General features: G+C 33.2%; 19 protein-coding genes across 26 annotated transcripts; 10 read left to right on the top strand and 9 right to left on the bottom strand.

Annotated features, from left to right (window-relative positions):
- Positions 1–1,945: 1,945 nt before the first annotated feature.
- On the bottom strand, positions 1,946–6,536 carry LOC123890164. Its single transcript, XM_045939712.1, has 3 exons — positions 5,297–6,536; positions 3,408–3,669; positions 1,946–2,511 (listed from the first exon to the last, which is right to left on the bottom strand). Exons 1-3 carry the CDS (start codon positions 6,220–6,222, stop codon positions 2,332–2,334), a joined length of 1,368 nt encoding a protein of 455 aa, XP_045795668.1. The 5' UTR covers positions 6,223–6,536; the 3' UTR covers positions 1,946–2,331.
- A 1,163-nt stretch (positions 6,537–7,699) lies between these two features.
- LOC123889689 lies at positions 7,700–9,964 on the bottom strand. Its single transcript, XM_045939138.1, has 2 exons — positions 9,311–9,964; positions 7,700–8,312 (listed from the first exon to the last, which is right to left on the bottom strand). Exons 1-2 carry the CDS (start codon positions 9,797–9,799, stop codon positions 8,046–8,048), a joined length of 756 nt encoding a protein of 251 aa, XP_045795094.1. The 5' UTR covers positions 9,800–9,964; the 3' UTR covers positions 7,700–8,045.
- Positions 9,965–11,843: 1,879 nt separating this feature from the next.
- LOC123889792 lies at positions 11,844–14,084 on the bottom strand. The gene is made up of 2 exons (XM_045939289.1): positions 13,474–14,084; positions 11,844–12,476 (listed from the first exon to the last, which is right to left on the bottom strand). The coding sequence occupies exons 1-2, from the start codon at positions 13,972–13,974 to the stop codon at positions 12,210–12,212; spliced, it is 768 nt and encodes a 255-aa protein (XP_045795245.1). The 5' UTR covers positions 13,975–14,084; the 3' UTR covers positions 11,844–12,209.
- Positions 14,085–21,714: 7,630 nt separating this feature from the next.
- Positions 21,715–26,613, top strand: LOC123890011 (acetylornithine aminotransferase, mitochondrial-like). Its single transcript, XM_045939551.1, has 3 exons — positions 21,715–22,268; positions 24,670–25,104; positions 25,851–26,613. Exons 1-3 carry the CDS (start codon positions 21,825–21,827, stop codon positions 26,382–26,384), a joined length of 1,413 nt encoding a protein of 470 aa, XP_045795507.1. The 5' UTR covers positions 21,715–21,824; the 3' UTR covers positions 26,385–26,613.
- A 768-nt stretch (positions 26,614–27,381) lies between these two features.
- On the bottom strand, positions 27,382–32,380 carry LOC123890477 (elongator complex protein 6). The gene is made up of 5 exons (XM_045940084.1): positions 32,092–32,380; positions 30,765–30,837; positions 28,803–29,002; positions 28,570–28,716; positions 27,382–27,630 (listed from the first exon to the last, which is right to left on the bottom strand). Exons 1-5 carry the CDS (start codon positions 32,311–32,313, stop codon positions 27,520–27,522), a joined length of 753 nt encoding a protein of 250 aa, XP_045796040.1. The 5' UTR covers positions 32,314–32,380; the 3' UTR covers positions 27,382–27,519.
- A 1,220-nt stretch (positions 32,381–33,600) lies between these two features.
- LOC123892026 (protein FAR1-RELATED SEQUENCE 5-like) lies at positions 33,601–34,645 on the bottom strand. The gene is made up of 2 exons (XM_045941881.1): positions 33,704–34,645; positions 33,601–33,651 (listed from the first exon to the last, which is right to left on the bottom strand). The coding sequence occupies exons 1-2, from the start codon at positions 34,643–34,645 to the stop codon at positions 33,601–33,603; spliced, it is 993 nt and encodes a 330-aa protein (XP_045797837.1).
- A 2,324-nt stretch (positions 34,646–36,969) lies between these two features.
- LOC123890478 (cytochrome c oxidase-assembly factor COX23, mitochondrial) lies at positions 36,970–40,224 on the bottom strand. Its single transcript, XM_045940085.1, has 3 exons — positions 40,058–40,224; positions 39,226–39,302; positions 36,970–37,315 (listed from the first exon to the last, which is right to left on the bottom strand). Exons 1-3 carry the CDS (start codon positions 40,146–40,148, stop codon positions 37,268–37,270), a joined length of 216 nt encoding a protein of 71 aa, XP_045796041.1. The 5' UTR covers positions 40,149–40,224; the 3' UTR covers positions 36,970–37,267.
- Positions 40,225–41,373: 1,149 nt separating this feature from the next.
- LOC123892025 (SNF2 domain-containing protein CLASSY 3-like) lies at positions 41,374–45,208 on the bottom strand. Its single transcript, XM_045941880.1, has 4 exons — positions 44,210–45,208; positions 43,968–44,123; positions 41,568–43,500; positions 41,374–41,419 (listed from the first exon to the last, which is right to left on the bottom strand). Exons 1-3 carry the CDS (start codon positions 45,206–45,208, stop codon positions 41,605–41,607), a joined length of 3,051 nt encoding a protein of 1,016 aa, XP_045797836.1. The 3' UTR covers positions 41,374–41,419; positions 41,568–41,604.
- A 5,583-nt stretch (positions 45,209–50,791) lies between these two features.
- Positions 50,792–52,728, top strand: LOC123891288 (B3 domain-containing transcription factor VRN1-like). The gene is made up of 4 exons (XM_045941127.1): positions 50,792–51,023; positions 51,476–51,866; positions 52,043–52,152; positions 52,240–52,728. The coding sequence occupies exons 1-4, from the start codon at positions 50,940–50,942 to the stop codon at positions 52,519–52,521; spliced, it is 867 nt and encodes a 288-aa protein (XP_045797083.1). The 5' UTR covers positions 50,792–50,939; the 3' UTR covers positions 52,522–52,728.
- A 976-nt stretch (positions 52,729–53,704) lies between these two features.
- Positions 53,705–59,266, top strand: LOC123890029 (B3 domain-containing protein At3g18960-like). Its single transcript, XM_045939569.1, has 2 exons — positions 53,705–53,787; positions 58,983–59,266. The coding sequence occupies exons 1-2, from the start codon at positions 53,707–53,709 to the stop codon at positions 59,187–59,189; spliced, it is 288 nt and encodes a 95-aa protein (XP_045795525.1). The 5' UTR covers positions 53,705–53,706; the 3' UTR covers positions 59,190–59,266.
- Positions 55,595–57,993, bottom strand: LOC123890028. Of its 3 annotated transcripts, none has more exons than XR_006802688.1 (3): positions 57,960–57,993; positions 56,111–56,279; positions 55,595–55,621 (listed from the first exon to the last, which is right to left on the bottom strand). XR_006802688.1 is itself a non-coding variant. In XM_045939567.1 (3 exons), the coding sequence occupies exons 1-3, from the start codon at positions 56,671–56,673 to the stop codon at positions 55,613–55,615; spliced, it is 387 nt and encodes a 128-aa protein (XP_045795523.1). In that variant the 5' UTR covers positions 56,674–56,696; the 3' UTR covers positions 55,595–55,612. The 3 variants fall into 3 exon arrangements, 2 of the variants coding, with proteins under 2 accessions (XP_045795523.1, XP_045795524.1); XM_045939567.1 differs by lacking the exon at positions 57,960–57,993 and adding an exon at positions 56,465–56,696; XM_045939568.1 differs by lacking the exon at positions 57,960–57,993 and adding an exon at positions 56,469–56,696 and having other exon boundaries at positions 56,111–56,271.
- A 946-nt stretch (positions 59,267–60,212) lies between the features above and the next one.
- On the top strand, positions 60,213–63,090 carry LOC123892443 (B3 domain-containing transcription factor VRN1-like). Its single transcript, XM_045942224.1, has 5 exons — positions 60,213–60,304; positions 60,536–60,947; positions 61,544–61,665; positions 62,243–62,552; positions 62,858–63,090. The coding sequence occupies exons 1-4, from the start codon at positions 60,224–60,226 to the stop codon at positions 62,507–62,509; spliced, it is 882 nt and encodes a 293-aa protein (XP_045798180.1). The 5' UTR covers positions 60,213–60,223; the 3' UTR covers positions 62,510–62,552; positions 62,858–63,090.
- A 4,638-nt stretch (positions 63,091–67,728) lies between these two features.
- LOC123892975 (RCC1 domain-containing protein RUG3, mitochondrial) lies at positions 67,729–73,426 on the top strand. Of its 2 annotated transcripts, none has more exons than XM_045942892.1 (6): positions 67,729–68,358; positions 69,206–69,352; positions 70,273–70,467; positions 70,583–70,711; positions 70,807–70,962; positions 72,656–73,421. In XM_045942892.1, the coding sequence occupies exons 1-6, from the start codon at positions 68,289–68,291 to the stop codon at positions 72,847–72,849; spliced, it is 891 nt and encodes a 296-aa protein (XP_045798848.1). In that variant the 5' UTR covers positions 67,729–68,288; the 3' UTR covers positions 72,850–73,421. The 2 variants fall into 2 exon arrangements, with proteins under 2 accessions (XP_045798848.1, XP_045798847.1); XM_045942891.1 differs by having other exon boundaries at positions 67,780–68,358; positions 69,213–69,352; positions 72,656–73,426.
- Positions 73,427–74,724: 1,298 nt separating this feature from the next.
- On the top strand, positions 74,725–78,260 carry LOC123893196 (probable UDP-3-O-acylglucosamine N-acyltransferase 2, mitochondrial). Of its 3 annotated transcripts, XR_006803364.1 has the most exons (11): positions 74,725–75,012; positions 75,110–75,320; positions 76,223–76,299; positions 76,606–76,655; positions 76,743–76,807; positions 76,931–76,982; positions 77,059–77,129; positions 77,265–77,331; positions 77,451–77,580; positions 77,803–77,874; positions 77,995–78,053. XR_006803364.1 is itself a non-coding variant. In XM_045943127.1 (10 exons), exons 1-10 carry the CDS (start codon positions 74,859–74,861, stop codon positions 78,052–78,054), a joined length of 876 nt encoding a protein of 291 aa, XP_045799083.1. In that variant the 5' UTR covers positions 74,728–74,858; the 3' UTR covers positions 78,055–78,260. The 3 variants fall into 3 exon arrangements, 2 of the variants coding, with proteins under 2 accessions (XP_045799083.1, XP_045799084.1); XM_045943127.1 differs by lacking the exon at positions 77,451–77,580 and having other exon boundaries at positions 74,728–75,012; positions 75,113–75,320; positions 77,995–78,260; XM_045943128.1 differs by lacking the exon at positions 77,451–77,580 and having other exon boundaries at positions 74,731–75,012; positions 77,995–78,260.
- A 3,484-nt stretch (positions 78,261–81,744) lies between these two features.
- Positions 81,745–87,005, top strand: LOC123889774 (proline-rich receptor-like protein kinase PERK9). The gene is made up of 8 exons (XM_045939267.1): positions 81,745–83,272; positions 83,785–84,204; positions 84,313–84,399; positions 84,746–84,816; positions 85,125–85,201; positions 85,318–85,462; positions 86,249–86,410; positions 86,509–87,005. The coding sequence occupies exons 1-8, from the start codon at positions 82,342–82,344 to the stop codon at positions 86,686–86,688; spliced, it is 2,073 nt and encodes a 690-aa protein (XP_045795223.1). The 5' UTR covers positions 81,745–82,341; the 3' UTR covers positions 86,689–87,005.
- Positions 87,006–89,042: 2,037 nt separating this feature from the next.
- On the bottom strand, positions 89,043–94,021 carry LOC123889783 (gibberellin 2-beta-dioxygenase 8-like). Its single transcript, XM_045939277.1, has 4 exons — positions 93,928–94,021; positions 91,651–92,126; positions 90,155–90,476; positions 89,043–89,409 (listed from the first exon to the last, which is right to left on the bottom strand). Exons 2-4 carry the CDS (start codon positions 92,115–92,117, stop codon positions 89,176–89,178), a joined length of 1,023 nt encoding a protein of 340 aa, XP_045795233.1. The 5' UTR covers positions 92,118–92,126; positions 93,928–94,021; the 3' UTR covers positions 89,043–89,175.
- Positions 94,022–100,555: 6,534 nt separating this feature from the next.
- LOC123889775 (tyrosyl-DNA phosphodiesterase 1) lies at positions 100,556–108,376 on the top strand. Of its 2 annotated transcripts, XM_045939268.1 has the most exons (16): positions 100,556–100,919; positions 102,364–102,534; positions 102,623–102,853; positions 103,311–103,371; positions 103,877–103,953; positions 104,053–104,310; positions 104,716–104,805; positions 104,962–105,096; positions 105,285–105,434; positions 105,847–105,950; positions 106,722–106,775; positions 106,901–106,991; positions 107,232–107,309; positions 107,471–107,624; positions 107,702–107,914; positions 108,069–108,376. In XM_045939268.1, exons 1-15 carry the CDS (start codon positions 100,698–100,700, stop codon positions 107,770–107,772), a joined length of 1,947 nt encoding a protein of 648 aa, XP_045795224.1. In that variant the 5' UTR covers positions 100,556–100,697; the 3' UTR covers positions 107,773–107,914; positions 108,069–108,376. The 2 variants fall into 2 exon arrangements, with proteins under 2 accessions (XP_045795224.1, XP_045795226.1); XM_045939270.1 differs by lacking the exons at positions 107,232–107,309; positions 107,471–107,624; positions 107,702–107,914; positions 108,069–108,376 and adding an exon at positions 107,074–107,199 and having other exon boundaries at positions 100,592–100,919.
- A 105-nt stretch (positions 108,377–108,481) lies between these two features.
- On the top strand, positions 108,482–112,316 carry LOC123889780 (pectinesterase-like). The gene is made up of 2 exons (XM_045939274.1): positions 108,482–111,295; positions 111,376–112,316. The coding sequence occupies exons 1-2, from the start codon at positions 110,335–110,337 to the stop codon at positions 112,071–112,073; spliced, it is 1,659 nt and encodes a 552-aa protein (XP_045795230.1). The 5' UTR covers positions 108,482–110,334; the 3' UTR covers positions 112,074–112,316.
- A 3,020-nt stretch (positions 112,317–115,336) lies between these two features.
- On the top strand, positions 115,337–117,591 carry LOC123889779 (pectinesterase/pectinesterase inhibitor-like). 2 transcript variants are annotated; one of them, XM_045939272.1, is made up of 3 exons: positions 115,576–115,709; positions 115,787–116,502; positions 116,584–117,591. In XM_045939272.1, the coding sequence occupies exons 1-3, from the start codon at positions 115,705–115,707 to the stop codon at positions 117,279–117,281; spliced, it is 1,419 nt and encodes a 472-aa protein (XP_045795228.1). In that variant the 5' UTR covers positions 115,576–115,704; the 3' UTR covers positions 117,282–117,591. The 2 variants fall into 2 exon arrangements, with proteins under 2 accessions (XP_045795227.1, XP_045795228.1); XM_045939271.1 differs by having other exon boundaries at positions 115,337–116,502.
- The last annotated feature ends 1,949 nt before the right edge of the window (positions 117,592–119,540 follow it).

Genomic DNA, 119,540 nt, shown 5'->3' with positions numbered 1-119,540 from the left:
CACTCATATCATCTATGTTTATTTTTGCAATGAAATGATATTTCCAAAAAAATAATTATGAGATATGATCAAGGTAATAAAAACGAAAATTTCTCATCCCACCCACCCATTTTCTCACGCACCCCCAAACTTCATAATTTGCCCCTGCTATGTTGACTTCAGAAGCTCGTAATCATCATCCATATCTACACATAACACATTTATATCTTATTATTATGCATAACACAAATAGGCATTCCACTATGAATTGTTACATTAATGTTACCCAAAAAAATTATGATCATAAAATAAGAGTACCTTAGCTTTAAATTCGAAAATTCAAGCGCCCAATAATTTGAAAAGCGTTTTCCGAACGTTTCTGAGCTTAGTTCGAAAAACGTTTTCCGAGCGATCGTGTCAGAAAGGGCTACGACATGACAGTCTATTTATGACCTATATATCACAACAACAAAACGGTTCAAACTAAAAATTACCTGGATTTCGAGCCTCCACGAGTAATGAAACGTCTAGGCAAGGTTACAATCTTGATTTTGTGCCACAAATCGAAGCAAACACAATATTTGTTGGAGGAGAGTTTTAGATTGAGTATATAGGTGAATGAGAAAAAGGTGTAGCGTTCTGGTATAAGTCACAGTAATTCGGAAAACGTTTTCCGAAAAAGTAGCGAGCGGAAAACGTTTCCAAACTCGTAAAAATTCGGTTCGTAGTTTCCGAAGTCAACATAGCAGGGGCAAATTAGGAAGTTTGGGGGTGTGTGAGAAAATGGGTGGGTGGGATGAGAAAATTTCAATAAAAACAGACCGGCCGGTTCAACCGATTCAATCTTGAACCAGACCAGTATCCGGTCTGTTTGGCACCGAAAACCACCTTGCAAAAAAACCAGATTAGAAACTGGAAAACAAATATGATATTTTATTATGTTATATTTTTTGAAATTCTTTTTTTCTTTTGTCAATATTCAAAATACTAACAACCATCTTTTTTTCTTTTGTCAATATTCAAATATTTGTTTTGACTCAGAGTCACTCATCTCCATCATTTTTGCTCTTGGTAGTCTTGTTGCTCCGATTGATTTTTAGTCGTATCACGATATTCATTTGGTTCAAATTGGCATATCAATTTTGATCTATTTAAAATTCAACAAACGGAAACAATCACTAATTTTGGATGGAACAAACTTGAAAAATGAAAATCTTAGATTAGAAAAACAGTTAAGCACTTAAACTTGTAAAATCGTAATATCAATTCAGACATATTGATCAAGAGCATTCAATTTACATTAATTGACATCTAGGTTAAGTGAGAAGAAATTAGGTCGGAAATGATAAAATTAAGGAAAAATTGTTGTCTAATTGCCACTTTGCCCTTGGACATGTCACTCATACATGTGTTGCTTTTAAGTTTGAGATACATCGATGCCATGCATGCAAACCCTAGTAGAGCATTCTAGGGTATTTCATATGAATTTGAATTCTCTCCAACCCTATCTATCATGTTCATTCTCCATTCATCATTCTCAGTCATTCAATCTTTTTTTTCCCCTCTTTTTCCTTTGTGGGTCAACAACCATTAGATTAGATAAATAAGAGAAGACTAAACACAAAATGCATGAGAGGAAAATACTAACTCTTATACTACGTGAAATATTTGTGAGACCAATGAATCATTTTAAAATGAACTCCACATGGTTATTTCATTCGATAAAACAGACAATATTGGAAATAGAGTATTAGAGTGAAAGTTGATAACACTACTCAAATTAAAAACACAGTAGTTAAAGTGTTTCTTTACAAAGACAACATATAAAGTTACCACGCGAATTAAAGATCGTGGTTTCTTTAAGATTGAGCTTCACATGAACTCAGATTGTGGTAGTCAAGAACTTGATAGATAACAGAGTTGTCTTTGATGGTGGTTTGCTGCAATATATTGCAGCAAACATAACTTGAAGTTGAAAATAATTAACATTTTATTATATACTATATAAGATATGTTTCTCCTGTTCTTATTTCTTACCAAACCATAATATTACAACAGTAGCTGGTAGGTTTTACCTATACACCAGCATTTACACCTATATAATTTTACAAAAATGTAGTAACATGGGACAAAATTGAAAAACTTATCTATATATATCCTATCACTCACTCATCCTCCCTCTATACAAGGACCGTGGCAGATAGATAATAACAGATCTAATTTCTTTCGAAGAAAGCATAATGCTAAAGAGAAGATCGCAATGGTCATGAAGATGTATGAACTAGTTTTGCCACCATCCTCTTCAACAATCTCAAGCTTGTCCACTAATATAAAAAACAGAAGTTGATAATCTTACATAATAGGAATCGGGAAACCTTCGTTGTTGACATGATGATGCATTTGCTTTTGCACAGCTTTGACAGCGGCTACTCTAGCTGCATTTGCTGCTCTATTAGCTGCTGATACTGCTCTATTTACCCTTTCATCTACCTTGCTCACATCATAGGCTTTCTCTGCGGCTCGTCTTGCTTCCTGTTTGTGAAATAAATAAACATGATTAACTCTTGTAAATAATGTATATTTGTAATAATTGTATTTAGTCCATTAATCAGGCCCATTAGGTTTAGAATAGTCTGTTGAAACAAATTAGTGTTTGTAACCTATTACTTATTGGAAACATATCAGAAATACTTTCCACATTAACAATGAAAACTGGAAGGTCGTTAAGATAAGGTGAACACAGTTAAAAAGCGGAGTGATAAGGAATGAGAGGGTTTACTTCTCATCCCCAACAAAATACTAACTATACTAATATTTGTCATTAAACAACAATGATGAAAAATGAAAGATCATATTGCAGTAAATTATCTAACTGTCTGCAATTTGTTTGGTTTCTTTCAATTTTTATTTTATGCATACAAGACAAGATGTCCAAAATTCTGCATGTACGATAATCCTGTTTTCTTCCAGTAACTTGTAAGCTCAAGACTCCATCACAACAAATATTTAGCTAAGACATACTTCGAGAAAAACATATGCTAATGGCAACAAATACTGAACTAACCTCAACCATCATAACCTCCTCCCTCCTCAAACATTAAAAAAATGCTAAACTATAAACATGAAACAGTTTCACTAATGAAAAAAAGAGATAGCCAAAATCAGAATTTCCAGTAACTCAAATTAACGGTCAAAGCAAACAAATGGAATGAGACATATAAACACAATTAATAATACCACCTAAAGAAAGATGGAGAAAATAACTGGTATAACATTCACAATAACTGGCAATAACAGATTCATCCAGAATTCATACTCATACATCAAGGACATTGTAGGCTAAGAGGAGAAAATATTCTACATTATTCAATATTCATTACTTAATAAGTTCTATCTGGGAAAAGAGTTTTAACAAGAATAAAATGTACCTGCACGGCATTAAGTACTTTGGAATGATTAACACCAACAGGAGAAACGGGATAAGTAGTGTTCTGTGTGCTTGGAATGTCAAGGACTCCATTTTGCCAGTGACCGGATTGGGTTTCACTATTTCTAAATGTATACATTCCAAGTCCTTGCCTTCTTCCCTCATGCCAGGCTCCTTCATATCTATGGTTATTTGCAAAACGATATACCCCAAATCCATGCATCTTGTCCGCAAAGTATTCACCAGCATATATGTCTCCATTTCTAATTAACCAGAAGATTTTAGTTACAATGAAAAATCCAACATATTAATGTTTAAAGTGCATAAAGAGAAAGGTAGCAGACAACTCTATACGTAATTCAATTGAACAATAGCTTCTTGTGTAAGTTGAAATTAGCTTAAGCTTCTCAATTATTTCAGAAATTCTTTAATTTAACTTTTCCATAAATTTAATGTATGGAGAAGCTCTCTTAAGCTAGAAGCTAATCCAAACCAGCCAAATTGCTAAAAAGGATTATAACAAACAAATAGAATACACAACATCTCAACCATTCCAAAAGAGAGAGAAAAAGTCATTCAAAGGCTTTTTATACAACAACATAGTCACAAAGCAAATCCAAGATGGACTGGGACAAGTAGTCATCACGTTTCATGACAGCAACTAAAAAACAAAACAAAAAATATCGTCATTCACATTGTATGACTTGTGCCTAGTGGTATAATATATTTGTCGAGTTTCAAACAAAACAATTGTAATGAAAATGAGAATCAATCCTTAAAATCATATGCATACTAACCTACAGTTTTTATTCAAAAAAAATTGGTGCACCATTTTCTCCATTTCAGTAGTTATATTTCTCTCGTCATACGCTAACTAGTAATCCTTAATAAACACATCCCACCATAACTAATACAAACAATGCAAAAATCTACCATATTTGTAATTGAATAAATCCATTTTTCTCAAAAGCCTACAATGTACTAAAATTGAACATCCTCACCAACATCACAGCCAGGGTTTCAAATAAGTCCGCACCAATCATTGATATTACAAAGAATCACAGTCAAATGCGACAGATGCAGCAAAAATCTATGAAGAACGGCCACAAACACGACACTAACACATTAAGACTTTGAAAACATAAAAATTTAATGTAACTACGAGTGCAATATCCTATTGGAACATACCCAGACACCTTCGGTCTAAAGTATCCATGATACATAGGCCTCAATCGTGGTCACGGTCACAACCTAGATCACAATCACGGTCACATAGCGGTTTTGGAAACACAAAAAACTATTATTTCACAACTTCAATCACAATCACAGACCTTTATTTAAAACCCTAATCACAATCAAACAAACATTATAAGACACATTAATCTAAGGAAAAACATGACAAAAAAAAAAGGTAAAATAGTGTTTACCCCTACAATATTAGGGAATTTTGGTTTACCCCTGAAATATATATATTTTTTCCGATAATCCCCTTTAATGTCAAGATTTCGTCCTTTTAGCCTCTCATTGAATATGCTGCCTTATGATTCCGCATAAATGATGACATGGTGTGCTTAGTGAGGGAGTAAACGGAAATCCGCTAAAATTAAAGGGGACAAAAAGACGGAATCTTAAGTCAACATATTCAATGAGGGCTAAAAGGACAGAATCTTAACATTAAAGGGGTAATCGGAAATAAAAATATTACTATATGGAGGTAAACTGAAATTAAGGTAAACAATATTTGACCCAAAAAACAAAGCAACAACAAATCATTATGTCTCAAAAGTCGCAGTAATTTATCTAAAACCCTAATCTAATCACAAGTCACAACCAAAACAATATAAGACACATTACTCATGAAAAATAGGAAAAACAACAACAAAAACAAACCTGAAATGATAATGACCAAGTCCATGTTTAACACCCCATTTAAACTCTCCAACATATCTACTCCCATCTTCACAAGTATGAACACCACACCCATGACTCTGTCCATTAGACCATTCACCAGTATAAACATCACCTGTATAAAACCTATAAACACCAAATCCATGTCTCAATCCTTGTCTATATTGTCCTCTATAACGACTCCCACGTGCCCATGTCTCAACACCATACCCATCATATCTTCCATCAATCCAATCCCCTTCATATCTACCACTCATACTATAATAATAAACACCACTCCCTGAACACTTTCCTTTATGAAACTCCCCTTCGTAAACGTCTCCGTTTCCGAATACCTGAACCCAACAACCAGACCCTAACCGTTTTTCCGACTTCGGCCGCGATCCGATTGTCCAGAAAACAGGTAAAGCAGGAGGATTACGTGAAGAAGATGAACGGATTTTATGTAAATTGAGATGGTGGAGAGGGAAAGAACGAAGAGAAGGAAGAGCGATGTTTAGAGAGAAGAGTAAAGCGGTGGAGAAAGCTAAAGCGGTTAGGAAATCGAGAAAGAAAGAGCGGGAAGCGTGGAGGTAAAGGTAGAGAAGAGGGAGAGAGATGAGGAGGAAGGAACGGTGTTTTTTGAGACGGCGGAGGATACGGAAAGCGGCGGCGGAGGAAGCGACGGTGAGAGAGAAGAAGGGAGTGGTGGTGGTTTGTGGTTGTTTGAAAGATGACGGTGGTTTTGTGGGAGGTGGTTGGTGGTGGTGGTGGTGTTTTTGAGGAGGGTAAATATCAATGGAATGATGACGTGGACAAAGGTGTTGATGACGTTGATGATTTTGTTGAATTGGTGGTGTTGGGTTGAAATCGGAAGAGACGCCAACGCTTTCTTTTCCGATTTGGACCTCTGATTTCTTTTGATGCATTACATAAGGAAAAACATGAACAAAACAAAAGAAACTAAATTCACCTTATAGACACAAAAGTTCTTTGAATTTGTGTTGTTGTTGGTTTTTTTTGGGATTGTTGTTGTTGTTTGTTACTAATTTTGTGTGTGAGAAATTATTAGGAGATGATTGAGAGGGGGTGGTTTGTGTTTGTGTTTGAGGGGATGGAAATGGATTATGGGTTTAGCGATTGTGTCTCTATTTTGTTGGGATATATGATTATTATTATCTTTTTGTTTGAAAATGAAAAAGGATGAGTTGGGTGTTTGAGAAAGAATAGGGGATTGGGAGGAGTTTACGGTAATGATGATTGGAGAGCACACCATAGAGACGGATCATCATTGGCTACTGTTGTACTTCCACACAATTCTACGCAGAAATCAATATATGTCGTCGATTTGAGATCGGATGGTCTAGATCACATAGATAAATTATACAGAAAAATAATCTCAGCTGTCGAGTAAAATCCGACAGTTAAGAGTTGTAATTGCATCACGCTCACGCAGTTACAACTCACAGAGTTACAGAAGAAAATCCATAGATAGATAGATAAAAGGCAAAAAAAAATAACACAAAGAAGTCGGTCCATAAGCAAAACTCAGTTGGTAGGAAGAATGCATATAATACGTATTGAGAATCAAATGTATGATATTGTATGTACTATGAATATAGTACATACATATATATATTCATCTTATACACCTTAACACATTTAATTTTAGCTAAAACTAATCGAGGTGTCCACTCCACCCCCTTTATCACGAGGATGTCACATGTCTTTTCTAACTTAATCAAATTCCTGAATTCAATCTCACAACTTAAAGTTCTTAAAGAGTGAAGACTCATTTTTGTATCTCACAAATCTCTGACAAAAAAATCCAGTATCCGACAAAAATAAAACTCAACTTAATATGTGACATTTTCATACTAGCTTTACAAATTAGTCCTTTAATTATAAATCGGGTATTAGTTTGTCCTTAATATAAAAATATCAGAAATTAATTTGAATTTTATGTTTATTTAATGGATAAATTGATTAATAAAAGGGAAAGCAGCATATTCGTTTTTAGACGTTGGGGACTGTTTGTGACGTTAACTTCAAGGTAACATTTTGATTTGATGATTGTTGAGTTTAAAATTTGAAGACTTTGATGTAACTGTAGCGTGTCCGTGCGTGCTACGGATGAATGAAATTTGAACTAGTCGTTAACCTCAGGATCAGGAATCAGAATATTATACTCCAATCCGTTGATTTATTAGTACTACTTCTAAGTTATTCAATTCATTGACTCAATCAGTAAAATGTAAAAACTACCGTAAATTTTAAAAAATGATTAAATTAGTAAATTTTAATTTTTTTCAATATAGACAGCTATAAACAAGTATTCAAAAATATGTGTAACTGTATAACTTGTCCCCCACTTTGTCAAAAAATAAATAAATCTTGTCCCCCACGTCAAAAAATAAATAAACATTATCTCATAAATAAATTTTTAAGTTATGCAAATTGGTAAAATTGATGGGAACATGCATTGTGCAGACTGCAGACCAATCAACCCACCAAGCCTCCTACTTTCACTTTGTTAATAGAATTTACAACTGGCAATGTCAGTTCCATAATCCATGATCATCTTCTACAAAATTACACATGCTTTAGCCATTTGGAAACTTCAAAAGCTACTTGAAGCAAAACCCATGGGTTTAGTATCTTGAGAGAATTTTTTTTTTTGGTAAGAGTGTACAAGTGCAACACAGTATAGTACTTTCTTCAAAAACATTGAACATATAATAGCTTAGTTCCTTCACCAGCATTTGCATTTGAAGTGCTTAAGAATGTTGTTCTTGTATTTTAGCGACAACAAAGGAAGACACTCTTTCAAGGCATCAAGAATATATAAAGCCTGTTGGGCTCCCTTAGTTCCTTCATCAGCATTTGCATTTGCTCCACCGGCAAGCAATGGAACCCTTTCAAGTAAGTTTATAACACTTTCGCTTGCGATTCCTAGTAGCGGAGACTTTTGGAAGTTTATCAAGATATTTCGGAGACACAAATGACATTGCCTTCGAACCTGTTGGAATATTTAGTCAGCACACAACAGTCCAGTATTACCATAATTTAGCAAGCATTCTGCATCCTTAATAAGGAACAGAACCGACTACAGAGCAGTCTAATAGAAAATCAATCAAAAGTTATGTAACCTTGCTAAACCAGCTAAATCAGCTAAAGCCCCTTCACCGCACAGTACACAACATTAATAATTGTTACACAATACACACAAAAGTTCAGAAAATTAAAACAGCGAAACATGTCCGCTACCAATTATTACAAGAACAACCTGTCTTGCACTCTAACACGGAATGTTTGAGATGAAACGGGGTAAAAAGACATAAATTTTAAATCGTCTCATTTTAAATGACAATTGTAACTCTAAAGCTTTTTCAAACTGGGACCAACTGACCATAATGATAGTAGTGGAAGATTGAACACCGGGCAGGACAAAACTAAAGGCGGTGTACAATTTGTATTAGGATCTGATCAACTAAGTATGATAATTTTACAAAAATGAAGACATCAATGATCAATTTCAACAATATCCTATAGACTATAGTACATATATTATCAAGAGTTGAGACATGGTGTTTATTCCTATATCTCTGATACATTGTTATAGTTCTTTTTTTGTGTTAGGTAGTCTAGTGGCTAGAAATTCCACCCTTAAAGTGAATGAGTGGGGTGTCCGAGGTTCGAACCTCCCCCTGCATATAAACTGCAATGTTCCTACCAACTGTGCTAAGCTCACGGGGCTGATACATTGTTATAGTCTAAGCTAGTGTTCTTTCTATGTCTTTCCTATATCTCTTATCTCAAATATATATGCACTAAAATAATCACCAATTTTGCATCAGGATAGCTCCAATCAATAGTAAGCATTAGATTATTACGAAAATTTGACTTTAATCGTAACTATTTCTAAAGTGATACCTATAATTTGGTTGTGATCAAATTAAACTTAGTTTAGCAATAAAACACATAGAAAATTGAGGTTAGAAGTTAAAGAATCATTACATGAGGTCTCGAATCGGTAAGAAACTTTGACAACACATTGAACAGCGGAGAATCATGAGAAGGAAGAACAGTATATTCTTCTCCATTGATGAACAAATGCGAACGAAACTTCAATCCTTCAACAACTGCAGTCTCAGAGATGGATGGATAGACAATAAGCGTCGCAATAAGCTCCGACGAAGACTCTCTGGTCTTCCTCACAACATCAACAGGCACTTTAACAATGACAAGAGAGAGAAGTTTGAGAAGCACGTTGAGCATGCGGTTATCATGGTTAGTTATAGTTGAGATGGCTTCGAGGCAAGAAACGGTTACGGTCATGTATATAAACGGTGAAGAAGGTAGATCGTGTCTTTTAATCATCTTTGATATTGTTCTGATGAATCTGCAGAGGTGCCGGTGGCTTTGGTTGGTGGAGCTTCCGAATTCAGAGAGGATTGAATTGCTGAAATCTTCGTTGGATTCGTTCACTTCGATTTCTTCTTCCATTGTTCAAAATTCAAAGCGAACGAAACCCTAGATAGCTTCCACGACGAGAAGTTGGATTTATGCTTCGATTTTTTTTTTGTCAATAAGGGTTTAAGCTAGGAGAGTGAAAAGAAGAGACTATGACTATATATTTGGCAAAAATAGTTTTTGGACGATAAGTTAGCTGATAGCTTCTGGCGTTCAGAAGCTATTTAAAATATCTTCTGAAAAAGAAGTTATAAGTCAGCAAAATAAGCTAAAAGCTCTTTCTAAAAAGACTGTTACTAAACAGGTCTTTTAATTTATAAGACAAAAGCTAAAAGCTAAAAGCTAGCTTTTTTGTCCTGCCAAACAGACCCCTATATATAGAAGAACAAAGTTGGATTCAGAGTATGTTTGAATTTGGGTTATTTTTGGTTAGTATGATATTTGGGCCCTGTTTCGATTAACTTATTTTTGAATTTATGCAATTTTTATGTATTATTATAAGTTTGTCAAAGTAATTTATGATAAAATAGCTTATAAAAATACAATTTTCACTGGTGTGAACTTATAAAATAACATAAAACTTAATTTATATTGTATAAGATGTTTGCATAAGCTAAAAATAAGCTAATCCAAACGGGGCCTTGGTACGAAGTTTTCAACTCTATACCAATGACTAACCGAACCCCTAATCACATGTTTAAATGGACGAGACCCTTACCAATTGGATCAGTTCATTGTTGGTTACTTCATATATTTTTACTAGCAAATATTGTGTTTTTATAAGTTGTTTTTTCATAAATCAGTTTGAAAAACTTATAATTATACATAAAATTTTATTTATTTGTATAAGTTATTTTGCATAAGTTCAAAAATAAATCAATTCAAACGGGTCCTTATAATTTTATATTTTCACGTTTCTAATTTTGATTTTAAGTTTTTAGTTTTTGTGATTTTAGGTTTAATGATTCGGTTCACAGTTCACCCATTTTTCACAAAAAAAAAAAAAAACAAACCGAATTGTTTTTCTATAGTCAATTTGGTTCTAATTTTTTAAGAATTAGTTCGGTTTGAAATGGTTTGATCTGATTCGGTTCACATATTTAGTTTGGTTTTTGATTTTTTTTCTCTCCCCTAAAATGGTTTGGTCTAATTCGGTCACGTATTTGGTTTGGTTTGGTTTTTTTTTTTTTTTTTTGCTCACCCCTAAATTATACACCAAATAAATAATTTGCACAAAATAATTTTTTATTGATTATTGGTATTGTTTCTACCACTTAGAAATAACGATGAGTAGAGTTTGTATAGAATATTATAGTATTCGTACCTACATCTTAAGAGAGAAAAACTTGTAGACTCATGCCCACATGAGTAGCTATCTTAATATCAAGATTTTGGCTCACTATTCCTCATGACTATTTTCATCAATCACTATTTTTAAGGTATTTTTAATTAAATTTTGGCTTAATTATGTTTTTTTTGTCCCATAACTAATTTGCCGGTTTTATGTTGGTCCCATAATCAATTTTTATTACATAAAAGTTTTTTTTTTTTGAACAAGCCAAAATGAGATATATTAGACTAAACCAAAAGATCTCCTAGCACAAGGCGTATCAGAGAAGACCAAAAAATAGTTACAAAATTGTCATAGAAAAAACCAAAAATAAGAAACTATACAAAAGTGTCATAGGTTAAAAGTCCCTTAATAATAGTCACAGGTTAAAAGTCCCTTAATAATACTTCCATCAATTAACTTGGTCTCATCCAACAAAACAATTGAAAAAGAAGAAACAAATTGAAATCTGATTGTCTCAAATGATGAAACATTTACAAATTTTGAGAAATTGGAAAACTTTGAATATGTGAGTGTGAACAAATTGAGACCAAATATTAATGGTCCATGCAAGTATTTCTCTTTGAACAAAAGCATGAAAAGTCTTGATTTTAACCTACAAATTAAAAAAAAAAAAAAAAAAAAAGAAAGAAGAAAGACCAGCTTCAATAGGCGATGTACAATCATAGATTCATTTTGAATTGAATGGAAATTGGTAAAATAGATGGGAACATGCACTGTGCATACTGCAGACCAATCAACCCACCACCTCCTACTTTCACTTGTTAATAGAATTTACAACTGCCAATATCAGTTCCATAATCCATTTCTACAAAATTACACATGGTTTAGCCAATTGGAAACTTCAAACTTCATAAGCTACCATTTTAACACCACAATATTATATGATTTACATTCCAAAGATAGCAACAAAAAATTAAACCAGCCAAACCTGCTATGGCCAATGTTAACAAAACCAGGTGGCATTTACTATGAATAAGTACAATCTTTTCCCACCATGGTTCAGTTGCCTTTTCACAATTAGATCATGTGAAACTATGGATTCTACTATAGTATGTTCGGATCCGATTGATCATAATAAGCTTAGTTCCTTCACCAGCATTTGCATTTGAAATGCTTAAGAATGTTGTTCTTGTATTTTAGCGACAACAAAGGAAGACATTCTTTCAAGGCATCAAGAATATATAAAACCTGTTGGGCTCCCTTAGTTCCTTCATCAGCATTTGCATTTGCTCCACCAGCAAGCAATGGAACCTTTTCAAGCAAGTTTATAACACTTTCGCTTGCAGATCCTAGTAGCGGAGACTTTTGGAAGTTTATCAAGATATTTCGGAGACACAAATGACATTGCCTTCGAACCTGTTGGAATATTTAGTTAGCACACACAGCATTCAAGTATTACCATAATTTAGCAAGCATTCTGCATCCTTAATAAGGAACAGAACAGACTACAGAGCAGTCTAATAGTAAACCAATCAAAAGTTATGCAACCTAGCTAAATCAGCTAAAGCCCCTTCACCGCACAGTCCACAACATTAATAATTGTTAGTTTGTTACACAATACACACACAAGTTCAGAAAATTAAAACAGTGAAACATGTCCACTACCAATTATTACAAGAACAACCTGTCTTGCGCTCAACACGGAATGTATGAGATGAAAAGGGTTAAGATGTCGTAAATTTTTAAATCGTCTCGTTTTAAATGAGAATTGTAAACTCTAGAGCTTTTTCAAATAGTGACCAACTGACCATAATGATAGTAGTGGAAGATTGAACAGTGGGCAAGACCAACTAAAGGCAGTGTACAATTTGTATTAGGATATGATCAACTAAGTATGATAATCTTACAAAAATGAAGACATCAATGATCAATTTCAACAATATCCTATAGACTATAGTATTATCAAGAGTTGAGACATAGTGTTTATTCCTATATCTCTGATACATTGTTAGTCTTTTTTTTTTGTTAGGTAGCCCATTGGCTTGAAATTCCACGGTGTCCGCAGTTCGAACCTCCGCTACATATAAAATGCAATGTCCCTACCAACTAAGTTAAGCTCACGAGGCTGATACATTATTAATATTATAGTCTAAGCTAGTGTTCTTTCTATGTCTTTCCTATATCTCTGGTACATCGCGATATCTCAAATATATAGGCACTAAAATAATCACCAATTTTGCATTCAGATAGCTCCAATCAATAGTATTATTAGTAACCATTAGATTATTACGAAAATTTGACTTTAATCGTGACTATTTCTAAAGTGATACCTATAATCGGTTGTGATCAAATTAAAGTTAGTTTAGCAGTAAAACACATAGAAAATTGAGGTTAAAAGTTAAAGAATCATTACATGAGGTCTGGAATCGGTAAGAAACTTTGACAATACATTGAACAGCGGAGAATCATGAGAAGGAAGAACAATATCTTCTTCTCCATTGTTGAACAAATGCTCAAGGCACTTGAATCCATCAACAACTGCAGTCTCAGAGATGGATGGAAAGACAATAACCGTGGCAATAAGCTGCGACGAAGACTCTCTGGTCTTCCTGACAACATCAACAGGCACTTTAACAATGACAAGAGAGAGAAGTTTGAGAAACACGTCAAAGAGGATGTTATCAGAGATAGGGACAGGGTTAGCTCCATTTGAGATGATAGTGAGGGAAGAAAGAGTGTAGGCCAAGTATACAACCGGTGAAGAAGGTAGATTCTGTGTTTTGATCACCTCTGATATTGATCCGACGGCGATGCAGAGGTGCCGGTGGCTTTCGTTGGTGGAGCTTCCGAATTCAGAGAGGATTGAATTGCTGAAATCTTCGTCGGATTTGTTCACTTCGATTTCTTCTTCCATGGTTCAAAATTCAAAGCGAACGAAACCCTAGATAGCTTCCACCACGAGAAAGGTTTATGCTTCTCTTTTCTTCTTCTTTTTTTCTCTCAATAAGGGTTTATGAGCGAAAATAAGAGGGTGGATTCAATTAGGATTTCAATGGATTTTAAAAGACTTTTTTATGATGACAAAATCATGTGGTATTCAATTAGGATTTTAAAAGACTTTAAAAAAGTCTAGTGGTATTCAATCAAGACTCTTTACAACTTACAAAAAGTCTTGTGGTATTCAAAAGTATTCTAATTTCGATGGATTGTTTAAAAAATAGGATTTGAATGGATTTTGATGGACTTTTTAGTGAATTTTGAGCTACAAAAAGTCTTTCTTCATATCATGAGATTTTGATGGATTCTCATTTTTTTTTTATTTCTTTCACCTTTTCTCATATTTCTATTTCATGTTTCCTGATTATCTCATGTTTTTTATAATTACTTATATTTTCTCCCTACCTCTCTATCACGTTTCCTCTTCATGGTTGTCCTGCTACCATAGATAGTGTCACGATTCATTATAAGATATAGACATTAAAAATATATACAACATGTTTCAACAATAGCAACAGAACTTTGTTCGTCATTTTTTTTTTAACCACAAATGTATAAATAAAATTTTAACCACAAACAAATTTTGTCATTTTGTTTAGCTTTTCATACTTTTTACGGCAACGGCCTAAACACATTATTTATTTATTTTCATACTTTTTACGGCAATTTATACACAATTTTGTATAAATTGTTTTTTTGTTTATTCATTGATTTTTTTTGGTAGAATTTTATTCATTGATTTTTTTTGGTAGAATTTTATTCATTGATTTTTTTTATTATATTAATGATTGTTGATTTTTTTTAAGGAAAAATAAGAGAATATATAGAAGAGAGGGAGTGAAATGTCCCGAAATTTTAAAATTTGTTAAATATGTGAACCAAAATTTTAAGAATTGAATCAAATTGCCTCGTGTTCGGTTTATTCCGTATATATAAACAAATATTGTATTATTCAATTTACACAATTAAGAATTTTTTTTAAGGATTTTTTTGTGGAAATGATTTTGAGAATTTTCTTTTGAAAATATAAATACTTTTTTGTCATGTAACAATTTCACTACCGCAGTTCGATCTCCCGCAATATAAATATATTTTTTTTTGATAAAAAAGAGGGTATGAGCCCAATTTAAGCTCAATTTTGATGACATAGCAAAGTCAATTTCATTCTCAATGGCCGGAAACCTCATAACTACCAATTCGTCTTTAACGACAACCGCCGTGATACAAAATATTTTTTTTCAACTTAATAATTATTATTTTAAAAATAAATATTTTATAAATTAATTATTGTTTAATTAAATAAATTAATGATGATGTGTATATAAAACTTGTCCACATAGATAGTGACACGTCGTTAATGACAAGGCCACGTTAGTAAAATTAAAATTAAAATGAAGTTGGGATCATAACTCAAAAAAAAAAAATAAATAAGGATCAAAAAGTTGGTTTTCCTAATAGCGGGTTAACAAATTTTAGCTCAACTGACGTAAATGCCAAAATTTGCTATTGTCAGACGTTAGGATCAGAATTCAAATTCTGATCACTCAACTTTGTGTGTGTGAGTTTTCAATTACTTTACAATTTTATCTATTGACCAATAAAAAATAAAATAGGGGACCAAAACTTAAAAAATTTGAAAAAAGGCGACCAAACCTGGTTTTAAACTTAAGAAAAAAACAAAAAAATGTAATGTGTTATGAATAATATAGATGTGGATGTCCATTTGTCTAGGCCCATATTCTTGGCCCATGTAATCTCCTATATATATGACTATCTCACAATGTAAAACACACACCTTGAATAAAACAATACAATAGTCTATTCCTTTCTCTTCTCCCTTTCTCTCCTTCTCTATTCTAGTTATTCTCTAGAAATAGTTCATAACACGTTATCAGCACGATAGTCTCTCTCCCCTCTCTAAAAAGGTATAGCAACCATGAGAGGTGATAATTTTATTTCTTGTATTTTTTATTCTATTTTTTTCGTTTTTTTCATATTGATTCACAGCCTACGATCTAGAAGTATCATAGTGAAATTTTTAAAATATGAATCCTGAAGATTCATAGTATGATGAAATTTTAAAATATGAATCTTGAAAATTCATAAACCTACGCTTCTAAAATATCAATCCCTGAAGGATTGAAAAAAATAACTGATTTGATCTATTATATAGTTCTTAAAGAACTTAAAAATCCAAATTTTGTTCTCCATGAAATCTTGATGAATTCAATTGGGACACATCCCTGAAGGATGTACAAAATAATTGATAAGATCTATTATATTTATAGAGTTTTTGAAGAACTCATGAATAATTCAATATATTTATGCATCCCTGAAGGATTGCACCAATATATGTATTCCTATTACATTATAATATATGTTATACAGTTCCTGAAGAACTCGATGTTGTATGCATTCCTGAAGAATTGCATAAATGATTAATTTTACATTATAATGATGTTATATAGTTCTTGAAGAACTTCTTATAAATTATTTCTTATGAATTCCAGAAGAATTCAAAATACATATACATGCATCCCTGAAGGATAGCTTTATCAATTTTTTTTAGAGTTTTGGCAATTTATAATTTTTATTGAATTTATTTTATTTATTGTTATAATAATAATAATAGTGTATAATCTATGCATATCATGCTGATTAAAAATAAATAAATAATAATAATAATAATAATTTAATATGTATCATCATATTGTAAAGCTAAAGCATAAAAATATTCCAATTTATTTTCAATAAGTTACTAATTAATCTCATTCATAGCATATGTTACATTATAATTATTATTAATTTCATTATGTTACTATTTAATTTGCATTATAAAATTTTAGTACGTTACATTATATTAGTATTAATAAAAATAATTGGAATTATCTTTTATTAGACTGTGTTTAGTATGTTTATCTAATTATTTGCTTAATTTTATTATTTGATGATAGTATATATCAATGATAAATGAATGAAAAATCATTCCCAGAAGTGAATGAAATCTAACCCACTGATGTTACTCCATTCCCAGAAGTGAATGTAGTAACACACGATTACCATGAAAAAAAAATTGTGGTCATGGTCGTGGTAATAGTCATGACTGTGTTAATTTTAAAATTTCGGCTTCTCACTAGAAGTGAAAAAAAATAATGAAAAAAAGAGAGTAAAAAGTCGGCAAATTAGTTCCTGAAGAACTAAAGAAGAAAAAGGGAAAATCCAATCGAATGCACAAGGAATAAATTATTCTTAATCATTATGAAGATCACTTGTGATATAGTTCTTGAAGAACTAATGCTTTAATAATAATGATCTCTGATGGATTACTCAAAAAATATGAATTTCCCGAATCATTGTTAATGAAAAATTATATGTATAGTTCTTGAAGAACTTAAAATTCAATATTAAAGCATTTCTTGTAGTATCGCTCAAGAACAATTTTTCATAATCAATGTTTATAAATATTGGTGGTATAATTCTTGAAGAACTAATATTTTAATTTCCCTAAAGATATAGTTCTTGAATAAGCAAAAGTTTAATATCAAGTATTCCAGAAGGATTGAAAAATTGTAATTTTCCATAGCCATTGTTGATAGAGATATATTGTTAAGTTCCTGAAGAACTTACAAAATTTTACAACATGATTACAATCTATATGATATATTTGATCTTGGTATAAGGTGAACCAAAATTAAAAGGAAATCAATAGAAGAATTATTTATGTCTCTTGAATATGATCTTGAAGTAGCAACTTTGAAAAAAACAAAGTTCAAGAATATTTTGTATATCCATTGTTGTACATACATTGGATGGATATTATTGATATATTAAACTCGTGATTGAATGCATGGTTCAAACGTTTTTTTCTTCCTCTCATAATAATGATTATTCTTTGCTCTTAAAAAAAAAAATTATTCCTTTTTAAAAAAAAAAAAAAAATCCTTGCAAACATAAATTGATTTTAATTATTCGGTTACATATTTAAATCAATTGATTGATTTTAATTTTAAAATCTTTTAATTGTTACTATATTTTAATTTCTAATTCTACTGAAATCCACATAAACATTATTTTGTTATACTTTATTTTTACTCTTTTAATTCTCATACAAATAAATTATTACTATTTTTTTATTGTGTTCCACCGAAAAGATTTTTTTTGTAGAAACATATTTGTTTAGCTTGAAAATATTCATCGATACTACTATTCATGAAAAATTAAATTTTATATTTGGTAGTACGAAAATTATTGAAGGCTCCAGAAGAGACAATGCATTGTTATATCGAGAAACAAAGTTGCACTTTGCTAATATATTTTATATTTTAAGTCTTAAAGAAATTTGTTACCGAAAGATATTCACATAAATGAATATCATATTGAAACAAGAAACAAAGGAAATATTTTATCTCTATATTACGAGACATATTATCAACTTTTGTCTCTAGTTTGTGGTGTACTTATGATATTAGTGCAATTTAAGCACATGTTCAAGTAAACCAGAAGTTTACAAATAAATCATATTAATTTTATCATTGGCAAGATCAGTTGGGTCATTTCTGGTCTATTATGAAGCGAAAAATTTCTATGAATATGTATTGAATGACCAGAAGTTCATTCAATCTAACACTTTTTGTGTATTACTAGTTCCCGAAGAAAATTGATAAATTTAGTAAACGAGCGTCTCTTATATTATATATAAGGTGATATTTATAAATCAATACAACGATCATGTGGACCAATTAAATTTCTATAATTTTAATTGATGCATCAACTAAATGGTCACATGTATGTTAGTTATCAACTCACAACCAAAAGTTTGTGAGATTATTTTTGAGAGCTCATTATGTATATATTATTCTAGAAAGTATTTGATAAGTATCATATGTTAATTGAAATTTATACCGAACATCTTGTAGAATATGTTCATACAAACAAAAATAATAATGGACTTGAAGATCCATTCTTTAGACGTCTAAAGTTAATTACATGATCGATACTTATGAGATCAATACTTCTATGTTCTATTTTATATTTTGGGAACATTTAAATATATATGTTGAGATATTGATTCGCTCAAGCCAATAAGTTATTATACGAAAGTCTTCCCCCTAACTTGCAATTAAGTTTAGTTTTATACTCTAATATTTTTCATATAAGCATTTTTGGATGTGTTGGTATGTTCCAATTGCTCCAATATAATGCAATACGATGAATTATTAAAGAATATTGGGAAAATATATTTGATACAACTCTTCATCCCTTATAAATTATATTGAGCCAATAGGGACTTGTTTATAGCCTAGAAGGATAATTTTCAAGTGATGATGAATTAGTTTTCTCAATATTAGGGGGAGGGAATAAGCAGCTGAAAAATATGAACCTGAAGTTCAAATGAATCACTTGAAATAAATAGTTATTATTATCTCATCTTGATCCTCATATAAAATAGATTGAACCAGATGTTCAAAAGATGTATCATTTGCAAAAATATGAACCAGATGTTCAACTATCAGCTGCTAATGCTCCAATCAAAATGGATGTCCCTGTTGGACAATCTTATATTGCAAATGAATTTTAACCACCCTGTAGCGTGGTAGGTCAGTCGGTTCCAAAGATTAAAATCCTCAAATAAGAAAATGAGCTAAAAATAAAGATGACCCAAGTGAGGATATGAAAAGATTATTTGACATAATTAATTTTCTAGTTCCATAAGAACTTATCAGGTACCTGAAATTTATGAAAATAAAGAGATCTCGACGAATTATGTCATGAATGGAATACGATGAAACCGAAAGAAAAATCAACGTTGACGATGTTTATTTATATAATATAGCGCTATATATGATAAGAAATAATGAGGATCATAAATCAAAGTCTATTAAGGATTATAGACAATGAAATGATTGACTAAATAGATAGACGCAATTGATACAAAATTAAACTAGCTTTGCAAAACGGAATGTTTTTGGACCAATAGTCCATTCCATCTGCAGATGGAAATAATTCGATATGAATAAATTTTCAAGAGGAAAATAATGAAAATCAAATATTTAGAGTTTGGATTGTTATTCAAGTGTATTGATAAATGTCTATCATTGATTTTCAAGAAGCATATTCACCTAAAGTGAATTCCAATACTTCTTTGTAATTAATTAAGTTGAGTAGCATATGAAATACTCAATTTATGTGAAATATGTGTTTTAACGTATTTGACTAGCTCACTTGATAATGATGATTATATGAAAATCCCAGAATGATTTAATTTTCGTAAGACACATATATATTGGAGAGATGACTTAATAAAGATGAATAAGTCTCCTTATATACTCGAGCAACATCTATATGCATGTTGAATATTTCCAAGTGAGAAATATGAAAATGACAATTTGTTCATTTTAAGAAAATATTTGGCAATAAATTTGTTTAAGATTGTATCATCAAGAGACTCCCAAAGAGCTTGAGATATTGTCATTTATTACAAAATAAGTATTTGAAGAATATTTTGTGAATCATGAAGCTTATATACAAAAGGTTCTAAAATGATTCTATAAGATCAATTACGTACCCTAATTTTTGTACGATCGTCGATGTAAACAAATGCCATTTTAGAGTTCGAGTAAATGGTGAAGAACTAATTGGTCCTGAAGCACCACATTTTGGTTCTAATGGGGACAAATACATTGTTAACCTATTATTTGTTGTCAATATATCATCAAGTATATACTTTGCTATTTTAGATATGCAGGTAATTTGTTTAATCCTCGTAAATGTATAGATCACAAACAAACTATATGTTCACATGAAGAAGTACAATTACTCATGGAGATCTATGAAACAAACAACAATAACAATCTCATGAAACAAAATGATGAGGAAAGATGAGCACTATAGAAGATAAATCAAGAATGTGATTTGGTTGAAGTATATGATTCATCAGATACAAGAATTTGTGAGTTTTCTTCTAAAGGGTTCTTCCAACGATTCAACATGAAGATAATGTCGCACAAACTACATATTTGGAGAAGAGTATATGATCAAGAAGATAAGACAGGTCTTTCTACAAAGTCAACTTAAAGTAAAACTTTTGAGCAACTACTACAGCTACATAAGATTATTTGAGTTTCTTCGTCTCATATACAATTGTCTTTATGAGGGGGAGATATAAATATGTTCTGCACTCTTTTTCCCTTCACCGTGGTTTTGTCCCACTGGGTTTTCCTGGTAAGGTTTTTAACGAGGCAGTTCACACACAAAAGATGTTGTACTCTTTTTCCTTCACTATGATTTTTCCCACTGGGTTTTTAATAGTAAGGTTTTAATGAGGCATATCATCGATGGACATCCAAGGGGGAATGTTATGAATAATATAGATGTGGATGTCCATTTGTCTAGGCCCATATTCTTGGCCCATGTAATCTCCTATATATATGACTATCTCACAATGTAAAACACACACCTTGAATAAAACAATACAATAGTATATTCTTTTCTCTTCTCCCTTTCTCTCCTTCTCTATTCTAGTTATTCTCTAGAAATAGTTCATAACATAATGTTAATAAAAAAGAGAAGAAAAAAAAAACTGCAACAATGAGAACTTGGGTCCACATGTTGGGTGTAGTGATCAGTGATGTTGACCTCAAATGGAGCTTAGCGTACACTTTCCTCAATCTTACGTTTCGCACGTGACCAGAATCACCACAACAAATCAAATCAATCAAATCAATATTTACATAAACCCTAATTCCCAAACACCAAACAAGCACAACAATGGCTTCTACTCACATTTGTGCAAGCAACACTTCTTACAAATCCTCATTCACCAACAAACTCACCCAATTCAACAACAACAAACATTTTCCCCCAAATCTTCACTATCCAAAATCACTGGTACCACCAATTGCATCCCTCAAAGTAGATATTGGAACACCAACCACAAAGGTAGATGAAAGTGTGAAGAAGAAGAAGACGACGAAAGAAGTGATCGAGGAAGAAGGGAAGTATTTAGTGGGTACTTATGCAAGGGCACCAATTGTGCTTGAGAAAGGGAAAGGTTGTAAATTGTATGATGTTGAAGGGAATGAGTATTTGGATTTGAGTGGTGGAATTGCTGTTAATGCACTTGGCCATGGTGATGATGATTGGTTGAAAGCTGTTGTGGAACAAGCTGGTTTACTTACTCATGTTAGCAATGTTTATCATTCTATTCCTCAGGTATTGATAACAATGCATTATGCAAATTCCATCACTGTTTTAAATTTTTTTTAAGGGTTTTTTTAGTGTAAGATTATCTTTTTTAGGATTTTTTAAGTAGTCTTTAATAGTAGAAATGAAATCTGATTCCCTCTCGTGTCAATTTCGGTGTTCCAGTCCATATAGAACTTTGTTCTGACTTTAAATGGGCCCCTGCAAGTAGACGGTGTCATTGGATTATCGGATCAGTTGGTCCTTGATCTGGATACTGAGTTTTCAAAAAACAAAAACTTGCAATGACATGCAGAGACCGGTAACAATTTGAGAAAATGGAAGTGATTGAATATAAACCACATGCCCCACGTTTGTGTTGGGTTGGACATTGGTAGTATTAGATAATGAACACATGATTAATCTGAAGCATCAGTACTACATTGAAAAAGCGACTCAGAAACAAAAAAAATGTGATTTTTAGATTTAGATATAATTTGTGTCATGGTGTTTGGGTATCATGAAAAGGTTTTAGAGTGACATGTTGTGTTTGTAATGATTTGTTTGAATTAAGGTAATGGGTCATTCTTGGTAACACTTTTTATTGTTGGGTTTTTCTAATAGTTGTTTATAGTAAATAATTGGAAGCTGCAAGCTTTTTGCCTTAATAATGAATTTCTCACAACTCTAGTGGGGAGTGGTGTAGGAAAGAGAGATAGAAAGGGAAAAGTAAAGGAAGTGAGAAAGTTATGGACGATGTGGTAGAAAAGGAAAAGAGAGACAAAGAGGAGAGGGAGGGGGAGTAAAAAGTTGTGTGAGAATATTGTTTAGAAAGTCAGAATCAGAACTGTAGTTTAATTGTGTGGACATGTGTAGGTATAGATATTTTATTCAACAATATTTATTTATAAGGTCAGTAATGGCATGTGGGATTGGATGGGTTTAAATTGTTTATTCCTCTTTAGTCAGCATTTGCTGTTGATGCTAATTTGCAAGGATTCTGGAGTACTACTATTTTTACTGACTTTTAGTTTAGATGATCATAAATTATTTTTGAAGCAACGGATGGAAAAATTATACGCGTCTTGAATTTTGTTAAAAAGATACGTAAAAGGTAGTGTTTTTAATGATTTGTGTGCAAGAATTGTCTGGACTTGAGTGCTGCCTGGAACATGGTTCTGAGTTCTGACTGTTAGTCTACAGTAGCTTCTGAGCGACGACAAACTTTAGTATTCATTTTCATAGCGAATTTTCTAAATGGTGAAAGTTGGTGATCAATTATCACTCTCTAACTTTAGTAAATCTAAAAGATTATGAAATGTGTACAAGATGTTGTAATTCTATAAATTCAAGTTTTGTAAAATTCTAGTAGTGGGAGGAAAAGGCTAGGCCTGATTATAGAAAATAAATCCCAAACATAGTGCATATTACATTGTCCACACTAAAACTTTAAACAAGTAACTCGCCCATTATAAATGGTGGTGTTAAAGAGAGTCAGGGTCCATACATGGAGCATTCATTTGTAAAATAAGACTTTCAACTGAGAATTTAAACTAGTGTAATTATGGGGTTCTTATGCCTGATTTGATTGTCCTCATTATGGAGATTGCCAACCTTTTCAAATGGTAAATGTGTAGGTCACCTTAATCTGAGGCATTTATTGTCGTAATCATATGGTTTTGTTAAGAACATATGTGAATCCCTATATGACTGTAGAACTCAATCCCCTAATTTGAGAAGGAATACGCCATGATGAGTGGAAAATTGAAAGGCCGCCTGTTCCAACAGTGTCTCTGTTCACACGGATAAAACTGTTAATTCTCGTACTGAAGGAATTTTCCCTTGCTCATGTGCTGGAGAGCTGACAACTTGTTGTCAAAGTAAGATGACCCCCATGGGAGAAAATTCTGTAAATTATGTCATTAGGAAATGTAAGTAAATTTTAGGTCCAAAACACAGTGCTTGGTTAATTGTGGGTAAAAGTTGGTTCATTTGTTGGGTAAGGGTGTTTAGGTGGAAGGGGGGAACTTCAAAAAATTAGCAGCCGCTGTAAATTATGGTATAAAGAAATTGAAGGGCCAAATAGGCTTTCATTGAAGTTATGATATTGCCATCTGTTTGGAGGTTATGGGAGAGTTGTTTTGTGCGTATTTTTTGTTTATAAATTTTAGGTTGACATTGTTTTTTATTGACTTAAGGTTCAGTATCCCTACTTCACTCTTTGTATTTCCATTTATCATATGGAATATGGAAAACTAGAATGCGGAAAAAGGGCTATTAAGAATCTGTGGTCATGTGCAGCTTTCATTTGAATATTATCTATAGCTGTTGCATTAATATCTGGGTTAATATCTTAGATCTGTTATGTGTTTGCACATTGTTGCAATAATACCTTTTATCTGTATCTGTAATTTGTTTAGAACTGATGCAGGTAGAACTTGCAAAGCGTTTAGTAGCTTCTTCTTTTGCCGATCGCGTATTTTTTTCAAATTCTGGAACTGAAGCAAATGAAGCAGCTATTAAATTTTCAAGAAAATATCACAAACACACATCTACTGAAGGGAAAGTGCCCGCTACTGAGTTCATAGCTTTTAGCAATTGCTTCCATGGGAGAACCTTGGGTGCACTTGCTTTGACGAGTAAAGTACAATATAGAACACCTTTTGAACCTGTTATGCCTGGAGTGAACTTTTTAGAGTATGGAAATGCCCCGGCTGCTGTAGAGTTAATTCGGCAGGGCAGGATTGCTGCAGTTTTTGTGGAACCTATCCAAGGAGAAGGCGGAATATACAGTGCTACAAAAGAATTTCTACAGTCTCTGCGAAATGCTTGTGATGAAACTGGGACACTTCTTGTGTATGATGAGGTATGCACTATCTAATCTTGGTAAATGGTAGTTGGTATTCTGCAGTACTTATTATCCCCTCGGAATGATTTTTAAGCAAAAAATAGTCCAGATATTTTGAAATAAAATATAAACAAAGGTTAAAAACTTTTTAGCCTATTAAATGCTACTACCTCCAAAATGCCCCCCTCATTTGATTTAACTTTTGTTTTCAATGAACCAATTATTACTATCTAGTATCTTGAAAGGTAGCTTAGGTAATAGAAACATTTTTTAAATGAAATTATGTGATAAATGATCATTCATAATATGTGCAATTCACTCAACTATTGCTTATGAATCATTCCAGAAGGATTATGGCAGTAAACGAGTGCATCATCGTGTTTGTAAATTTTAAGGGGAAAAAATATCAGAAATTTGCAGATGTAACCAAGGCAGAAACGCAATAATGTGTCTTTCTGTTAATTTTTCAATTGAATGATTTTGCTCTGTAAACAAAATTACAATATCTCACTATTGAGTACATTAAAACTTAAGATGATTGGTCGTGTGTGTTTGATTTTCTAAAAATATGTTTCTTAACAATTACTGTATTTGAAACTGAATGAGAATGAATGAGAGCTGACCAGAATGTAGCACCGTGACTAACTGACTATAGTAAATCCACACAAATAGTTTATCTGCTTGAATGATAATGTAATTGTTCATATTTGCAATTGTTTCATTTAGTTAATAGTTTTTCATATTTGCAATTGTTTTATTTGTAGGTTCAATGTGGTTTAGGTAGATCAGGATTTCTTTGGGCTCACGAGGCTTATGGAATCTTCCCTGACATAATGACACTTGCCAAACCTCTTGCCGGGGGCCTACCTATTGGAGCTGTCCTCGTAACCGAGAAAGTAGCTTCCGCTATAAATTATGGTGACCATGGAAGTACTTTTGCAGGAGGTCCTCTTATTTGCAGTGCCGCTCTTGCAGTTTTAAACAAAATATCAAATCCTAATTTCCTATCTGATGTATCAAAGAAAGGTCTATACTTCAAAGAACTACTAAAACAGAAATTGGGAGGAAATCCCCACGTGAAAGAGATTCGTGGTGTGGGGCTCATTATCGGAATTGACTTAGACGTGTCCGCGTCACCAATAGTAGACGCTTGCCGAAATTCTGGCCTTTTAGTATTGACAGCTGGAAAAGGTAATGTTGTTAGGCTTGTTCCACCATTGATTATAACAGAACAGGAGATTGAACATGCAGCTAATATTATATACCAAACTTTGCATGTTTTGGATGGCAATAATTAAAAGTAGGAGAAAGTGGCTTTCTTTTCTTGCTTGAAGTTATCATGAAAAAAATTATGAACTTTCTTGCATGAAGATGTTGTGTTTGTTTTAAGAATATTGTTGCAAGGCTATGTAATATTGTATAATAAATAATGGCAGATCAAATGATTTTGCATAGCTGCTTTCATTTCATGTCAGAAATGCATGTGGATATTTCTCCACCTGCATGTAATAACTGTGGGCTTTCTCATTTCTCTTCTCCATCGTTGTCTATCATTTATGAACAAAAAATGGGACCTTATAATTGGTATGAAATATTTGAGAAATGTATCGTAAGAATGTCTGGCATAAACATGTAATTGTAATTTATGGTATATTAATAGTAAAATTAAAGGTAATTCTTAGGTTGGAGAAGTGTGGCATGTGATTTTAGACGATCAAATACATGAAAATCACTCAAAGCTTCAACTAAGATCAACTTCGTCGTCACCTTTAAGTAGAAGTTTGGGGTCCTCTATATTCTTACGATCAAGACAATAATATGATCAATGTTAATTCTATAAAAACAAGAGAAAACAGGTATAAATTGAGTTTCAAAGCGCTTTAATCATCGGATTTCCTTTCTCCCCCTAATCGACCATGATTGGATCATTGTTTCAGTTGAAGCAATACTATCATTCATATAGAGCTTTTAACAATTTATAAATATCAAGCGACCAACTTATTAATCATCAATTAAACGTTAACCACAATTTTCAAGTGTTCAATACATGATATCCATTAACAACAATTTGTGTTCAAACATACACCTAAAAACCGTGTTTAGTTATGTTTAAAATCATAGTTAATTGTGTTTAATTAATTAATGGTTAATAGGATACAACACTTTGTTAAATCCATTAACTATATATTAAATATAACTATACATGCATTTTGAATTGCATTAACCTATTGTAAAAATATATGAGAGAAAAATAAGATAAAACTGAATCTGTAAAAAATGAACCAATCTGAAAAGTGTGCTAAAATAAATAAGCTTCTAATTGAAAATAAAGAATAACATTCTTTCAAGTGCAGGAACTTCAACATAAAATATGTGCTATCATTCTCTCTTTCAAGATTACACATGCTATTTGTACAAGCATTTTTCATAGCACTAAATTTTTGTGCCTGGATAAAAACATTCTATGCTATTTTCCTTGATCTTGAAATGAAAGTTGTGAATCTTAACGGGTGAAATTCCATGTTGTTTATGTAACACCATCAACTGCATAAGATGAACAACAAAACAAACAGGATGGATAAATATAAATCACAGGAATTAGTGTAAGCAAAAGCATCAATTACTTATTTGCCGTTGCGGTATCACAACAACATAATTCAACATAAAATTATTTCTTGGTCATTGGGATAGAAAGAGAATAGAAAGTCAAACATGATACAGACAACTTGCATAAGAACAAAAAACCTTCATTTATTTCAAGCTTAATATTGCTTTCTCTTTATCAAAATGTACGATGTCAATTCTATAAATACCAGTAAAAATGTATAAACCCAAAGGTCACTTCCATTGAATTGGTTGAAGGGAAAAGTTGACATATTTAATTTGTATCTAAACTCCAGAAGGAATCTGGGGCCAATGAGTTCAAGAGATGTCGTTGAAGAAAAATATTCATCGAGACAGAAACTGTAAGTTTAAATACAAACTCATTCTTAGCTTCATGCTTGAGCAAAGAAAAGTAGTTTCAAGGTTTATTTAATCAAAATGTAAAATGTCAGAAGCCCGGAAGTCAGAAGTCCTAGTGTTATACAGTACCATTGTAAGAGTTCATCTCTATAAAATGGAAATCAAAGAGAGGCTGTTCTCATTTAGAAGATTATTTTATTCTATTAATATTTCTTAAAATTTGTATCGGACCTTTTGTAAAAAAAAAAAAAAATTGTATCGGACCTAACACAAACCTACAAAATTGGATCGTAAGGTGAGGGATACCTCCAACTTATAAATTCATTTTCATCTAGAGCATGACGGATTTTGGATAGACTTTGATACCATCTTAAAATTTGGATTGAACCTAACCCAACCCTACAAAATCAACCTGTAAGGCGTGGGAATCCTAACAAATATTTTCAAAATATATGTAGAATCACATATTCAGCTCAAGTATGAACTTATTATGTAGAAAGATACTAGAACTAACTATACCTGTCCATGTACATCTTTTGCCAAGCCAGTGGCCAATGGTTCAGCCTTGACCAAAATGTCAGCAAGGTACTCCATCTCCGAGATAATAGCAGGCTTCTCTTCATTCAAATAAATATCCTTATGGTCAAGTGCAATGAACGCACAACCCTGTGATAGGAACATATAAATAAAGAACAAAAAAATAAATAAATTGAAATTCAATTGAAAAAAAGAGTAAGTTAATACTTTCTTACATATTCTGATGTTAGAGTATAGCAATAATGCAGGAAGTCTAAAACGTCATTTGAAGATCCATTAGCAGCAACTTGAAGAAAAGAGATATCATCGATCATTATAGTAACAAATTTTGTGTTGTCTTGAGGTAATGCCTTGATCACACTTTCTATTTTCTCAAATACAGCAGCAAACCCAACGTCATTGGGTTTTCCTTCATCTAGTCATCGATTAAAATGATATTAATCAGTCATGTATATCAGACACTAAAATGAAATATCACAATTTAGTAACAACCACAAGTAAGATAAAAAAATATTAATCATAAAAGGGCGTACAAGCTATCTTGGTTGTGTTTGAAGCACAAAATCCATTTTTAAAAACAGTTACGCATGGAATGACATATTTGCAGAACTTAATACAGCTTTGCCCTAGAAGTTAGAGTCAATTCTAATAGCTTTTGGGCCTCAGAGATATTTATGGCTCCAACTTTGAGTGGATGGATATAAAAGGGGTAAAAGAGGCATTTCGCACTGACGCCGCTGTAGTGGTCATGACAGGATGCTATGAGCACGATCTGCGACCGCGATTGCCAGGCCTGAAAAATTCACCTCGCATTCAAAAGTGTTGCTGGAGACCTTGGATATGCACCTCTATTCCACTATCGCGCACAATAGCACTGTGAATCTGTGATTGACTACCAAGATCTCAGAATCATGAAGCTGCTGCTATTTTCAAGAAGCTGAATATTGCACAAATTGCAAGAATGCGAGGGAGGAGAGAAACAAGTTCTTAGTTGAGGGTTATCTCCAAAATCAAGGTCGGGGTTCCAGGAATGGGTTTTCCAACAAATAAACTTTAAGCCATGGGATCTTGGTAGAAATTACTATGCTTTCGACATAAGTTGGTCCTTGCATTTCCAGCATTAGGATACTGGGGAAAGAATTTTTGTTGTTGGTTGTTGTCCTTACATTCACCTCGAGGACAAGTGGTGTTCTGAGGAGGGGAGTGTTGATGTGAGGAGATAGAAGAGGTGCGATGAAAAGAATCATACGCTAGAGAGAGTAAGGAGTATTTCATGATGTAACTAACTACTGAGTTTTTAATGGAAGAAATGTGTGCAATTCAGAGCACACATGGCTATATTTAGAGAGATTACTAATTACAGTAGGATTGTCGGAATTGGTTGGTTGGGACTTTCCGGTTCCTAAGTTTATATTATCACTTTTATACTACCCTTGATTCCATTAATATACAACATTTCTATTTTGTTTTACTTCATTCTCTTCGGGTTCCTACCAACATGAATATAAGTTATAGGATTAGAGAGAAGCTATCTGCTATCTAGCCATTTGAGAAAGTGACGAGGCTTTTTGGGCATACGGAGGTGCAGATTTGGAGACCCTATAAGTTGTACAATTACAATCTAAACTGTAATGAAGAGAATTTTTCTCTATAAATTTTTCTAGTAACTTTGATCATATCAGCACTGCCATGGGTTTTTGGACTGTCATGAAGTTTGAGATAGCATTTGGGGGGGATGTAAAAAATTAGAAACTATATCCAGTGTACTCACATTTCGATTATATATATATATATATATATATATATATATATATATATATATATATATATATATATATATATATATATATATATATATATATATATATATTCTATTTGCGTTATCCTCTACAAACAGTTTTAACGTTTTTGCCTAGTGAACTATATCAAAGGAATGAACAAATTTTAAAGAATATGTTTTTCCATTGGTCTTAATGTTTTTTCATTCTTAGTTTCATGTAATTGCAAGGAATGGACAAAGCTTAAAGAACAATGCGAGTTTTCTAAGAAGAGAACAAATCCCTACTTTGTATCAGTAGTTTTCCCAGAAAACTTTTTATGCTTGTCAAATGTATACTTAGCACATAAAGTCAACGAAAAGAATGAAACAATGAAACAAATATACCTGATTTTCTCACCTGGAAACTGTAACATTAGCATGTCAATGAAAAAGAATCTCTTATTATCTCTTTGAGCAGCCAAGTTGCAACCCTACCACAAGCACTCAAGATTGTCAAATACAATCCACCAAGAAAAATAAATATATCGAGATAAAATGCAGAACAATCTGATAAACAGCTGACCAGAATGTAACGGAAACAAACTTTGAGGAACAGAAAGTAAACACAAGTTTTAAACAAACAGATAGTGCAACTATCACAGTCCCTAACCCTAAGCAGATGGGGAACTCGAAGAGAAGTAAGAAAACGAAAAGCGGCCACAATTGCCTCTTAAACACGTGGATTAATAGATATTAGGTCACCCAAAGGGGTAAGAAAATAACAAAATACCCTCAACAAATTAAAAAAATTTAAAAAATTAACGTTTTCCGAAAATTTCCCCCCAAAAGCACGATAGCGGGCACAAAAATGCTATTGCGCTGCTACTAAACCGCTTTTCGTGGTCGCTATGACCACTTCTCTCAATAGCACTTCGCGGCCCCATGCCTAGCGGTGTAGGGCCTAACATAGATTGCATATTTGGTCAATTCAGTATATCATCCGGTCACAAGAGTACTAGTTTCACAAGAAACTAACTGCACTACAAAACAAGCATGACCCCAAATAATCATTATCATTATTAAGGAAATGACAACACCGTACAACATCATAGCCAAAACCCATATGCAAAATAGCAATTGGGAATATTGTATTCGATTCCTGGCTCGAACAATCTAAGTCAAATTTTACTTACCTTTAAGTCAAACTCTAAATTATCTAGTATTTACAGTTATTAAAGTAATATGAATCATAATTGTAATTATAAGTGGATTCAATTCAATCAAATAAATAAAAAGTCCCGTTTGGATAAACAACTTATTTGCAAAATTGCAACTTATAGCACAAGTGCTTATCATGACAAGTGTTTATGTATAAGCTGTTTTCATAAGCTATCTTGAAGAAGCTATGAAAATAAGCTGAAAAAAACTTACGAAAACAACCACACAAAACTTATGCAGTAGATAAACTCAAATAAGTTAATCCAAACAGACACTTGCTTACTGAAAATGTCCTTCAAAAAGCTCCAAGCTTGGGAATTCACTCAAGACAAAACAACCCATATGCAAAAACCAACAAAAATTGAACATTTTAATCAAAACAAAAAATACCCAGTTCCCAAAAATGAAAATAAAAAACAAAAAATCAGCATATAAAGACAATAAATTACGCTTTAACTTGAAAAGAAAATAACAACAACACAATATGCAAATGCAGAGAGTGAGAGTGAGAGAGATGAGTATGTTACAATTTTTCTGAGAATGCGATCATAGTGAGAGAAAGGGTGAGAGAGGGCGAGGAAGATAACAGATGAAGAAGGATGAGAAGAGAATGAGTGCTTGAGGATTTGATGAAGAACAAAAGCAGCGGTTGTGTCAACAGTGTCTTCTACAAGAACGAATCGACCGTAGAGATTGTTGTTGTGAAACCCTAATGCTTCATTGAGAAGGTTCAATTCTTTGTGTTCCATTGTTTTTGGTTCTTGCTTCTTCTTTTTTTTTTTTTTTCCTCTCTGCAACTGTGCGACCGTAGTTAAGGAATTCAATTTTATATTTTTATTAAGAAACTTTTTATAGAAATCAAATTTTGAGTTTTTATTATTTTAAGAAACTTTTTATAAAGTTCCAAACATGCGAAATAATTATTCAAAAATATTCATTAGTTTAATGGTAGGGACATCACACTATATGTGTAGGAGTCGGGATTCGAACCCCGGACACTCAACTTATTCATCTTGAAGGTGAATTTTCTAGCCACTAGACTACTTGACAAAAAAAAACTTAGAGATGTAAAAATGGGTTACCGTATCAGTCAGCCCGCCAAGCCCAAATAAATGTAGGCCTTGGGCCTTAAAACATTAGTCCGAATTTTTTTACGAAGTTTTCTCTTTAGGCCCCCACGTTTCTTTTATACCCCCCTTACTTACGTTTTTGCCCCTGCACGGTGTTTCGGGTTATACGAATCGAACTTTAAAAAAATTCGGGGAATAGAAATCGTTCGCTTTTTCCTTCGAGCTTTGTTAACCGAAGTTAACTGATATAGAAACAGAAGTTTAACTTTTCATTTCAGTTACGTTTTTTCACATAAACACCAACAACACTACTCCTTCATCCTCTTGTGTGCGATTTTGTGGAAAACTTCAACATCCTACCTCAAACCATTCTTAATCAAGTAAGTTCCATGCATTTACATTCACTCTTTTCTCATTCCATGTTTTTCTTATCACATTCACTCATTTCTACGTTTTTTTCCCTCCCTGAGTAATTTTCTATCTCAAAATTCTATGTTTGAATTGTTGAATTAATGGTTAGTTGTTAGTTTAGTTAGATGTTAACATGAATGCATGTGATATTAGGTTCAATTTGTGTATGTCATTAGTTGGTATTATGGTCTACACTACATGTTCGACAAAATGTCTAAGTCAAATTAAATGTGCTTCCATACGAATAATGTTTCCATAGGTGTTAGGATTAAATGTTGATTGAATTATAGTTTGAATCTATCATAGTTTATAAGATCGTATTGAGTGTGAAGATATTTTTCCATGTTAGGATAAATATGGAAGAAAATGTTGGGAGAGGTAGGCATGGCAAGCCAAGCAATGCAAATGCTTCCGCTCGTAGAGAGCTTGCTGCAAATCGCCCTGCCAAACGAGGTCGTAGTAAGCAGCAAGGACCAATTCCGGCGCGAGGGACACATGATGCTGAGGCGGGTGGTTCGTGTACGCGTACACGGTCGCGTTCGCGTACGTTCTTTTTTACATGAAAACGACAAACCATTGCAGCCGATGTTGGAAATACCTCGAAAACTGCATTCATCAGAGCCAAATCCCTATCGGTGACAATCACCTTCGGTCTAACATCCTCATTCCTTAAGAGACTGACACACTGCTCTAGAGCCCAAGTGAAGTTGTCTTCTCTTTCATTGGTAAGCCAAGCAAATCCAACATTGAAAGATCTCCCAGTTGATGTGAATCCGACAATCTCAAATAACGGCATTTTGTATTTGTTTGTTTTGTATGTCGAATCCATCAAAAGCACAGTAGGAAAAGAATTAAACAAACTTATAGATTTAGGATGTGCAAAGAAAATGTCTTGAACATGTTCGGATCCGTCTGCAACAACCGTTCTATGTTTGAAAAAATACCCATTCTCGACAAGTCTTTTGGAGAGGTGTTGCATTTCAGTCATTGATGCCCTCATTTTAAGTTTTAATCGATGACTTAAATTGTAGAGTTGCTTTGCCGTTGTCTTGTTGTTTGGATCCCTATCTTTCAATGTGGACATTATATTCTTAGGCGGAACCAGATTCCTTGACATTTCCTCCATACATTGCCTTTCTTCCGGTTTGAGACGACCGACAATGAGATGGCCTTCAACTGCCTTGTCCAACTCGTGGTTATGTTTGCCGTTTACAACGGTCAAATGCCATGTTTTATCGGCATGACAATAACCACGGAGTCGAAATGGACAGCCGCATTTCCTCGTGCCGGTTTGATCAGATTTTAGCTTCTTATTTGTTGACACGTACCGGCCTCCCCGCTCGCAATCCAACCTGAAATATTGCTTCCTCTTATCGCTGCCGTTGTCGGATTTGCCAATTACAATTGCAAACTTTAGCTTTAAGGCAATGTCCCGAGCCCATCTAATCAACTCATCTCGGTCAGAGGTTGCCATTTCAGTGTAAAAATGATCCGATGTATCAATCTCATATGGAACAGGTCTAGATGGAGGTTTATCAGGTGGAACCTCAACAATTCCCGGGGCACAGATACCTAGCACAAGCTCTCGTTTGCCCGCCATAACTACATAATATAAGAGGGATAAACACATAATTAGCCACATATAATACAAGCCGCATATACTACATATAGTACTAATGTAATATTACTTAATACATATAAAATTGGTAGCACATTCTATAATCCATAACAGCCAAGGCAATGCAAGCAAAACAGATAGACCTAAGGCAATGCAATGCAAGCAAAACAGACAGTCAAGGCAAGTAAAGACAGTGCAAAAATTAAAGTTCCAGTTATTTCGGGGCCTATCAACCGAAGGAATCCTTCGGTTAGGCTTGGCAAGCAAACACGTTTAAACTGACACAAAATCAAAAGTTCCAGGAACTTCGATTCGTATTCCCCGAAGGATTCCTTCGATTGATAAAGCCCGAACGATATGTGTCAGAAAAACCTACGAACCTAGCATACATGACAGTTGAAAATAAACGAAATTAAACGGTAGATTACCTTAATATTGTGCTTCAAATCGCCTTCCAACCCTTAGCAAAAGTTCCAAACTTGATTTTAAGCATCAAACTGAGTGAAAAACGGATTGGATTTTGGGATCTCTTTTGGTAGTGTGGGGATGAAGTATTGAAAGTGATGAAGAATGTGAGAGGTTTGTTTCTATATAAACATACTTCGATTCGTAAAGCCCGAAGTAATAAGCGAGTGGTTTTTAGAACTCGAAGTTTTTATTTTTTCGAGTCGTAAAGCCCGAATTTGCTAACCGAAAATTTAGACATTTTGGAAGGGCAAACTAGGATTTAAGGGGGGTATAAAAGAAACGTGGGGGGTGGGAAGAGAAAATATCTTTTTTTACGACTTTTTAGTCCGACCTAAAAAATTCGTTTAAAATACGGGTTTGCCTGCATGGCTCGTGGCCCATTATCCACATATAGCAAAATAAACTCCCAAAAAATTTAATAAAAACTAAAGTAAATAGTCTATAATGGTTTAATATAATGGTTTCGGTTGTTAATACTTTAATCCCTATTCCCTACACTAAATTATAGTATTTGATTACTAAAATATGACTTGTAATTATTTCATAATTCTTCACGGAACTTCATAATTTCTTTTATTTCACTTTTTAAGGGTTGTATTTCAATTAGAATAATGCTTAATGTAACGAAGCTCCTATTCACGAATTATACGATAGGTGACGTGTTTCTTCAAATGACTTAATTTTGTAAAAGATTGTGGGCCCAGAAATCAATCCGCTTTGTTTCCTAGCTCTCTGCTTCCCCTTGGCGGTGAAGTGTTTTTTTTTTTTTTTTAAACAAGCGGTGGTGTTGTGTTTCTTCTTTCTTTCCATTAACCCCTCTCTCACCCTCTTGCTTTCCTATCCTTATTCCTTCCTCACTATCTCTCTCCCTTGAGATTTGGTTTCTTCATTATTTCTAGTAGGGAGTATTTTCTTTTCTAGTAGGGAGTATTTTCTTGTGCTTATAAGCCTTGTAACGCCAAGACAACGGAAAATTGGAAAAATATTTTCATATCTTTTAACTACTACTCACAAGGATTAGCCACATGGAAACCTTAATGCAAGGAAACAAGAAGCTTGTACTTATTAACACTAAATAGAAACTTTATATTTGTTGAAAGTAAGCATAAAGAAGAGATTAGTCATATCATATCAGACAAAAATGGTGGCAGCAAACAAGTTTTTACATCGTTGGTAATGGCTATCCAAAACAAATTGCGGGAGAGACGGGTTACACGACATAGTGGAGTTCCTATTTTGCAAACAGCCTTATGGCACTCTATCGAAATATCTTTATTTTGAAAAGAAGGGAAAAAAGGTGAAGCAAAGTGAGAGTTCGTAGAATTCGTGGATTAACTGTTCGTAATATATAGCATCGCTGAAAAAAATTATGCAAATTTTGGTCTCTAAATATTTTTCATCACAATATTAGTCGCTGTTTTTTTTATGATAAAAATAAATAATTTAGTTGTTGTTTTTATGTCAACTCATGTGTACATTTTATATTTGTATTTATGTTTATAATATTTTACAAATTTCTCCTACAAAAATTTAATTTGTAATAAAATCACAGGCTTAAAAAACTATTTTATCGAGTAAAAATAAAAACTATTTTACCAAATACTGTAGGTTTTAACTTAAAAGTATATTTTTACATAAAAAAGTACTAGTATGAAATTTATCAAATTTTGACTATTTTTAAATCTGTTATTTTTATATTTTAAAGTAATTTTTAAGCTCAAAATTAGGACAAATACCCTCTTAATACAGTGGCGATCTTCTAACAACATTGCTCAAAATCTCCATGATGTTTCAGTTTCATCAAGGAAAGAATATATTATTGTACCACAAAACAAAAGTCAGTAAAAAGAGAGATTCCATACATCATAGTAATAATTTTAGTATCCAAAGCTCAACAAGTTTTCAGTGGAACAATATAAAGTAAACAATTAATTTATTGGAAACTAAAATAAGTACTGATGCAGAATTCACAACAGTGTAGAGTACCATTTACAACTTTATTCCAAAACCTTCTTGTCATAGCTTCAGATAACTTTATAACCTTAATGGCTAACATTACCATATATGAACCACTGATACTGGTAAACTCTATAACTTGGTTACCTATGATACAATAAGCGGAACTCTGCCAAGGTTTCACGAGAATAAGGACCGACTTTTATTACGTTCCAATCGTGCCTCCCTCTGTTAAAACAAGAAAATGGAATTGATAGTGAAAATATTTCATGCAGCATTATTTAGCAATGATATTACAATAAGAAACAATTCTAAAAAATAATATTTAATCCTAGCTATCATATACTTGTCAAATGTTTGAATTACACAGGAAGAGACAGCTAAAGTTCCAATACATTAATATGAATGTGAGATTGCAGCAATACACATTTTGAGCTCCATTCCAACACACTCTTTTATTATTTGGTGAATTTTATTTGAGTCCGACAAAATAGAGAGTGGGCTCGAGCAGTGTTGTCAAATAGTAGCCATGGTGGATTTTTTAACAACCGGCATGGCCAATTTGTGAAGGATGGCAGCACCATGGCGTTTTATGGCGGATATGAAATATGATGGCTTAAAATGGCCGTTTTTTGGATTTCCACCATGGTCTGCATGAAAACACTGGGCCTGGGATTTTAAGAATCAATTTTTTTTCAAACACACTACTATTTACTGTATGAATCATGAAATTCACACTGCTGTAAAGAGTGTGATGAAAACAGTATCAAAAAATGTATTTTTAGCATTCCTCAATACGACTACACTGATGAGAATATAATTATATCACATTATATACATAGATACCAAGCTGTCAACAGAACAATAAGTATTGCAACAAAATTCATCCAATGTATGTTTAGGAGAGATTAAGGAACATTTAATTTATGCAAAGTCTAGAGTTTCGGGTTTATTTTCAAGTCTAGAGGCAAGGTAAATTATTATAGAATATAAACCAAGAAGTAAGAAAAAAGGCCAATTACACGAAAGAGAACAACACAACACTGAATATAAGGATGGCATTCAAAATGCCAATTTAATTTCCTAACTAATACAAGTCACTGTCTCAAACTGATGCTATACATTGCTATCCAAAACACATACTCGTCATTTATTCAAACCTTAACCGCCACAACATCAAAATATTTATTCAAATATCAATTATCCAAACATCAATTTGAGCAATTGAAGTCCATATTGCAGAATGTGTCCAATCTGATCAACTAGAAAATGGTCAGAAAATTAAAAGGAATCCAGTATACATCAACTTAGACTACTATGCAGCCAGTTACAATGGTAGAAAGTGCCTATGTTCATTTCTGTTAGATGTCCACTCAGCTAGCTGGCTTATGTGATTGCGTATTTTTGAAGGCTGAAGGACAAAAGACAGCTGATAAATTTACACAAGAAAAAACTTCATTGGCACCTCACAGCATCAAGTAATGGACTTCTAAACTGGTTATGGGTAACATGAAGATAATGGATAACTTGGTCAAAAATTGATGAGATTTGTATGCTATTAGTGGTTAAATTGTAATGGTAATGGATGATGAATCCATCATCATAGTGAATAGAAACAGGTTAAACTTCGAAACAATTAAGGTCAAACTTGCAAATTAAGTACATAAATAAATAGAGTGTACATCACCTGCTCTCGACCGCTTCTTGTAACATTCCATATTTTGGGTCCAATGACTCAATAGATTCAAGACAACGGTCCAATTCACAGGTGGAAAGCTAGCAAGGGATATGACCGGTTGTTTGGCTAATGGTTATTATAGGGCTTCTACACCGTGTTGTTGGGTGCAATGTTAGTTCAGTGGACTGGCAGACGCAATCTGCAGTACATCTGGAACCATGACTCAAAGCTCAAGAGACAAGTGATTTTATAATAAAAACGTAACCTTGAAAGTAAAGTCCTGCTTATTCTAATATAAATCGCGTTGTTCACTATAAATAATCAACTACCATAACAGAAAATGTAGCCACCAATGCATTATATATTTGGATACATGCTCCCGAGACACCATATTATAATCAAATCAAAATATGCAACCTAAAACAATAGAAAGAATTGACAGTGCTAAAGATTCTAGTACCTCCTTTTTCTTACACTCCTTGTAAACATCAAAATGTTCTTGACATTTACTCTTATCCGTATTAAATTCTTCCAAACCTGGAAATGTCACGGAAAAAATGTAAGATAACTCATAATTGCATGAATATTAGCACAAGGTCCAACATCAGTGCCTTCTCTTACTTCCCTAACAATAACACGGAATCATAAATTTTAAGTCCTTCCAATCCTTCATTTTTTTGTTTATTACTTTTCTTTCTTCTTTCACTTCTCAAAGAATAGTTATCAAATCGAGATTTGAATCGTGAATCAGAAGATCTATTTTCAAAATTGCAAAATGAATCTTATCATGAATTGTAAGATACATTACCAATCAAATAAAACATTTTGTATATTGAGTCAAAATACGACCCATGTAACCAAGTGATTGAGCTCGAATAGTTAATGAGTTCACCCTATGACAAATTGTTTTGGAGAACCGGAGTTCAATTTTTGGGAGAAAAAAATTCTTGGTCAGACTTTACTTATCTTGCGACCCAACCCGACTATGGAACCAGATTAATACAACAAGCTTAAGATAATGATAACTATGTTGAAAAGATAAATTATTAAACTTTATCAAACAAAAATTATTTGGAAACCAAAAGAAAAATGTGTGTTTCACTTCGAATTAAATTAACTCAAGCATGAAGCACCTAATTAATAATACACAATTAAAGTCAGCTAATTCGTAGACATAAATTACTTATACCTAAAAGAGTATTCAAATATTCAGCAGATATTGTGAGAGAGTGTATTGAATTAACTAAAAGAAAAAAGAGAAAATTGAAGAGGTAAAAGAGGAATAAACTGACATTTGAGGGAAGCAGAGTATTGAGGAAAACATTGAGAATCAGAGATTCTGGCAGCACTTTGATAAGGCGGTGTTGAATCTTTCGACGCCATCGCTCAGGCTCAGCTTTCGGTTTAAAGATCACACGCACAGTTCAACACTCTTTTCAGGGCTATCAACACGCGCGTGACTTCATTACCTGAAAAAGTTTTTTTAGTTATATATTATATTAAAACAGTTTTTTTAGTTTATAATAAAACAGTTTATAAAAATACAATTTTTACTAGGTGAATTTATAAAATATAATAAAATCTAATTTATATTGCATAAGTTATTTGTATAAGCTCAAAAATAATTTAATCCAAACAGGTAGATAGTGTAAAGAATCTTTTGCACAACAATGTAAAACGATTAAACTATTTCTATTTGAATTTAATCCTGCGAATTCAATTTTTTTTTATTAAATGCAGTTTTAGTTTCCCTATTTTCAGTTTTTTGAAGTTTTGATCTTCTATTTTAAAAAACCAATATTTTGATCCATTTATTTTAATTTTTCTTGAGTTTTGATCTTCACTAAATTTCAGAGTCAATTGTGATGAATTGTCAAATATATTAATGACATGGCACCGCACACTTGGCCAAAATATGATCTACGTCATTAAACTGATATTCTATTTCAATAATATTTATTTTAAAAGAAAATAATTATTTTTTTATAGAGAAAATAAATTAATTATTAAAAAGATTTTTATTGCTACTAAAAAAAATCAAGGGTATTATTGATATTATGAAAAGTTCACACCAAAACTCATATATCCTCATTATATATAGTATAGTATAGTATAGATGATAATATTTCAATAATATTTTAATTTTAATTATACTATTATTTTAATAAGTAAAATATTATTTTTAAAAAATATTATTGAAATAGAAGAAAAGTTTAGAAAGAAAGATAAATACTCCCTCCGATTATTATTAGCTTTGACAAAATCACAACGGCTGACTGTAATTTTTCAAAGCTTCATAGAAAAAACTCTGTAATTTTTCAATCCGTTCATGCAAACCGGTGCTAGTAGAATCAATTGTGATAATTTTTATGGTGGACCTATGCCTAGAACTGTTTTAATTCAAAATATGAGCTTTTCTTAACCAAAATGGATAATTTCAAGTATAAATATGGAGCACTCCTCTCAGCTTGAAGATACTGACAAAATATGTAAAAATACAAAAGAAGAATTCCAATATATATAATGTTATATGCTGATACATATAAGTTGCATGTCCTAGTAGCAAAGAAATTGCATGAAAGCAGTGTGACCTTTAATATTTTAACTTATGAAACCTGTTTTCTTCCATTTAATAGTTAGCAATGTTGAAGAATCTGCAAAACAAAACAAAGAGTTACATTAGAAGCATGGTCTGAATAAAACAATATAGAGATATGATATATCATTTGATTCATCATTAGTATTACCAAATTATAAAGACAAAACTCCTAATTTAATCTGATACACCAAAAATGTTCTTACCTTCGCTAGCACGACATTGGATCTGCGGCCTAAACTCTCAGACCAAATCACGCTCCTTCCTCAGTACCACGCACTCAACAAACATGTCTCTGAGCTTTCCATGCCGAGTCATCTTATCAAGAACACTATCTTCAAATTTCACAGCATAATTCTTGGACTCACCATCATTATCGGCGGTTTTAGCTGAAAAAAGGAGCTCAGATAACCGATCCTTTTCGGCCTGTTTACCATATTTTTCTTCCTCGGTAGTCCCTTCAGCGAGAAGCTGGTATATGTATACGACCTTCTTCTGTCCAATCCTATACGCTCGGCTGATAGCCTGTCTTTTGACTGAAGGATTCCATACAACATCAAGAAGCACAACCCTTGAAGCTCCAACTAAGCTAATTCCCTCGGAACAAGCTTTTGTAGCTGCAAGTAGAATCTTCGCTTTGCTATTTTCATCATTGAAGCTATGGATTATGGACTGCTTATCCTTTGGAGGATCTTTGCTAGACATGAACAGAACTTCTCCGTTAGACCAGTTAAAAGCCGAGTTTAATTGGTCTTTAATTAATTGTAAAGGAGCGTGGAATTGGCTGAACACAAGAACTTTCTCGTTAAGAGAATCACAAAGCCGAACTAACTCGCACAAAAATTTTGTTTTCACACCTTCATACGGGTTCAGTCTTATCTTTTCCAGCTGATCCTTGTTGAGTACAGATTCTTCGTCTTCTGAAAGATCACATTCAAGTAAAAGAGATGGATGGACGGATGTCAATGCAATCTTATGCTCAAAGTTAAATACTGTGTTCTGAGAACGTTTAATTATCTTCAGGATTTCAGTCTGCAAACTACCGGCCTTCAAAGTCACCAAACAGTCCCTTAACCCGGGAAGCTTATTTTCAAGGATCGCACCTTTGTGAACATGCACAAAGGGATCCATTAGCAATTTCAACTTCTCAATCTTATCATCAGAAGTGTTTCTTGTTGTGTTGGCCGAAACAGGTTCCCAACTCCATTGTTTAGATGATTTACGTCTCCGCTCATGGCAAAATCTTTTTAGCTCAGGCGGTATCGTGTCAGGAAAAGAAGGCTTGACTAAGCTCAAAGTGGTGTAAAGCTCCCAGAAATTGTTCTGGAATGGAGTTCCAGAAAGGATGATTCGTTTCTGCGTTTGAATCTTCGATAGCACCTTCCAAATATGACTTCTTTGATTTCTTGGTGTGTGTCCTTCATCCAAAACTAACAAACCAGGAGCTTTAAGTAGAATTTTTTGCATATCACATTTCCTTTTTCTCTCCTTCACACTTTCATGCTTTTTCTTTTTCGTATCTTTGCATTTCATTCCATACAAGTCGTAGCTGATTCCAAGAATGCTCGTTTCTTTGAACCATGATATCAGTTTCGCCATTCGAGTTTCTTCAATACCATGCCGTGTATTAGACATATTGAATGTGTTAACCGCATCAGCATGCTCTTTACCAGATAACTCCCGACTGCTTAAATTGTGAAATGGAACTCCAATGTCCCATTTTTTGAATTCCTCTTCCCATGTTAGTAGTATACTTGCAGGAGCGACAATAATTGGCATGCATTTTGGAAACACTTTCAAATATGCCTTGAGAAACACTATGGTCAGCCTTGTCTTTCCGGTTCCAGGAGCATGAGAAATAATGCAGCCACCTTCGCTACGAGGATCAGCATTCTTTAAATTTTGAAGCTCGATGCTTCCTGCCATGTTTTTCCAGATGAACTCAAAACCTTCTTGTTGGTGAGGGTATAAGGTTTGCTTCACATCAGGAATTTTGTCCCAGACAGTGCCTTCATTGTGAGAAAAATTAGTCTTTGAGTCATAATCAGAAACATTGATGTGAGACCAATCAAAGAGTGAAACATCATCTCCACCGATTGACGCCCTTCTTCCTGAACCTTCATTCGGATATCTATCCACCTGTGTCATGTACAACAAAAGTATGCAAAATTTAGTGATTCATAATAGCATGATGCCATGATCAAATATAAGCAAGCATAATGTCAATGTCGGTCGTTCATGTATGTGTCAGTGCTTCATAGATTAAGAAAGTTAGCTTCTTTTAGATATAAATAATAATTGTCATAACATGATTATTATCACAGATTCATAAGGATGCAAATATCAGCGATTCCTACAAACACAAAGTTATGCTAATTCTTTGGATCCTATATAGCAATCAATTTCTGTTTTCTTCATCAGTTTTTACATAACCTGAAAAACCAAAAGAAAAAACCTCGAAAATACATAACTACTAGTATATCATGTTCAGAAGATAATAAACTTATTTAAACTATATGGATCCCAGTTATAAGTTCCTAATTTACTCTTCGGTTCCTAATCAAGCATGTTAGTTTTTATGTAAATCGACATCAAACCATGCTTACCACCGGCTCTGAGATATATCTGATCTCAGTGACAACCAAATCACACAACCTGCAATATACTCCAATCTCCTCATCGAGACGAGTGTCATGGTTACATAGTGAAAATGTATCTTCCATGTTTTTGTTAGAAGCTACATTGGTCCCTATATTGCCAATCTGCATATAAATATAAGAACTAGTCCTTCACAACAGTGCACAAGAAAAATTAAAATTTAAATGCAAACTTTTCAAATGAGGATTACCATGGATTCAACTTCATCTTCTCTCCTCACTCTATCCATTTCATCCCACAACTCTTCTTCCTCCATTTTTGGCGCTGCTTCTTCAACTTTTTTACCAAGACTCCAAATAGTATCTTGTGGACGCGTATCTTGCCGGTTAACACCATCATCATCCTTCACCTCCAACACAACTGAATCACCATTCTGCTTAGTGTTTTTGGTTCCCAAATAGTACTCCCATTCCTCAAGAAGTTTGTGCAGCTCCTTTTTTAACTTGCTTTGACCACTTTTGTCATCCATGATTTTCTTCTTCTTACCATTACTAATTCTATTTCCACCTCTCTTACCCCTTCCCTTGTTCTCCACAATTTTGTGTTTAGCTAACTTTTCATTTTGTAATGACACTGCGAGTGATTCTGCTTCACCTGAATCACCAGGACTCGTAGTGTCATTAGCATTAGCTTTACCATTGTCTTTGTCTTTGTCTATATCTTCAACCATGAATACACTATGTTGTTGTCTTAAACTAGATTTCTCCTTAATATTCTTTTCATTTTCATCTACAAAAGCCCTTGAAGAAGAATCAACACTCTTCTTATCCTGTTTCTGAGAAACTTCATTAACCTTTGAAGAAGAACCCTTCATTGAACACTTCTCAATCTCTTCCTCCTCCAATGGTTTGGTAGAAATTTCACATTTTTTCTTGTAATAGTTTACATTGTAATAACCAACATATAAAGAAGAGTTTTCATCACTGTCAGAAATTTCATTCACCTCATCAACTTCAAAATCTTCATCACCAGTCTCATTTTCTTCACTACTATCATCAGAATCTTCTTCAGAGTTTTCCTCAACTTCAAAATCTTCATCACTGGTTTCATTTTCTTCACTACTGTCACCAGAATCATCTTCAGAGTTTTCCTCACTTCCATCTTCATCAACAGAGTTTTCCCGTTCGAAACCACACTTTACATTGCTAAAGTTTTCATTTTTAACATCATCTGAGCAACCCTCAGACATTTTCTTATCAGAAAATTGTTGATGATCACTTTCATCTTCATTTTGTTTGATTTTTTTGCAAGAAGAAACAGAACCCAAATAAACAAACGAATCTCTGACCCGTTTCGTCTTATGTTGGAGAGAAAGACATCCAAACAATGGAACATTCTTGCTACGAACACCGTCCATCAACAGTTTCTTCTGTGTTTGATTTCTTTCTTATTTGTTAAAGGAGAGCAAATAGAAAATGTTTCCAAGAGAACAACATAGCAACGTTACTATGTGATGTCATTGGTGAAGAAGATAGAAAATGTTTCCAAGAGAGCAGATATGGCAACGTTAGTATGTAAGAGGATTGGTGAAGAAGACATTGTTGGAAAATGAATACATTTAATGTGTGTGTGGAAGTTGAATTTGTGAACTTGAAAATATTAAAATGTGAATTGAAAAAAGTGGGAAAAAGTCTCACATTGGAAATGACATACTCTTTATTAGTGTTTATATATTCTAAGGTGACTATTTGAGGTGTGCCCCAATAGATACCCAATTTTGTAAAGGAAAATACTTAACAGCATGACATATAGTTGTCGTCAAAACACACGACCGCTATTATTATATAGCCCTATATCTTAAAAAAAAATTTGGGTAACCATTCATCTCGTGAATTTTTTTTTTGAAAAGATTCATCTCGTGAATTTAATTTAATTCAAAGACCAATTTGGTTTGTGATACTTTGTCTAGATATATACAGTATAGGGGATATTGTAATACTAATTATAATATCGTAAATAAAATTTTGGTCTCTAGTCCATAAGTTTTATCTCAACTGATAAATATGTCCAAATTATTAGGTAGGATATCGATATTATGAGTTATGACTGAGGTTTGAATTCCGACTCCATCACTTTATGCCGTGAGTTTATAATGACTTTCGATAATTATTTTTTATTTATGCTTTTAAGTCAATTTATACTCATATTCTTTAATGAGTGTTTTATATTTATATTTATAATTTTTTTTCTAGTGACTAGAAATTTCACGGTAAATAAGTTGGGTGTTCGGAATTTAAACTACAACTCCTATAATAAGATGTTCATACTAATTGAACTAAACTCAGATGGAGTATTATTGGTTTTTCTTTTTTTATTTATGAAATATGAGTGAAAACGAACCATTATAATTTACACAGTGTACTACTCTCATACAAAATATGTGAAATAGTATACAATATATATATAATAAGTATAATCCTTTCAAAAAAAGTAGAAAAGTATAAGTATACAAACAGTATAACTACATACTAGCGCACATTTGTACCCAAAAAAACATACTAGCGCACATGACACATATGTCGTGCATTTCCGACAACTCGGCTGTCATTCCATATGGCATATCTCTTTTGTAAATGAGGGCTCTGCACATATTATTGACCATCACAAACGAGTAATTATTTATTAAAGAGAACGACATAGTCCACAAACGAGTAATTTCTTCGGTTGCTATATTTTTTTTAAACAATTTTCTGATATAAAAAAAAATGCATAGATTGAAGTAGTGATATTATTGGCGCCAGGCTAAAAGAGGAATCTATAACTTTCCTCTCCCTTCTTCGTTAAGGGTATGTGTGACTAGTATCCGATTATATCTTATAATTAATATAGTTGAAATAATCTACTATATTATATATTTTTTTCTTAATTAAGTTTTTCTTGCATTGTTTGAGTTCTATAAGGCTAAAATAGTGAATACTAATGTATTTTGGTAGTTAATAGTTTGAGCTTATGATGTTGTTGGGTATAAGTTATGTTATTCACATTATTAAAATTCTATCCTCCTTTTAATGTTTGAATATAATTTTGGTCTTGTCTAATGGGATGACTCTATGGATTGACCCAACACCGTTACCTCAATTTGACCCTTTGGTTAGGTCATATCGAGTTGGACGGCCTGATTTGACAACTCTATAAAATTAATAGATGTGACCTAAAATAATGCAAAATAATTTTATGAACTCTATCATGCATATTATTAATCTTATAAAATTAATTGACAGGATGTCCCAAGAAAGTTTGTGAAGAAATATGGAAAAAGTTTACCAAAAGCTATATATCTAAAGACTCCAAATGGTAAAAAGTGGAAATTAAATTTGGTAAAAAATGATGGAAAAATATGGTTTGAAAAGGGTTGGAAGGAATTTGCAAAGTATCATTCTCTAGCTCATGGTCATCTTGCTTTTCAAATATGAAAGAACTTCCCATTTTAATGTGCATATCTTTGAAAAAAATGCCTTAGAGATAAAATACCCATTGAAAAGAGTTGAAGCTAAAAGGGTACACTACAAATACAATGGTAAAGGAAATAAACCTCCAATTAATGAAGCAAACATAGTTGTTACAAAATATAAGTAAATTTGACTTTTCTCCTCGTATATAAGCATAAAATGCCAAAAATACCCTTGATTAAATGTGAGTACAGTTTTTCACATTACTCGAAACTCACAATTAATGAATGGTGCCTTGAAAGAATATTATCATAATGAGTCCCAATTTCCATTGCATAGACCAAGAAAAGGAGTACTCGATGCCTATGTGTTGGCTTGGCTATTAAACTTATTTTTCTTTTCCTTTTTTGATTGAAAGCTATTAAACTATATGAGTGGAGTTTTATAAATTCAGTATGTTGGCTTTTGCTATTGTTAGTCTTATTTTCTTCAAAATAACCCACAAAAATGAAATTGAAAATGGAAATAGAAGCACCAACTTTTGATTTGGGTATTGAATCAGATTCTGAAGATCTATTAAATCGCATTGTTGAAGACTCACTAGAGAAAGATTGGAGAGGCTGGATACCTGCAAGATGTTGACAATGAAGTGAATTCTCACAATGATGTTGAAGGTAGAAAATAAAATTTTAAACACAACTTGTAATCCATCCTTTCATGTTGTCATGAATCCATCATACATGCATGGTCCTTGTAATCTGGTAAGCTGCAATGCAAAGAAAGATTTTACTTTTAGGAAATTAAGCAACACGAACACCGGATATATACCACGCTGATACTCACACATTGACATAGATAATCATTTTAAAAAATGATATTTTTGAAAATTACCACATGTATTAGTGTCGTGTCAGTATCAAATTCTGACACTTATCGGACATCGGAAACGGTTTTAATCTAAAGTGTCGATGTTACATAGTTTGTAAATGATACCTTGAAAAACAAGAATAACAATAACCAAATTTTTACCCAATAGTTTTCATTTTTTAGTTAAATTAATATATTTTGTCCCGATAAAATACGTACCTCTCATCTAAGTTTAGTCTATACGAGCTGGTTCGGGTTAAACTTAGATTTGATGTATTTTGTAAGGACTACAAACATTTTTTTACTCTTTCTATTGAATGTTTATTATACAATATTAATCAATAATATGAAAATCTACTTTTGCATATATATACATACTATATATATACATTCTCTTTTGCTTAATCTTTAACTATATGATAATCATGAACATTTGTATATTTTTTGTTGCTTGGCAGCATATACCAAGTGAGTTTGGCAAAAGACACTTATTAGATTTAGACAATAAGCAGGGAGATATTCATCTTAGGCTATTAAATGGGAAAGTTTGGCCAGCAAAGTACCTAATTACTAATTAGGATAGTCAGTGGAGTAGAAAGATATGAAATGTACTCAAGTGGATGGAAGGAATTTGCAAAGGACACTAACTTGAAAGTTGGTGAAGCTAGGATTTATGATTTTTGAATCCAAAAGTGACTTTCACACTTAAATTTATTATTCAACACACTTTTACATGAATGTGTCATATTCCATATTGGGCCAAGGCCCAACATCACTATGGATCAGGTCTCCCAAACTTGTAGTTTTACGCCAAACGAATGTATGAATATGCCCTAGAGGTTTGCTGAAACAAATCAGTAGGGTCACTCCCAACCGTTGGATTTAGGGTTTCAGGCAATATGATAACACTTGTCCAAAGGGACATCTCCACCATGTTTGCTTAAATTGTTTTCTCGCCTCGGTCTTCACCATGTGTCATCTCCTTTTGGTGTAATTTGTGACATTTTTCAACAGAGTGACCAATTGAGAAACAATTGGTGCACTGTTCTAGAAGATGCTCATACACCACCTCCACACATAAGGCATAACCATCCCTTTCACCAATAATCTCATCAAAGAACCAACAAATCAAGCGTTGTGTTTGTCTTTTAAACTAGTGAATTGAAATTCAATATAATCACGTCACGCCTTAGAGCCACATGGTGCCAGCAAAGCTCCTTCCAATATAATGCTTAATTTCGAATGAGCATGCAATGAGCAGTTTGTCCGTTTTGCTCATCAACAATCGTCCATGAAGATTGTTCTTACACCCTTCAAGGCCACATCATGTGTAAGCTTTGATGCAAGGTTAAGGAATCTGCGAAAGATGAATGTCATATGTGTTCGTTAAAGATTGCACGAAACAATATATGTTAAGGTGCTGGCTGGGGTTTCACCAGCGACGATGAAACCATGCACAACAAAGGACATATGCCAATCATGGCAACGAGGAAGACCAAACCCTAACAACTAATTTTTTCAACCATCGTAAATCCTCATTTTATTAGTGTTTGTTATGGAGTTTTTATAAAATAATTTTGTTAAAAAATGAAAAACTAATCCTAATAACTTTTACAAAATCTAAATTATTAGAGAGATTTGATTGGTTAAAAAAAAAAAAAATCTCAATTATTAGAGAGATTTGATTAGTTAAAAAAACGTTCTAAATTGGCAAAAGGAATATTTTAAATTCATAGAACATTTTAAATTGTGAGGGAACATTTTTAAAAAATTTGTTTTTAAATTTTGTTTCCTTTTTTCAAGAATAAAAAACATTTTTTTTTTACAAGATTATCTCCCTCATCTCCTCTCCCGTCCCCTCCATCTACCTCGAACCAATCGGGTCCGATTGGTTCGAGGTAGATGGAGGGGAGGGGGGAGGGAAGGTGATGGGGCTAATCTTGTAAAAAAAATTGTTTTTATTAAATCTTTTTTCATAAAAAGGAGACGCTTTTTTATTCTTGAAAAAAAAAGTAAAAATAAAAACAAAAAATCTCAATTATTAGAGAGATTTGATTGGTTAAATAAAACGTTTTTTTTATAAAAATGATTTAATAAAAAAAAAAAAATTTGTCAAGATTACCCACAACACCTCCCTTCCTCTCCATCTACCTCGAACCAATCGGACCCTAAAGGTAAGAAACTTAAGTATAGGAGTTTTTTTTTTTATAGTAAATAAACATAAATCAGCTTCAGATTTATTAAAAAATCTCTAAAACGATCTCTTCATTTTTTTTTTTTTTTGATAATAAGATCTCTTCAGATTTGTTAAAGGCAAAATAACGGACCCAATATTTTTCGTTTTAAAAAATATAAAACTAACACTTTTAATTTAATAAATGATTTTCTGTTACTGGTTCTGAAAAGCCTAGAGCATTTAATTTGTAGAACAAAAGTCGGTTAGCCCCTCTATGTTATAAAAAATAAAATTAATAAAAAAAAAGAAGATTAGGTTTAGCCCTCTATGTTATAAAATAAATAAATAGGAGTTTTAATTAAATAAAACAAATCAATCTAAAATCTCAGCTACTACCAGAGCGGCAGAGCCTTCAATTAAGATTACAGAACTTCATCGCAGATCAAGAACACTCACTCAAGGTTTTATACATTTTATTAAGCAAGATCATGGCTAGTGAATTTCCTGAGGTTATGAAGCCAATCCACTTTATCAAGATTATACTTACTGAAACCCTTCATCAAGAAAAGCTTGTGAGCCTTTAGATTCTTATATTAATTCATTGTAATTTTTTATTTTTTTTTTATTTTAAAAAATGAGCACGCTGTTATGTTATGAAGCATACATACTTGGCTTGCTCTAACTCGAGTTGGTGTGTTTTAGTTATGAAGTATGAACACTTCTCATATTAGGTATGTTTAAGTATTAGACATACCTCCATGTTCAACATGACATCGACACATATGATTACATATAATTATGTTATTTTTTCAAATTAATATCGATATTGACATGTCACTGTCCATATCATATATGGTGTCCACATTTGTGTTCGTGTTTTATAGTGTTTTAGATTGGGCAACCAAATATTTGGCCTAATGAAATTATGAACTGGTCCTACTAACTAATTTACTTAATTTAGCCAAGTTTTGGCTATAATATTAAGTTCTATCATACATATTAATATGGTGTGATTAATTGACAGATGATGCCAATAAAGTTTGTGAAGAAATATGGAGAAAGTTTACCAAATACTATATATTTGAAGACTCCAAATGGTGCAAAGTGGGAACTAAATTTGGTAAAAAGTGATGGCAAAATATGGTTTGAAAAGGGTTGGAAGGAATTTGCAAAATATCATTCTCTAGCTCATGGTTATCTTCTACTTTTCAGATATGAAAGAACTTCCAATTTTCAGGTGCACATCTTTGAAAAGAATGCTTTAGAAATAAATTACCCCTTCCAAAGAGTTGCAACTAAAAGGGTCTCCAATGTTCAAGAAAATAAACCTACAAGTGGTGAAAATTGTAGAGTAGCTCAAAAGAGAAAAGCTAACTCCTCCTTTGAATTGCATCACAGTGACAAAAAATGTAAAGGTATATAAGATTTTGTATTTTCAAGTCTAGTAAAACGTCCATGAGCTATTAGCTCGGTGGTAAAAGTTTAATATTGTAACTACTAGAGACACGATTCAATTTTCCTCAGGGGCGATCGTAAAATGAGCTTTAGTGGTAAAATAATTGTAAAGTCTAATGGAGTTTAAATTTTGCAGGGAAACAAGTGATTACTACTCCTATTGAAAGAGCAAAATCGTTCAAAACATGTAATCCGTCCTTTGTTCTTGTCATGGGTGCATCATACGTTAAAAGTCGTTTTATTCTGGTAATTAAGCTGCAAAAAAACTTAAGAGTATCGTAGTGTTCACCTTTTTATTATTCATTGACATTTTCTATTTCTTTTGATTGGCAGACTATACCATCTAAGTTTGGTAAGACACACTTTGATTTGGATAAGAAAAGAGGAGATATTTATTTTCAGGTGTTAAATGGAAGAGTTTGGCCTGCACGGTACTCTATAAGGATGTGCAGTACAAGACTAAAATTTGAACTCACAAGTGGATGGAAGGAATTTGCAAAGGACAATAACTTGAAAGTTGGTGATGCTTGCAACTTTGAGCTCATCTCTAACACTATACTTACCTTCAATGTTCACATCTTCAGACAGCCAGCCAGTGACAACACAAATCTATGAGTTTAAGTTCTTTTGATTGAAGCTTAATTAATGTTGCATGTTTCTAGTGCATGTTAATATGCTGTTTTGTCATTTGTTTTTATCATAAAAGATGTTTGATATGTGTGATAATTGTTGTGACTATTTGACGAAAGGTAAACCATCTTTATTTCAATGATTAGAATTTGAGGTGCTGCGGTTTTTCAAAGCTAGGGTTAACGATTTCGCCTTCAATCTCTTTTGATGGTAGACAAAATCTTGTTGAATGGAATGGACAATTTTACAACCGTTGCATTTTAGTGATTTAGATTCTTAGAAGGTTGACCCAAATTGGTACAAGAGATAATTGAACTTGAGATTTTAAGGTTGACCGTACATGTGTGCATAGATTGTTATATCACCTCTGTCTTCACCCCGTGTCATCTCCTTTGGGTGTAATTTTTGACAATCATGCCAGTGACGATGAACCCATGCAAGACAAAAGGACATATGACAATCATGCCAATGAGGAAGACCAAACCTTAACATAGTGACCAACCCTAAAAGCTCAATTTTTCAACCATTATAATTCCTCATTTGATTAGTATTTGTTATGAATTTTAGAAAATCATTTTGTTAAAAAGTAATTTTTAATCTTAAAATGAAAAACTAACCCTAATAACTTTTATAAGATCTAGTTTTGACAAAGATTAGGAGTTTCAAATTTTTTTAAAAAAAAGATTTTTATAATAGTAAATAAATACTTAGCTTCGAATTATTTTTAAAAAAGTCTCTAGAAAAGATCTCTAGGTTTCCATAAAAAAAATCAATTTTTTTTTTTGTAAGGAAGCTAAAAAAAGGAAAAAGAAACTAAAAAGAGGGACTATGCGACGGAGCTTAAGAAAGTTCCCATTGTGTCTATCTAAAAAGAAACTAAAAATCATTTTGTTAAAGGCAAAAAAACACACCCAATATTTTCCGTTTAAAACGAAATAAAACTAAAACTTTTAATATGATTTTCTGTTTATTTTTTAATAAATGATTTTCTGTTACTTGTTCCAAGAAGCCTAGAGGTTATGCCGTTATGGGTAATCAAGAGTTTTTTTTTGGTCATAGGGTAATCAAAAGTTTTAATTAAATAAAACAATTAACCTAAAATCTCAGCTACTACCATAAAATAAAAAGAAATGCCGTCAATTATAGAACCTCATTGAGATCAAAATCATGATGGCTAGTGAATTTCCTGAGGTTAAGCAATTCCACTTTTTGAAGATTATACTTACTCAAACCCTTCATCAAGGAAAGCTTGTAAGCCTTTATAAATCATGCTGTTCATTGTTTATGTATTATTTTTTTTTTAAAAGCATGTTGTTTACAACAATTACTTTTTATCAAATACATAAGATACTCAAAGAACAGTTTTTTTTTTTTTTTACTTATTTTCTTATATTAAGGACCGAAAAACATAGTGCCTAAATAACTAAATAATTTATAGGATCTTGCTAACGAGTGCTCCTATAACACTCTTTATGCGTTCTATTTAAGAAAGTACTATTCATTTCCATTATATCATCTTAGTCTAACCTAAAAACAAAGTAATTTCAAATTTAGAGTTGTCAATTTTGAAATGTCCCAATATATAGACTAGGCTCCTTAATTACATACTTGAATGGTTACTCTTCGTCATCTGCATTACTCACACTAAAAAAAACACTACTCGAGGATATCTTTTTGAAAAGTTTGCACGATTGGAAGGTATCTCCTGATAGATGAGACAACACAGGGGAACTTTGAACCATTTAGAGGGATGAACACTAGTACAGAAAACACTTTTTACATCTAACCAAAACCCCATTTTACATCTGAACCTAGTCAGAGGTAGACGTACAAGATGTAGTAAGTTTACGCTTTTTACATCTGACATTCGCCAGATGTAAAATTATCCCCTTTTACCTCTGTTCTCGTGTTTCAGCTGACCAATTTTATTTTATTTTTTAATTAAATTGGACCTTTTACATCTAACCAAGTCACCATATGTGAAATGGTAACTTTATTTAATTTTTTTTTCAAAATCCTGCGTTTTTTATTTTTTTTATATTTTAAATCCTATTTTGTAATTAAAAAAAACCAAAATAGTATTACAATTCAACATTCAACCAAAATACAATTACATTCAACCAAGTCATTACAATTCAAGCAAAATACCAACTCATTCATCCAAAATGTTATAACATTCAAGCAAAATACAAGTCATTACAATTCAAAACATCATAATTAATGTGAATCCATTGTAACATCACACAAATTAACCTAGCTAGCTCCTAAGCCTCATCATTGGCAACATCATAATCTACCTCGGGATTGTATAGGTCAAGAAAACAAGTTGCCAGCTGTTTTGCAATTCATAACCTAGCTAGCTCCTAAGCCTCATCATCGACAACATCATAATCTGCGTTTTTCTGCAAAAATTGATAATTTAACCACCTATAGTCCCATTTCATTAGCTATAGACATTATATCATATACTTTAATTACGGTAGAGTTAAATTTGGGTTTTTAATTTAACTCACTCTAAATCCCATAAAATCCTATTGTTGTCATGCATTTATTAATTATGGGAAACTTCGTACTTTTTAGTGAGGGTCTATCCCTAAGTACGAGTTTCCATGAAACTCCTCTAAAAATCACCAATCTCCAATTTCATACCTTTCTCCAAATGGCCATGTCCTTCCATTTTCATTCAATTCTCAGCTCCAAATACTTTAATTACAGCCTCTTTCTCCAAACAAGCCACATATAATTACCAAGAATGGGATTAGTGATATTTGTAACACCAAAAGAATAGAATAATCCTAGAGAGAAGGAAAAGAGCTTGAGTTTGCTTACCTACGATCAAGAATGGTTGGATAGGGGAAAGAACAACATACAGAGGCAGAGCACGCTGCTGTCGTCGCTAGGCGATGATGCTTCTCACTAGACGAGCTGTTCAGTAACAGAAACGCAGCTTTTGCTGCCACTCCACTTGTTCTTAAACAACCCTTAATTTTCTTCTACCTTAGATCCAGGTTTGAATTTGTCTTTCTCCTTCTTGAAAACATCCAGGATTGAATTTGTCTTTCTCCTTCAACAAGGTTTAAAAATCCTGAAAACAACATCAATGAAAGTCCATATAAATTCATTTTGTAAAATAAAAACACAGTATCTTGTAGTTGCCTGAAACATCATTTAAGATATACATAGTCCATATACTGTCTAGGAAGCAATCAAAGAGGAAAAATATAAGCAATGAGGAAGCTGTAGAAATTGATATTGGAATGGAATTCTCATATGAATTCAACAAAGAATATGCAAACAGAATTTCATGATAAACTTACCAAAAACAGAATTCAACAAATTGTGACTACTAAAAGTCTAAAACTAACTCTTTTGTAAAAAAAAAAAAAAAGAGAGTCTAAGACTAACTAAAAAAACAGAAAAAAGCTGCAGACCCTCACACCTAAAAAAGGAAAAGAAAATTTGGGGATTTGTTTGTAATTTCAATACATTCAGTTCCTATAGTGAAATGAAAGTCTCTCACACATTTAAGTACCAAATTTACTAGAATTTACTAAACAAAGTATAGGAAACATACCAAGATTAATTTATCAGCTTCCGCATAAGATGGCGATAATTTAAGAGTGAAATAGGGATTCTCATTAGGATGAGCATCAGTGCAGCTTCTCTTATTTGCATCTACAGTTTTTGAGCATTTCTTAGCTTTCTTACCGCTGCCTCCTCTGGTTCCATTAGCCTCTATAAAACTTTAAAGGTACAAAATAAAGTTCACATCTTGAAAATAAGTAAATTAGTTCCAGCCTAAAAACCTGTAAGCTATATAGATTGAAAAGTGGATAGAAAGGCTAAAAACAAAATTTGAGATATAGGGACCAAATAAAAACATATTTTACCGATGAATAGCTATATAAGTAAAAGGATGTATATTAACTTGCCTGAGACTTTTTGTTGGGTTGCCTTTGTATTAATTTTTCTATTGACAATGTTTGTCACTTGAGTTGTAGCAGTAGTGGTATCACTATCATTTGAGTTGATTTTCTTTTTCTTGAGGGATTGTTTGGTATTATCAGCCTCATTTGTAATCTCAACATAGCCATCATCATCACTCTCTTTAGCTTCTTGTTTATCGTTGCAAATCATACTTGAATAGTCAATTTCTAGTTTACTATCGTCGAGTATAATGACATGAAAATCTGATCCTCCTTTGTATTGAAAAACTTTAAGATCTCCGCATCTAAGCGACCGTGCAAACCTTTTCCAATCCTGAAGCCAAATCTCGTCACCAAATTGCACCCACAACATTTTACAAACAGACTCATTTGGAAGTCTAAGGGATATTGGATTTGATACATCTTTCCAATATCTCTCAACAAAATTCCTTGGAACCATCTGTAACAATATTTTCAAAAACCAATGAATTTCAACTTAGATTGAACTACTAATGAAGATTAACGCAACAAAGCATACATGGTTGTTTGGTTTTAGTGTCACAATTTTAGATGGAGAAATGAGTCTTATTTTTGTTTTGGTAAGAAGCAAACTTCAAACCATAATGAAAACCAAGTTCAATATATACACCAACAGATTGAAGTAAACGATGTTCGGACACTCCTCAACATAAATAATATATTGTGTTAAATTTACCACTATATAGCAGACAAAACAAAAATCATTGAAACTTTAAATGAATCAGATTTCAAATGAACCACTTAAACTTTACCAATTACCACTATATACCAGACAAAAAAACTCACCATAAAAATCGAAATTTAACATACATATCAAGTTAATTCCATCAAGTTCTACTTCTCCTACAGAAGCAATAAACAGCAAAACTACTACACAATGAAAACAAACAGAACACCACAGCCAAAACGAATAATAATAGTAATAATGACAACATGATTATCGAATAAAAACTCTAGACAGAACATGGAATAAACTAAGAAGATAATAAGATATTATTCTTGTGCATTCAAATTCATGAAATCATCATCCATGTGATATCCAACAGTAGAGTACAACATAAAACCCCAAAATTTTTTTAAATGAGGCAAAATTTTATTAAAGACACAAGTACAAGCAGTGCTTGGTTGAAATAGAAACTACAAAGCAATAGTCAGGGAGAAACTAAAGCAACAAACCCGTTAGATTTGTTCTATCAACACATTACAATAGGAAACAAACATAAAAAAGAGACTACCAGGGCAACACGCCTACAAACCAAAAGCAGAACAAAAAGATAAAAACCCCAAAAAAACGCACATAAAACCAAACAAAAAACGCACATCAGCAGGACATAAAACCCCAAAAATTACATATTATTATGATAATAATCATCATCAAAGATATATAATGATAATAATTAGAATTCAGTCTTTAACCAAACAAAAAGAAATTAAAAAATTTGAGAATAGAATCAGTACCTGTTTGTGTTTTCAGTTGTAGGGAGAGGAACGATAACAATCTGAGAAAAGCTTCAATTTGTTTCACTGAGCTTCGATTTGGGGCTTAGGGTTCGAGATCCAGATCGAGAGAACCACTGTGAGAGAGAGGACGAAATCGAGATCGAGAGGACGAGTGACAGTGAGAGATTGTCGAATCGAGAGAGGAATCGAGACGAATCGAGGGTTTGGGTTTGTTCTTCGCTTTTGTTCTTGACATCGAGAGAGAGAGTGTTATATTTGAGTGTAGGTACGCGTCTGAGAGTGTTTTGCACTTGAATCAATTATTTGGTTCCAATTTTTTTTTTATTTACTCAACCTGACTTGTTACATCTGAGGATATATTTGCCCAGATATATATTTATTTTAGACAATTTTCGCGATAATTACAGTATTGCCACCGCGTTCAGTTTTGTTTCTGGTGATATTAAAACCAGATGTAACAAGTTTTGTCTATATATTTTTTCCTTCTGTGGATATTGAAACCAGATGTAAATACTACTCCATAAAGCTTTTCACATCTGATATATGTTCGTCAGATGTAAACTTCTTAAGTAATATGTCATTTTTCTACTAGTGGAAGTGCAATTGTTTGCCATTTTTGCCCAACCCGATTGGCCTGCTTATTTTTTTTTTTTATTTTGAAAAATTAAAATAACATACTTGTAAATTTTTTTGGCTTGGTCTAACTTGAGCTCGAGCTGTTATGTTTTAGCTATGGAGCATGAACACTTCTCATATTAGCCATGTTCTGGTATCAGACACGCGTCAATGTCCAACATGATATTGACACGTATGATACATTGAACAGTGTCAATGTCCGTATCGTATATATGTTGTCGGCGTTTGTGTTGGTGTTTCATAATGTTTTAGGTTGGACAACAAAATATGTGGCCTAATGAAATTATTAACTGGTCCTACTCCTACAACTTTACTTAATTAAGCCGACTTGGCTATAATTTTGAGTTCTAGCATACATATTAATCTGGTGTGATTAATTGACAGATGATACCAGTAAAGTTTGTGGAGAAATATGGAGAAGGTTTACCAAATACTATATATTTTAAGACACCAAATGGTGCAAAGTGGGAACTAAATTTGGTAAAAAGTGATGGCAAAATATGGTTTGAAAAGGGTTGGAAGGAATTTGCAAAATATCATTCTCCAGCTCATGGCCATCTTCTCCTTTTCGACAATACGCATACGTATTAGTACTAAACAAACGAAAACAGTGAGACCATCATACATAATTGTTACATTAGTATCCACAAATTTGTTTGTGAAAAAAATAAAGTAAAGTGTCGAACTTACTAAGTTGAAACTTGAAACATAAAATTGGGTGTAAATTAGCAAATGAATTCATAACATTTAATAAAATTTATTTAATTAACTTTCAATTTTTTAGTGTAAAATAATTAAATATCAATGATTTTTTGTCCAAAATGAAAAAGTTTTTTTTTGAACGGCAAAATGATATTTATATATAAAAAAAAACGAAAAGGTGTGCATTGCTAATTTACACCTTAATGTTTTTAACTGAACTAGTTCATGACCCAAACAAGTCGAATTATATATAGTTTATGTTCAGCTCACTTATTTAACGAATTTAATTTTTAACTCAAGTTTAGCTCATTTGGGTGATGAACCAAGTTCAATGAGACAGTTATCAAACTTCGAATTATTCGCGAGTTGGCTCGGGTCATTTCCACCCCTACAAATGCCCATAGACCACCGTGTTAACATTTTTAAATCGCATTCGTAATTGTAAAAGTTTGATATTTTGTTTAAAGTAACATAACTCATAAGATATTTTGGGTCAGGAGGCTTGTTTATAGCTCCTGTTTTTTCTTTTGTCCCTTATGTATCAATTTCCCTCGCTCGGCATATTTTATGTTTTGTTTGAGGCTTTCTAATAAAATTTGCTGTTAAAAATAAAACTCTTCCCTTTGTCCAATTGTAAACACTTGATTGTAGAAAACATTATAATGATAAAATAATAATAATAATAATAATAATTACATTATGTCACACGCATGAGCATTGAGCAGAGAGCAGGGTAATAAAGAGTTTAAAATTAAGAAGTGAAGTGACAAATCGATCCAAAATCTCAACAGCCACAAATAAATGACTAGTAAGAGTGTCACTTCTCATTAATGAATAACATTTACTTTTAAACTCCACTCTTATTTGTGCATCTCCATTGCAATATTCACTCCCTAAGGTTTTACACTTTATTCAGCTCGATCATGGCTAATGAATCTCCTCATGTGAAGCCAACCCATTTTTTCAAGATCATATGTGATCAAAACCTTCATGAGGGAAAGCTTGTAAGCACATCACTTCAACCCTACCAAGCTTTTGTTGTCATTTACAATTTAAATATTTGCCTAATTATTATTTTTTTTTTACTCACTTTTTATGATGTTTATTAATTTTTCTTTTAGTTTTTACTGTTATAGATTATCTCTATAATGCATTTTATTATTATTATTATTATTTATTTTTTGACACAATTATTATTATTAATTATTAATATGGTTTAATTAATATATTGACAGATGATGCCAAGAAAGTTTGTGGAAAAATATGGAGAAGGCTTAACAAAAATTATATGTTTAAAGACTCCAAATGGTGAAAAATGGAAAATAAATTTGGTAAAAAGTGATGGTAAAATATGGTTTGAAAAGGGTTGGAAAGAATTTGTAGAGTATCATTCTCTAGCTCATGGACATCTTGTAGTTTTCAAATATGAAAAAATTTCCCATTTTGAGGTACAAATATTTGATAAGAGTGCATTTGAGATAAAATACCCTTTGAAAAGATTTGATGCTAAAAGGGTATATAATGGTCAAAAGAGGAAAGCTAACTTAGAATTTCATCAACCATGTGAAATTGGAAGTAGCAGTGGTGTTAAAGTTGAGAAATTGCAAAAGGTAGCAGCTATGAATCATATTGATAAAAAGTGTGAAGGTATAAGATTTTGTGTTTACAATGTCTCATGAATCATGCACTCATGCTTCACATGTTAACACGAGTTGTTAGCTTCTCTTTTCCTTCTTAATTTGATTCTTTCATTTTATGTTTTTGGCTAAATTGTATTTCTTTTCTTTTTTTAGTTTAAGATTAAATTGTATTTTTGACCCCCCAATTTTCACAACTTGTGGTTTTGGTCTCATAACTTTCAAAATAGAACTTTTAACCCCTAACTTTAGTCCCTTTTGCAAAAGGTTGGCTCCCCTCTGATTTTGACCAAAGTAACGCGCACATGAATAGTGACTCACATGCCACATCAGCATGTCATGTTAGTCATTTGTCCATGTGTGTTGACTTGGAATGTGAGTCACTGGTCCGCGTTGCATTGACTTGGTCAAAATGAGCGGAGCCAACCTTTTGCAAAAAAAAGCTAAAGTTACGATTATAAATTTGTGAAAGTTAAGGGGGCAAAAATGTAATTTTAACCTATGTTTTTTCTATGGTATGTGTCTCATATGAACACTAGTAAACCATTTGGAGTTTGCATACATTTAGTAGGTTTCAATTGTTTTAAGAATGTTCTAATTTTGCAGGAGAGCAATTTGTTATTGCTAAGAAAGTTAAAGCCCTTGACAGAGCAACTTCTTTCAGAACTTGTAATCCATCCTTTTATGTTGTCATGAATCCATCATACATGCATGGTCCTTGTAATCTGGTAAGCTGCAATGCAAAGAAAGATTTTACTTTTAGGAAAATTAAGCAACACGAACACCGGATACCACGCTGATACTCACACATTGACACAGATAATCATTTTAAAAAATGATATTTTTGAAAATTACCACATGTATTAGTGTCGTGTCAGTATCAAATGCCGACACTTATCGGACATCGGAAACGGTTTTAACCTAAAGTGTCGATGTTACATAGTTTGTAAATGATACCTTGGAAATTTTTACCCAAAAGTTTTCATTTTTTAGTTAAATTAATATATTTTGTCCCTATAAAATACGTACCTCTCATCTAAGTTTAGTCTATACGAGCTGGTTCGGGTTAAACTTAGATTTGATGTATTTTGTAAGGACTACAAACATTTTTTTACTCTTTCTATTGAATGTTTATTATACAATATTAATCAATAATATGAAAATCTACTTTTGCATATATATATATATATATATATATATATATATATATATATATATATATATATATATATATATATTCTCTTTTGCTTAATCTTTAACTATATGATAATCATGAACATTTGTATATTTTTTGTTGCTTGGCAGCATATACCAAGTGAGTTTGGCAAAAGACACTTATTAGATTTAGACAATAAGCAGGGAGATATTCATCTTAGGCTATTAAATGGGAAAGTTTGGTCAGCAAAGTACCTAATTAGGATAGCCAATGGATTAGAAAGATATGAAATGTACTCAAGTGGATGGAAGGAATTTGCAAAGGACAACAACTTGAAAGTTGGTGATGCTTGCACCTTTGAGCTCTTACCTACTAGCTCTATAGTTACCTTCATTGTTCACATCTTTAAGGATTAATTCTTTTGAGGCAGACAATTGAGTTTCTTCAACATCTCTCAAGGTAGGATTCATGTTGATTTATTTTTTAGAGTGAATGAATATACGTTTTGGTCCCTAGCAAATTTTTGACAGGATAATTTGGCCCCTAACAAAATAAAGCTTAAATTAGTCCTTGCGTCCTGAAATTTTTATACTGAGGTCAAATTAATCCCTTTGTCATAACAAAATGGAAACTAGTTTGTCTCCAGTATGAAAATGTCAATTGACCCGTTAAAAATTTTTGCGGGATTAGAATGAGTCTTCACTCTATTTTTTAACTATTCCTATTGTGTCAAACAAATAAATTTATTTATCTATCTTGTGCAGAATCAACACTAACTACTAAGGAAAGGAGCTTTTTTGAAAATCATCTTTGCTACCAAATCACACCATCACAACCAAAGAGTGTTTAAAAAATGTTGTATGAACTAGTTCAAGTTTTTGAACACTACTACCAAAAATGTGAACATTATTACATGTCTAGTACATGTAACACTACATATTTTGCTTCTATTTGGTGTTTGCACCTAGGCTTCACTTGATGTAATTTAATTTCTATTTTGTTGTTTTCTTCATGTTTCTGTTCGACTTTGGCATTTGTCTCCCATTTTTCTCTTTCTTTTTTCTTTTATATATACATTCATATTTGGAAATGGTGTAAGAATATGCTTCATTCAACTATTCATTTAGTATTTCTGAGTGATATGTGGTGTCATGTTATAAGTGACCGTCAGTAGAAATAAATCTTATGGTATTTGTCAACAATATGAAAATATGAAACAACGGATAAGATGTTTTTGAATAATTGGAATTACTTGTGATATTTTTTATGTTTATTTATTTTTTTCAACAATATAATTCTATTATTTTATTTATATAACTATATTAAAAAAAGTTATATGAACGTACCTTAGTTTTTTTTAAAATCCGTAACTCATATTGAGTATGGGTACTATACCCGCACCTAAACAACATAATATGTATATCTAGACAATAATATGGAGTGTTATAGCACTGCCACATCATTAATTTACTTTACACATCAACAAAAGTGAGCTCAAATGTGATGAGGCAAATAAAAAAATGTGATGAGGAAAAATTTAGAAAAATATAAAATAAAGAGGCTATAAAATTATGAATTTTAAAATGAGGAGGTTAAAATCAAGATTCCTTCAAAATAGGAATCCAAAAATGCATTTAACTTAAAATGGTTGGATTTAAATCACATTTTTATTAGAAGGAAAGTATATTTTTTATGAGACATTGTAAACTTAAGGACTGAAATTCAAATCCCCCTGACTTGAAGACCATTGTAAAATTTCTATTAATATCAATTCAATTAATAAAAAAAAACAGCAAACAATATATAATTGTAAATATTTGAAAAAGTCAATTGTAATACAAATATTTGAAAAAGTCAAACTTCAAATTAATCTTGTAATCTATTTTGGTAAAAAGAAATTTTTGAAATTAATAATTCCTTTCTTAATTCCTTTTTAATTATAATTATAAACTTCATTCAGCCTTAATTATAAGTAAATCTTTACTTTTTAGATTCATTAGATAACTAATGTATATGATTTATAATTAAGGTCAAATGCATTATGGTTTATACAATAAATCTAAAATGTGAAAATTTACTTATAATAATTAAAACCGGAGGGAGTATCATTTAATTTTAAGATTATTTAAACATACAATAGAAACTAACAAATTTTGCTACCTTTGACAAAAATTATTATTTTTTCATATATCACTCTAAACTATTTATAATCTCATCATTCCATATATTAAAAAAAAATCCAAAAAAATCAACACTTTAAAAAATAGCTGAGGATACCAATCGTTAGTTAATTCAGTAGTGATTGACGCTGAACTTGATAAGTAGGATCACAGTTCGATCTCCGCAACTGCGACAGTTATTGTTGTGAGATGGAGGAATTAGTAGTATTCCATTTGAGTTATAGTAATTCCAAGTCAAATGTTTGATGTTTGTCTTATATATCTATACTAGCTTTGTGTGCATTCTCAGTGAACTCAAGATCGGCTCATATAAAGATTGTTGTAAAATATATGTAAAACCTAGCTCAATTGATAATGTTGTTATTTATAGGTTGTACATATTTATCTGGTCATTTTCTTTTTGAATTTGATAAATTCATTTTAAAAAATAAATCATTAAGACATGACCAAAGACCTACTTAAGAGTATCTTAAAAAGATATGACCAATTTGATGGATTACTCATTTTTACATTGATCCGTGTAAATTAATTCGAAAACAAGACAAGTATTTTGTGTGATGTGAATTAATTATTTGTTCAAAGTTTCTAGTAAAATACAAGGCTTTGTAACAATTACCTAATCATTTCGATTACAATATAATTACCATAAGAGAAGGTAAACGGAGATAAATAAATAAATAAATCAATATAGTAAAATATTTTCTCAATTTAGGTATTCAAGTGGAAACTCAACGGCCATAGAAGCAATGAATCTAAAGCGTTTGATGATATCATATCGTTGTTTATGTGTCGTGCGGCTAACTTATTTTTGTATTTCTTTATACAAATTTTTAAGTATTAAAATTATAGAGCCTATAAAAACCTTTGGACCCTAATTCTCTTATACTCAAATTCCCAATTTACTTTACTTTCATAAATCAAATATTTTTATGGAGTTTGATCCAAATTCCATAGAAAGTTTTCCCCCCTTATCTAAGCATAACATCAAAGCCTCAAGTGGGTCCCGCATTATCAATGTCACTAATTTATGATGCACATGTGTCTATGGAAATGATTCCTAAGCTCATAGATTCTGATCAAAGACTCGTTCTTGGTGATAAGAATCAGAAAACAAGTGACCAGGAAAAGAATGAAGAAATTTTGACCCAAACAACTAATAAAATCAAAGAAAAATGGATTGCATATGAGGACATGTATAATTTTTTTTTTTTTGAACAAAATCATTCAAAATTGGGTATTCTCTCACAATATTTTTATGATTTTAGTTAGATCTCTAAAAATATTCTAGGGTTACAAGAATTATTTAGGCCCAATATTGCTTTTGGCCCCCAATTAACATGTGCCACGATTTTGGTTCTCCCATTTAAAAATCAAACATGTTTGCCCTCTACTTTTAATGTGTACATGAAATTTTGATGCGTCCTGGAGTATTTTGTTACTAAATGCCACATAAGCCCTGATGTAGCAATTAATATACATATGGTAAATAACCATTACATGTCAGCAATCATCTTCATTAGACTGAAACATAATGTGTCAAAATAGGTCCTTTTATCTCTAATGTAGAAGATTTACTGACATGTCACTTTTATTTATTTTTTGGTTTATAACCCTAGGGGAAAGGGGCCTAGTAGTCCAGAGTTCGATCGCGAGATAAGTAAAGTCTGGCCACATGTCACTTTTATTTACAATGTGTGTATTGTCGCATTAGTGTTTTATATGTCAGCTAATAAAAAAATGAAATACATCAGCATTTCAGGGTGACAAAATGAGGTGAGTGATAAAACTGCAAAAGCAAAAATCAAAATAATGTATAATAATGTTTGATTTTTAAATAGGAGACCAAAATCGTTGAAACATGTAAACTAAGAAGACCAAAAATACAATTAATTATACCAAATATTTGTTGAATGTTTTGTCAATTTTATTCATCTTAACCCAATGTAGTAGGTTCGTAAATGTTTTGTTCAATTTGTTATTGACAATTGACCAGCCAAAAACAATTAATTATGTTTTACCATTTTGTCTTAACTACATATTTGGTCCCTTACGTTTATTTTAGGTTTCAATTTGGCCCCTTACGTTTAAAAAGTATCAATTTGGTCCCTTACGTTTATTTTAGGTTTCAAGTTAGTCATTTCCGTTAGTTTTGTCGCTTTCAACGTTTGAACAGTACACGTGTCACTGTGTCCAAGTGTCACGTGTCAGTCCACATATGCAAATTGACTGCCACATGTGACAAAATTGACGGAAAGGACTAACTTGAAACCTAAAATAAACGTAAGGGACCAAATTGATACTTTTTAAACGTAAGGGACCAAATTGAAACCTAAAATAAACGTAAAGGACCAAATGTGTAGTTAAACCTACCATTTTTGTAGACTTCTTATCCTACTCCTGGATTTGTTGGGGCCTAAAGATTGGTACTATATTGCTAAGTTCATAGATGGCAAGATTGGAAAACAATGCTGGGAGAGATGGCATAACCATCTTAAACCTCTCTCATTTAATATTCATTTTTCATAAATATTTATTCATACATGTTTTTTATTCATACCGTTGGAATGCAAGTAAGAGGAGTTTGAATGCCGAGATGATGCAAAATAGGAGCAACGATCGATCAAAGGGAAAATTACTTCAAAATTATATTAGGGAAGTCATTATTCAAGAAGGTGAAAGGGAAATGATGAGCAAAATGTATATTGAAGATGGAGAGCAAGATACTATATGCAAAAGTTGTGAGAGTGACTTTGACTCTAAAGATTGGGCTACTCAAGAGGATGAACTTACAAGTGGATCTAGCACAATTGATTAAGTATGAAATCACATAAAAAAAACATGTTTAATTAATATTAAGTTATAAATTAGTAAAATAAACTATAAACAACTTTTATAAGTAAGTTTTTTTTTAATCATAAAGCTTATAAGCTATACTCCCTTCATCCAAATTTTTAATCTTTTTATCTTTTTAGTTTTGTCCCAAAATTTTATTCCTTATAAGACACCACTGCACGTTTAGTAATACTTCATAATTTGTACTCTTATAAAATTTAAAGCATTAATAAAATAAAGATAAATATGACTATATTTATCATTTGTTAATCTCGGTGCAAATGTAAGGGTGCGTTTGATCCGCTAAAAAATAGGGGACTGGACAATTTTTGTTGTACCCTGTTTGATTTGAAACAGGTTATGGAAATGGACAAATTAGCCAGCAAGGGACGAGACAAAAACAAGATTTTTTGTTCCTCACTGAACCACCTGACAACTTTTTGTCCACAATACAACTATAAAAAATACGAAAATACCCATTTTATTTTCGAATATAAAAATATTATCGTCCTATATCCTTTTGATACAATTTTATCGTGTACTGTATTTATCTTGTTCTGTCCAATTCTTATTGTTTTACTACTCAAACGCATTTTAAGAGACTGAATTATAAAATTAATGTTGACTTCTTAATTTATTTATTTTTTGATAAAAGAGAGTAAATAAGGGAGTGAAAGTGATTATTTACTACCAGAATACCACCACCGCGGATCAGCTATAACAGAGTTAATGGCGATGATCCGCCACCACTACCGCCACCGCATAGCGACGCTCACTCACCGCTTATGTTCCTTCTACTCCACCACCACCACCAAAACCCCCACACTCTACACCACAGACACCCCGGACTCAACAACAATCCAACTCCTCTCTTGGGGCAAAGGCGCCTCAGGCCAACTCGGCGGCGGCGTCGAAGAAACTCGTCTCTACCCATCTCCAGTTACCAACCTACATCTCCCAAAATCCAATTTCACACTTTTCAAAATCCCCGGGCTTTTACCTGGGCCTGAAGGGAGTAGTAGTAATAATAAAGTGGTGAAAATGGGTATCTCTTGTGGGCTTTTTCATTCTTGTTTGGTTGTTAATGGTGAGCTTTGGGTTTGGGGTAAAGGTGATGGTGGTAGATTAGGTTTAGGTCATGAAAATTCTTTGTTTGTTCCTACTTTGAATCCTCATATTGATAATGTCAGTTCTGTTGCTCTTGGTGGGTTGCATTCTGTTGCTCTTACTTCTGCTGGTGAAGTTTTTACATGGTCAGAATCACTTTCAACCTTTTATCTTAGTTTAATTTAATTTAATTGTATATTTTGTTTAAGATTATTTGTGTATGTTAATGTATATTTGTAGAAGACTGTATATGTCTATTGTCTATGGTACTGTCACAAACACCGGACACGTCACTGACACCTAGACACCAGACACGATATTGACACTGGCAAGTAGACTAGACATCAAGCATGGCATTTACCCGTTTACACTTACACGTAGACACCAGATAGACATTGACGCTTGGTATGTAGACACTAGATATGTCTTCGATTCAAAGTGTTAGTTTGATAGTTCAATATTGGCTAGAAAAATGGAAGCTAAAATTTCAAGAGATTGGTGAATAATACTATTGTTAACTAAGACATCTTTGCTTGACCATTATGGTAAGAAGGGCCATGGATCATGATCAGTTAATAATATGCGAAAGGTTGTATTTTTTGCGAGTTTTATTGTAAAATGTGATTTTGAAATGATTTATGCTTAGATGTTTTTATTGTAAAAACAATTTTTATAACCAAGTTTGTATAAATTTTTCAACTTATTACAATAGCTACTCTATAGCAGTTCTAGTCAAACTGAAGTTCGGACGTAAAATTAATTCTGATGCAAAATAACCAAACATACCAAAATCAAGTTTGTCTAGAGGAAAATTACTCTTCAAGTCCCCACATAATGCCATAACTATGTTTATATTTATGACTAAGTGAGAGTGGCAGAGTTTCAAGAGCTAAAAATTTGTTAAATTTTATGATGAATATTGTAAGTTTTATGCAGGTCATTATCCACTTTCTCTTCTCTGAATAACATTAATTTGTATGGATGAAAATAAAGTTTGCAGGGGTTATGGAGGTTTTGGTGCACTTGGACACTCGGTATATCATAGGGAGCTATTCCCTAGGTTGGTAAAAGGCTCCTGGGAGGGGACTATAAAACATATTGCTACTAGTGGAGCGCATACTGCAGCAGTAACAGAATCAGGTTCTTTTGTTGGCCAGTACTTTATTTTGTCACTGTTAAACACAAGTTTAGATTGATGAGTCATAAGAAAATAAAATTTTAAGCTGTTCATCACTTCAATTGTGTATTTATCTTGCGTCAAACCATTGCTTTTCCATGTCTTTTAACCCTACATTGTATGCTTTTTTCAGTGAAGTTTATACCTAGAAGAAATTAACATGTTGAAAGCAACTTGTAGTTATGAATTTAATTTTAGATAAGATTCTTAGAAAAGAGGAAAGAGAATGATGAAGACTTCAAATTATGATCGTGGTCTTGTCATTGTACAAGAGACTAACCATTAAAAAAGAGAAACTAATTTTGTAATTGCTAGCTCCTAATCCCAATTAATTAAGCAAGCAAATCATCATATAAGTGTTCTAAATTGATCAAAGATACAACCCAAACAATGAATATAATATGGACTCCACAAAACATGGTTGTAACATTTAAAGGCAACTTAGGGCTGTTGCAGAGATGAGCATTGTGGGAAAGATAACTTGGCAAGATAACTAAGGAAGAAGAGGGTCGTTGGAGTGATCATTAAATAGAAAAAAATAAATTAAAATTGAAATTGAGATTGGTATTTATAATAACCACAGATAAACTCTTCGTGGCATGAATGATTGTGAGATATAAGAGTAATCACCAATGGTATGACTCACGATGGGAGACTGGTGAAGTCACAACTGATTCATCGCTAGTACATCACAAATACTAAGAAACTCTAAATTACACTAAGATCTCATCCAAATATTATGAGATATTTTTCATATATTCTAACATCATCCAAGACTAATTTGAGTTTCTGTGTGGGAATGTCCAATAGTATTTAACATGAACTAGATGTTCCGATAATTGTACACACTTTGAAACTGATAGCAGGTTTATGTTGGATGTAGGGGAGCTTTATATCTGGGGTCGAGAAGAAGGAGAAGGTCGATTGGGCCTTGGTCCTGGTCGGGGCCCAGATCATGCTGGCGGACTTAGTATCCCTTGCAAAGTAAAAGAATTACCTTTCCCTGTTGCTGCTGTTTGTTGTGGGGGATTTTTCACAATGGCGTTGACAGAGGAAGGACAACTGTGGAACTGGGGAGGTGATTGTTACATCCTTTATGTTTTATTTTCTCTATACTTTGTTCTAGAAAATAGCACAATCCATTTATGCTGTGGTTTAGTTTTGGAAAATTCACAATTTTGGCATTTTATCAGCAAATTCTAACTATGAACTTGGGAGAGGTGATAAAATTGGTGGTTGGAAACCAAGACCAGTTCCTAGCCTTGAGAAGGTTCGAATAATTCAAATTGCTAGTGGAGGATATCACTCCCTTGCATTAACGGGTAAATTGATGCAACTTTAAGCTAGTATTAAATTTCATTTCTATTCCCAATGGTTTATATATCGTTTTAAGTATTTCATTCTTGATTTATATTAGATGATGGCAAAGTGCTCTCATGGGGCCATGGTGCACAAGGTCAGTTGGGTCATGGATCTGTCGAGAGCAAGAAGATACCATCATTTGTGGAGGCTTTAGCTCATGAGCATATTATATATATTTCTTGTGGGGGTTCTTCATCAGCAGCTGTGACGGGTAAGATAATTCACCTCACCTGCCATATCCTACTATATACAAAACTGTTAACTTCATCAATGCATAAATAACTTTTATCCTTCATCATAATTCCTAGAGAGTCTATTGTCTAATGACCAACGTGAGCATATTTATATAATGCTCCAAAGTGCATGGCATTTTAAGCTAGCAGCCACTCTTCAAATGCTGTTATTTTTTATGGTGGCCACTGGCCATTATGTGCCACCATTAATTAATCTGCAGTTGTAACTTGCAAGTCCTTTTCATATGACTTCTGCAACAATGTTAATAGCGCACTATAGCGCCACTATAGTGTTATAGCATAGTGGTAACCCCCCTCTCCACTCCGCTGCGCTAGAGGTCCGTAAACCACTATTGAGAGAAGCGGCCATAGCGGCCGAGAATAGCGGATTTGTGGCGTCGCTATGTCAGTTCCATAGCGTTTTTAGGCCGCTATTATCTTTTGGAGGGGAAAATTGCTGAAAAAACTTTGGAAATTACTTAATCAAGTTGGGGGTATTTCGGTCATTTCCACACCCCTTTGGGTGCCCTAATTTCTCAAAATCATGTTATAAAAATCCATTACGCTGCTTTCTTCTTCATTTCACACCCCTTTAACACTTCGCCTCCATCGCTCTGTTCCTTCCTCCCCTTTAACACTTCACCTTCATTGCTTTTCTTACTAGTTATTGTTCCTCTTTGTTTCCTTCATAGTTTTTTTTTTGTTTTTTTTTTTTCATTTTTAGTGCTCGGTTTCTGTTCTAAGTGTTCTGTTCTCTACATGTCTTAGTGATTTGTTTTTTCAGTGTTCTGCTTTGTTTGTATTGCTCTGTTAGATTTAGTTCTTCCCTGTTGTATTTGCAATGGCATCATCATTCGGCTCTGCAAGTGCAATATCAATTGTTGAGAACGGTTATTTTAAGCCTACTGGTCACAATCTTGATATAGGTTGCAGTGGAATTCTTATAAAGGCAAGAGCAAGAAAACAATAGTTTGTGATTTATTTTATGGGAAATGACATTTTATTATAATTATTTAGTATGAATGTCCCTTTAATTTTTTGTATTTTTTTAGTATTTATGTATGTTGCTGGATTTGTGTTGAATTTGTACATGGTTTTTTAATCTTCACAAAAGCGGTCATCCCGCTACCCGCTATTCCACTATAGCATTTTCGGGGTCGGCGCGACTTGCCGCTATCTGAAGTTAACAACATAGTCCCAACCTGTCCCTTGCTCACCCTAGCTGAAACTAGTCCATTTGGATAACAGAAAAAGGTCAAAGACTTAAAGATTTGGTGCTGAAAAATGTTGTGTTGTTATTGCACCAAACTGTCTCATGGCTGCCAAATGGAGGTTGACATAACCCCGCCTCAGAGTCCGAATGTGATTTGAGTTTCAATTAGGGTTTATAAAGAAATATTTGTGTTTGTCAAGTTTACAACGATCCAGCAGTGTGGCCTGGCATGGGTCAGGAATTTATCAAATTGATTGAGTGTGGCCTAGCCTGATTTTGAGTCGGATAAATGTCATTATGAGACTAGCATGTTTATTTTTATTGTGGTTTTATCACTTTATGGCCGAAAATATAAGTAAGGAATTTCATATTATCTTTTCTATAAATAAATTATTGTTTAGCAATTTCTGAACTCAATGTAGTGCAAATTTTAACAAGCACTTTTTTGTTCTGAACAGATGAAGGAAAGTTATATATGTGGGGAAATGCTAATGATTCTCAATTGGGAGTTCCTGGGCTACCGGAGATACAATCATGTCCTGTTGAAGTCAATTTTTTAATGGAAGATGATGGATTAGGACCTCACAAGGTTTTATCAATTGCAAATGGCGCATCACATGCCATATGTTTAGCTTTGAGGGAAGGTTGTTGATTATGTCAGTTAACATGGAGATTTCTTCTTTGAAATAATGTCTTGTTGGCATCGATGTAGTTGATCTTGAACAAGGTAAATTTCATAGGTGATATGCAGAAAAAGGTTATTTTTGTGTGGAATAGAACGTCTCAATGAGTATATGATGATTGCAGACGATTTTTATGATAGTTTTAGATCTTAAACAGTCAAACTCATTATCAGTGCTACCTCTACACGTGTTGTTTCTTTGCGGTTATTGTCATCAAGGAAATATTTTTGTGCAACATGAAGATCAACTTACATTTGAAGAATCTCTAGCAAAATGCCTGCATCTTCACTTTCAATTTTCGATGTAGGCAATATTGTAAGAAAAGAACATAAGATCATTGAATTGTAGTGTTCATGGTCTTATAATAATATTTTGCGTTTATTTATTGTGAACTGTTTTCTCTCTTTTTTCGTTTTTTTAACATTCTTAAGCTGTAATTTTAAGTTTTAGAATAACATCATTGTATTTATATTTCTAAAATTTTAATAATGGCAAAAATTGAGAGATGAAGAGGATCTTAACTCATTTCAAATCTCATAATTGGAATCATCTAGTTCTTCATTGAGCAGAACGATATCTTATAACATTATGTTAAGAAATGTGGCGGAATCACCACCACCACATGGAAAAATCCACTTTATGTTGCAATTTTAAAGTAACATGGTACTTCCTCCGTCGCAAAATATAAGCAAAAATTAGTCAACAAAAGTGAATGTATTCTGTTCAAATTTTGAACCAAATACATCAAGTTGCATTGACACATTTTTGCTTATATTTTAGGACGGATGAAGTAAATTATAACGTTTTATTTTCAATCAAAATGAACCGTTGATCATTATAATGTTCTTACATCTCATTATCAAAGAGAACATCAACGACAAACTATACAACCCTTAGGGCCCGTTTGGTGCACAGGATAAGAGACAGGATATGATAACTGTATCATATCCTGCCGCAATCCAGTGTTTGGTGATACAGCAGGATATGATAAGTTAATCATGAAGCTTATCCTATCCTGTCTCTCTAGTTATAATTCTTATCCTGAATTTGAGCTGAGTTACCAGCAGGATAGGATAAGAAGAAAAAAAAAATTACTGATTTATTTTATAATATATATTTAAAATACATAAAATAAAATTAATAAAATATAAATAATTAAATAATTAATTTTTAAATATATATGTGATTTTCTCACAGGGGTAATTTTGTAATTTATATATTCTAAAAAATCAAAATTTTACTAAAATTACAATATTTTAAAGTAAAATGATTATTAAAAAATTGACAAATAGGGATATTAATTTAAATTTTATAAAAAATTAAATATAATTCTTTTGCAATAATAGTTTTATTATTTACGTATGAGATATATCATATATTTATTTGGCTTATCTAACATGTATATATTATTGAGTTATTTATTTGATCATGATTCATATAAAAAATTAAACTTGATTATTTTCTCATGATTTTTATTTTAAATTATATAAAGTTATTTGATTACTTATTTATATTTTTTATTTATAAAATTCAAAGTATTACAAAATAATTTTAAAAAAATAACAATTGTTTTACAAGAGTAATTTTGTCAATTAAATATGTTATATATCTTATCATATTATTATGAGCAAGTATGTATTAAAAACAAAATATAATAGTTATCATGTTTGTTATCCTGTGTGCACCAAACATAGGATATGATAACTGAGTATAACTGTTATCCTGCTGTTATCCTATCCTATCCTTATCCTGTTTTATATCCTATCCTTAATTTACAAACTTTTAAAAAGAACCAATAAAAAATAAACAAATGATAAAAAATTATTTGGAGAGAAAATGAATAATGCAAATTAGGGAGGGCAATAAAGGACAATATTTGTAGACTCGATCGGAGACAAAACAATTCGCGAAGCAACACCTCTGTGGAACCATCTTCCTCGTACACGTACGTACTTGTCTAGTGACCAGTGAGTGAGTGATGACAACTATGGCTGCTGTAACTGGAAGAAAATTACTTTCCTTTACTCGTTCAACTCCAACCCCTTTTCTCAATTTCAATCAAAATCTAAACTTTCTCTATATTCTCTCTTCTCATCCTCGTTTCTCTACTACTACTACTACTTCTTCTTCCGGTGAGTTCATTTTCACTATCATTATCATTATCATTTTTTCTTTGTTTTTAATTTATTTATTTATTCCCTTTGCGGTTGTCTTGTGTTTCAAGATCAGAAGATAGTTTTGGAGCTTTCAGTGATGGTAAATTTAAGAAATGGCAAAATGGGGGTGGCATTTTTCATGAATCAGCTTGTATTGACTCAACAGCGTTTCTAGATGTTGGTGCTATTGTTCATTCTCAATCTGTTGTTGCTTCAAATGTTCGTATTGGTTCTGGAACTGTTGTTGGTCCTTCTGTTTCTATTGCTCATTCAACACAAATTGGGTAAAATTGGGTACACTTTACTTTTTCTATGCAATTTTGTTTTTAAGAGAAGTCTTTCATTTTATTTGTAATTCACATGATGGTTATTAGTATCTTACGATCAAATACATTTAGGGGTCCTTTAAGTTTTTTTAGATAACAGTTCGGTCCTTTAAGTTTCTTAGGTAAGAAATAGGTCCTTTATGTTTCTATTTGTTACATCGTTACCCTTCCGGTTAACCTATGTTACCTTGTTGCACTGTGGTGGTTAATGTTGACTTCCACCTTAATGGATATGGATATTTTGATGAAAAAGACACATATGTTGGAGGAGATTATCTGGAAGAGTAACAGTGTAACAAGTTTTTGTAATGTAGGATAAAGTGCAACAAGTTAGAAACTTAAAAGACCTATTTGTTACCTAAAAAACGGCCATTACAAATGTGACATTACAAATGTGACACTTAAAGGATCCTTGAATGTATTTAGCCGTATCTTACTATGCGTATAAGTTGTATTGCATGTGGATACAAAACTAAATCCAATCAATATGATTCTCTAGTGTGTCTATCTTGAACATGAATCTCTGCTCAAGTGATGAATTACTATCCAAACTTAGGGTAGCCAGCCCCTTTTTTATATGTTAATTTATAATTTTGTCATGTCACTTATTTTTTACATAAAAATATCATTTTTTTTGCAATGTATCTTACAATTCATACTAAGATTTGACTCATGATTTGGAAAGTCGGTCTTCCGATTCAAATTTTGAATCTTCATTTGATAAGCATGTTTCAAATTAGTAGTATGTTGTCTCTTCTTTTATTGGTAATTGTAATTTTTTTTAAGAGGTTCACAATTCATATATCTGTTTATGTCTAAAAACTTGAACTGATGAGATTTTGTTACTACACCTTTTCCAGGTTTAATGTCTCACTTAGTAATTGCAGTATAGGTGATTCATGTGTAATTCACAACGGAGTCTGCATTGGTCAAGATGGTAATGCTGGATTTCTAAACATGCTTGTTTTTAAATAATTGAGGACACCAAGTGTCATTGTATGGACCTGGCAGTGAGTTTGGCGTAATCACGGTGCCACCGTAATTTTGTCACTCACTTCCCAAACATGCACACAGAAAACATATTATATGGTCAAGATACATCCATACATTTAACTTTAGCAGCATATGGTGTTAATGTTGAATAGATGATAAGTGCACATTTAAATAAACTACCAGAACTGATTGTTGTTTTGTTAGGGTCACTACCTTCGGATAACATTTATGTATTGTATTTTACATGCAGGGTTTGGATTTTATGTGGATGGTGATGGTAATATGGTAAAGAAGCCTCAGGTTGGTAATTTTTCTTGTAATTTGATTTTTTTTCGACTTGCTTAGATTGTACTACTGACAATATGAATTTCTTGATTAAATCTTCAGACATTGAATGTAATAATAGGGAACAATGTGGAAATTGGTGCAAATACATGCATTGACAGGGGCAGGTAATTATTTTTACAGCTTATATCCTTTTCTGTTTAACCTCATGATGTGTCAAAAAATGTGTTATAGTTTGACTTTACTTGGAATTGATATCAAATAATTATATTCACTCTTTGGCCATGCAGCTGGAGAGATACATTTATTGGGGACAACTCGAAGATAGATAATTTAGTTCAGGTTAACATTTAGCTTTTACATAATTACACAAGCAAAAATAAAAGGCTTTGTTCATCTGTTCTGATTAGTTCTGCAGATTGGCCATAATGTAGTTATTGGGAAGAATTGTATGCTTTGTGGACAAGTTGGTATTGCAGGCTCAGCAACGTATGTTATCTTCATTCATTTTGCTATTACCTAGTAAATTTTTTGATGATTTATCTGGTCAAATTCATATTAGAACTAAAGTTATTGCTGACGCTTTCTTTCTCAAGATTCACAACTTTTTCCTTATGTGTTCAGCATAGGAGACTATGTGACAATGGGAGGAAGGGTAGCAGTGCGAGATCATGTATCGATTGCATCAAAGGTATGATTTTGTATTGCTTGGTGCACTGAGGGTGGCTATTGATTATTAAATGAATAATTGGAGTTTCAGTGCTTGTTCGTTTCCTGCAAGAAAATAATATCAAACTATAATGGTCTCAGAAAGTGTTATTAAGTTGAAGATTTGAAAGACGTTGGAAACAAATACATGTTAATTGGAGTTTCATCTTCATGGTGTCATTACAACCTGTGATTCCTTGTTGGCTGTACTAAGTGCATGTTTGGCTTGGTGGTGAGTTCGGCAGAATCACTGTGCACCACAGTGATTTTGATTAAAACTATATTTTAGAGCTTAAAAAATATAACGGTACCACTATAATTTCGTCAAACTCATCGATTCAATGATCAATCACCACTGTTGTGATTTCTTTTGCTATTGCACTATTTTTACTGCCTGCAAATTGGGAGTTTGGGGTTGAGGATAAAAAGACATCTGATTGCAAAGTGCTTGCAGGTTCGGCTTGCCGCGTTAAGTTGTGTAACCAAGAACATCACAGAACCTGGGGACTATGGTGGCTTTCCAGCTGTAATTATCTACTAGTCTTGTGCTTTATTCCATATGTTGCGTTAGCATCAAAGTTCATAGTTTGACATACATTTAAATTGCTGTGTGGATTCATAACCTACCTTCCTTGCTGCTTTGTAGGTTTCTATTCACAAATGGCGGAGGCAAGTTGCCAGTGGTTTTGTAGTTAGGGGAGTGTAGTTGCTCGAGTCACAAAATCAATATGTAGTGAGCTCAGTTTTTTATACTAAATCTTAGGTTTGTTAAGCATGCCTTTACTTTGCAAGTTCAAAATGTGTCTTAGATAATGAATTATGTGTTCCATACGATTTACGCCTGATATGTGCAACATAATTTCTTATATATGGAAGAAATTTTCTTTAACAGCATAAATCCAAAATCTCTAATCATCTTGTGTCTCAGTATTTAATTAAGGTGCAGATTTGTTTGATCCATCGGATACTAAACTTGTTCTTGTTTATGCTTCCACCGATCAAAATCAATTGTAGTGAAAAATAGTAGCCGCAAACTTCTCTAAAGCCAGCATCCTAGTATAACACAATTCCCTATAATGAAGCCATAATCTCAGCATGTAAAATATTAGAAACCTCTACACTGCGGAATAAACTGTGAAAAATTTCCATGACAATCCACATTCAAAATGAAAGCACCATGCCATGGTTTATTCCAAGTTACAAATATGTTTGCCACAATATATTCATATATATTAGAGTATATAAGATCAAAGGCAAACAAGGCATGGAGCACACAACACTACTGTGAGACTACTGTAGTTAAGTACACTCTCTAGGTTATTAGAGTCTGTTTGAATCTGTTAGAGACAGTTAAGAGTTAGTTTCACTCACTGTATCGAAGTTTCTATCTATAAAAAGAGAACTCTTCATTGTAATGAATATTCTGGAATCATTTTCTGGTCAATGGAAAGTTTCAATTTCTCTTCACTCTCAAAACCAAATATGCTATCATACAGCCGTGTTCTTCCTTGGGATCTGCTCAATCCCTTTCTTCTCAGGTGAATCGTTGCTGCAAACATGGCATCAACACCACCTTCCTCCCCACCGCTGATTCCAGATCCGGTGACAAGCTCCACCGAAACAGTGCAAGAATAAACACTTGCACCACACATCCAAAAAGGTGAATTTCAAACTCTCCCTGAAACCCGATGAATCGAATTTTCTTCTGTGGAGTCAGCAAGTAGAAGGTGTGATTACTGCGCACAATTTTAGCTCAGGCATCTATACCCTTTTGAACTATTGGGATCATAGTTTTACTCAGGCAGTTTATCTCATCAACAGGTTACCATCAGCAGCACACTCAAATTTGCATCACTTTATCATGCTCTTTTCCGAATCTTAGACCTTACGACAAACATAAGCTTCAACTAAGGTCCACTGAGTGTGTCTATCTGGGTATCTCTCCTCAACACAAGGGACAAAAGTGTTTATCTCCCTCAAGCAGAAATTTTATTTCCAAGGATGTGATTTTCAACCCCTTTTCCCCTCCTAATGTTACCTAAGCCATCAAGCTGTTACTACACCTACTAAATTTCCCTCCGCCATACACCTTGTGACCCCACAGGAACCCACTGATATTCCAATTACCACCCCCACATAATTCACAGGTCCCCATCACCCCTGCCAACCTCATTTTTTTTTTAAAAAAAATTGGTATCCAGTCCAAGACCGACTAATTCGAGGGGACAAATATCACCGCCCACTTGCGGGAGCTCCATTTAAAGCCAGAGTTTTTTTTTTTTTACTCTGTATGGACTAGCCTACCAAAATTGGCACGAGAGTTTTTTTACCCTGCCAACCTCATTAACCTGGTGCCTGCACTAGTCCTACTCCTCCTATCCCCGTCACACAACACTACATCCGCCACTACCTCAAGTCCTGCCCACACACCTCTACACCAACCACCTGTACCCCTACACCACTTGTCACCACTGCCCCCTTACTTTCTTTACCTACTAATCCACCAAAACAAATGCCCCACTCATCTTCTAAAACAACACCCCTCTATGGTGACAAGAACTCAAACTGGCAATTTGAAACCCAAAGCTTATCTGGCACCTGTTGAACCGAAGATTACCAAACAATGCCCACCAGAACCTTTACCAGTAACCAACCTGCAAAGAAATTGCTCTAGTTTTGAATTGGATTCAGTTACAGCTACAGAATACTTCAATCCACTCTAGTAGTAGTTTCCTTAGAAATTGACAATAATTTGAATCCTTCATGATATCTAATCTAATTCATTTTTAAAAAAAGTTTTAATTGGAAAAATGATACTAGCAAAGTTTATGTTGTTGATCTGGACCTCTATGAATAGTTTCTTTAGAAAGTATGAATATTATGAGTTGTTTAGTCTCTTCTTGGTATGCTAAAATATATTTCCTCCGGTGTCATATATAAACTAGATAGATCGTTTTTTCAAGCCCAGAAATTGATTGTCCCTATGTGTTCACGTCCAACAACCTCAGTTTTCACCCACAGTCTGCTGTCAACAGCTGCATGTGATGGAGCGTCTGGTCGCCTTATGGTGAGTTTTCGGTTTTCCGTCTCAATTATGGATATGTCACCATTTTTTGGCATGAGTACTTGCTTAATGTTCAAATAGCTTTTCTTTTTCTTTTTTTATATCACACGCTCAAATTGCTCTCCTTTTCATCCAGTAACATATTGATAGTCATGAGACAATTATGTTGTTGCTCATGACTGATGCCATAAGCTAAGGCAGCCTTGTGAGCAAGTGTATAAGGATGCACGACTAGAGTATAGATAGATTAATTCATATCTTAAAAATGCACGTTGTTTCAACACCAAATAATCCACATGATGCATACCATAAACACTTCGGAACTTTAATTGTTGCCATATTTAAACATATGAGATGTTCTAACGGGGGACACAGACCTACAAAAACGTAGAGCTGTCAAAATAGACTAATCTGTATGGGTTTTGGCACAAAAGAGAATACACTTCGTCGTCCACTTCCGAACCAGAGGTAAGCCAAGGTATTAAACACCTCAAACCAATCATATATGTTTAAAACTGAAATTCATGTGTTGGTTTGCATGTAAAAAAACATCGACAATGATCCTTCCGCATGTTCACATAAGAAAACTTTATTATGATTTCTCTTTATGGGCTTAATATTTGTTTAAAACTTATTTAAACTTATTAATACTTTATTTTTTTTACATTATTTGTTTTTTACACTTTTGTCTTTTCCCTTTTTTATAACATTTCTTTGTTCTTCCGATTCTTTGTTTTTAAACATCTTTTAAGTATGAAAGTGTATTTTTTCCTTTTCTTTATTATGATGTTGGCTAGTAGTATAATTTACCGTCAAAGTTTGAAAAGAATTTTTGCTATTATTATAACTAAGGAATTCAAAACAAGACTGTGGCTTTTTTTGGCTATAAACCATTCCGTTTGGTAGACGCGTTAATTTTGGACGGGTTAAATAAAATTATTTTAAGTTTTATTTCAATATTAATATGTGGCGATAAAATCTTTGATATTAAATAAATATATTTTTTAATAAAATAATTTAGGACTATCTCTTTGTTTAAAACAACAAAAATCTTAAACTATGAATCCCATGACACATTACCGATACGATATTGATACGGGAAAATGTTTTGGAAATGTTAGTGTGGCATTTCTCTGATAATTTTAGGATCTTAGTTAAGTTAGAAGATACTCGTGTCATCTAATCTAAACCCTCTTTAAAACTTGAATAAATTTATATTTGAAAATATTGTTTTTTTTTTTTTATATATAAAAAAAACCTGAAAATATTGTTGAAAAAACATTGAATAATAATCGCACTATTGAAATGTGAGTTAGGGGTCGTTTTAGCTTTGGAATTGGACCCCACAATCCGTGTAACCGTGATAGTGAAGCGTATGCAGAGAGAAACACTCCATCAAACAAACAACCAAAGTCATACGAGGAGAAAATTCATTATTAATGAATCAAAATTTATTCTTACTATTACCTTCATTAAATTCAGAACACTGATGCTGCTAAAGTAAAAGAATTATTCAAAGAAAACACACTTTGGTTTTTATTTATGGTTTGAGTTGTTGGGATCCTGTCAATGGTAGTGAGTTGTTATCATCATCATCATCATCATGATACTATGTCTATTGCAAAGATTCTGAAACACACTGTGTTTCTTCATATTGAAACTCGGTTTCTGAAACTCGGTTTTTGAATCAGGAGACAATTTTGAACGATATTGAAACTGGTAAGAAACAGTCAAGAGTTTGTGTCAGAAACATTCTTCATCTTAACTTCGATCTCCGACATAATTGTTTTGTCTTGTCCTTTTTAGCATAAATCATCATACTATATGGTTCTGGTTAGTTAGTTCGGTATTGGAAGTTTGGTTTGTGATAAGAAGATATTTTGCACGTGTGAAATGTGGTGAATTTGAAGTTTAGAAGAAATACAAAATATGTCGGCAGCGTCGCCGTCTCCGGCACCACCGCAACTACCTTCTAATACCACTCGTCCGCCTTCCTCATCTACTGCTCCGTCGCCTAACAGTTCAACTTCACCTCCACCACCGCAGCAACCACCCTCTTCCTCTTCACCTCCTCCGGCTGCTCCTCCTCCAGCTGTGCCGTCGTCTCCTCGGCCTTCACCTCCATCGCCGCCTCCTGTAGCTCCTACTCCAACCCCGCCAACACGCCCTCCTCCATCGCCCCAATCGCCACCACCATCTTCACCAGCTCGTCCCTCACCGCCACCGCAATCACCCGTTCCTCCAAGAAGCTCTCCTCCGCCTTCACCACCAGTAGCACCGTCGCCACTACCATCTTCTCCACCTCGTCGCTCACCACCACCACCACAATCAAGAAGCCCTCCCCCGCCTTCACCACCAATTGCACCTTCAAATCCACCCCAATCATCTCCACCGGAAAATTCACCCCCTTCTCCCACCGTGACACCACCCAGACCTTCACCTCCACCATCCCCCAATAACTCATCTCAAACTCCACCACCAGCATCATCACCGCCGTCACCATTACCGGCACCATCACCATCACCATCACCATCATCAACCAGCCCTCCTGCAAGACCTAGTTCACCACCACCTCGGCCTTCAAATTCAACACCAAGGGTATCACCTCCATCACCCTCAATCATTCATTTGTCGCCGCCTCCGCCACCACAGAATGGACCAGAACAATCAAGCCCTGAATCCGGAAGCAGCAGTGGTGGAATTGGTTCTGGTGCTGTAGTGGCTATAGCTGTATTTGGTGGAATTCTATTGCTTGGCTTCATTGGAGTTGCTATATGGTGTTTGAGGAGGCAAAAGAAAAGGGATTCTCCTCATGATGGTTATGTCATGCCTTTCACTCTTCCCTCCTCAACTGAATCAGGTATGTATTTCTTTTCCTTTCTATTGTACCTTTTGCAAGCACATACACGAACACTAGAGACAACCCTGATACGTTGACACCAATGGTAATTTGAAATAATTAGATAATGGAATGTAACCAACCACATGTGTCGGGTGTCTGTTATGAACAATGTCGGACTCGGACAACAGATATAACCAAGTAATTGAGCTCGCTCAAGTGCTTAATGAGGCCTCCTAGGACGAATCGTTCGGGAGAACCCGAGTTTGATTTCTGTAGGAACAATTCTTTGCTAAACTTTACTTATCTCGCGGCCAAAATCTGGATTACCTGGGGCCTTACCCCGGGAACCAGAAGGTGAAGACCAAAAAACATATGTTGGACAACAGATACAACTTCAATTTGAAATCTCGGCGCTATATACTCGTTTGTTATTTTATCATAGTCATACTTCTAAACTAAATAAAAAATTATAGCTTTGTGACTTTCTTGGCATTGAATTTGAATCAATTAGGGTTTGTAACATTGTCCAGATTCATCCTTTTTAAAGATACACGCTGCCTCTGATCCTCTTGTAAGAAGTGGATCTAGCAGTGATGTTGTGCATACACCATCTGACCCTGGTGGTGGTGGAATGGGCCACTCAAGGAACTGGTTTTCATATGAAGAACTAATCAAGGCCACAAATGGTTTCTCAACTATGAATCTTTTGGGAGAAGGTGGATTTGGTTCTGTGTATAAAGGATGTTTACCTGATGGCAGAGAGATAGCGGTGAAGCAGCTCAAAATTGGTGGGAGTCAAGGGGAGAGAGAATTCAAAGCTGAAGTCGACATAATTAGTCGCATACATCATCGCCATTTGGTTTCTTTAGTTGGACACTGCATTCAAGATAACAGAAAAATACTTGTCTATGACTATGTCCCTAACAACACACTTCATTTTCATCTACATGGTAAATATAACTACTTCTCAGTTTGTACAATACAAGATTGTTTCATTATAAGTGTGATTCTTTTAGTAGCTTCGATTGTATTGTCTTGAATGAAGTTGAAATTTGCAGAGGGAGGTCAACCTGTGCTGGAATGGGAAAAACGTGTTAAAATCGCAGCTGGTGCAGCTCGAGGAATAGCTTATCTCCATGAAGACTGTAATTGCCAATCATCATTGTTTTGTTATCTGCGCATGACATGCACATAAATAAATGCCAATCACTTCACTTTGAGTTTAGAAATTTTGAAAGAGATGCTCATCTGCTCTGATTAGCTCGGCAGAGTGGCAGGCAAAATCCGTTCAAAATAGCTAAATTCAGATTTACTATTACATGAATATGAATTGATACACAATTTATAGACACCCTAGCTCTTAGAAGATTAAATTTTATGCATAAAAAAATTGTTAAATAATGATATTTCAAATATGTATCAATGTTACGACAGATAGGAGTCAATTGAGCTGACACCACCTATGTTGTTTCATTTTTATGCACATTTCAGGCAATCCTCGGATTATTCACAGAGATATCAAGCCATCAAACATTCTTTTGGATTACAACTATGAAGCTCAGGTATATACCACTCTACTATTTCAATGTTTGACACCACCTATGTTGTTTCATGTTTATGCACATTTCATTGTTTTCTCCATTTATTTATAGGGTCATGCTAACCGGTGCCCCCGGGGCATTGGTTAAGGAAACAAAAAAAGGAAATTTTAAAATTGAAAATAACACTTTTTAGACTTTCGAGGCGTTGACCGCACAAACTTCAATATGATATTACTATATTTGGTTCCTTAAACAGTGCCCCGGGGGCATTGTTTAGCATTTTCCTTATTTATATACAAACCTAAGGACTCTTATTTCTAATGTTATAGGTCTCAGATTTTGGCCTAGCGAAATTAGCTCTAGATGCAAATACACATGTAACGACGCGCGTCATGGGAACTTTTGGGTGAGTATATATATACATTAATATGTCTACAAAACTGTTCATTTTTTTTTTACACTAACAATCTATTGGTACAAAAATTGTGTAAATAATGATTGCGTTTTCTCCGTTTTGAAAAGGTACGTTGCCCCTGAATACGCGTCAAGTGGAAAATTGACCGACAAGTCTGATGTATATTCTTTTGGAGTTGTGCTTTTGGAGCTCATTACCGGACGGATGCCAGTAGATCCATCACAAATGAGCGATGAGAGTCTAGTTGAATGGGTATATAGAGATATCAATCTTACTCTCATAACTCATTTATTACTGTTGCTTTACTTTTTCTGATCTTATAGCTAATAAACCATTAGTTTTCTGATCTTTGGAAATTTTATCTTTTATCATAGTTACTCCGGTATGAAAAGGACAACAAAATGCTCACTCTTTTGAATCACTGATCTGAGAGGTGAGGACATTCTAAGAGGATCGAAGAGTGAGCATGCAAACGAAAAGTCCAAGTTATAGAAACCTTAATTTAGTAAAAGTATGCACACTAAAAGTCCTTAATTTTTTCCATGCCTCCAATGTTTGGCAATATTTTTATGATTCAACATTATATGTAGAGTTAGGTCCCTGACTATTGCTTTGCAATTATCCTTTTACTTGTGGAAAGTAACATTTTGTTGACCTAATCATAGTAGACTTGCGTCAACAAACTTTGCATGCATACCAGTTTTGTCAAACGCGGTTCATGGAAGATAGTTGTTTGTTTAAATTCCGCTATGTTGAACTTGAAGTGCTATTGGCCGCTATTTGACAGCACTTTGTAATAAACAGTGTATCAAGGAACAAAAACGAATTGTTCAAATTCTGCTACGGTATAACGCTGCTATTTGACAACACTGATGCATACTGTACATGGGAAATGAGAATTTAGAGTCATATAGCTTAATAGCCATATGTCAGTTCTTTTGTCTAAACTTATAAAGAACGAATTTTTTCCCTTGAATCACCATTGAATACTGTCAGCTCTTCGACCTTTTGTCACTGATGATACTACCTTTATTTCAGGCTCGACCTTTGCTAAGTGATGCACTTGAAACTGGGGAATTTGAGAGTTTCATAGATCCAAAGCTAGGAAAGAACTACATTGATAGTGAAATGTTTTGCATGATTGAAGTTGCTGCTGCTTGTGTTCGGCATTCAGCTTCTAAGAGACCTCGCATGGGACAGGTAAATATTCAAAATAAACTGCAAAAGTGAAATTTGAGTTTATCAACAAGCAAACATGCAAACTACTGACATTGTTTTTTCTCAATTTCATATCATAGGTTGTTAGAGCTTTCGAAAGCTTAGCAACTTCAGATCTAACGAACGGAATGCGAGTTGGTGAAAGCCAGGCATTTGACTCTGCACAACAATCTGAAGAAATAAGATTGTTTCGAAGGATGGCATTTGGTAGTCAAAATTATAGCACAGACTATTTTAATCACTCTAGTTTGCGTTTGTAAAGGCTGATCTATGTATGTAAGTAGTGGAAGAGTTTTTCAGACCAAAACTTCTTATTCAAGCAAAGCCAAAGCGAGGAGGCCCTAGTTGAATTTTTTTGGCTGTAGATATACCTAATGTGCACTGTTGCCTTTGATTCGGGATCTGCTGACTGGATTCTTATCAGGTTCAAACCCCCATTCTTGTGACCAGAATTTATGTTTGTTTTCATTAACTGTTCTTTTTATGCAATTTTGTTTCTTGTAAGTAAATTGTAAAATATTACTTATAAATTGATTTTTAACATAGTGATAATATACAAGTGTGACTCTTGACATGACTTTTACATATTCTTTTGAATTTCTAGCAAGGTAGGAGATTACATATTTTTTTTTGTATTTGAAAGGTGAAATAGTAGAATCTATTGTAACTTGTAGCGTGTAAACTCTATTGTTTACTTTTTTGAGTGTTTGAGTGAGGCGGTTAAAAACAATAAAGTGTGGGAGGGCTTTAGATTGGTTTGGCACGCGACTCTTTGGACAATTTAGAAGTAAGTCTAGGAACAATCACAAAGGAACCTATCGAAATTGTGGAAGAAATAAAAGTGTTGGCTTGGAGATGGAGTGTGGAGAGGTTGAAGATCGCACCATACCTATTCTATGAATGGACTTGGGATCCCGGTAATTGGTTTGAAAGATAATGTTTGATGTGTGCTCGAGTTCTCGGGAACTATATTACAGCTGCTGCTTTGCTGTTTTCTGTTGCTGGTTTTTTGCTGCACTGTCTGTGTTGATGTCCCTCCTAAATTGTGTTGCTTGCATCAGCTCAGTCTCTTTGGGTTTAGGCTCTGATTGGTTGGCAGTGCTTTTGGTTCCAATCCTTTGTTTGTAATTGTTTTGGAGTAGCTTGTGCCTTTTTGTGTGGTTCATTATAGTTGGTGAATGATCAATGAATAAAACAAAGTGTTGCAAGCTTGCAACTCATTAATCATTCACCGAACACAATTCACCACAATTTTATTAACTATAATTTTCAAGGGTATATTTGAGCAAAAATTGTGTTCATCAATATCATATATATTTGAACACACAATTTGATCATCAGATCAGAATGATATTTTTATGCGAGAATGATTAATAGCTATTAATGTCTTAAAAAAATGTCGATTTTAGCAAGTGTACTGAATCATGCAAGTAATATATATTTAAAAAGGTAATATCGAGTATCAAATTCAAGGGTTGCATTATACTGTCGAACTATATTTTACAAAAGTAAAATTTTGAGAAAAAAGCAGGTGAGTTTTAAGCCACTAGATTTGGTTTAGTTGTGAGGAATTTATGTAGTATGCATATGATCCTGAGTTCGATTTTCACTTTTCAGCTCCATTGTAAACCATAAAAAAAAAAAAAAAAAAAAAACAGATGGGTTTTGTAACTTCAATATCAGCATCGAGGACACCTGAATAAACCTTCCTTGCCCCGATGTTTTCTCTTCCCCCCTCCCATGAATCTTTTATACCCCCAATATTCCAATTTTGCCCTTGTAGAAAAATTCGGTTCGCAGAAACCGAATTTTTTCTAGTGCAAATTCAGAGTAAATTTCGGTTTTTAGAAACCGAAATTTGTTTTCAAGGCAAAAAAAAAATTTGGTTTCTACGAACCGAAGTTTTTTCAAGGGCAAAATTGGAAACTCGGGGGATAAAAGATTCACGGGGGGTGGGGAGAGAAAACATCCCTTGCCCCACTTCATACTTAAATTCTGTACCATGCTGCCATTGGTACTTATAATTGGGCCTATTTTTAAAATACTTCTCCATCCCCTATGTCAATTTCGCACCCCCTTCACCAATTCTGGTCAGCCCTGTACTTTTTTCTTATAGTAAAAATTAACATGTGTGCCAGTGGCGGATTAGGACCCTGACTCAGGGGTGCAAAAATTATAGCAAAATGCATGCATGCATTGTCCCTGTTAGTATATTTCAGTTGGCAGAGACATCATATTTTATATACATACAAGAGTCGAGTTGAAGTTTGAAGTTTGGACACTTCACTTATTTATTTAAGGGCTCGTTCGATATTGGTCAGGATAGAAAGACATGTATTGATAAATTTATGATATCTTATTCATATTTTTCATTTGATACACCAATTGAATATGATATATTAATCCTATTTTTAATGCTATCGTGACCCGCGTTGCATTTTCTATCCTGAGAATGAGAATAAGTTGGGTTAAAAATATCCTATTGTGATTAGCAACCATTTTCCTTATTTTCCCTTCTACCTATGTCCTAGTAGCAACCCTTTGTTTAAACTTGCAGAACTTTTTTATATGAGATTAAACTTGTAGAATTTGTATACACATCCTTGATTGTAATATAATAATATCATAACAATAATATAATAATAATATACATAATAATTAGGCTACACTCATACAAATATTCTATACTATTTAGTACAATTTTTATAATTTCTCATCATGATATTTTATTTATAAGCAAAAATATATTAAAACAGGAGGAACCTAGGTAGGCCTATTTTGGAACCCAAACTTTGAACATCATCTCGAACTTGTTGTCTATATTCCTGGAAGCTGAATTTTTTGTAAAGAGAAGGCTTTTTACAACTCTCTATCACTGTATCATTTGAAGGGCATAAGAAATATGCCATAGAGAACCTTTCTATTTTTGGGTTGGTAACAACTCGATGTTCAATACTCTTGTAAACTCCATTACTCCAAGCCTATACATTATGATGCATTGTCAATAATACAATTATTAAAAATTTTATTTAATGATAATAATAATAATAACAATAAAGTAATATTTATCAATAAAATTGTATGCAGTGTAAAAATTTACACACATATAAATATTTATCAAGATATTTTAGAAACTAATATACCATTATATAATTTGACTGAATACATGCATAAAAATAGTTTTCAATCATTCTATACATCTAAGGGCGGCCCTTAGGGCCTTCAATTTTTGGGGACCATATTTTTTTTTGATATGGTTTAATTCTATTTTTTTTAAAAAAAAATAAAGATTATTCAAAAAAATAAAATAGGAAGTCCTAATATTTTTTCAATCTATTTTTGTTCAACTACCCTAAAGTCGTTAGGTCCATTAATTTTTCAAAAAAAAAATAAAATTAAATGAAAAGAAAAAGTTTGTCCCATCTTTAAAAGGTTTGTCCTATCTACTATTATTTGAATTTTTTTACATGTTTTATAAAGTGGTCTATTTTTAATATTCTGTACCGGGCCTGTAAATTATCACAGGACTGGTCCTATATACACCATCTATGTAAAGAAATTTTTATATAAACTTCCAATCATATGTCACCATATAAATGATTGCAAATGCGTATTTTAATTTTGAAAAATAACATTATGACACTTATAAAATTTTGAAATATAATTGGACGCAAATGTTAACCTTTTAAAGATTGTCACTGCATAATTTTTAAACTCTATAAATACCTGAAATAGGTCACCAATGTTGATTATAAGAGCATTAGGGTTTGGTTTAACTGCAATCCATTTCTTGTCTTTGACTAATTGCAATCCTCCTACTTGATCTTGATATAGTATGGTGATGAAGTCACTATCAGTGTGTGGCATTAGACCATGAATTGGAGAAGCTATGGGACATGGAGGATATCGGTTCAATCGAAGATAACAAGTATTGGGCAAGCAATTATCCTTAAAAAAAGTTGAATCATGACCCATTTTTTCAGCAAGAATATCAGCTAATGTTTGTGCAAGGTTGGATGATATGGTAGCAAATTCTTCAATTGATGACCTGCAAATTAACATATATAATAATAACTTAAAAAGATTAAATAATAATTTATTTATTCCGTGTAGCCCAGTTGGTAGCTACAAGAGATATTATTGGTAAAGGTTAGAGTTTAGACCCTGAATTTTCAAACTTCGTTACACTTACAACTTAAGACTAAAGAGTGTACTCATTTCTAGATTTTAAATTCGAATTTTTAAGATGTTAACGATTCTCTATGTTTTAGGGCTTTAATTTGTTTTGCCTTCAATTGACTCCCCACTAGTGAATAATGGGATTGATTTTTTAAATGGTCGATTCTTGAATTGGATAACGAGTTTAAAAAAAAAATCATTTAACCGTACATTCATAGTTGGGACATTGTAGAACTATTATAAAGGAGATCTATAGTAGTTTGATTGCACTATAAACTTTGACTTTGAGTTCTGAAACTCAACTCATTTAATTTTTTTTTGGAGAACTCATTTAAATTTTTTATTATAAAAAAATATAGCAAGCGACACACACGTGATCTGGGAACTGAATAATTCTAACTCTAATAATAAGGTCCTAGTGACATTGGCAAGGAATTGACAAAGACACAAAACATCAATTCAACAATTGTGTATATAATTAAAGTCTAGGCTTTGCTTTGTCCAAATCGATCGATCTGTTTGAAAATGACACTTTAGTCTTGAAGTATGAAAGAGGGGCCAAACCAAAGGAAACAAGTTTATGAATAAAAAATTTGTACTATAATAAGATAGAGAGAAAGAAAAAAAACTTATCTTATAGGCTGCATATAAATTAAATATGTTACATTTAATTTAAATTAATTATTTTTAGACATTCCTACTTTTAGTAAATATAAAAAAATTTCATTAGTCCTCTTGTTTCTAGAAGAAAGGAGCCTCGGTAATAGAGAATTTGACCGCAAAATTAAAAAAGTCTGACAAAGAATTATTCTCAACAAAAATTGAATTTGCGTTCTTCTAAACAATGTGTCATAGAGGGATTAACAATTTATGAGGTTAGGAAAGTTTAACAAAAAATTAACCACTTGAACCGAATATAATAGTTAATTTTAAAAAATATTATATGAACCATCCATATCTATTAAAAATTGTAAGAGTCCACTTATAAATATATAGTACCTTTAGTATATTATAAAAAAAGAGAAATAAAAAGAAATACATACCTAAGTGTATTTGATTGGGTACTTGACCCTAACACATCCTTTAAAAGGATATGAAATGCCTCTGACCAAGATAACTGTCCAACACACGTGGCAGAAGGTGTTCCCCAACGGTAACTACCAGAAGAAAATTGCAAGAACTTGTCCTCTTTAGTCTTTTTATCAAATGGAAGCTTAAACACTTTCTCTTGTTCACTCTTCAACTTGTTAAAAATATCTTTTGGAATCCCATGATTTATAACTTGGAAAAAACCCCATTCTTGTGAAGCTTTAGCTATCTCAAACTTGCATTCTTCTCTTACCATTTCATCCTCGTTTTCTAAACGGCTGAGATCGATCATCGGGAGTTCGCGTTCCTCGACCACCGCAAATTTCTCGATGCCGTTGTGGAAATCATTAGAATTGTTTTGGGTCTTGTTTAAAAGATTCTTGTATGCTTCTTCAAATGGTGGGTCAGAAATTGGATCCATTGTTTGCAACTGATCATAAAATAAGATGTTAAAATCATAATAAATGAGAGTATCTTTAATAATACCATTTTATTGTTCAATAATAGTAATAGGGTTTTCTTAAATAATTTTTTAGAGGCCATGTTATTATTTTAAAAATTAGTATATGCATAAATTCAAGACGCCGAAATTAATACACTACTACAATTTTAACCTATAATAGCACTTTAGAGCTCCAAATTTATGATTTGTTGAAAGTAGTTAAATTTAGAGTTTGAGATTTGATTAAAATAGACACTTAAAAAACATTATGTAATAATTTTGGAAAAATTTGAGTCCTCAAATTTTAAAACCCCTTGTTTACTAGTAAATGGTAAAAGGTTACACATATTGTACTACATGTCCACATCTATGCATCATGTACATACCCTAAGCTAATTTATTGACACTTTTCACATGGTCACATCTAGCTAGAAGTCAAAGCATGTGACTTGGATCGTTGACTTTTAAAATGAAGTCAACCTGAACCTTTTACTTAAATAATAAACCATGTTAGTTGATTTTGATTAGTTAAATGCCTGATTAGTTAGTCTCCTTTTTTTAGGTGTTTTTACTATAATATATACTAGTATATGCTTGACCAAAAAATATATGTACTAGTATATGCAAAGTGCCACACATGCTACATATGTATGGATTTTGCAAGAGAATAATTAAATTGTACTTTAATAAATAAAAGTTAGTTATTAGAATATGTTATATTAGCCAGACAAAAAAAATTGACATAGACAAATATTATAATATTAAACATTTAATAAATATAATAAGATGGTGTAATTTCTTAATCGTCAATTAAATGTAATGAATATGATATATTTGTTGGGTCATGACTCACGAGGGAGCAGTCGAAGATCATTCACATTAAACTCAAAATAACTATATAAGTGAGTTGAACATTATATCTTTACCTAAAACTTTAAGGTATTGTGTTTGTTTCATGGATTACAAATTGATTTCAAAGAATGTGACTTTGGGAATCTTTTATTCCTATGTTTGTTTTAAATTTTTATAAATTATACTTAGGAACTTTTTATTCCTTGGAATACAATTTATACATGACTTTCCCACTTTCTATTCGCATGTAAAAGGGTGGGAATCTTACATTCCCATGGGAATAAGAAGTAACCACCCATAACTTCTCACTCCACCATTATTTTTAACTCATTTTTTTTTTAATTTAATATTTTTTTTGAATTTATTTTAAAAATGTTTCAAGGAAATTTATTTGTTTACCAAACACATTGATTGAAATAATATTTCTGGTAATAATGTTCCTGGGAATAATATTCCTAGGATTATAATTTTAATCTCTGAAACAAACACACCCTAAAAGTCATCTCACTTATAAAATGTTCAACTTTCATATTTTTAATAATGTAAGACTTTTTTTTTTGAATCATAATAATGTAGGACTTAAACTCACTTACACTTACCACAAGAAAATTAATCATGTAAAAATTCAATTTATTAATAAATAAAATTTAGGTGAATTGAGTATAGAGACTTCCTCCATTAATACAAGCATCGTACCAACCTTATATATCATTTAAAATTTCTTACAAAATATAAACATACTTTAGTAGTATGGTAAAGTGAGTAATTAAATCCGAGTAGTATATACTATATACACAACGTACTTATGGAATCATGTAAGTGAGACACAATATCATTCCTAGTTATGTCATTTATTTAAATTGTATGTATTATATGGTCAAGATTAATTTGAAGAACATATTTCTAATAGACATAAAAATGACTAAGAAATGTATACCTTCAAGATGGATGCCGTTAAATGTAGAAGAACAGCTAACAATATATTATATATGAAGAATCAATTAAGTTGGTAATTGAAAAATATAAGAAAGAATGTGATATATGTAAAGATAGTATCTGAGAATTTATAGGCAACAATTATCAATTATCAATTATTATTGTTAAAGATATCTAAGGACATTTTTCTATTGATTAAAGGAATGAACACGCGGCTCATGGCGGCATCAGAAAAAATTAATACCATATTTTTTAAAATTATTTTCTTCCATGCATTAATTAAATCTTCTTTTTTATAACAATAATTTTGATATTTATTTTCCTTAATTTTGAAACGCATCGAAGACGTGTTGTAAACGTATTTGAAGGTTAATGATAGAAAGTAGTAAAAGGAAGCATAGCACATGTATTTTTCAATGTTAGGTACATATGATGTGTGATTATTAAACACAATCTCACTCGTAATTTATCAATTTTTTGGAAAAAAATGTCACTTCACACATTTGTCAGTTCCTTCGCCAATCATGAATTTCCTATGTGTTTTTATACAACATGAACAGCATAGATGGATAAAGAGAGACTTGGAAGAATGAGAGCCTCCTACTCTAAATATGAAAAAATATTTATATGGTCATAAATATTTCATCACTTTTATTTTTTCTTTCCCTGTCGGTTTAATCTGTTTCGGGGTCAATTTTGGCATCAAGTAATTTTAGTCTCCTCCCAATCATAATTGTGGGGAATCGAAATGTAGTTTTTTCTACCAAGTTCGGCGTCAATCATCACTTAACCAGTTAATTGTTGGTAATATTTTATCACTTTTGGCTTGTTCAAAAAATATTTTATCACTTTATTTATTTTAAATTTTTTTCATCACTTTATTTAGATACACTCATATATATATATATATATATATATATATATAACATCCCAACCAAAAATGTCTAGAATACCCGGTCAAGACATACATAATAGTACTAGATGCATTAAAATTACAACCATTTTCTTAATACAACCCATAGAGTACAAACGAAGGTTTCATAAGTCTGAACAAAATGGTAAGAGTACGAAGTTGCATCGAAGGATACATAACAACAACATAACTAAGTTTTAGAGACAATTACTAATACAAGATAAGGAAGAACTAAATAAAATAGCATGAGAGGTTCTCGTGCACAATTCATTCATCCACGTTCTTCTTACCCCTATCTTGCTCAGCCTGCTTATCCGTAAAAAATTATAAGAGAGTGGGATGAGACAAAAGCCTCAGCGAGTTCCACCTACACCTAGGGTGTTATTGGATAGAATCATTATTCTGTCAGTTAATCAATCGTATGAACAATTAAATCATTTTACAAGTATTTCAATTTAATGTAATAAGATGTAACACACAAAATAAAAGCTTGGTTCATTTTATTACCCAGACAACCTGAGGTAAGTAGTCTCAGACGCCGGCATGTCCGGCCAATTATAATTATTTTAATTGGACGCGGAAATTACCTCACATATTAATTAAACTTACCATGTGGTTCCTATAATGCGAAAACCAACCAAACACGATCAACTATAATGCGAAGTTCGTGTGACGTGACTTCAAATCAACTGCCTACAAGGTAAAACTGGCGATTGACATGTTTCCTTGCCTTAACTCTAGGAATTCTTGCTCCTTCCTAATCTTGAACGACTTCGGGAGGTATTTTTCTGTTAAAGCCTTCTTAAAATTTGTCCACGTCACATCTATCTCATTGGCCTCCATATCACGTTGAGTAACTTCCCACTATATATGTATCACATCTATCTCATTGGCCTCCATATCACGTTGAGTAACTTCCCACTATATATATATATATATATATATATATATATATATATATATATATATATATATATATATATATATATATATATATATATATATATATAATTTAACTTTTAAATTTTTTAAAAAATATATATAATTTAATTATTTTTTTTCTACTTTTTACTATATATATCAAACATATATGTGATCAAATTAAGTGACCAAAAACTTTATATGACCACCTAAGATTTCCTCCTATACATGTGCTAAAGATAATTTGTATATGTAGTAAAGCAATGAAATAAGGGAAGTGTTAATGACGGTCAAGCATCTTAAATAGTAAATTTAATGAAAGTATATATAGTCAATCTATTAAAAATTAAAATATTTGACTTTATAAATAAATAATTTTTTATATGGAACTCTTAAAGAGTAGTCGAAAAATACGTGTTATCACATTAGATTTTGAGCAATTGCACAAATATAACATTATGAGTCTCTCACTTATATAGTGTTCAACATCCAATTTTTTATTCGAGTATGAGGCTTTTACTCACTTGAAACATCAACAATCTCTCTCTCAAGTGAGTCCATCCATTCTTATGAAAGAATATGTCCTCCTCAAACGAATGTTTTTTCATCTATATTTACTTGCATAAAGAATTTTGATACAAAGGAGATTCAGGATCATCGCATTGAATTTTGAGCAATTACACTAATTAGACAATACCTACACTCACAAGTTCTCTTCACTAGCTAGATGTAATCCTATTTGAGGTGTGTCAGACATTACATATAATTAAGTATATCTCTTGGTCAGGATTCAAACCTTGATTTGTCATGTTTTGGGAGTCTAACTCTTTCCGCTAAACCCAATTCTTGTTGGTCATGGTACATTTTGTTGTATTTTTATATCTTTAGCTAATCATTTTGGTTATTGGATATATCATTTTGATCCTCAAACTATTTTTTATTAGTCAATATATTGTTAAAAATACAAACAAATTAAAAGACAATGTTAAAATATATTTGTAATTTAGATATATTCAAAAGTTATAATGATAAATCAAGACATTGAACTCAAGTGGTTAAATGAACTCTCCATATGACGAATTGTAACTCTCCATATGACGAATTGTTTAGGAGAAAAATAATTGTCAGATTTTATTTACCCCACGATAGAACTCTAAATTATCAGTCTCCTTCTTTAAAAACACCAAAGGAGTAAAATAAAAAAATTGTAATGGTAGAATCTTGCATATTCAGATATTAAAATGATTATTTATCTTCATGTAAATTCAATTCAATTGCACATGACACTAAGAAAAAAACATGGGGATTTAACTATATGCTCCAAGAAGTTTATGTCGGCATATAAACGTGGCTTCATTGAGAGTCACATGCACTTTAAAATTTCCAATTGGTCAAGAATGTGAGAATGAGGCAAGGGCATGTGCATTGCTCACATTAGGAAGGAGACTAAACAATGGGTCAATGTCCAACTACTAGTCACCTTAATTAATTCAAAAAGGCATCAAACGACATACAAATATCTATTTCAAAAAAAGGTACTTGTTGGCCTCAAATGACACCAATTGTAATTTTTTTATTTTTTATTTTTTGCTTTAAATACATTTAATCTTTCTATTTTATGTCATTTTCTAGATGTTATCCTTTCCTTTCTTATTCAATGATTTTAATAGTACCTTGGTTTTTAAAATGTTTAGCTTTCTCCCATCTAAGCATTTGGGCCCAAATTGTTTTAATTTTTGAAATGAGATATTATGTTTGGGATTGAATTTTGGTGATGTCGCATGTGATTTTTTAATGGAAACTTTGTTAATAACATAGAAATGAGTTCCTTTTATATAAAAAAATGTTTTTAGTTGAAAATAATGTAAATAATTTATATTAAGCGGAAATTCATATCAACGGTGTTTGGAAATATCAATGGAATAAAGATCGAGCCAAAAATATATCTCCATTTTTTCCCCTTGTCTAAGCCCAAAGAAAGAAAAGGGTGAAAGACTTAGTTGGGCACAAACCCAAGAAAAAATTATTTAGGCACACACTAAAAAATTCAAAAAGTTAAAACAAAATTTAAATTGTCAAATCATTTAACCTTTTTTTATTTAATTTTTTTACACATGTGAGTGTGCCTAAATAGATTTTTTTTGGGTTTGTGCCCAAGTAAGAATTTCTCAAGAAAATGTTACACCTTAATCAATATAAGCGTCATAGTAGTTAATCCCGGATCCCGGAGCGGAGCGGCCAGCCCCAAAATTGGGATAGCGGCATCCCGGGGAGCAGGATGGCTGGGATGCCGCTATTATTTTTAATTTATTTATAAATTACATAAATAATACTATAAACATATAATTAATGTAAAATTAAACAAACATCTCAAAATCCATAAAACATTCATAAATTAAAAATTAAAAACACAAATCTCAAGTCTACAACACCTTCTTCATCTTTGTCAAAAAAAAAAAAAACACCTTCTTCATCATAAAGTAACTAAAAATTACCAACAAAAGTCAAGCAAAATAAATAAGCAAAAGTCAAGTCTCCAACACTTAGATTAATAAAGTAACTAAAAATTAAAACTCGAGTTCATCATCAAAGTCTAAGTCTAATCATCCGAGGTTGAAGAAGAAACAACAGATGAAGGTTGAAGAAGAAACACCAGATGAAGGTTGAAGAAGTTTGGATCTTGAGAGTGAGAGAAGATAGTACGATAGCTTGAGAGAAAGAATGAATTGCGGCTAGGGTTTAGTTAGGAGTAAGTAACAGTTTTAAAGGTAAAAAACCAATTTTACCCTTACTAAAATGAGTTAGATTTCAAAAATGGCCTTTAAAACCCATGAAAACAAAATCTCAGTCCTAACCCGGGATGGCAACCCAGGACCCGCTCCGCTCCGGTCCACTGGGAACTTGCTGGGATCCCACCGAGAAGCTTAGCTGCGCCGCTCCATCCCATCCCGTCCCGGCAGAGCTCCGCTCCGCTCTGCTCCACCGGGATCCCACTGGGATCGCCCGAGATTGACTACCACATGATAAGCGTTGTAATTCACATACTATCTAAAAAAATTAAGTCCTTAAGGAAATTCGGATACACTTACACTGTGTTTGTTTAGGTAAATTTACAAAAGAAAGAAATAAGAAAGATAGAGATAACAAAGAAATAGATTATTTCTATAGTTTGGATGAGAAGAGAAATAAGGAAAGAGAGAATTATAATGGGTTGTAACTGTCAAAAACAAATCTCTCCATATTAGAAGAGATTTGTGTGGAAAGAAGTGAAATAAATCATTTTACAACAATACCCTCATTCAACTAGTTTATTTTATTGTAAAAAAAGATAAATTTGTTATTTTCCATTTTTATTAATTTCTCTCTTCTCACTCTTCTATTCATCCAAACCATATAAAATTTTTATCCAATTTCTCTTCTATCTCTCTTCTCTCTTATTTCTCTCTTAACTATTTATTATCATTTTAGTCCCAATATTTTACAACTTACTATCAATTTGGTCTCTAAGATTATCACTTATTCTTAGATTAAACATTCAAATACACCCATAAAATTTGAAAATAGGCAAATACCCCCTGAAATTTTAAAAAGTCAATCAAATTAACTAATTAATAAGTGAGACTTGTTAGTCATTCTTGGTTGTGGTTAACTAGTCGGTATGGGCGTAAGACTTGTATTCCTTTTCCTTTTTGGTGTTTAAATCCTATGTCATGTATTATGAGCACTTAATTTAGTGCTTTTTGTTGTAAGAGTTTGAGTACCCCTTTGTACTCCTTATAATAAAATTTTGATTATCAAAAAAAAAAAAAAAGTGAGACTTGTTAGTAGTTAGATAATTAAGTAATTATAACAGATAGTTGTGCACAATATAATGGGCTAGAAATTAGGATATGGATGAGAAGAGTGGATTCTCTCGTGTTAATTTAGGAAAAAAAAATTTGAGCTATTGATTTGGATGGAGAGAGAAAATGAAAATACTGTTAATCTTAATCGATGTCAATAACATATCAAACGATTTTATATTTTTGTTAAATTTAACACGGATGATCTATACGATATAAACTTTAAATCCAACGGTGGATTTTATAAAATTTGTATTCGTCAATGCGTTATTGAGCGGTGTAACATTACTCAAATGTTACACCGGTGTAATTTGATCCATCCTATGTATATATAATTTAATACTTTGTTCAAGTGTTTATTATTTAAGAGAAGTAAAATGTAATTAGACATATGCGGGACAATTTTGGGGACAGGTTTGGGTGGGTATCAATGTCCTCATTACCCACCCCACCCGTATTTTTAAAAATTGGGGAAAACTCAAACCCAAACTCAATCAATTCGATTTTTCTCCATCAAAATTGATGCGAGACAGGCATGTAGCCGCAGATATGTGTTATATTGTCATGACTAATCACATCACACTTAGTAATAACTTTAATGAAAATGAGGCCTAAAATAATGAAAGGTAAAATTCTAAAAGTGTAAAACTGATCCTAGAACTCTGAATTTTAAAACAAGAAGTTAAAATTTAAGAATAAACTGTCGAATACCCCCTAAATTTTTAAAATTCGTCAAATATCCTTCTGAAATTTGGAAATAGGTAAATACTCTATGAAATTTTAAAAAGTCAATCAAATTGTCCACTGGCGTGGACTCTGACTGATAGTGCCAGGGGCAATTTGATTAACTTTTTAAAATTTCAATGGATATTTGCCTATTTCCAAATTTTAAGAGTATCTGACGAATTGTAAAATTTCAGAGGGTGTATTTCACAGTTTACTCTAGAATTTAAATTAGAACAAAATAGGGGTTAAAATCGAATATGTTTTTTGTCCTTTCTCTTCTTCATTCTTCACCACCGTGGCAGTAACTAGGGTGAGTGTTGGAGTGTGAGAATCAACCTGCAAATAATTCTGAGCTTCATTCATTCATTCATGTCTTCCTCTCACTCTCACTCTCACTCTCAAGTTGGTTATTTGATTCCCTTGAATCATAATTTTGAAGAAGAAAAACAAAAAGCTTCAATCCCCAAATTACCTATCTCAGACGGTACCAATATCATTGGACGGAACAACCTTGCCGTCACCGATAAGAGACTTAGCCGGAAACATCTCACTATAACTGCTTCTACCGATGGCACTGCAAATTTGCATGTGGTATGAACTCTTTGGTTCTTCGTATTTTTCTACAATAAGAAATGTTAGTATAATTAGTATTATAATGTGATAGTGATGGAATCGTTGATGTCTATTTTTCAAAAAATTTGATCCCTGAAATTGTAGAATTGTTTCAATATTCTAAATTGATCTTTGTAATTGTAAAATGGTACTGTAATTAGGTTAGTTTATTTGTTGGTATTTACAAGTTCTATAATGATATTAGGACCCGTTTGGATTAACTTATTTTTGAGCTTTTAAAAAATAGCTTAATTCATAAGTTCTTACCGGCAAAAATGGTATCTTTGTATAAACTACCTTGACAAGTTTATGAATAATACATAAAGGGCCAGTTTGGATTGACTTGTTTTTGAGCTTATGAAAAATAGCTTATACAAATAAATATGTTTTTATTTTAATTCTTGAATTCTCACTAACGAAAATTGTATCTCCATAAGTTGTTTTTTCATAAACTACCTTCACAAACTTATGAATAATACATAAAAGTTTATTTATTTGCATAAGCTGTTTTGTGTAAGCTCAAAAATAAGTCAATTGAAATGGATTCAAAAGCTTATTTATTTGCATAAGATGTTTTGGATAAGCCCAAAAATAAGCCAATCCAAATGGGCCCAAAGTTAGTGATGTGAGGAATACATTTGAATTTTGAAGCTAAGTCGATAATGTCTGTGATAGATTTGTTAATGGATCTGAATAGAAGGAGAAATGTGATTATAGGGATTATATTGAAATATTAGTAATGTGATGGACTAAGTTGACATTAATTGGTTATTAGGCTCTGTTTGAATAATCAGGCTAATTATGTGCTTATAGCATAAACACGTATCATATAAGTGCTTATGTATAAACCATGGACCTGTTTGAAATTTGAATTGACTTATTTGAGCTTATCTACTGGCTTAAGTTTTGTCACACTATTTGGGAGAACTTATGAAAACAGCTTATGATAATTTTAATTAGTGTTTTTCAGCTTATTTTCATAAGTTCTCCAATATTCCTTATGAAAATTGCTCGTAGCATATATAAAAATAGCTTATGCTAGCTTATACATAAGCACTTATCATGATAAGCATTTGTGCTATAAGCTGCATATAAGCTGTTTATCAAACAGACCCTATATCTGTTAAAAAAGATAAAATAAAGTCAAATTGTTTTCTTATAAGCTATAAGCTGCTTTCTTAAGATATCCTGGAAAGCTCATAAAAATCAGCTAAAAACAACTTAGGAACATGTCATAAGTTGTTTCCATAATCCGTCTCAAACACTCTCACAATTGTTTGTACCAGTATATAAACTCGAATAAATCAATCCAAACAGACCCTTGCTAATTTTTTAACTCCTGCAACTTAACCACCAAGTAATATTATGTCACCTGATGTGTTTCTTTTCTTTTGATTACCGATTTTTGCTTTGTGAATGTTAGGAAGGGACAAATCCAGTTGTTGTTAATTCTGGGAATAAGAGAAGAAAGCTTAACTCCAAAGAAACAGTTACCATTTCTGACGGAGATGTAATTGAGCTAATTCCTGGTCACCATCTTTTTAAATATCAAGTGTCGAAAAGATCTTCAAGTGGTGCAGACAATGAAGCTCGTGTATGTGTGTTGTGTTGTGTTTGTGTGATAATGCAGCTATGTGTGGACTTGAAACAAATAATTTTATTGTTTTATGTGAAATGTGCAGGAACGGGGAAGAAATGCAGTGACACAAAAGCATGATAAAATTGTTGCGACACAAAAGCATGATAAAATTGCTGTGACACAAAAACATGGCTATTCTCGGTCATGTGAAGAGGCTATTCGTGATTTCCGTGTTGCTGATGATCAAATACCTTGCACCTTCCGGCTTTTGCGTGTGCAAGGGTTACCACCTTGGGCAAATACTTCATGTGTTTCATTAACTGATGTTATACAGGTAGTAAATGATTAAAAATATTATATGAGAAGTTCTCTCGTAATGGTTTTCAACATTTTCTCCACAATATTGGGTGGAATTCATGTGGGTTCTGCCACTTTAGGAAGGAGTCTCCCTAAATAGGAGATGAGACTCACATAATTTAATGAGATCCACACGAATTTCACTTAATCATGGAGAGAATGTTGAAAAAAGAATCTGAAAGAGTGTGATAACAATATTAATATTCTTTTTAGTTATATTTGATTAGACTGTACTCTGTGCTTTCTGCAATGTCTTGAACTGAATGTTTAAACTTTCAACCATTTGTTAAAAATAGGCATGCAGTGCTTCAAAAGAAAGCTTGCACTGTTTCATGATTGGCTTGACAACTAATTTTCATAAAAACATATGCTGAATTTGATATCGGCAAAATTGGAACTACTTGTTGACTTATTTCAATGGTTATTATTGGTAGGGGGATATTCTAGTTGCTATTCTTTCAAACTACATGGTAGACGTTGACTGGTTGGTTCCTGGTGAGTCTTTTGTTCCCGTTTTTCCAATTAATTCCTCTTTGCTTGTATCGTTCTCTTCTATCCTTGACTTTCACTGCTTGCATTCTAACTTCCTTTATGGTCTTGAAACTGCGCTGACATGCTGCACTAATTTATTTAAATTCAGAAGTTAGTTTCTTCATTGTATTTTGAAATTGCTGGATACGTTTCTCTGCCCCTCCTTACTAATATATGATATAATATAATAAAACTCCCCAATTCCATGCCTCTGTAGTTTGTATTGGCTACAAGGATATACCACATATTGTGTCTAATGATTTTTATTAGGAATTTATATTAGGGTCATTTACATATTAATATAGACAAAGGGGCAAATTATCAATCTGTCCATGATGTAGTGTTGTTGGCAGGGCTAGTGCTGTAAAATTTGTGCATATATATGTGCATTTTTATTTTATCAAAGTTCTTTTGTTTTTTCTTATCTCATTTTAGCGAGTTTCTCTCTTCCATTATTTTCTTGGTGTAGCATGTCCAGCACTTTCAAAAGTTCCCCATGTGCTTGTTCTTCATGGAGAGGGTGATGAGAGGGTGGCTTGCATTAAGGTTTGTTTCAGATCTACTTTATTTGGCAACCTGCTTTGCTAGATTAAATATATAAGATTTGTTAAATGAATGTTAACTTGCTACTGCTATGGTTGTTAGAGAAGCAAACCTAAAAATTGGATTTTGCACAAACCACCACTGCCAATTTCATTTGGGACGCACCATTCAAAGGCCATGTTTCTCGTATATCCTCGAGGAGTAAGAATCATTGTACATACGGCAAACTTAATTTATGTAGATTGGAACAATAAAAGCCAAGGTCTATGGATGCAAGATTTTCCATGGAAAGATCAAAATAGTCTTAGCAAGGGATCTGGATTTGAAAATGATTTGGTTGAATATCTCAGTGCGTTGAAGGTACTGATATATATTGTTATTTTATACTTCAAAAACTTATCAAACGGTCTTAAGAAATAAATGTTGCTTCAACCACATCGACGTGACAAAATTAATATATAATACAATAAACAATATCCTTTTCTAAGTAAGTGTGGTTAACTACATGAAGTAAGTAAGGATGATCTTATGTCCCATACAGCTAAATAATTGGTTATTGAGCGTTTGCTGTTCTGAAAGAATCTGCCATATCATTTCTAGTTTCTCTTCTGAAATAGCTTTTTCTTTGATTAAATCAACTTATGGCATTTCTAATTATCAACAAAGTTGACATTAATCTTGTTGATTGATCGTGTGTTGTTATTAATTAGGGTTGCTATTATGACTATTCATATTATTTATATCATGACTTATTGGGTGGTTCAGTGGCCCGAATTCTCTGTGAATCTTCCATCCCTTGGAAACTTCAGTATATGTCCATCATTTTTCAAGAAGTTTGACTATAGTGACGCAATGGTATGTTTTCCTTTCATTGTTTTCTAAATTGAGTGATACCCTTGTTAGTTAAAGGTTATTGCTCATTAGTTATTATTTCTTTTTATAATTTGTTACTTTCTTGGATACATTTTACTTGTACATCAGGATATATGATTATTTTTGCCTTGTGTACAGGTTAGACTAATTGCATCTGTACCTGGATATCATTCTGGTAATGGTTTGAAGAAATGGGGTCATATGAAGCTTCGTTCAGTGCTCCAAGAGTGTACATTTGATGAAGAGTTTAAGAAATCCCCCCTTGTTTATCAGGTACTGTCACTGTTTGATGAAGAAATCAATGTCATAGTATCATACTTTGCTCATATTCTCTTCAAAGTTTTTATGTTCAACTTATGGTAGTAAGTTCCGACTAAAATGCAACTGTTTGTGATAGATTTTAGAAAACTGCAGTATTAATAATTAGTTTTGATGATATACTTAGCCTATACCTATTGCAGTTCTCCTCCCTTGGCTCTTTAGATGAAAAATGGATGGTTGAACTGGCATCATCAATGTCAGCAGGTCTCTCTAAAGACAAAGTACCCCTTGGTATGGGGGAGCCTCAAATAATATGGCCTACTGTAGAAGATGTCAGATGTTCTATAGAGGTAACTATATATAGGTCTTGAATCTTGATGATGGTTTTTTTAAGTTCTGACCGAAGAAGAAAACTACTTTCGGTTTGCATTTCATGATCAATTTTGAGGTTATGTTTGCCTCTGTAATGAATGTGTATAGTGTGATGTCAGCAAGAGCCGCTGCATTTGGGTCCAATTTTCATCTCTATTCTACTTTCACCTGTGGTTTTTGATGATAACATGATAAATAATAGTTATTCTTCGCTATAAATATAATTTATTGAATTGATCAATCACTTTGAATTTATTTTTATTTCTATATGCTTAATTCCTTTTTTCTCTTGAACATAAAGATGTGCATTTTTATATATTTGTTGGTTTTTTCATAGTTGAATTTTGAAGGGCATCTTTTCAAACGTCTTTGTCATTTATTATTCTATAGGGATATGGAGCTGGAAGTGCAATCCCAAGTCCCTTGAAAAATGTGGAGAAAGCATTTTTGAAAAAGTATTGGGCAAAATGGAAAGCAAACCATACTGGTCGCACGTAAGTATATTTTATCATTCAATTGAAGTTATAACAGCACGTCAAAGGAGGATTTACTGGGGAGACTAGTGGTTCTCTACTTCACTTGAGATAACCCACATGGTAGATTTACAGGAATAAGTTCAACCTAATTTCCAGCTTCCTCTACTTCCCAGTTCCCACTCGTCGATTACGGCATATATTACCTCTCTCTTATACAATCCTTGCATCGTGCCTATACCTCATTCCCCACCATTACTGCCGTGAGGTAGTTAGTTAGGGCACTCTCCCTCTTGGTCACTATCAGCCTATCAGGCGCATCGCATCTCCCTGTATGGTCATCAAATGCCATCCCTTTCTTGGGCCTTCTCACATAAACTTAAATGATTTTGTGCCTTGGCTCCGGGACATTGATTCATCTGAACTCAATTTGGTGGAAAAGTAGAAGGAGGGACAGGGAGTCAGAACCAGTGACTATAAATAGAAGTTATAATTATCATAATAGCAGAAGAAACCATTTTCATTTTCAGGTTGGTAGGCTCTTTACAGGGGTTGTTACGTAAGGCAGTGGTATTGGATTGGGACTCTTTTGGGTTGGCGAGAGTTAGTTATGAATCACTGCTTCTGTATCCATTTAATTATGAATCAGAGTTGGGTTTTCTGCAGTGAAGATTGGTTTTTTGGATTGTTTCTGATCCAGTTCTACACCTACTTGGAAACACTGAATATATCTCCCAATTTTTTTAGAAGTTAATGAAAAATTGTCTCACCTATTTCTTTTTTCTCTTTCAGCCGTGCAATGCCACATATAAAGACTTTTGCTCGTTACAATAATCAGAATCTCGCGTAAGAGCTTTATCAGACCTATTCTCTGCTCTTTTACTTTAATGTTTTTTGAATTTTTTTTCATTTAGTGCACTTTTAAGTCATGCTATAGATTATTAACTTTGAAACACCATGTTCCGAAATAGTTGGTTCTGTTTAACTTCTTCAAATCTGAGCAAAGCTGCCTGGGGAGCTCTTCAGAAGAACAATAGTCAGTTGATGATTCGTTCGTACGAGGTATTTTTTTTTGTCACGCTGTTGCTGTTACTTATTGGCAACTCAGACCCAAAAAATTTGATCAGCTTCACTGTTTTAAAAGCTTGGATAATGACACTGACACATACAAGAATCTGAAGCTGTAAAGGAGGAGAGTGATTTCTCTAATTATTGTTTCTTATGCTTGGACGATTAGTGAAATTCATTTTATCCAGTTCTCCAGAGGGTGTACTTAATATTTGTATGCATATTTCCTTACAGCTGGGAGTGCTTTTTCTTCCATCGCCATTGAAACGGGGATGTGGATTTTCTTGTACTAGTAATGTTAAACTATCGAAGGTAGCAGACACATCCTTACTCTTTCATGATGTTTTATGCTTTGATATGATTAAATCATCAATTGTGGTTAGAGAAGAGATATTCTGATTACACCTTTCTGACCATGGAAATGGGAAAGGAAAAGGACAACTGTGCCTGTGCTAACCAACATAGAATTACAGGATAAATCCCTGGCACAGGAAACATCTGAAATGAAGAAAACCAAACTAGTGACTCTAAGTGGGCCGGCAAGGGATACTACACATTCGTCGTCTGAAGTTATCATCCAGTTACCTGTGCCTTACGAACTCCCTCCATTGCCTTACACTTCTGAAGGTGGTACCCTGTTACTGTCCTGATCCAAGTAGGCTAACCCATGTTTGTGTTTTCTAATTATCAATTTTTCTCTGCAGATGTGCCCTGGTCATGGGACCGGCGATATTTTAAGAAAGATGATTATGGTCAAGTTTGGCCTCGGATGTAAGCATTCTTAGTGTACATATGAGTCAGTCCACTCCCCTTTATAATTCAATTGTGGATTGAAAGCTTGAAGAACATGACACAATTGCTTTTACAAATTAAACTAGAGATCCCTTGTGCAATTATGTGTCATACATCGGGCGAAGGTATTTTTCATTTCTTCATTTAACATTTTTTTTTTTTTTGACAAAAATCAAGTTTAATTATTTTTAGAATCAAATGTACCAAAAGTAAAATGTTGGTGAGGATGCGAAGAATTATGCTGACTTGCGTGCTATATGAATTATGCTCACTTTTCAGGATACTGTCATGTCTCTAGCGAAACAATGCTCCGTTGCTTTAGCAATCCATTCCTTTCCGTGAATGTGTATGTTAAGTGAGTGATTACTCTCTCAAAGCTTTAGCACCATGTAAGTAGTTTTAGTGAATGTTTGGAGTCATGGTGAGTTTCACGAAATCAATGATTTTGTTGAGGCTCCAACGTGTAGCTTGCCAAAATCACAGTGGCACAACGCGATTCTGTCAAACTCATTGTCAATTATTCAACGAATTATTCTTGCATTTTTTATGAGACTCATTCGTAATGATATTTAGATACAACATTGCCATTTTCAATGAGCAAAAACATTTAGTAGAACGGTTCCAATGCAACTTGTAACTATTCTTGATCCTCAAGGTACCTCATACATTCAATAGGGCAAACATAAATTTACTATGCATAAGATAAACTATGTAGCGATGTAGTGGTCGAATGAGCTCCCCCTAGGACGAGTCATTTGGGAGAATCTGAGTTTGATTTCTGGTAGGAACAATTCTTGGCCAGACTTAACTTACCTTGCGACCGAATTCTAGATTACAAGAGCCTCATTCTGCTAGTAGAGGGTTAATACCAAAAAATAAATAAAATAACTTAGCAGAACATAAAACAAATTGCCAAAATCTATCAATCCATCTTACAACAAGAACATGTTAAGTCTACTCATGGAAATTCGATTTGCTCTGCACCAAGTAAACCTCATCCGTTGTACATAAAACAAATTGGTGTTCCACAAAATGCATTTATGTTATTTGAATATCAAAATATTGACATCATATGCAACATTGTATATATTTATCTACATCTTTCTAATACTTTTTATCTTCTACCCTTTACACACTTTTCAAAAATACACAAATTATTTGACACTGTATTTGACAACACATTTTTTATGTCCAAACATCGAAACAATTGAATAAAATCTCTTATTTTATTTTAATAATTTTATCTCATTCTCTTTCATGTTTGATGGTGGAGATACAACAATGGAAAAAACTTGAGAAAATTACAATACAGAGAATCAACTTTTGGTATGACCATTTTTCATCTAATTTCATTATTTATTTACAATTATCATTTTTTTACCTAATCAAAGATTAAAAAATAATGGAAAGAAAAATGAGAGATCGAAAAAAGAAAGCAGACAAACATAGTAGGTATCAAATTATAATATAGTTGGTACCCAAAAGAAAAATCAAATTCATGAACAAGAAAGGTCACATGGGATGAATTTACTAATCATACTAATCATAATAGTTAAATATTCAAACCCATATACAGTCCCATAAAAATAATAATCAAGTCCATAAACATGGTCACAGATAAATTATAAGTTCCTTCCACCAAAATAATCATATTCGAAACATAACGAACACTAAAAACGGATACCTCTCAAAACCGAAATTTAAATATTGGTTGACCATGTTACGAGAGTATAGTTCCTTCTTCTATAAACAACTCCTTATAGTTATGGAATGAATTAATTAATATGGAATAAAGCTCTCTTTGAAAATGTTGGGTTGTAACTTGTAAGGAGAGTCTCACTAGATTGAATCGACACATTTCACTCTGAGCAACCACCACTCAGATAACTTTTGACACTACACTGTCATCCAAAACCTTAAGGTACATTAGGTTTATGGATTTTCTCAACTATTGACTATAAACTAACAGTTTAGCCATGACAAATAGAGCCAAAGTTAAAAACCTGTATAAAAATGTCTTTCACTTTCTATGTATTATATTATAACATAACATTTGTTCTTGTCTATCGTGCAGATGAATAGAATAATATTCATGCACGTTACTCTTCAATAACGTCTTCTACTTTCATTCATTTTATAAGAAAAACATTAGTAATGATTCATGCATATACAATAATAATATGAGAAAGGAAGAAAAAGTATGAAAGTGAAACCACAGTCCACTTAAATGTATATACTTTTTTCTAACAAAAAATATAAAAATATGACAAATAGGCCACTTGATGTACTTTTTTTAAAAATAAATAAATAAAATAGGACAAATAATATGAATTACACCAGACAAGAAATATGAAATAAATCACATTTTAGATCTCAGTTCTACACCTTTAACTGTAAGTTATATAATTAAGAATTGTATAAAAACAATGAAAATCACATGCATAATCGGATTTGTAATCTTTATCTTCAAAATGGAATATTATTTTGTCTATATAAGATCATGATGAAGTAAACAAAGGTCATAGTGAGCAAAACCAGTATCAGTATGGCTACACAACAGTCTTTGCTAGACAAGCCTAGAAAATCCATTCCCAAAACATTTTGGTTAATCATCTCTTTGATTGCCATCATAAGCTCATCAGCACTTATTTTTTCTCATCTCAACAAACCAATCTCCTTCTTCAACCTCTCCTCAGCTCCCAATCCGTGTGAGCATGCTATTGATACAAAATCATGCTTAAGTCATGTATCAGAAGTGGTTCAAGGTTCAACCTTGGCCAACGACCACAAATTGAGTACACTCATATCCTTATTAACCAAGTCCACCACACACATTCAAAAAGCCATGGATACGGCTAATGTTATCAAACGCCGAATTAACAGTCGTAGAGAAGAAGTTGCTTTGAATGACTGTGAACAACTAATGGACTTGTCCATGAATAGAGTTTGGGACTCGGTGTTGACTCTAACTAAAGATAACACTGACTCACAGAAAGATGCACACACATGGCTCAGTAGTGTACTCACTAACCATGCAACTTGCTTGGATGGATTAGAAGGTACATCTCGGGCGGTTATGGAAAGTGATCTTCAGGACTTGATATCCAGGGCTAGATCTTCGCTTGCTGTGCTTGTTTCTGTTTTACCTCCAAAGGATCACGACGAATTCATTGATGAATCATTAAATGGGGAATTTCCTTCTTGGGTAACAAGTAAGGATAGAAGGCTTTTGGAGTCTTCAGTTGGGGACGTAAAGGCCAATGTTGTGGTGGCTAAAGATGGGAGCGGCAAGTTCAAGACTGTGGTCGAGGCTGTGGCATCTGCACCAGACAATGGTAAGACAAGGTATGTTATCTATGTGAAAAGGGGAATCTACAAAGAGAAAGTAGATATCAGTAGTAAAAAGACGAATGTGATGCTTGTCGGTGATGGTATGGATGCAACGATAATCACAGGCAGCTTAAATGTCGTCGATGGAACAGGCACCTTCCAAAGTGCTACAGTTGGTATGACTTTATCTCTAGTCTGTATTTACCATTTTCCTTTAACATAGTGGTTCTTATTCATGTATAATTTGGTTTTGTAGCTGCTGTTGGAGATGGGTTTATAGCTCAGGACATTGGATTCCAAAACACGGCAGGCCCAGAAAAGCACCAGGCAGTTGCTCTCCGCGTTGGCTCTGATCAATCTGTCATCAACCGCTGCAAAATTGACGCATTTCAAGACACTCTCTACACACACTCCAACCGACAATTTTACCGTGACTCCTTCATTACCGGTACCGTTGACTTCATCTTTGGAGACGCAGCTGTTGTGTTCCAGAAGAGCAAACTTGTGGCCCGAAAGCCTTTGAGCAACCAAAACAACATGGTCACAGCCCAAGGTCGACTAGATCCAAACCAGAACACCGCAACTTCAATTCAACAATGTGACATAATACCAAGCTCAGACCTCAAACCTGTGGTAGGCTCTATTAAAACATACCTAGGCCGCCCATGGAAGAAATACTCCAGGACCGTTGTGCTGCAGTCCGTCGTGGATAGCCACATTGACCCTGCAGGATGGGCTGAATGGGATGCTGCTAGTAAAGACTTTCTGCAAACATTGTATTACGGAGAGTACATGAACAGCGGAGCAGGTGCTGGTACCGGCAAGAGAGTGACTTGGCCTGGTTATCATATTATCAAAACTGCTGCAGAGGCTAGCAAGTTTACAGTAGCACAACTCATCCAAGGTAATGTTTGGTTGAAGAACACAGGAGTAGCCTTCATTGAAGGCTTGTAGAAATTGGCTCTGGCAAGTGTGTACTACTATGTGTTTGTTTGGTTCTACTGTGAGAAAAATTGATTTTGGCAGAATTGATACTGTAAAATTGAACCAAACAAGTTAGAATCAATATTGGTCACTCTAGAAGTGGAACCAAACATACACTATGTTTTAGACGTTTCGCACGAAATAAAATAGAATGCCTCATGTTGTAATGAATTCTTCAGGTCTGGAAAATAAACTTGTCTTTACTTTATCCAATTGCTTCCCGCTATCTAATTTTAAATATTCCAGTGATCATCTAAACTCTTTAATCTCATAAACAAAGCTTTTCAGAATGATGCAGGAATTTCCCAATGCTTTTGACATAAGTGGAAAATCATACTATAATTTCTTCCTGACAAGACATAGATTCAAATTCCCACCAACTGTTAAACAATAAATTATCTGGTCAGATTGAGATCCGTATAATTTGATGCTCTCTTCACACTTGACCAAAAAATTTTTTTTTTAAAAAAACTACTGCAAGTTCTGTTTCAGAAAACACTATGGAAAAAAAATAGGTGATAGACTAGTGTTACGAAATCTCCACCTTAAAGTCTTTTGAATATTTTTTTTTTGTTTAAGTAGCCTAATAGTGGCTAAAAATTTCATCCTTAAGGTGGTGAAAGGTGAATAAGTGGAGAATTCGAGATTCAAACTCCAACCCCTACATATATAATGCGATGTGTTTCAAATTTATCTATTATAAACTACCCGTTATAAATTACAGGTTTAGCTATGCCAAATAGAGCTAATACTAATATCTATATATATATATTTTTATTTTTTATTTTTTTTTATTTTAAAACAAATAAATGTATAAATAAAGCACACACCAAGCACAAGAAGTGTCTGTATGGCAAAGTTAGTACAAGAGAAACAAGTCCCCCGGCCTAGACAAAAACTGAGGCAAAAAATGGAGCATCAACAAACACACAGACCAGAAACTGTGAAGGCACAAAAGGGAAGCCTCATCAGCCTATAACCAACAGAAAACAAGGAAACAACAAAGTACCAATCACTCCTACAAAATCCACCGATCTGCACAACCAAAAACACCAACCAGCAAGCAAAAACAAACAAAAAACCAGTAAAAAACCAGCAAACAAAAGCTCTCTGACGAAATACATCCGCACCAAAACAGGCAAAAAACCGGCACGCAATCCTCAAAGTCAAAGCTATCTCTCGAAGCACATACAGGGCTCCCAACACCATTCATTCAGCATGCATGGACACGTATCTTGCTTCCCAAGACACCATCGCCAAGATGTGGTTTTGATTTCCTCCACAACCTGTCTCCAATCAACACAATTATTTTTGAATTTTTTTTCATTCCGGGCCGTCCAAATCAACCAGACGGTAGTATGCCAAATAAGCTTAAAACCCTTTTTTGATTTCTTAGTCTTTGCTTGAGAACTCAACACCTCAAATAAGTTAAATATAATCACCACTTCCAACCATCTAAATTTCATACCAAATCCATCACCCGTGAGAGATTTTCCAAAATATACTTGAAAGGATGCGATAGTTTGATTGAAACAAAATGTCTTTTGGTTTAGTCTTGGAATCTTTTGAAAACAAGAATGAATCATGACATTGTTTCATATAACATTGCATGATATCTTTCAAGGATTGCTTCCCTTCATCAATTGATATGAGTTTCTCTATAAATAGAGATACTCATGAGGCAGAAAATGAGCATTCAAACACATCCAAGAATCATGTTAACATGAGTCAAATTCTGTCTAAAAAATATTTTCAGTCATTTCTTCTTTTCTCCAGTGCACAAGAGTCATTGAAGGAACTTTGTTCTGTAAACTACCATTGATTGATATGCTTGATCCCGGCATTTCTCCAAATTCAGTCTCGTTTGAAGACGATTGTGCAGTAATTGCCAAGAAAAACCAACAACTTTAGACGGGGCTGGACTATCCCAAATATTTTTGAAGATATCCAACACCTCCCTAGCAAGCCAGCAGTAGGTAGTTTTGCCCGAAAACAGACCATCGAGATTTGGAGCCCACCCCCAACAGTCATCATTTGAAGGCAAAGTTACTGAATTCGGCAAATCAAATAACCTCACTACTAAGGGGGTGTTTGTTTCAAGGTTAGGAATAATATTCCTGGGAATATATGGGTTGGAATAAATATACTCATGTTTGTTACAAGGTTGACATGAAATTATTCCTGGATATGAAGTTTCCTTGGAATAAAATAACTTCCAATAACTTCTCTTATTCCCATAATTTTATTCCCAAGGAAATGGGTGGGAAAGAAAAGTTCCCATGAAAATGGGAATACATTTTAAATAACTTCCAATAACTTCTCTTTTACCCACTTTTATCAATAATTCCTAGGAATGTAGTTAATATGAACCAAACATGTTTTTTTTAAAATACCTGGGAATAAAGTTCCCATTATTATTTCCTGGGAATATGATTCCTGGGAGTAAAATTAACAACCTTGAAACAAACGCCCCCTAAGTCTTCTTCCCATTGGAAACTCGGCCTCGGCCACTCCAACTCCCAAGACCACCCCTCACCATTCTGCCCCGCGCTTCTCTCACGGTGACATTCTGAGACGTCACGAGGAAAAATATTTACACTATTATTAATAAATAAAATGTTCGTCCATTATTTTTTTTTCTTTTTTGTCCAGTGGTATAGTGGCTAGAAAGTGGATAAGTGGGGTTTGCGGGATTTGAACTTCAACCCCTATATATAAAATACAGTATCTCTACTAACTGAACTAAGCTTGCAGAAACACCGTCCATTAGTTCTAACTCAATTAACAAAATATCATGAATGTCATTATCGGGTTATAACAAAAAAAGATGGGGGTAAATTAAAAACTTGTGTAATAATGTCTTCCACTTTCTTTGCAATTATATTAGAACATTTGTCTTCCACTTTCATTTAACAAGAACATTTATTCTGTCTTGTAATGATTCATTTAATAATACTACTAATACATACTGTGAACCTGGCACCACAAACCACTTGCTAATAAAAAATTGAATTTGGATCGTGGAAAATAAAGTATAAAGTGAAAAGGTTAAAATTGTTATTTTAATAAACTCATAATTTATTAGTTTGCATATAATCTTTACCTTTGATTTATTTATTTATTTATTTATTTTTGGATTACCTTTGATTTATTAATCAAACATACGACCAATAGTCAAATTCCACCAGCAGCCATACTTTATAATTTACATTGAATTACACAAAGACAAAACTAATCAAATTTTAGATCTCAGTTTCATACCTTTAAGGTACATATTAATTATATAAAAAATAAAAACCACATGCGGACATTGGATTTGTAATCCTTATCTACAAATTAGAATATTATTTTGCCTATATATAAGATGATAATGAAGTTAACAAAGATCAGAGTAAGCAAAACCAGTAGTCAGTACTTTACTAACTAGCTATCAGTATGGCTACCAATGTATCTTTGCTAGAAAAGCCTAGAAAATCAATTCCAAAAACATTTTGGTTAATCATCACTTTAATTGCTATCATAAGCTCATCAGCCCTTATTTTTTCTCATCTCAACAAACCAATATCCTTCAACCTCTCCTCAGCTCCCAATCTGTGTGATCATGCTATTGATACAAAATCATGCTTAACTCATGTATCAGAAGTGGTTCAAGGTTCAACCTTGGCCAACACAAAAGACCACAAATTGAGCACACTCATATCTTTATTAACCAAGTCTACCACACACATTCAAAAAGCCATGGACACGGCCAATGTTATCAAACGCCGAATTAACAACCGTAGAGAGGAAATGGCTTTGAATGACTGTGAGCAACTAATGGACTTGTCCATGGATAGAATTTGGGACTCAGTGTTGACTCTAACAAAAGATAACACTGACTCACAGCAAGATGCACACATGTGGCTAAGTAGTGTGCTCACTAATCATGCAACTTGTTTGGATGGTTTAGAAGGTACATCTCGGGTTGTAATGGAAAGTGATCTTCAGGACTTGATATCCAGGGCTAGATCTTCTCTTGCCGTGCTAGTTGCCGCTTTACCTCGAAAGGATCACAGCGGATTCATTGATGAATCGCTTAATGGGGATTTTCCCTCGTGGGTAACAAGCAAGGATCGAAGGCTTTTGGAATCTTCAGTTGGGGACATAAAGGCCAATGTTGTGGTGGCTAAGGATGGGAGCGGCAAGTTCAAGACAGTAGCTGAGGCTGTGGCATCTGCACCGGACAACGGTAAGGCAAGGTACGTTATCTATGTGAAAAAGGGAATCTACAAAGAGAATGTAGAAATTGGTAAGAAAAAGACGAATGTGATGCTTGTTGGTGATGGTATGGATGCAACAATAATCACAGGCAGCTTAAATTTCATTGATGGAACAACCACCTTCAAAAGTGCAACTGTTGGTATGGATTTTTCCCCTATTTTGTCTTTACCATTTCTCTATGACATAAGTATTTTGATTCACGTATAATTTGGTTTTGTAGCTGCTGTTGGAGATGGGTTTATAGCTCAGGACATTAGGTTCCAAAACACGGCAGGCCCAGAGAAGCACCAGGCAGTTGCTCTTCGCGTTGGCGCTGATCAATCCGTGATCAACCGCTGCAAAATTGATGCATTTCAAGACACGCTCTATGCACACTCCAACCGGCAATTTTACCGTGACTCCTACATTACTGGTACCGTTGACTTCATCTTTGGAAATGCAGCAGTTGTGTTCCAGAAGAGCAATCTCGTGGCCCGAAAGCCCATGAGCAATCAAAAAAACATGGTCACAGCCCAAGGTCGAGAAGACCCAAACCAGAACACTGCAACTTCAATTCAGCAATGTAACATAATACCAAGCTCAGACCTCAAGCCTGTGCAAGGAACCATAAAAACATACCTCGGCCGCCCATGGAAGAAATACTCCAGAACAGTTGTGCTGCAATCCGTCGTGGACAGCCATATTGACCCGGCAGGATGGGCTGAATGGGATGCCGCAAGCAAGGACTTTCTCAAAACATTGTATTACGGAGAGTACTTGAACAGTGGAGCTGGTGCTGGTACCAGCAAGAGAGTGACTTGGCCTGGCTATCATATCATCAAAACTGCTGCAGAGGCTAGCAAGTTTACCGTAGCACAACTCATCCAAGGAAATGTTTGGTTAAAGAATACAGGAGTGGCCTTCATCGAAGGTCTGTAGAAATGAACTCCGGAGAGCATGTTCTGTTATGTTTCTGATGAGTGGAATTGCAAGAAATAAAACAGAAACATTATGCTTTATGGCAGAATGAGGTTAATTAGTAAAATTTCCTAACACAGGTTGTTACAATAAATATTGTCTTAACTTCTCCTAGTTTTAAATCTCAACAAGACTTTTTAGATTAATTTCCCAATGCTTTTGATGCATGCGGAAATTCATGTATAATTTCTCTCTGAGAATTTCATAAAACAATTTGGGAAATGGTGGAAATTATTATTAACTAATTGAAGTAACTTTAATTGTCATTTTACAACCGTTCCAAAGAATTTGAACTCTGTTCCTCGAGATTATAAGGTGAAACTCTTACGATATCTCATGTACAATTAAAGATAACACCAAGTAAAAGAGTCGGTAATCTAAAGTACAGAGTAGTTGAAGTACACTACATAGTTACAAGAAAAACTTCTAGATAATTTATCTTACATGTAAAGAACAAATTACTACACATTATCATCTAGATTCTAATATCCAGACCAACTGTAACTTTGTTTTATGAATGAAATATGCTAAAATCAAAGTGTTAAATATATATTTGGAAGACCAAAATGTGCAACTAGAAAAGATGATAGGAGCCATGTTAACATTGCTATATACACGCACGTAACCAGTCAGTTCGAGTAATAAACCTCTATAGCACTTTAGCAAAGTGGAATGCAAAAAAACTTCTATTTTCAGCAATTCGCTGTTGCATACTGCCTTAAGACGCGAGGGCAAATTAAGCACTAAATATATATATGAGCTCATGGTCCACCAACCATGTCAAGCAACTAATGCATTACCTATATCACTGAAGACAAAAACTTCATATTTGACTACTGATCAAAGCAATTTATTAATCCATTCATATAAAAATAAACACAAATAAGTGTCCAAACTACAGATTGATCAAAGTGGCTGAGGACTAGAGGTGGGAATAGGCTAGGCCGAGCTAGGCTTTGCCAAGCCTGGGCCTGGCCTGTCAAAAAATCTAAGACCTGAGCCTGGTCTGTGGCCTATCATAGGCCTAATTTTTAGGCCTGAGCCTGGTCTTTTGAAAGCCTGATGTGGCCCGTTGGCCTGTTTAAAAGCCTATTTCATATGAACATATTTAAATAAATAATTATATTTTTTTTAAATATACTTATGAACGAATAAACCAATGTTCATTTTGATATTTAACATGATATTTTAGAAATTTTGACTATATATGTCATCATATTTTAATTCTAGTTTATAATAATACATTTATATATGTTAAAAACGAATGTAGATTAATAAATTTAAACTACTTAAAAAGTTAATAGATTTATAATTTAACCAAAGTACAAATTTTAATATATAAATTATAATCTTAGTAAAAATATCATTCATATTAAGTTAAATAGGCCGGCCTAATAGGCCTCAAAGGCTTTTTTAATGGCCTGCGGCCTGGCCTTTTTAGCTAAATAGGCTTATAAAAAAGTCTTGGCCTGCTCTATTTAAAGAAATAGGCTGACCTGGCCTGAGCCTGTGTAGGCTGGGCCTTAAGGCCCGGTAGGCCGGCCTGACCTGTTCCCACCTCTACTGAGGACAACTAGCGAGATAGCATATAGGGGGATAATTACTATTTTGAAATTTTTATACAGGACAGTTTATATAATTTTTACAAGATAGTGATACATAAAAACTCGACAACTAGCTATGACTAACCAGTGAGAAGGTTAGATATGCTGCATGACAGGAAAAGCCCAAATGTTCATATGATTTTTTTAATTGCAAATCTCATAAAATAGCTTAATCTAAAAGCTCTAAGCTTAATTTGCTGCGGCCTCAATAGCGTCATACCTCATATGAGCATTTAGATTAAGCTACACTAAGTCCTCCCAAACTACATGCCTTGTAGCAGCCAGGGGCTGCTCTACTACACTATTGTAACGCGGTGACTGCAGCATGCTATTGACAACACTGTTTGTCCGTATTGTACCGTAGAAGGGAAGATTATTCAAACTATTTGATTTGACTTATCACAATTATGCTATAATCCATCCATTTATATATATAATAATAATAATAAAAAAATTAAAAAAATTGCTTTTGACTTTCGCTGCCTTAATTGAGCTTAAGAAAGTTTAAGCAAAATGAATGGTGAGAGACAAATTTTCACCTTGAGAAAGGTGGAGAAGATGGAAACAGCTGAAGTGGAGCACCACGTTGCAAAGTGGTGATATCTTCCCACTTTGA

Source organism: Trifolium pratense, linkage group LG6, assembly GCF_020283565.1.
Source record: "Trifolium pratense cultivar HEN17-A07 linkage group LG6, ARS_RC_1.1, whole genome shotgun sequence".
Classification (NCBI taxonomy): Eukaryota; Viridiplantae; Streptophyta; class Magnoliopsida; order Fabales; family Fabaceae; genus Trifolium; species Trifolium pratense.
Note: the sequence above shows the minus strand (reverse complement) of the source record. Positions and strands in the feature narration are given on the sequence as shown.

Coding starts and splice junctions, on each gene's coding strand:
- LOC123890164 (XM_045939712.1), bottom strand. CDS start 6,222: ATGCATCAAAAGAAATCAGAGGTCCAAATCGGAAAAGAAAGCGTTGGC. Junction 3,670..5,296: donor CTTGGTCATTATCATTTCAG/GTTTGTTTTTGT, acceptor CTGGTTAATTAG/AAATGGAGACATATATGCTG. Junction 2,512..3,407: donor AAGTACTTAATGCCGTGCAG/GTACATTTTATT, acceptor TTTCACAAACAG/GAAGCAAGACGAGCCGCAGA.
- LOC123889689 (XM_045939138.1), bottom strand. CDS start 9,799: ATGGAAGAAGAAATCGAAGTGAACGAATCCAACGAAGATTTCAGCAAT. Junction 8,313..9,310: donor TTACCGATTCGAGACCTCAT/GTAATGATTCTT, acceptor ATATTCCAACAG/GTTCGAAGGCAATGTCATTT.
- LOC123889792 (XM_045939289.1), bottom strand. CDS start 13,974: ATGGAAGAAGAAATCGAAGTGAACAAATCCGACGAAGATTTCAGCAAT. Junction 12,477..13,473: donor TTACCGATTCCAGACCTCAT/GTAATGATTCTT, acceptor ATATTCCAACAG/GTTCGAAGGCAATGTCATTT.
- LOC123890011 (XM_045939551.1), top strand. CDS start 21,825: ATGGCTTCTACTCACATTTGTGCAAGCAACACTTCTTACAAATCCTCA. Junction 22,269..24,669: donor TTTATCATTCTATTCCTCAG/GTATTGATAACA, acceptor GAACTGATGCAG/GTAGAACTTGCAAAGCGTTT. Junction 25,105..25,850: donor CACTTCTTGTGTATGATGAG/GTATGCACTATC, acceptor TTTTATTTGTAG/GTTCAATGTGGTTTAGGTAG.
- LOC123890477 (XM_045940084.1), bottom strand. CDS start 32,313: ATGGAACACAAAGAATTGAACCTTCTCAATGAAGCATTAGGGTTTCAC. Junction 28,717..28,802: donor ATACTCTAACATCAGAATAT/GTAAGAAAGTAT, acceptor TTCCTATCACAG/GGTTGTGCGTTCATTGCACT. Junction 27,631..28,569: donor CAAAAGATGTACATGGACAG/GTATAGTTAGTT, acceptor CATCTTATGCAG/TTGATGGTGTTACATAAACA.
- LOC123892026 (XM_045941881.1), bottom strand. CDS start 34,645: ATGGCGGGCAAACGAGAGCTTGTGCTAGGTATCTGTGCCCCGGGAATT. Junction 33,652..33,703: donor GTCTCTTAAGGAATGAGGAT/GTTAGACCGAAG, acceptor TGATGAATGCAG/TTTTCGAGGTATTTCCAACA.
- LOC123890478 (XM_045940085.1), bottom strand. CDS start 40,148: ATGGCGTCGAAAGATTCAACACCGCCTTATCAAAGTGCTGCCAGAATC. Junction 39,303..40,057: donor ATACTCTGCTTCCCTCAAAT/GTCAGTTTATTC, acceptor TGACATTTCCAG/GTTTGGAAGAATTTAATACG. Junction 37,316..39,225: donor AGGAGTGTAAGAAAAAGGAG/GTACTAGAATCT, acceptor TTGTTTTAACAG/AGGGAGGCACGATTGGAACG.
- LOC123892025 (XM_045941880.1), bottom strand. CDS start 45,208: ATGTCTGAGGGTTGCTCAGATGATGTTAAAAATGAAAACTTTAGCAAT. Junction 44,124..44,209: donor AAGATGAAGTTGAATCCATG/GTAATCCTCATT, acceptor ATTTATATGCAG/ATTGGCAATATAGGGACCAA. Junction 43,501..43,967: donor GATATATCTCAGAGCCGGTG/GTAAGCATGGTT, acceptor TACATGACACAG/GTGGATAGATATCCGAATGA.
- LOC123891288 (XM_045941127.1), top strand. CDS start 50,940: ATGGCTAGTGAATTTCCTGAGGTTATGAAGCCAATCCACTTTATCAAG. Junction 51,867..52,042: donor CAGTGACAAAAAATGTAAAG/GTATATAAGATT, acceptor TAAATTTTGCAG/GGAAACAAGTGATTACTACT. Junction 52,153..52,239: donor TTAAAAGTCGTTTTATTCTG/GTAATTAAGCTG, acceptor TTTGATTGGCAG/ACTATACCATCTAAGTTTGG.
- LOC123890029 (XM_045939569.1), top strand. CDS start 53,707: ATGGCTAGTGAATTTCCTGAGGTTAAGCAATTCCACTTTTTGAAGATT. Junction 53,788..58,982: donor CCCTTCATCAAGGAAAGCTT/GTAAGCCTTTAT, acceptor ATTAATTGACAG/ATGATACCAGTAAAGTTTGT.
- LOC123890028 (XM_045939567.1), bottom strand. CDS start 56,673: ATGATTTGCAACGATAAACAAGAAGCTAAAGAGAGTGATGATGATGGC. Junction 56,280..56,464: donor CAACAAAAAGTCTCAGGCAA/GTTAATATACAT, acceptor GTACCTTTAAAG/TTTTATAGAGGCTAATGGAA.
- LOC123892443 (XM_045942224.1), top strand. CDS start 60,224: ATGGCTAATGAATCTCCTCATGTGAAGCCAACCCATTTTTTCAAGATC. Junction 60,948..61,543: donor TATTGATAAAAAGTGTGAAG/GTATAAGATTTT, acceptor CTAATTTTGCAG/GAGAGCAATTTGTTATTGCT. Junction 61,666..62,242: donor TGCATGGTCCTTGTAATCTG/GTAAGCTGCAAT, acceptor GTTGCTTGGCAG/CATATACCAAGTGAGTTTGG.
- LOC123892975 (XM_045942891.1), top strand. CDS start 67,835: ATGGCGATGATCCGCCACCACTACCGCCACCGCATAGCGACGCTCACT. Junction 69,353..70,272: donor TGCAGCAGTAACAGAATCAG/GTTCTTTTGTTG, acceptor TGTTGGATGTAG/GGGAGCTTTATATCTGGGGT. Junction 70,712..70,806: donor TCACTCCCTTGCATTAACGG/GTAAATTGATGC, acceptor GATTTATATTAG/ATGATGGCAAAGTGCTCTCA.
- LOC123893196 (XM_045943128.1), top strand. CDS start 74,859: ATGACAACTATGGCTGCTGTAACTGGAAGAAAATTACTTTCCTTTACT. Junction 75,013..75,109: donor TACTACTACTTCTTCTTCCG/GTGAGTTCATTT, acceptor TTTCAAGATCAG/AAGATAGTTTTGGAGCTTTC. Junction 76,983..77,058: donor AGATAGATAATTTAGTTCAG/GTTAACATTTAG, acceptor TTAGTTCTGCAG/ATTGGCCATAATGTAGTTAT.
- LOC123889774 (XM_045939267.1), top strand. CDS start 82,342: ATGTCGGCAGCGTCGCCGTCTCCGGCACCACCGCAACTACCTTCTAAT. Junction 84,205..84,312: donor ACTTCATTTTCATCTACATG/GTAAATATAACT, acceptor TGAAATTTGCAG/AGGGAGGTCAACCTGTGCTG. Junction 84,817..85,124: donor ATTACAACTATGAAGCTCAG/GTATATACCACT, acceptor CTAATGTTATAG/GTCTCAGATTTTGGCCTAGC.
- LOC123889783 (XM_045939277.1), bottom strand. CDS start 92,117: ATGGATCCAATTTCTGACCCACCATTTGAAGAAGCATACAAGAATCTT. Junction 90,477..91,650: donor ACCCAATCAAATACACTTAG/GTATGTATTTCT, acceptor GTTAATTTGCAG/GTCATCAATTGAAGAATTTG. Junction 89,410..90,154: donor ACATTGGTGACCTATTTCAG/GTATTTATAGAG, acceptor CATAATGTATAG/GCTTGGAGTAATGGAGTTTA.
- LOC123889775 (XM_045939268.1), top strand. CDS start 100,698: ATGTCTTCCTCTCACTCTCACTCTCACTCTCAAGTTGGTTATTTGATT. Junction 100,920..102,363: donor GCACTGCAAATTTGCATGTG/GTATGAACTCTT, acceptor TGTGAATGTTAG/GAAGGGACAAATCCAGTTGT. Junction 102,854..103,310: donor CATTAACTGATGTTATACAG/GTAGTAAATGAT, acceptor TATTATTGGTAG/GGGGATATTCTAGTTGCTAT.
- LOC123889780 (XM_045939274.1), top strand. CDS start 110,335: ATGGCTACACAACAGTCTTTGCTAGACAAGCCTAGAAAATCCATTCCC. Junction 111,296..111,375: donor CTTCCAAAGTGCTACAGTTG/GTATGACTTTAT, acceptor TTGGTTTTGTAG/CTGCTGTTGGAGATGGGTTT.
- LOC123889779 (XM_045939271.1), top strand. CDS start 115,539: ATGGCTACCAATGTATCTTTGCTAGAAAAGCCTAGAAAATCAATTCCA. Junction 116,503..116,583: donor CTTCAAAAGTGCAACTGTTG/GTATGGATTTTT, acceptor TTGGTTTTGTAG/CTGCTGTTGGAGATGGGTTT.